This window comes from Podarcis melisellensis (assembly GCF_964234715.1).
Source record: "Podarcis melisellensis genome assembly, chromosome: 4".
NCBI classification, from domain to species: Eukaryota; Metazoa; Chordata; class Lepidosauria; order Squamata; family Lacertidae; genus Podarcis; species Podarcis melisellensis.
This window is the reverse complement of record NC_138531.1, coordinates 63947441-64091619: the sequence shown is the minus strand read 5'-3', so window position 1 is coordinate 64091619 and position 144179 is coordinate 63947441. Positions and strand designations below refer to the sequence as shown.

At 42.4% G+C, this 144179-nt stretch overlaps 1 protein-coding gene across 2 annotated transcripts; it reads left to right on the top strand.

Annotated features, from left to right (window-relative positions):
• Positions 1–32113: 32113 nt before the first annotated feature.
• Positions 32114–141635, top strand: IGSF3 (immunoglobulin superfamily member 3). 2 transcript variants are annotated; one of them, XM_081907860.1, is made up of 12 exons: positions 32114–32550; positions 33201–33999; positions 58667–59044; positions 96421–96831; positions 100115–100135; positions 100824–101213; positions 102628–103029; positions 106761–107165; positions 130659–131069; positions 133737–134144; positions 137021–137446; positions 138687–141635. In XM_081907860.1, the coding sequence occupies exons 2-12, from the start codon at positions 33918–33920 to the stop codon at positions 138935–138937; spliced, it is 3585 nt and encodes a 1194-aa protein (XP_081763986.1). In that variant the 5' UTR covers positions 32114–32550; positions 33201–33917; the 3' UTR covers positions 138938–141635. The 2 variants fall into 2 exon arrangements, with proteins under 2 accessions (XP_081763986.1, XP_081763987.1); XM_081907861.1 differs by lacking the exon at positions 100115–100135 and having other exon boundaries at positions 32115–32550.
• Positions 141636–144179: the final 2544 nt, after the last annotated feature.

Here is a 144179-nt window from a genome sequence, read left to right as displayed (position 1 = left end):
TGCATGTCACGTGCCTCAGAAAGCTGTTGGGCTCTCTCTTCTGGAAGCTTCTCCTTTTCCCTATTGAAAGACAGTGTGGTGCAGTGGTTAGAGCGTCATACCACAACTTGGGAGACCACTTGCTATGAAGCTAAGTAACCTTGGGCCGGCCACTGTCTCTCAGCCTAGCCTACCTCACAGGGTCGTTGTGGGGATTAAATGAGCTCCTTGGACACAAAGGTGGGATATACATGCAACAAACAAACAAACCTTTCTGTTACTCATACCTCCCCTGCCCACCACTGCTCCTTGGCCCTTCCCCCCCCCCCCATGGCGAGTGATATTTATGGTCCCTGAGTAGGAAGAAAATGGGAAGAAATTATTATGGGGGAAGGGCAAGGGTCCAGTACCCTCTCCCCATCTCCCCACTTAATGCTTTAAGCAACCATATTCTGACACACAGATATCTGTAATATCATAATTAACAAGAAGTAAGCACCGCTGAATTCAATGGGACTTATTTCCACGTGTGTCGAGAATTGCAGCCTTAGTTTGGTCCTCCCAGTTAAAAGAATGCTATCACTGAGGTACCTATAACTGCAATAAAACAGTGCTTTAAGAAGACAGCCCAGTTTCTGAAAATAAATATCTTAGCTGCTCAAAAAACACAATTCCAGTGTTGCAATTGCTTGTATAATTCATCCCCAAGGGGGGGGGGTCCCTAGGTATAGTTTGCAGGAAGGAAAAGGAGCATACAGTGCAAAAAGTCAAGTTACAAAACTCTGAACGTTTCTTGTCAAAATTATATGTCAGCTGAACAATTCCAGATCACATATGTAAAGAAATTGTAATTTAATGCTTTGTTGAATCCATGCTTAGTCCTATGATTATGCTCTCAGAAGTGAATCCCACTGAATTCAAGGCGACTTACTCCCTAGTCAGCATGTTTAGGGTAGCAGTCGTAGATGGACTGTACCAGTATATGTCTGCACTAGACTGCATCCTTTTTTTTTATTTTTTATTTTTTTTTTTAATAAAAATTTTTATTAAGATTTTTTACAGATACATATTTAACAAACAGAATAGGTTTCATAACATCCTTTCATTCTATTGTGGACTCCCTCACGTCTCCCGCTTCCACTTCATCATTAAAAACGAATTTTTCCAAGCAAATTATCATCTTGTTTATGATCTTAAGTGCAATATTTAGATTAAACTCAAATAAAAAATTATAATTTAATGGTAGACAGTTATTTCTGCTCTGGCTTCCTTGTTAGGATTCAACCAAATTACAGTACTTTTGTAAATAAATCTTAAATTTCTTCCAGTCTTCTTCAACCCTCTCCTCTCCCAGGTCGCGGATTCTGCCAGTCATCTCAGCTAGTTGCATATAGTCCATCAGCTGCATCTGCCATTCTTCCAGTGTGGGTAGATCTTGAGTTTTCCAGCTCTTAGCAATAAGTATCCTTGCCGCCGTTGTAGCATACATAAAAAATGTTCTGTCCTTCTTTAACACGTTCTGGCCGACCATGCCCAGAAGGAAGGCCTCTGGTTTCTTGGTGAAGGTATACTTAAATACCTTTTTTAACTCATTATATATCATTTCCCAGAAGGCCTTCACTTTAGGGCAGGTCCACCAGAGGTGAAAGAATGTTCCTTCATTTTCCTTACATTTCCAACATTTGTTATCAGACGAATGGTGTATTTTAGCCAATTTCACTGGGGTCATGTACCATCTATATATCATTTTCATTACATTTTCCTTCAGAGCATTACATGCTGTGAAGTTCAGCCCGGTGGTCCATAACCTTTCCCAGTCCTCAAACATAATGTTGTGCCCAATATCCTGGGCCCACTTTATCATAGCCGATTTAACCAATTCGTCTTGTGTGTTCCATTTCAGCAGCAAGTTATACATTTTTGAAAGTACCTTGGTCTTAGGTTCTAACAGTTCTGTTTCCAGTTTCGATTTCTCCACCTGGAATCCTAACTTTTTATCAATCTTAAACACTTCTTTAATCTGAGCATAGTGTAACCAGTCTCGCACTTTATCTTTCATTTTCTCTAAACTCTGCAGTTTCCAATTGTCTCCATCCCTTTCTAGTATTTCCCAATATTTTGGCCAATTGGCCTCCATATTGGGTCCTTTTCGGGCCTTAGCCTCCAAAGGTGACAGCCACCTCGGTGTTTTGTTCTCTAATAAGTCTTTGTATCTTGTCCAGACATTAAATATTGCTTTTCTGACAATATGGTTCTTAAAGACCTTGTTAATCTTAACCTTATCGTACCATAAATATGCATGCCATCCAAATGCATTGTTAAAACCTTCCAAATCCAGCACGTCCGTGTCTTCCAGAAGTAGCCAGTCTTTTAGCCAGCAGAAAGCTGCGGCTTCATAGTACAACTTTAAGTCTGGCAGGGCAAAGCCCCCTCTTTCTTTTGCGTCCGTTAATATCTTAAACTTAATTCTGGGCTTTTTGCCCTGCCAGACAAATTTGGAGATATCTTTCTGCCACTTCCGGAAGCACTCCGTTTTATCTACAATCTGCAATGTCTGAAACAAAAACAACATTTTTGGCAATACATTCATCTTAATAGCAGCTATTCGACCTAACAATGAGAGTTTCAATTTTGACCAGCTATCCAAGTCTCTCTTAATTTCAGACCAACATTTTTCATAATTATCTTTGAACAGACTCAGATTCTTTGCTGTTATGTTTACCCCTAGGTAGACTGCATCCTAATTGTAATGATTTCCAATATTCATGAAGAATTATAATTGGCTGAATAAGTGTTATCTAAATGCCCTGAGTAGAAAAATGAATTGATTGCAATATGTTGTTTCCAATGATTAGGTGATATATGCCTTACAGATTTCTTTAAAAATCAAAATTTCTTACAGCATCTAAAAAAACACATCCCTTTCTGATCATAAAGCAAAGAGTATTACCTCCTAAAATTAACAGAAATGTATAAGGAGGTTTGACTAGAACTGTAGTCTGGTTACAGAATATTGGGTCACTCAACCTTAACTCACAATTTCTTCAGTGGATGCAGGTCATTCGAAAGATTACATTTCAAAAGATAGCCAATAATAATAGAACCCACCTATTAGACTTCTGACATAAGATATGTCTCACCATTGGTGATGCCTGCACAACACAGAAAGTCAATATGGGCATTTTTAATGTCAGCAATTGTGCTGCGAAACCAAACTGTGAATTCACTTCAACTTTACATTTTCAAGGGTTTAACTGGAGATTGAAGAACACTGAGCTAGGCTTTTCAATCATCTCTTTCAATCCTTGTATAAGGTCTAATATCAATAATAGCATGGTATTGTGTTTGCTGGCGAGCATATACAGTTCCATAGAGAAATACAGTGACCTGTGAGTAATCTAATATATTAAACATGAAGTCAGGATTTGTTGCTTCGGGATAACAATCAATGGATCCTTATTGTGTAAACAAGGCCTACTTTAAAGCAGCACTGTGGCTCTTGTGCCAAGGTTTTGGTTATTTTTAGCTCATAGCATTTTACATCTTAGTAAGCATTTTCCTATATGTTTAAATGCAGATTTGTTTTAAGAATTATTGGCCACAGTCTAACACAGTAAGCCCACTTAAATCTCTGAATTTCAAAGGAATTGAGGGTACCTCTCCCCATGTTGAACTGAGACCATCATTATGTCCCAGATTGCGGTATATGAGGGGATAACCAACATATGGTGTCCTCCAGATTTTGCTGGACTACAATTCACATTGGGCCTAGCAAGCACAACTAATTATCAGGGGTGATAGGAACCATGGTCCAACAGCATTTGGACCATCGTCTATGCCTGGTTATCCCACACTCAATTTGGGGCACTATTATATACGCAGAATTCTAGATACCACATCTCTTCCCTGCATCAAATCCTTGCTTTAGAGTCAGTTTTAATCTCAACAGACATTTGAAGCCCTTGGTTCCACATCTAGCTTCTTCTCTCTGATTTATGCAGATCTATGCAGATCTAGGAGTCTTGGTTGACCACAAACTTGACATGAGCCAACAGCCAATGCAATTCTGGGCTGCATCAATAGGAGTATAGCATCTAGATCAAGGGAAGTAATAGTGCCACTGTATTCTGCTCTGGTCAGACCTCACCTGGAGTACTGTGTCCAGTTCTGGGCACCACAGTTCAAGAAGGACACTGACAAACTGGAACGTGTCCAGAGGAGGGCAACCAAAATGGTCAAAGGCCTGGAAACGATGCCTTATGACAGTGTTTCCCAACCTTTTTTTTTTTTTTTTTTATTTTTTTTTTATAATAATGTTTTTATTTGCTTTTTTCCAAGGTCAGATACATCGTCAGTTATTCAACAAAGGCAGTTTTACAGAAAGAAAAGGAAAAAGGTTATAAGCAAAAAAAGAGATCTTACTTTACAAAACAATTTTTCATGATCTACTGGACTTCCCCACATCTTCCATCCCCTGCATCTTTTTCAATAAAATAAAGTTACAGCAAATTAATACCTTGTTTCCTGTGTTTTGTACTTTCCTCAATTGTATATTAGGTTTAGGGGAAATATTGTTAGTTCACAATTCCAACAGTCCTCAATATAGAAACTTTACCCTAGACTTTAGTCATTTCATCATCAGAACTTAAATTCAGCAATATCAAAAATTTGAAATCTGAAGCTTGTTGTCTAAAAACTTAACAAATTCTCAACATTCACATAACTTATAATGTTTTTGTAAATAGTCCTTAAATTTTTTCCAGTCCTCTTCCACTACCTCTTCTCCCAGGTCTCGGATTCTGCCAGTCATTTCGGCCAGTTCCATATAGTCCATCAGCTGCGTATGCCACTCTTCCAGCGTGGGTAGCTCCTGTACCTTCCAATATTTAGCCAATAGAATTCTTGCTGCTGTAGTTGCATATAAAAAGAAAGTTCTATCCTTCTTTGTCACTCTCTGGCCCACAATGCCCAGGAGAAAGGCCTCTGGTTTCTTAGTAAAGGTATACTTAAATACCTTTTTCAACTCATTATAAACCATTTCCCAGAATGCCTTCACCTTCGGGCATGTCCACCAGAGGTGAAAGAACGTTCCTTCAGCTTCCTTACACTTCCAACACCTTTTATCAGACAAATGGTAAATCTTTGCAAGTTTGACTGGGGTCATGTACCACCTATATATCATTTTCATAATGTTTTCTTTCAAGGCACTACATGCCGTGAATTTCATATCGGTGTTCCATAACCTTTCCCAGTCTTCAAACATGATGTTGTAACCAATGTCTTGAGCCCATTTAATCATAGCTGATTTAACTAACTCATCTTGTGTATTCCATTTAAGCAGCAAGTTATACATTCTTGAGAGCACTTTCGTCTTAGGTTCAAGTAGTTCTGTCTCTAATTTTGATTTTTCCACCTGGAAACCAATCTTTTTATCTTTTTTAAACATCTCTTGAATTTGGGCATAGAGAAACCAGTCTCGCACCTTGTCCTTTATTTTTTCTAAACTCTGCAGCTTCCAATTATCTCCAACTTTTTCTATTATCTCACAATATTTAGCCCAACCACTCTCCATGTTAAGTACTTTGGTGGTCTTCGCCTCCGTTGGTGACAACCACCTCGGTGTCTTATTTTCAAATAAGTCCTTGTATCTAGTCCAGACATTAAACAAAGCTTTCCTGACAATATGGCTCTTGAACAATTTATGTACCTTTACCTTGTCGTACCACAAATATGCATGCCATCCAAAAGCATTGTTAAACCCTTCCAGATCTAGGACATCAGTGTTTTCTAGTAGAAACCAATCCTTCAGCCAGCAGAAGGATGCTGCCTCATAGTATAACCTTAAGTCCGGCAGGGCAAACCCCCCTCTTTCTTTAGCATCTGTTAGTATTTTAAGTTTTATCCGGGGCCTTTTGCCCTGCCAGACAAATTTCGTAATGTCCTTCTGCCACTTTCCAAAACACTCCACTCTATCCACGATCTGCAGGGTTTGAAACAAGAATAACATCTTTGGCAATACATTCATCTTTACAGCTGCAATTCTTCCCGACAAGGTAAGTTTTAATCTTGACCAGATTTCTAAATCCTTTTTAATTTCAATCCAGCATTTTTCATAATTATCTTTGAATAAGTTCAAATTTTTCCCGGTCAAATTCACCCCCAGGTATTTCACTTTTTTAGCTACATTTAACTCCGTTTCTTTCTGAAACTCATCTATTTCTAAAGAAGTCAGATTTTTCGCCAAAACCTTTGTTTTTTGTTTGTTCAACTTGAATCCTGCCACCTGACCAAACTCATAAATTAATTCTAAAGCTCTTTTAGTACTAGCTTCTGGCTCCTGTAGTGTTAAAACCAAATCATCTGCAAAGGCCTTCAACTTATATTGTTTACCTCCGACCTGTATTCCTTGTACCTCCCGATCCTTCCTAATCAAGTTCAGCAGTACCTCCAGGACCGAAATAAATAGCAGGGGTGATAGGGGGCACCCCTGTCGTGTTCCTTTTTCAATTCTGAACTCTTCTGTCACCACATTATTCACTATCAATTTAGCTTTTTGCTCTGAATAGATTGCTTCTATACCATTTTGAAACGCCCCTCCCACTCCCATCCCTTCCAAATTTCTCTTCATAAATTTCCAAGATATATTGTCAAAGGCCTTCTCTGCATCTATAAAAATTAATACAGCTCTTGTGTTCAAATTTGTCTGTAGTAGCTCCAGAACATCTATAATGTTCCTAGTGTTGTCAGACAGATGTCTACCAGGGAGAAAGCCTGCTTGGTCTTTATGAATTACTTCATTCAGAACTTTTTTAAATCTACTTGCCAGAATGTCAGCAAAAATTTTGTAATCCACATTCAGGAGTGAAATAGGACGATAATTCTTGAGTTGAGTCTTTTCAGATTCCAATTTTGGTATCAAAGTGATGAATGCTTCTTTCCACGATTCCGGAGCCCCCTTCCCCTCCATAATTTGGTTACACACCTCCACTAATGGTTGAATCAAATAATCTTTTAAAACCTTGTAATATTTGGAGGTGAGTCCATCTGGGCCTGGGGATTTCCCCAATTGCATGTTCTGAATGGCACTTTCTATTTCCTGCTGTGTTATTCTGTAATTCAGGGTTGTTTGTTTATCTTGGGATAATTTTTTCAATCCGTTACTTTTTAAAAATTGAATAATCTCCTCCTCCGCCTGTGGACCTTGAGTAAACAGTTTTTTGAAATATCTCTGGAAACCCTTTCTAATTTCTTCTGGTTTCTGAATACTTTCTCCATCAACCTCCAAGTTGGTAATAGAATTCAATTTGTGTCTCTTTTTCAGCTGCCATGCTAATAATTTTCCACATTTGTTTGCTGATTCAAAAGATCTTTGTTTCATTTGTTTAATTTTCCATTCTACTTCTTGGTTTATCAATTTGGCATATTGTGCTTGATGGAACTTAATTTCTCTTAACACTTCTTTTGACTTTGAGTTAAGTCTAAGTCTTTTTTCACCCTCTCGTATCTTCTCTAAAATCTTATCTCTTTTCCCATTCCAGAGTTTTTTCTTAATAGAATTTTGTTGAATCAGAAACCCCCTCATTACAGCTTTGCTTGCGTCCCAGATTGTTCTCTTGTCCACCGGGGTATTCATATTGATTTCAAAATAATCCTTCAACGTTTTTTGGGCCTTCTTCACAATCTCCTGATCTCTGAACAAAGTGTCATTCATTCTCCATCTGAAGGATCCAGCTGGCACAAGTCTCAGATCCATTTTCAATGCGTTATGGTCGGAGCAGGTTTTAGGGCAGATCTCTATTTTTTTTGTCTTAGGGGCCAGCCCTCTAGTTATCCAAATTTGGTCAATTCTTGTCCATGATAGGTGAGCCTCAGAAAAGAAAGTCCCTTCTTTACCTAGTGGGTTTTTGGTCCTCCAAATGTCAATCAAGTCCATATTGTCTGTCAGTTCAAAAAAAGATTTAGGTAGTCTGCCATCTTTAGTCAAATTTTGGTTTTGTGACTTATCCATATGTGTAGAGACGACTCCATTCATATCTCCCATCAAAATGATGTTAGTGTAGTCTATATGATCCAACATTATCTCATGCAGCTTTTTGTAAAATTCCGCTTTCCCCTCATTTGGTGCATATACTCCTACTATCAAAAATTTTTCTCCTTGTGTTTGGATTTCAATCGCCAAAATTCTTCCTTGTTCATCTTTAAATATCAACTTTGGTGCTAGGTTCTCTTTTGCATAAATCACTACTCCTCTTTTCTTAACTTTGTCTGAGGAAACAAATTCTTGGCCTAATTTTTTGTTAATTAAAACTCTCCTATGGAGCCTAGTCACATGTGTTTCTTGTAGGCATATGATGTCCAATTGTTCCTTTCTCAATATGTGAAAAATCTTTTTCCTTTTCTCAGGGGAATTTGCACCATGAATGTTCCAACTAAATAGCTGCAGAGACATCTTGAATCAAATTGTTAGCCAGTAGGAGTGTCTTTCTTGCTGTCAAGATCTGGAGGTATTGCACCAGGCGGAGGTGGTGGCCAGGCACCTGCTACTCCTTTCCGAAGGTCCTCCCCGTAGTCGTTCAAAAATTTTTCTTGGTCTTCTGCTGATCTAATTCTCACTTTTTTCCCTTTAATGCTGAAGGATAGTCCTTGAGGGAATTCCCACCTATAAGGGATTGTGTTGTTTCTCAGTAGGCTTGCGAGGTCTTTATATGCAATTCTTAAATCCAACAGCTGTTTCGGAATGTCTCTGAAGATTTCTGCAGTTCTTCCCTGAATCACCAATGTATTTTTAAAATGAAGGCCGAGTATGTTATCTTTTTCTTGCTTAGATCTCAAAATGACCAAGCAATCTCTTGGTTTGTCCTTCTTTGCTACTCTTCCCAGCCTGAAGGCGGTGACAATTTTAAAGTCCTTGTCTTCTGCGATACCCCAGAACTTTGATATTTCTGCCGTCAGGTAGCTGGTCAAATCTTCTTTCTCAAGTTCTGGTATATTCCTAATCCTAAGGTTGCTTTCCCGGTTTTTCAATTCTGCCATGGACAGGTAGGCTTGCTGTTCATTAAGCTGTCTGCTCAGTGGTCTTACTTCTCCTCTTACTTCCTCTATCCTCTTTTTATTTTGGTCTGCCTTTAAATTTGCTTCTTCGGCTAATTTACGATTTTCTGCTGTTGTTGCCTGCAAATTTCCAATGGCCTCTAAATTTTTAGAAACTTGGTCAGTCAATTTGTTGATTGTGGCTGTCACCTGATCAAACTTAGAGGCCTGCTCATCTGCCTTTTTATTTAACGCTGCCAGCTGTTCCAAAATTTCCTTAGATACAGGATCTAGTCCTCCTGCAGCCATGTCCCGAAAAGCTGGCTGTTTAATTTCTCCTTCTTGCAGACCTGTAACTATTGGAACTGATGATCTGCGAGGCTGCACCGGCAAGGTTGTTTGTATTAGCTCAGATTGTTTTGCTTTTTTGGCAGCTCTTGTTTTTGCGGCTCCACTCATTCCACAGCTGTCCATGTAGCAAGGTCAAATTGTAAATCCCATGGGAAAGACAAACCGAAAGGTAAACATCCAGGCAGAAGCTTTACAAAAAACCCTGCAGTTCCCAGAGACTATATATTCCACAATCCAGTAGGGGGAGCTCCCCAAAAGTTAAGAGAAAAAAAAAAAAAGGTGAAAAGTTTCCACCATTAAATTCCCCTCTTTAAAAGTTCCAAAAAGTTCCAAAAGTTAAAGAAAAACCAAAAACCAAGGGGTAGAACCTTCAAAAGTTCATTTAAACTAGCAGAGAGTACGTTTTCTTTACAGTGGTGCATGCACAGTTCCTTATTTGTAACCACAAAAGTAGCCCCAAAGTAACTTTAAAGTCTTATATACAGTTACCGCAGTCTGATGATTTTTGTATCCAGACAGCCCGAGAGCTGTTTTGAAACTTTGTAATCCACACAAAAGAGAAAGGAAGAGGTTGCTGCCTATATCCTCTTGTAAAAAAGAAATTCTCAACTCAAAATGGTCAAAGGCCTGGAAACGATGCCTTATGACAGTGTTTCCCAACCTTTTTTGGGCAAAGGCACACTTGTTTCATGAAAAAAATCTCGAGGCACACCACCATTACAGCCCCGTGACGTCAGCGCGCAGCGTCACGCCGGGAGGGACGCACAAAAGTGTAAGTTTCAATTTTTCCCCCTCCCCCTTGCCTTCCTTCTGTGCCAACTGCCAAAAAGCCAAGACTTTAGGGCAGCAGGTCGACACGGAAGAAGCTCCTACCTAAGGACAGGTGCGACGGCCGTGTCCTCTTCTGCCACACTTGGCAGCCCTGCCTCACGGTCGTGACTCCCACCCTGATTTCTCCCCGCAGGTCGAGCGGCACAGGCAGCCCAATGTGTCCAGCCCAGACACAAGCCCCGCTTCCCCACTCTAGATCCTGAATGCGACCAAGTGCTCTGGACTCCCAAGCAGGGTGGGAAAGAGGACTCGCATCTGGTAGCCTCCGGGCTCCTCGCCTGCTCGAGGGATGGCATTGCAGGCAAGCTGCCAGCCGTCGCCATCGCCGCCCCCTCATGCGAGTGGACCTGCCCGGAGTGGTGGGCCGGGGGAGGCTCGCTCTCTGTGGGGATGTGGCCCGCACGCGCGGCCCCGCTTCCTCCTGCCCAGGGCTGAGCTCCTTACCCGCGATCTTGGTCTCGCGCACGCGGATCCCACTTATTCCGAAGCTCGCGCCACTAGCCGGGGCTCTCACACCGTGCCAGGGCGAGGCGGCGCGGCCCACTGACGTCATCGCGGCTCGCCGCCGCCCTCGACTTCCCTGTTCCCTCCCCTCCCTCGGGTCGCCGTGGTTACCAAGGACTGCAAGCTGCTCGGGCGAGCGTGGGGCATTAAGTGGGAGAAGGAAAATTAAAATTAAAACTCGCCTGAAGGCCGCCTCTCCGGATATCTTTCAAATTTTTAAATTTTTCCCGCGGCACACCAGGCAACGTCTCGCGGCACACTAGTGTGCCGCGGAACACCGGTTGGGAAACACTGCCTTATGAGGAACGGCTAAGGGAGCTGGGCATGTTTAGCCTGGAGAAGAGGAGGTTAAGGGGTGATATGATAGCCATGTTCAAATATATAAAAGGATGTCACATAGAGGAGGGAGAAAGGTTGTTTTCTGCTGCTCCAGAGAAGCGGACACGGAGCAATGGATCCAAACTACAAGAAAGAAGATTCCACCTAAAGATTAGGAAGAACTTCCTGACAGTAAGAGCTGTTCGACAGTGGAATTTGCTGCCAAGGAGTGTGGTGGAGTCTCCTTTGGAGGTCTTTAAGCAGAGGCTTGACAACCATATGTCAGGAGTGCTCTGATGGTGTTTCCTGCTTGGCAGGGGGTTGGACTTGATGGCCCTTGTGGTCTCTTCCAACTCTATGATTCTATGATTCTATACCTTGCTCCCGACCCAGTGTTGGGTGTGGGTTTAAAAATCTGATTTTATTTATTTCCAGTGACATCCAACTAAGTCCATTGTTTTCAGTGGATTTCCTCTGAATATGACTTAGTCAGGTAGCATCTTTAATTTCAATTCCAACTTTCTTCCAGAGAGCTAATTGCAGTGTTTATTTATTTTAAATAGGTTTCCACTCCCCTTCATCAAAAATATATTGGGACAGTGCACAATATATGTACAAATAAATAAGACAATAAGCCAAAAATCATGAAACAATAAATAAAATTAGGCAAGATTTGGTACATTTTAAAAGGCATTTAAAAGGCCACCAGGACCCTGGTCAGACCCAGACATGGTTAGCTTCAGCAACATTCATATATCAGGTTGTTGTACAAGACTTTTTAGATGGAGTTTCCACTCTCAAAATCTTATGAGAGACTGGTTAATAAAGTATTCATGAAGCTGGGTATCTGAGCTCACTTAAGTTGAGGATATGTTTTTGTTCCACAGGAAAGGATGCAAGCCAGGGATAGATAGAAGAGTAATGGAAGACTGATGGCCTCCTAACAAAATTTTGGAAGGAGGGCATTCACACGTACACAAGTATGTCTGTCTTTTACTTGAGTTGATGTGAGTGATAAACAAAATAACCTGTTTCTGGACTCACTACTTGACTTTGGGGTGCCATATTCCAGTTCCAAATAGCCAATTACAAAGAAGTATCTGAGTGGCTCTTGTGACCGCATGCCAGATAGGGAGCACTATTAGAGAATTGTCTTTTTTATTCTGCTGGAGAGGCGTGGTTGGCGTGGTTGCCCAGACCCAGTGGCCATTAAGAGAGCCAGAAAGAAAGCAAACCATGCAGTTGGGCAAAAGTGCAGCATTTGAGAGGCCATGTGACACAGCGCCCTGCCATCACCTTCAACCAGGAGACTTGTCTCACGACGATGGGGTAGACCTTTCTGATGTCGGCAATGATAGCTGGTTGAATGATATTTTAGAGTGTGTCCGGGATTGGTTGCCGGTGTGAGGGTGTTGGCGGCGAGTCATTTGGTCTCAAGTGAGGGTTAGGCGTTGGGTAAGTGTTTGTAAGAAGGTTGTACCCTTCACCTGCCCCTCCTGTTAAAGGGAGCCGGGGGTGTGGATTCTGTCCAAAGCCCGGATATGGGCTAGGGCCATGTCACAACCCCTATGGGGACCCCTTGGAGTGCCCATTTTTGATGTAAGTCATAGGGCTCCCCCTCTCAGTGGTTTACACTTAGTTGGACTCCCAGCAGATGGGCTGGAGTCGTGATATAGCCTGGCTTCACCCAATGCCTAAGCCAAACCACTCACATCTGTAACCAATGAAGTTGTGGCTTAATTGAACCCATAAACCAAAATATTTGTGTCTGTGTGTTTGTTTGTTCATTAGGGAACTGTGGGTCATGGGGGCCTTGGAACGCAATTGTCTTTTTGGTTCTGTATACGAAACAAGGCACAGTGCATGACTGAGAGCTTACATGAAATATCTTACATGAAATATCTTATTTCTTACATGAAATATCTTATTGTAGTCTGTGGCTACAGGGTGGGTAGTAGCATTTCCAGGGACCAAAAAAGTTTACTGTGGCTGCCAGCTTTCATTCCTTTTCTAAGAAAAAACGATGTCAATATTTACGATCTAGGAAGGAGAGCTTGAGTTCCATAAAGAAGGTCCTATGTTCTCTAGACATTTCAGTTTTCTACTTCAACATAGCTGCTGCTCTTTCTTTCATGCACCCAAATGACATCAGAATGGGGTAATTTCTTGACTCGGCAGGACTGAGTAAGGAAAGAAGAACTGTAACTGTGTGTATAAATAAAAGAAAAAGGAACAGCAGCAGGAGCAAGGTTTTAAATCAGACAAGACTAAGCAGGGAAGAAGCACAGCAAACTGAGAGAAAGTAAAAGAAGTTCCTAGTGAGGGGAAACAAAGGGAGACATTATGAAATAGCCAGACCCAAGTGACAATTAAAATGCACAAGCTATGGATCCTAAAACACAAATGGCTCAACTTCAGAAAATTTGATTTTCAAAACTGAAGTAATTGGGCCAGCTTAATTAGGCAATTTAAGAGATAAAGAATGGCTTCCGGGTTGACATAGAAACCAGAAGAACACCAAGCGAATACTCTCATTTTTGCAATGGGGGATGCAGCAGACGATATTCTCCGTGACCTGCCTCTCACTGCTAGGAACCAAAAGGTTTATTAAAATTCGAAAGAAGCTTTTGATAACCATTTTATAGGGAGAAAAAATATCAAATATGAAAAAGCAAAATGGAACAGGAGGTGCCAGGAATGAGGGGAAGCTGCAGAAGCTTTTATCACTGCTGTGGGCAGCTGAACATTGTAACTATGGAACACTGAAAGAGAAGCTTATAAGGGACAGAATTCTGTAGTTGTGGGTGTAAAAGGTACAGAACTGTCAACTCAACTTGGGTTGGATTCTGATGTCACATTAGTCGATGCAATTGCAAAAGTGAGATTGCATGAAACCAAACCACTATTGGACTTACACACTAAGCTCACTAGTGGCAAGGTCCCAGAGACTGAGGACTCAGCACAGTAAAAATCCATTGGAAAATGGGAGAAAAGGTGGTCAGACCATATGAAAACTCACTTTTCAGAAGACTGAAGCTTCTTCGACTGCACATTTAATATTAATTAGTCCAAATGGTTGCTTCATGTACCCATTCATTAGACTTAAATTGTGCTAGTTTTATGTTCCCTCCACTGAACATAGTTTATGGCTGGCACAAAGTAATTACCTACAACATCCAGCCAAATTGAAGCACTCTTTATCGGTATTGATTTCAACAATAGCATATGCTTAACTCTCCCAGTGAAATCAGTGAGACATAGGAATGCATAAAGCTACAATATACATACTTACCCAAGAATAAGTCCCATTGAACTCAGAGGGGTTTGAGTGGACATGCATGGGGTTATGCTGTAAATTTGACTGGATTGTGCCTTGAGTATTTAAGAAAAAGCATTTCTTACCTAAGTTAAATAATTGTGCAGAACCTTTCCAGTTTTCGGTTAGGAGAAATGTCTGTGTGCAGCACAGTGTAGCCAGAACATGAGAAAGCTTTCACAGCTGTGTTGCAAGCTTTTGAGAATCCCTTTTTAATATAGATAATACATTCTATAGAAGTGTTTTGTGTTCTTGAGTTTAGTACTGGTTGCTTTTGCCTATCAGAAATAATATCCATCTACAGAATCAGGCCAAAATCACTTGCCCTCATTTGGCTTGACGCTACACAAGAAACTTGTGAAGTTTGACGTCTCCATTTTTGAGCAATTTTCTCTGTTGTGAAAGAGGCTTTTATTTTGTCACAGCTGTTACGAACCAAAATGAGTAAATAGGGAATGCAAGGCACAAAAGGGAAATAGAATGCTTGATGGTAGAGTATTATGGTATTCAAGGGTAGTTGAAAACTTCTTTCTGCTTGTAAGTATTTGGACCAATAGGGTGCAAAGGTGTTGGATTGGAACGCTGTATCATTTTGGAGTTATCTGCCTAAAAGAAGCTTGTAACAGATCTCTGCTGTTTTGGGGCTCCATTACGCTTCATTTAGCCATCTTACCCCATGCTTTGTCCATACAGTTTTCCGATGTTATTTGACCTTTTAAAAAAAGTCTATTCGCTTTACTACTTGGGTGCTTTGCTTCAATTTAAGAATCTTTTCAACATTTCTCTTTTTTCTGCTTTGGTGACATATTTTGGAATCTTAAAAGGATTGTTCGTGTATATATATAGAGAGAGATGTTTAAGGCAACATTAAGCCCACTCACAAATCCAAAGAATTGTCCAAATAAAAGAAGGCAATGTGTGTAGAAGTGTTTGGTTTTTGTCTAAGGCTGCACACGCACCTTATCTTTAAAGCACATTCGAAACTGATTGTTTCCCTCAAATAATTCTGGGCACTGTAGTTTACCTCCAAGACCATTTTACAATTCCTAGCAACCCAAGCAAACAAGGGAATTCTCTGAGGGAAAGAGTGTGGTTCGAATGTGCTTTAAAGATACAGTGTGCACAAATCTAAGAAACAAAAATTAGTAAGCATAGCATCTTGCTGTATTCACCTGACAGTGGGCATTTTCATCTTTTCAGAGAATTCTTATGAGTTAACTGAGGAATCTAATGCAATTTAGAGTTTATGAATAAGAACAATGAACAGTTAATTAATGTAGAGTACACAAGCACATGATCTTGTGTGTTTGTGTGGTGCCAGTTTCATCCTGAAATTTGCAATTATTTGCAAAAATAACTGCAAAGCTCCATTTGCTTTTTGTGACAAATTTATACAAAATAACTTTGTTTCATTGACGTGCGTGATTAATAGGGATTGCCCAGAGAGTTGCTTTCTGCCTTTCTTGGCATAATAGTGTTAAACCAAAAGTGGGACAGAAAATACCAAGGGGTGGAGGATATGGGAGGGGGTAGAAGACGAAAAGGTTATTTTATGGGGGATTTTACAACTAGGGCTAATCCACACTTATCTTTTGCCCTACTCTTTCTAGGCACAAGTTTGTGCTTTAAAGCTCCATGTCTGAGCATTCTTTTTTTTTGCGCTGGATCTTTCCCTGCAAAAACCCACTCTTTAGCACTCATTCAGAGCAAACAGCAATTCAAGTTTCCCATGGATTGCTGTTTGCTCCAGTTCAGCTTTAAAGAGTAAGCTTTAACAGGGAAAGCTTCAGAGGAAAAAAGAAGAGTGCTTGGAGCTTTCAAGCATGGACCATGCCTGGAAGGAGCAGAGGAAAGTTAAGTGTGGATAAGCCCTATTTTCCACTGCGTTGTTCTTGCTGATCATGCTGGTCTGTCATCTGAACTAACAGTAGCTTCAGAGAGGACTGCCACAGTCCAATATACCTGAAGGATACTATCTGGAACAAGACATAGAACAGCTTATATACTGCCATTATAGATTTGCAATAAACCATTTTACAACCTTTGTATGCCTACTTTACTTTCCTGGGCATTTAAGATATTGTATGGTTGCTTCCACAGAGTTTTACCTATACTGAATTCCAGATCAGCCTCTCCGTTTCCAGATTTCTTTTTTCATTGCACGTGTGAGCTGCTATATAATAAATGTTCTCTGAGCAATGAACAGATATAAATAACAAATTAAAACAGAAATTATAAAATGCAATCAAATTAACACTAAACCCCAACAAACAAGAACCCAATCACACCAACAAGTGCAACAGTAATCTCTGAATAAATAAAGTATATACTTCTGCACTCTAGACTTTCTAACCATCTGTCTGGATGTCTTCTATTTCCAAAAATATTTTATAAGATTCAGCTGGGAAAAGTAAAGCTGTGCACCCAGGATACAGACCAGGGTGAGACTAAACTTGATCCATGCCCCTGGTGACTACAATCACCCAATGTATCAAAAATGAAATCTAATCCTATCTGCAAAACTTCACCATTCATGTTGGGATAGCAGAACAAAATGATTTTCCTGTTGGTGGAACTGTTTGCTTTTGTTGTTGTTGTTCTATTCTTGCCAAGATACCAGTAGCTGAAAAGTGTGTTGCTTGTTGCAACTTCATCTCATAGCCTTATGAAAATTAAGGCCTTTTTACACCATCTTCAATGTTTTAATAATGGGGTTAGTTGTGCATATGTATATGCCAAAGTGCCTTTTGGCACATTGATGCATATGTAGCCATTGGCAGCAGAGTGCCATAGCTTGATCCAGGCTGAATTCAAAGTATGGTAGGAAACATGTGCACAATCTCTTTGCAACAGACCAATTGAAAACCATGGCTACCATGGGCTAAAACCATTGTCTGAATAGATTCTTAGTGTAAAACAGAGACATTACTGAAGCTCTACAGTCTCATAAGGGACACAATGTACTTTCTGCATTTGCTGCCAAGGAACCACATCTGTTCTCATGAAGCTAGAACAGAAGAGCTCAATGTGCTCAAAAATGCCAACCCCTGCAATCCTCTATTGGCCCACTCCAATGTAACATTTTCCTCCATTGGATTCATTTTGGAATTATTCCTCTGAATCAAACAATATGTGTTGGAAATATTAAATCAGCTGCAAATGCATGTGGTTTTTTTATTTTATTGGGGAAGTCCATGAGCAAGATAACTTTAGGGTCCCTTTGTTAGTTAGCATCATTTTTGGAAAGCTAGCAATTGCACTAAGTTAAAATTTAAATTGCAGTTATCACAACCAATTTATATACCCAGGGGCAATAAATACATGTTATACATTTGTTTCCCCGTTCAATATATTACATGAATGGAGCTCATGAATAACTTATGACATTGATATAATAGTGCCTATTATAAACCATTATTCCATGCTCAGCAGAATTTGCCTTTCTAAATAGTATATGTCATGACCCTCTGTTCTTAGCAGTCTGAAAGGATTTGGCATTTTCTTCTCATATGAGTAAAACACCCAAATAAGCTATGTTCCGATAACCACAATTATACAGTATCAGCAAAAAGGCAGAAGTCTCTGCTGAATATTCTCTCAGGAATATTTTCTGGGTAAAGATGCTATTTGGGGGTGGGGCAGGGAATTTTCCACCATGTTTGTCTTTTTTTTTTACTGTTCATTGTCCAATTAACAGTTGCCTTGGTCCATTTTGTTTTGTTTATTTTTAAACTGCATTTTATTCCTCATAATGCAATTATGGCCAACCAGGGATCATGTAGACATCACAATGATAATATCAAACATGGCTACATGATATCACAAAGCCAACTTAGAGCAAAGAATACGATTCCTGCCCTTCATTCTGAAGGTGAATTCCTTGTCTGACTTTCACAGCACCCTTAAAAAAAAAACAGTGAAAAGGGATCACTTTTTACAGCTGCTAAAAGCTTTTGCAAAACAAAAACAAGAAACCAGTCCTCCCCTTTAATTTCATCCCTAGTTTTTAGCATCAGTGAAGTTTTGTCTGTTCCCAGTGGAGTTGTCATTTTCTGAAAGAATTTCTCCATAATTCCAAGAGATCTGCAGATATGAAAACAAGATACAACTATCTAATTTGGGAGTCTGTCTAACAGATTAAAAAATAAATTACCTGTTATTTTTCAACACTGACAACACAATCTCAGGCATGCTGAATCAAAAGTTACATTGAATTCAATGGCATTTACCCCCAAGAAGGGTACTTAGGGCTTGCCCATACCCTACGTTCTCCTACAAATGGACCTTGAGCTTGTTTGGAGGTTCTAGCAGGGGAGCGCAGCTATCGTATACCCTTGACCGAAGAACGGTACACTCCTTCTATCTGGGATGGTCGTCCTCTTCCACCGAGCGCGCAGCTTCGGGAGGGACGCACGAGGAGCGGTGAGGGAGGAAGGGGACACCCGCCTAGCCAGCCAGATCAGCCGAATCAACCCTGGCGATCAATGGGGTGACAGATGTCGCAGCCAGATCGCCCTCACATCCAGCTTGTCCATACTTTTGCCTGCATAGTGCCTAGAAAGCATGGGCCCGAGCCATTTTCTGCTTGACCCACACATTTTAGGCATGGGTTTGAGTGGTTTTCTCCTTGTCCTGCACCTTAGCATTAGTGCAAGAGGATTTCCTCTCCTTTCCCCACCACACAAATACACACACACCCCGTGTATGCCCTGCAACACCCCAAAATCTGCTTTGGAGGGTTGGGAGAAGCTCCAAAACAGATTTAGAGGTATTCTGGTGGAACTGTATGCTTGAATACAACTTACCATTACGAAAGCATTTCATAACCAATACTTTTTTCAGGCAATATCTTTCTGGTATGATTTCAATGAGAGATTTTAGCCCATGTTTAACTCTTCTCCTTTCAATTATAGAGCATGGTGCAAAGGAGCATGGACAGAGATTTTTGGAGATGCATGAATTCTACCAGTCTGGTGTTTGGTGGGGAAAGGGATCAGGAGCCAGAATCCAACCCGCCCGCCCCAGACCTCCTCCCAGACTGGGACCTATGCAGATCTACTGGTTAGTTCAGATAGGGGATTTACACAGACAGGACTTGTTTTGCTCACCCAGTCTGTCGCCCATCTGTGGGTATCTGGATGCTTCTAGCCACAGAGTGCCCCACCAAACTGGATTAGGGTAAAAGGTTTCTCCAGAAAACTGCTTTCTTCTCTATAGGGTGCTGCTCAGAGGTTGTTACAAAGAGCAGAACACTACTACCCCCTTAGGAATTGTTCAGTGTTCTGCTGAATTCTACACAATACACCGAAGAAGAAGAAAAAGACAGAAACTAAAAAAAGGCCAAGAGGTCAAAATGCAATCAAGTGGCTTTCCAAAAGTTTTTATTTTATACAGCATTTTGCAGAATAGAAAGATTGGATTTCTCACTTTAGGATGCTGTTCGGTATTTGTTCTCTAAACAACAGAGCACCCACCAGGAAAAAACACACAGAAAGAAATATCCCAAAATAGCAAAAGCTGCAGAGGGGAAAATGCGTTGGAATTGACAGGGGCTCTGTATAGTAGGCAGATGGACAGACAAAGAGAAACAAAGAGAAATCTGGCCTTTTATTTTTCTTTATTTTTTGCAAAATATAGAATACAAAACTATACACTGAATTCATAGATAAAATAAACATATAAATACATGGCATATATGGACAAACTAAACATAAAAATCTTATTTTTTACAGAATAATACAATTGTTCTGCTCTATAATGACTCCAAAGAAACTATAAAAAGAAAACTGTTATGTTTATACTTAGTTACTCAAAGTTTATGGAAAGATTTTACAAGAACAAAGTTGACTACATTTTGTTATATTATTCTGTAGCTGCATCTTCTGTGTGCTTCCAAGAGTATTAATTTGAACTTGTGCTTTACTATTCCAATAAAATACAAATAAACTCAATTCTTCAATGAATTTATAGTCTTTTTGCTTGCCTTCTCTAACTCTGTTTCACCATATGAGCCAAACAAAACACCCTCATTCCCAGTAATTAGGAGATGGCGACATGGGATTTTCCCACTTTTGACAGATTTCCCTTTTATTCCTTGACTGCTAAGCTTACTCAGGAATATTTGGTGAGGTACTTTGCCAAAAGCTTTTTCAAAGTCCAAACACACTATTAACTCCCTTATACTGTTGGGCCACCCGGTAGTAATTTTATGGTGAATTGAGAATCTGGAGTAGCTTCCTTAGGAATTATACTTTTCTTTGACTTTTGAATAGAATCTTTACCATTGTGTGTTTTAACCAATCAGAGGGAACAAGCAGGCCCCACCACAAAATGTTGCAGTGCGAAGTGCTCCTGTTCCATGTTCAGATCAGCCATAGTCTCCTCCAAGATACTCCATTTTGTTCTCCACTCACCAAACCCCCAGAAACATACATTCAGCACCCTGTGGAAAGACTTTATTGGACTGCTTCGTGAGGTGCTTTGCCCCTTCAGGATTCTGCCCCTAAAGATTTGTTGTACTTCTACAAATCTTAGGACTCGCCTGAGCATACTGATACCTCCTGACTTCTCCGTGGCTAAGATCTTCTCACCAGCTGAGCTTCCTATTAGCGAGAGGGAATGAAAGGATGGCAACCTAAAGGAAACCCTACTATGAAACACGATGAACAGAGGATGAGCCAAGAGCACTAAAACCTGCAAGAGGGGAAGGAAATCTGCTTCCTTTTCAGCACACGGGATATCATACATTGCATTCCCCCCCCCCCGCCCCCTAAGGCCGCAGTGAAGGAAACGGATGAGAATGCTGAAAGAAAAGCAAATCAGGCCCCATTCCATATTGAGAATGCCACTTTCAAATCACATTAGAGAACCTATGACACATATAACCCTGGTACCCTGGAAACGTGTGAAGAGTTTTATTCATATAGCTAACATTGCATCCTCTCTCTCTCTCCATGCCCCCCCCCCCGTGTGTTTGTGTGTGTGTGTGTGTGTGTGTGAGAGAGAGAGAGAGAGAGAGAGAGAGACAGACAGACAGACAGACAGACAGACAGACAGAATATGGGCTCCTCCCAAAAAACATTTTAAATCATTTCTGTGCAGGCAACAGTTTAGCATGGTAGAAATAATATTTGCACCAGGAATGCCATTTCTGCTCTTAAAAGTTCCTTCCTGCCTTTAACAGGGCAGTTTTGAGCTCTTTCCTCAGCAGTGGCATTTAATGATCATTGGTAAGGTACACGGAGCATTATGGATGTCTTCAAAAGCAAAGGAGCTTACAACACCTGATGTGATCTTCGCATTTTGGTTTGATTTCTTGGGACTTTATGAGGCTTTGTGTTTGCATATGGGTCTCATTTTCAGTTTTAGTGATCCAGAGATGCCAATTATGATTGCAGCACCGACGCAAGAGGCCTATCATGTTTTTCCTCAACATTAACGTTTTTCAAAAGGAATTCTGAATGTAACACCAGAGTTTCAGAACTCCCCTGAGTACCCAAACCAGCTTGTCAAGTATTTGCAAAGATTTCTGGAGGTGGGGTATTTGAGGTGGGGTGTTCATAAACCCCACTATGCTGGCAAAACGTATTGCATGGCTGTCTTGGGATGCTTGAGGAATCTGACTATTGCAAACACCTGTGTGACATGACCTGCTCTTGGACTAGTGTGGATAGGAAATTAGCTACCCACTGGTTTTCATACTTCTGCAGATGCTGTGAGGCAGGTCTTGACAGCTTAAACAAATCAAAATACACTTAAATATGTTTTTTACTCCTTCCCCTTCCCATGCTCCTTTTCTCCCCCCTCCCACTTTATGTTTTTTTTAAAAAATGCATTGGCTCAAGGAAAACAAAGAAAAGCTAGTAGTCTTGCCTGTTTGTGGATTTGTTTTATATGTTTTATCTTGGGATTGTTCTTAATGTTTCCTGGTTTTAATAGTGTTGAGGTTTTAATTGTTAATAAACTGCCTCAGAAGGCCTAAAGACAATATATATCTATATCTATATACAGTATTGTTTAATAAATAAACAAACCTCAATACACACACATTAGAACTAGCTTGCAGGATCAGATCAAGAGCCATCTAGTCCAAAAACTCTAAGCATCTTTAGAAGCACACAGTCAGGGCATAACTTAACTGGCCTTCCCCATTGTCTATATCCAGTATCTGATATTCAAAGGTATATAGCCCTTGAATAGGAAGCTCGGTATTGCTATCCTGGCTAAGGGCAGCTAACACTTCCCCTCATTATTTTTTCTAATCCTTTTTTAAAAAGCTGCCTACCTTAATGATTATTCCACCCCCACCCCCCACCCCACCCCGCAGTAGTAGGATAAATACGTGAAGTGCTTCCTTTCGTCTGTCTCAAATCTGCTGCCAATCAATGTCAGTGGGTGACTCTGAGTTCTAGCCTTAGGATTAGAGAGAGTTTTAGTTTTAGTGTCTATAAGAAAACTGTAGTCTTCCTCAACATGACACCCTCCAGGTGTTTTGGACCACAATTCCCATAATTCCAAGCCAACATGGTGACTGTTCAGGGATTATGAGAGCTACGGTCCAAAAACATCTGGAAGGACATCCGTGCCAGTATGATTTATCTTTAGATGCGTACTGAATTGCATTTTTTTCCTGGAAGTTACTGGAAGTGGAGCTTATTTTGCTTTGTAGCTGCAGCATGGTTATTAAGACCCCAGAGAACTGGGCACAGCATTTGGACACAGATAACAGAATCTTTGTTAGAATGGATCTTGCAGGTAGCCACTTCAAACAATGCCTTAGGAAAGGATAACCCTTGCCTAAATAATCTAATCCATTAAACCATCCAAAAATGGATTTCCTTCTGTTTTTGAACTCTTCATCATCCTTGTAGCTCTCCTTGAACTCAGTTTGTCAAATATCAAGTTGTCTGCAAACAAGATCCTATTAGCACAGTGGCACACTGATCTGGACACTTTTTCCACATTTGATGCAGGTGTAGTTGATACTCAATAGTTGATACTCATAGTGGGGATGGCAAGTGTATGTCACAAATTCACAAAGGTAGTAAAAATGTCAGAGACTGATGGCAGTCTTAGCAGATAAACGACCATACAAAAACTGCTTTGACCTGAGGAAGACTACTGACCTATCTTGTCCTGAGCAGTCTACTTTGAATGACAACAGCTCCTCAGATTCTCAAGCAGAAGTATTTTCCAGTCATTCAACTTGATTTTAAAAAAATATATCCTGGAGAGATTAGGGAACCAGGAACCTTCTACCAGCAAAGCATATGTTCTGCCCTTAAGCTATATGCCCACTCCTAAGAAATAAAAGAATTGATCAGAAAGTTCCTCACATGATCACAAAGTACTTCCATGATGGAAGCATTGCATTGACAAGGAATGAATATAACATTCTCTGCCCTGTGAATAAATAATAGGTATGAGATTGGAGCTCTTGCTTGGGTATTTTTTTCCACTGCTTAAAATTTAATTGTATTTATTCACAGATTTCTAATGCACCATATTGCCCATAGGCTCTGAGATATACACACAAATAACAATATAAACAAACCCTCCCACCTCTTTCCAGTCTCTGTAAAGCTACACTCCAATACAAACAGCAGGGGTTTACACCCAAAGATGTGTTGCTTATTAAAAGGATTGCCAAGAGCCCAGAAGTAATAAGTTTCATAAGGAATGTCCCTGAGTAAAAGCCTCTCAGACTGTTTCAGACAATAGCCCAGCACTGCCAGTTTTATGTTCACCTTGTCAGATATGAAACATCAAGCAACAATGACAAAGAGTTGCCTCAGTCTGTCAGCTACTTACAGAGAACAGAATATATTTTCAAGGGGTAGAATCCAAAGAACATGAACTAAAGTCCAATTTAGAATTAGTTTTGTAGATGGATGGCTTTTTTTTTTTTACCTTGAACACTTCTAGATAGGAAGTTATTGTGGAATTGGTGCTGCTCATGCTCATAGATTTTTTTGTAACCTCCACACAACAATGTCATCAACAGCCCATACATTTAAACAACAACAACATTTAGTTAAAACATTTATTTCAGGTTTCTCTCTATTCAGAAAACCCAATAAGTGAAAAATTTAAAGAGAATGGGCATAAGATACATGACAGCCTGACTTAGAGGAATGGTCTAAGGTCCTGTGTGATAGCCACAAAATTCAGTTTTCTAAGAAAACTTAGCTTGCAAAGATATTCGAAAGTGGATTTATTCTAATTAATTGAAAGTGTGCAGACAACACCAACTGAAATTTTACAAGCTTTGGGAGTTGCTGAATAAGATTTCTAGGGCTCAGAGGCTGTTGTAGAGTTCCTTACTGCTCCTCCTGACTAAATTAAAATAAAGTATGAAAAACAAAACAAAAGGTGCAAATTTGTTTAAGAGTGCATAGTTTATATAGACTGAAGAATTCAGTTTGCAAATATAAAGTACAACATGCAAATTAAGGCAAATGAGCATAAATGTGTAAGGATAGTGAGGGATGAGAAACTAGGGAATTGTACCTGTACATACTTGAAGAACCAGATGTTTGAAGAGACATGGAGCTAAGCTACTCTGTATCGCCTGTCCACCACATCCAATTGCCTCATTGAAATTAATACAATATATGATGCAACAACCTGCTGCTGTGTGATGAACACTGCCACCATTTCTACTCGCAGCCACTGATAGAGTTGGGCAATGCACAGTATGACGATATTAAATTAAGCGCAACTTGTGAGGAAGAGATTGATACTAAACAACCATTAACTGTGTGGGCAGACCCATGCCACACATTTAAAGCACATTTAGAGCACATGGCTCCCTCCCCCCCATCCTGGGAACTTTAGTTTGTTAAGCATGGTGGAAATTGTAACTCTATGAGCATGATGGGAATTGCAACTCTGGGAAACTACAGTTGCCAGCATTCTCCCAGAAGTCATGTGCTTTACATGAGCAATGAATGTGCTTTCAATGTATGGTGTGAATCAGCCATGTCTCTCATCTAGTTCTGCCCTTTAGTAATCATGCACCACTTGGCTGCACCAGAGAAAATAGTGTTTGAGTTTTACGCTGCATGTCAGCTATTGTTACCTTACTAGACCTTTGTTGTCTCCTCTTTGACATGTGATGTACTTTATCAGTGGTTCCTGACCATACAAAATGGAAAGCTGGTGCCAGCCTGGTCAGAAGCGGATGTTTGGATGCTTCTGCAGCACATGGATCATCTATATTGGGGGTGAAGCATGAATGTTCTCAGTGTCAAGGAAGTGCCTGTTTCAATTTCACTCGACTCCTTTCAGCCTTTGACAGGAAAGGCAGAATGGGAAGATGAAACAGCAAGAGGGGAAATCTCTAGCCAAACACTTTCTGACCTCATGAGGAGCAAGCTGTTTGAGAGGAAGAACATATTGTTGATCAAAGAAAATATGTTCCCTATACGCACGACTCTATGATTTTTTTGATAGCAGCTACAGATTCCACCTTTTGCTGCAGTTTAAAAAACAACAAAGACTCTTATTCCTTTGGTTATGAAGAAACTACACTGAGTAACATCCAGTTTCAGTTATCTTTATATGTTGTACCCAACACTTAGATATACTGCCTTAAGCCCAAAACAATATGCCTACTTGTGTGTAGGGCTGGGGAATATCTGGTTTTCAACTCTGTGATATATCACCAGCTAAACAGTGCAATATACTGAAATAAGTATGGAGCTATGTAGAGGCACTGGCTGGCTTCACAGATTTTCCTGCATCATGATTTTTGCATAGCACACACACATACACACCATGATTTGCTATATATTGCCAGGAAAAAATTATGAAATCGGTATCACAATATGGACTTCAAACTGGTTTTGGATGATATAGCAATAGATCGCTTAGCCCTACTTATGTGGTGAATATAATGGAACCACCAAATACAGTAGATGCCATCAGCAATCCATAGGACTAGAAGGACCAAGGTCCTTTGATTCAAAGGCAAGGATGCATGTTAGCTGAGCCAGCACAAAAGATTTAAGAAGTTGTGCTGGCCTCTGTGTTTCCTATGGACTATAGACACTCAAAGGATCATAGAATCATAGAACTGTAGAGTTGGAAGGGACTGTGAGGGTCATCTTGTCCAACCCCCTGTAATGCAGGAATCTTTTATCCAAATGGGGCAGGACCCACAACCCTGAGATTAAGAGTCTCATGCTCTACCAACTGAGCTATCCCATCGTATGAGCATGGGCAGGACAACTAATATTGTCCCTCAAAGTGCTGCAAGACCCTTGCATGACACAGCTGTAACAGCTAGGGCAGGGAGTGCCAGCCTTTTGGAGACAGTAAGCACGCTTGGGGGTGCATAGCATAACACAAGATTTTAAAAAGGAGAAAGGGACCACTAAATTGTGTGGACATGGCCACCCATCAGCTGCCCCATCAATGGCAAAAAAGCTCTCATTCACAGAGAGAAGTTCTTTGCGCCTCTCTTCTGTTCAGAATAGATAAGAGCGTGTTCAATTCTGGCTTCCATTGAAATGTGGACATACATAAGCAGTGTGTTCAAGGCAGAAGAGGCTGAGCCTGTGCAAACAGAAATTGAGCAGGGAAAGCAAACCATCCATTGTGTATGGTGGACTGTGGAAGGGCTATTTACTGAGATATTTTGTGGGCACCACAGGAAGAGTGGGCACACTGGGGGTCACGGGTGATTTCTAGGGGAAGAAAGTAGCAGAGTGGTAATGCTTAAGTCTTATACCAAGTTCAACAGGAGACAGATCTGGATGACACTGCCTCAGATACTGTACTGTAAATGCTAGTGAAGAGACTCATAAGCTTGAGCCTATTCACTTTAGAGGAGGCTTCCACCACAGAATCCAAGATTGCACACCAATAATTTACTTATCTCAACTCTAGTTGTTAACATTTTAGATGAGTTACCTCAGACGTAGCACATTCATCCATAATGTTTGTATTCCAATCTTCAGGGGACATATATAGGATTATCCCATATGATACCTAGATTGAATCTTTCTTCCCAAGGCTACCTACTTTGCCTCTATTATCGATGGCCTATTGCTATTTTTAACTAGTCCAAATTCAAAACTGTATCCATGACTTCAATACTCTTTTTCAGACCATGGGTCGACCTTGAACTTCAACCTACAACGTGGGACCACTTTTAAACATTTCACCATCCGTTTCTGTGTTTTTCTTTTTCTCCCTGTTTCTACCTTTTCCTACCCTCTTTTCCAACTCTCACTCTCTTAAAAGACAGCAGCCCCTCAAAAACTGAAGACAGTGACAGACAGAAGACAGAGAAAACACTGATGCAGCCACTGGTATGATTGAGCTGAGAGCCCCAGCCCATCGACTGAAACCTAGTTATGCCACATCACACCACTTTTCAAATCAGTAACATCAGAAAGATTTCAACATGTGTGGTTGGGCATCTGTCACGTTCATTAAAATATTACGTTAATGACATGAAGTGAAATAAACAAATTAGCCACATTCCTACAGCGTGGTATAACTTTTCAGTGTGGCAGTCAGTTCTGAACAAGCAGTTCTGAACATCTGCTCGAGAATATCCCTATAATGAACCGCCGACTCCTGCCCTGCTCCTGGGTGATAGGATTTCTTACCTCAGTTACTAGTATAAACCGAGGATAAACATCATTCTTTCCAATCAGATTACAGTTCATAGCCCAAGAATGGCACTGGCGCAGGCATGATTAATGATGGGTACAGACACATATTGACAGACTTTCCTGTCAAGAAATGGTTAAAATAAAATTTGCAGTGGGATTAGCCACCATACACTGTAGTGCCTGGTGACAGATGCCCTGAAAATCTGGAAACATGTTGATTTATCTTAAAATAGTCCCCTTCTCCCCTATTTCATATGGTGCTTTGCAGAAAGAATTTCCCTGGTGTCAACTGTGCCGTAGGAGAACCATTGTCTGTCTGCTACTACAGGTCGAATTCCTGACCCATCAGTGTGTACCGCAAGCATAAATAACTCAGACATTCTAATTATAAATGCCCACATTTTTGCCATCACAGTGGTGCTGCTACTGCACAGCTACAGTCCCTGAGGTTTCTAAACATGATCTTGAGCTGCTTGCATTTCTAGGAACTTAAAGATCAGTCATTAAAAAAAAAATCACTAGATCATACTGAAGCAGAACACTGTAAGCAAAGGACGAATTAAACGTGGCTATTTAAGGATGCTCACTTAAGAATCAATGTACCCAGTTTTCAGTGAGAGAGTCACCTTTTTGCAACAATGGGTTAGGTAATATTTTGGCGCATAATATTGAGAAATTGAAGCGTATTATGCTTGCTCAAGGTAAAGAGTTTAAGCACGTGTATGACTGCAAGATAGCAGTTTGAATCAAGTAAAGCAATTCAATGATTTATAATGAAAGGGATAGATGAACTTGCAATTTACTGAAAGATAGGGAAGGTGGCTCCTTCAGTGTCAAACCAGCAAGAGGTCTTCATGTAGATAGGGTGAATGTTGACGAGGACTTACAAAGGTAAGAGAAGGCTACCACCATTAACCCACATAGTACAAGCACCAAACACCTTACTCCCAACTAATCCTCTTTCGCAAAGTCTTAGTGAGGAAGGATCAAAGTAGAAGCCTCCTTAGTTATATAGGTATCTAGTTCCATTTATTTCAAAGCGTTGCCTGCATCCAATGGCATTTTAGAAAAACAAACAAGCTCTTGAATTAATGTTTCAAACAAGCGGGACCTTTATGTCAGAGTCATATCACCATGAGCCTATCTTAAATGAACATGCATTCTGTTCTCCCAGACTAATCATGTTTCTATTACGGCTACACATAACTACTGTATTCTAATTGTGATTGCACAATGTAATTATTTTTGATCAGATAACTCTCAATTTGTACTAGATTCTCTCTTTCCAAAAAGTATGCCGATAATGACTGCCCCATTATTCTTTACAGCTAAAACGAAAGGATATTGCTTTGGATAAGGATATCTCAACCTGTCTTTCCCTGGGAGTCATTCTGTGTCCTCCATGCATCCACATTCTACTTAAGCCTCTGGGTTGTTAGAAAAAGTAAACTAGATTTGGGATACCTTTGGCCCTTTGGATTTGCTGAACTGCATACAACCGCCATCATCCAAAACCATGTTTGCTGGGGCTGATGGGATTTGTAGTTCAGCAATATCTTGAGGGTCAAAGGTTATTCACACTTGATTTAGAGGAAACTCCTTACCAAATGACCACTGGACAAGTACCTACTGTTCAGGGTGAGAACAGTAGTATCTCATTGCTATTTTCACTAACGAACATCTGACCATGGGCCTGTTTTCTACTTGATTGTTATGTGGAAATATGTGTGTATTCTGGTATGCATATGCAAAGTGGTTCTTTAGTGCTTGGTAGTTTAGCTGATGAAAGAGAAGAACCTCTTTGAACTCTCTAACCAATTCAAAACATTGAATTTGAAACTACATCAGTTTATGTTTGTGTTTAGGATCATAGTCATTTTGTATGCGGTACAATGGAAAATTGACAGATGAGGCATAGGCCGATGAATGCTTTGAAAGGGAGGCAGGGGGGCCACCAAGCAACAAAAGAAGGATTTTTGAATTGTCACAACTCCATTTTGGAATGGCCATGAAAAGGAGTGAATTTGCCTTGCCTTGTTTGACCCTTCTGTGCAATGGGAATAAACAACAAGTTGGGCTTTAAAAAATGCTTTTGAAAAATTAATGCCTACTTTTAAAGAATTCTGAACGCAAAAAGAAGAAGAATGAGAGCTAAGCTATTTTTATGTTATTACTGAGGTCAGGAAAGAGCTGACAAAGAGATTAAGGGGATCCAGACAGAGCACACAGGTGCCTATTAACAGTCTTTAACAGACTGTGCTTATTATAATAATCTAATTTAACTGAAATGGGCTTAATATTATAATGCTATAAAGTCATTTCCATGGTCTCTTTATATATGCTATTGTTACTATGCATGAATGCAATAGTCTGAAAGAAGACTGAGCAGGGTGTAACAGCTAAATAAGCTTTCTGACAGCACTTGCTAATTTTCTGCTTCTTCCAAATATCCAATAATACATATTTCTATGGTTACCCCTGCTTAAAAATATCAAATGCTCAATTAAAATAGTATAGGGGTATGCTACATAAAATATATACAATCCACTGGAGACCCAATTCTTTTTGGCACTGTCACTTGTTTCCTAACATCACAAATACATTTTTTTCTCTCCACAGTTGTTTCTAGGACCAGGCATCCTATCAATCAGTTGATATTACTGCACGTGCACAGTTTGTATGGGCTGCCACTTGCACAGCGGCCATACATGCAGCCCGTCCGGATGAGTGTACGGCCGGCGTGTGAGAGCGGCAGCCCGTACGGACACCACGTGAGCAGCGCCCATACGGACTGCGGGCGCCCTCGTTCGCTCTACAGCCAGGGGCCATCTTGTCACCCTGGGCAGACCGCCCCCTCCGCCCCCCCTTCCTACGCCACTGCTCAGAAGATGATCTAAGCCTCTGGGTAGGTAAATGTGGGAGCAGGCAATCCTTCCATTTAACTTCAAATACACTTCCCTTAGAATAAATTTATGTTTATATACATGTTCAGAGTGAGTTGGCTGAATCCTAAAACTTGGAACTGGAAATTTAGCATTGGGCCAGGTTGGCTCATGTACCAGTTCTGTACCACCCTGCCCAACCCACCCCCTCCATCCCTTATCCATGTTGCGCCACTGTGCCATCCATTCAGCTGACTCAGCACAGAACTTCCTCCATCTATTTCCTAGGAAAAGGAAGGCCCACTTTATTTGCACGAACTTGCTCTAAACCTGCTGTTTCACTCTTTCCCACATTAGACACATCTTACGTTATAACATCATGACTCAAAAGAACTTTGGTTATGGCCAAGTCAGCATATGGAATTTCAACATAGTTAATTCGCCCATGCTACTCAGTTGGAAGCATCCGTTTTCACTTCCAGAATATTTGGTCCCACAGGTAAGAACCGGTAACAAGTCTTTTGTGCTGTGCCAGGTCATGCTGCAACTTGCGTTTCATGCGTAAATGCACAGTCACCTTTGCTCTTGCAACATGCATGATGCAGCAGTACACCCAAAGCACACCACTGCACTGCTAAAACAGGTATCTAGGGATAGAACTTGTCCCATTATCGTAGCTCTTAACATCCCACTCTATGAAGTATAGCAAGCTTTTGTTGACCAGGTTCGCTTTTATTGTTTCACACTGTGCTTCAACACACAAGGGTTGTTAACGGGTTATTGAGTGGGTGGAACTTGTTGGCCGTTTGACAGCTGTTTTCTTCAAACCACTTAGCTTGGAGCAACTCCCAGCGGGACTACTCCAAATACAAAGCAGTTTTAAGACATTGGAGCTGCAGCATTTTGCATTTTGTTGTCACAACTGTGGAAACAGGACTGGAATGTGGCGTCTCCTTTGCTCCCACAGCCTTACTAATTCTAAAACTGTAAATTTTCTGTTCAAAGCATCCCAGAAGGGACAAGCCCTATAACCTAATGGTGTGTGTGTTTAAATGATTATGCTCACCATATTAGGGTTCTCGAAATGGTCCTGTTAGGACTAATTCTTAAGCGACAACACAAGAAGCAGCACTAGAGGGAAAAGGTGCCAACCCGGCCTTCTACCGGTCTAGCCTGACATAGGTGCAGTGATTGCTTTTACTGGCCCGCAATGGTTAATGATTGAAAGGGAGGCTTATCCTTCTCTCCCGCCCTGCTCTATACCTCGCTGCCAGCTGGAAGCAAAGGCTCACAACAGCCTGGGGTGAAATATGATCCCATTCCAGGTTCCGCGGCGCACTCCCCAAGCCTCCTTCGCTTCTGGGCCATTGTGGAGAGAAAGAGAGAGAAGCGCGCGCGCACTCTTTTCCCTGCCCCGTTTCTTTTCTCTCTCACACCGGCCAGCGCCCGCCTGGAGCTGAAGGTGAGCCGGGAAAGAAGCGGGGAGGGACGCGGCGAGGGAACGAAGCAGCGAGGAGAGGACGACGAGTCCGACGAGGAGGGACGCAGGGGGGAGAAGGCGGAGCTTCCCGGCCGGGAGGAAGCGCTTGGCACCCCCTGCAGCAGCAGCAGCAGCAGCTTCTGAGCAGAGAATGAAGCCCGAGCGGAGACGCCGAAGGAGAGGCGGCAGCAGCAGCGGCGGCGGCGGGCTGAGGGAAGCAACCAGAGCGGCCAGGTAGGCGCCTCGCGGGGCGGAGAGCAAAGCTGAGGCGAGCGGCGAGTAGCCGTACGGGGGAAAGGGTCCGAGGGGATGCCGGTGTCGCCGCGGCACGTGGAGCCGGGCAAGCCGGGCAAGGGAGTGGCTAGGGTGGGTCGGCGGCAGGAAGAGCGCGCGGGTGGAGGGAGACCCCCTTGAGGAGCGCGCCCTGGTCTCCCGGACCCGCGGGGCGCGCGAGGCGCTTGTCTTCGAGGGGTGTTTGTGGCGCGCGGAAAGTGGGCTACGCTTCGCTTTATGACCGGAGGGCGGGGAAAGGGCAGAGAAAGAGAGCGCCTAAGCTCCGGGCCGTTGCCTGTCGCCGGTCTCCCTTCTCGAGGGCGCCCTGCTCGAGCCTTTCCTCCAGTTTGGGGAAAGGGGAGGCGGCCGTCTTGCGCGCGAGGCTGAAACAATAGCGGGCTGGTCTCCTTCCCCGCGCGCAGATGGGGGTCTTAGAGGGGCGGCGGGGCGGGAACTGGTGCTCGGTCTGCCCCTTCTTCCCGCCCCTTCGTCTCTGTATGTACCCCCCCCCCACACACACACCGCGCGTGTTTGGAGAGGCAGTTAGCAGCAAGGAGCAACAATTTATGCCTTGGCTTTATAAGTTTCCCTGCCTCTTTTTTCTTTTCTAGGGAGGAGCAGACCTGAGCTGTAGGCACCCGAGCGAGCGAGCGAAACTGAGCGCCAGCAGCGGCTGAACGGGGCCATCCCAGCTCGGGTTGCTGATCTGCCCCATCCTTACAGTTCAGCAAGCAGAAGAGACGAAGCCCCTCCCGAACTGTCGATGCAATCCGTGTAAGAGGACGATCTCAGCCTCGCTTTCCCTCTCGTCTAGGAAAACTAGCAAGAGACACCTACAAAACTGGTTCGGATGTGGGCAGACCTGACCCTTCGGGCTCTTTTTTGTGCACGTGAAGAGCTTGCAAAACAGCACAGGTTGTTAATCCTTGGACACATAGCCACTTCTTGAGCCGAGAGACGGATCTTCCTGCACCTTTCTTTTTCCGGAGAGGGTTGATCAAGCAAGGAACTGTGTACAGTACTTCTTTACTGTGCGGTGGGAGACGGAGTAGGAGAAATCAAAGTAGATGCTGCAAAGCACAATGTGTTGGAAAAGCAACAGTGTCTGTTTGGAATAATCATTTAGCATCTGAAGACACATTCACGCCTCCCACTAAGCTTGTCCTTCACTTTGTCTTTTTAGTATTATTCCTTCCCCCTGCTGGTTATCTTCCCTACCCCCTCTCCCCCTTGTGTTTCGACTCTACCAAAACACTCTTTTCTGGAAATATAAACCAGGTGGCGGTTGACAGCTGAAGAGAAAAGAATAAGCAATAGGTGAACTGGGAATGAGAGTGATGCCCCTTTATCTTCCCTCTTCTACAAAGATGAGGTGCTTTCTGCTGGAGCTGACATCTCTTCTGCTACTGGGTAAGAGGCTGCCGTTCTCTGTCAACAGTCCTTGGCAAGTTTTTAACTCGCCATTAGCCCGTTTTTCCTCCCCCTCCCCCCCAATATCTAGCAGTGCTTTCTTATAGAAAGTCTGCCTTTTATCATAGTCTTCTGGGCAGTTCCTTCTGGTATATAACATCATGTTGTTTCCCTCCAAAAGCATAGTTATTGTTGTTGTTGCAACTTAAAGACAGGGGACTTATCATCATGAACTCGCTTAATTTATATTGTAGTTTCTAGTCCTTTTTCTGTTGTGCTTTAAATAGAATTGTGTCTGGTTTTGAGATGCCACACACACAATTGAATTCGGACAGCAGGGCTTTCATGCCGAAGGAAGTATTTGAGTTTTGAGGGCAAGCACGGAGCCAGCGGGCAACAGAAGACGTGGTACTGCAAAGACTTATCAGGTTGATTGTGGCATGTGCCATAAGCTTAGGTGGACTAGGGGTGCAATGCTTCTCCCCCTATGTTGATGACTGGAGGGGGCGGCATTAAGATGGCCCATTGGGGCCTCCTGGCCTCTGCCAGAGAAGAGTAGTACTGCTAGTGGGGCCCCAGTTGGTGGAGACTTATAACCCCAGTTTTCCAGATAATGTACCCTGTGGATCCCCTGGGGGTACCAGTCAGCTATATCAGCCTAGAGCTGACATAGAGAATATGTCTAAACCTTCCCCACCCCTCCTGTGCCAACCAACATGAGCCAGCAGGACCTGGGATGTGATGGTGGGCCTGCTGTTGTGCACCCCTGACCCCAGAATAGCTCTGCCTGTGCATGAAGTGGGCTCTAGTCCACAAAAACGTACGCTACAATAATTCTATTGATTTCTAAAGCACCACAAGCCTTCTAGGCTTTTAAAAGTAAAACAACAAAGATAGCTGCCCTCTGGGAATTCCCCCCCCCCCCAAACAGTAGAAGTAGTGATTTGGCTAAATTCCAACTCGGGGAACAAGGGACGCTCTCGGTACAATATACTTTGCTGTCTGCTATCAAGTGATTTGTTGCAATGCTTGCCTGTGTTCTTAAACAGCTGCTGTTCATATCCCAGAAGTGACTATGGGTAGATGAAGCGAAACTGTATGTAGTTCCGTAAAGTGCATTGTGATTTTTCTGGATGAGAGATGCTACAACGCTGTAATTGTTCTTGTACACGTTTAAGAGGGACTGAATGCAAGGCAGTGAAAGAATCCCATGTGTCTCCGGCGAGGTTCACATGGTTAGTCTGGTAATTATACAGTTTGCTTATTGAATAAAACCAGGGATAGGGAAAATGCAGCAGAATACATGGCTGGAATTGGGAGTGTGGTTGATGAAGATAAGCAAAAAATGTTTGTGCTATGTTGATAAGATCTCTCTTTCCCCACCCCCACTATCCACTATGACTTTTTAAAAAGGCAGTTCTGAATACTTGAAGGAAAATGAGCCAAGCAGCTAGTGTGGCTTTTATAATATTGGTTTTAAAACAGCCGTGCAGTTAGTCACTTGCTTGTTTATCAGTAGTGAGTAGCTTTCCAGACCTGCTACTCAGACCTGAGACATAAGGATACTCTCAGGTGGGTCTGCTGGTGTTTTGTGAATAAATCTTGTGCCTATTTGCAATGCTTATTTTTTTTTAAAAAAAAAATCAGAAGTCTTCTGAGCAAGACACCTTTGCAAAACTGTTCTGTTTGATCTCCAACTCCTTTGACCTTATTTACTAACGGGAAAGTTTTTGGGGAACCCTTAACGCTCCAGCAATATGCATGTTTGCTTGGAGGTAAGCCCCACTGAAATCAGTGGGACTTGCTCCCATGTAACTGGTGCGTAGGGTTGCAGCCCAAGGCATAATCTGTCAAGTGATTCTATTGTTTTCTGATAGCTGACATGGATGAACTGGAATTGCTTATTCAGTAAACATGACTAGCTTGAGCGCTAAATCCCTTTGGCTTAAGGACAATATCATTGTGAGTAACGTATTCCTAATATGGTGTGAATGCTTCCCTGATCTCCTTTTAATGTCAGTGTCCCAGCCCAACAGTAGAGGGCTCTGTGTTACTAGAGGAGCTGTCTTCTGTGGTGATATAGAAGCAAGGATCTGACAACAGAGTTTTCAAATAATTTAAACGTTGGCCCCAGTGTCCTGGTTCAGTGCCAACCTCTTAACTGTCTTTCTCTGACAGCTTCAGTAAAAAAAAAAAAAAAACCACTCTGCAAAGCTCCCGTTCTTACAACTTTTATCTCAACCAGTGCAGCTGTATCTCGTACTTTTTGTTCAAATGTCAAAATTCCTGTCTCGTCTCCACCCTTGACAAAAAGAATGAATGCTGCTGGTGGTCTGTGTGGGGTAAATTTGAAACACACAAGGCTGTTTCTGTTTCTTCAGGCACTTTTGCTAGGTATGCTAAACTGATGTTTTAAATTACACACAATAGATCTGGTGATGCCTTGAAGGTCTTATGATACTTGGAGGCTCTGCGCTACATGGAAGTTTTTCGGGGGTGGGGGTGTGCACCCGTAGGCTAAACTTGATTTGCTTCTCCAAAGAGAGGCGGGTAACGTGAAGTCAAAAGCTTTTATCTTGTTCTGTAACTCGAATTTTCTAACTGAACGGTTCAGAAAGCCCTTTTTTGTTGAAGGCGCTCATCGTGTGGCTCGGAACTTGCAGCAACTTACAACGTCAGATCTCGGTGTAGTTCGTGTTTCTTTTACCGTTTCATTTAGCATTTTAGAATGGCAGGGAAGGAAGAAATTGGGAATTTTAAAAGGGACGGAGGATGAAACGCAACTCTGGTGTAACCATGGGAGAAGTCAGGAGGGGGAAAATGCCCTGCAGAGCCATGGATTGAAAAGTCTCAGCTGGCATGTGGGTGTCGTACAGAGGGTACTGCTGAGTTTCTTTTCCTTGCACAGCAGTGCTTCAGTTACAAGGCTTTGAGCAAGTGGCATTTCATCATGCTGAGTATATAATGGGGCGAAATAGGGTAAAGTATTGTAAATAACCCTTGCGCAGTAATGAGACTGCTAATGCCTCTGTCTGGCGCTGCTGGGCCTGTGTGTACTTCCGAGATTTACTTGCTTCCTCCAAAGATGCAAAGTCTGATACCAATATCAGCAGTGTAATATATAGGAAACAAAACATAATAGGCTTAGAGAAAGTTATGGAACTCATTTTCCCCTGGCTGGTTTATGAATAGTTTCCCTCTTTCTTTCATAATAGCTAGACTCCCACCAGTGACTGAACACCGAAGGACTGTAAATTGTGTGCTGTGAACAAAAGGGATTCTCTGAATTTCTATGTAAGCTCTTCTTCTGTTCCCTCTGTGTTCGCTTGCATTATATTGGTTAATTTGTTTTGCGGTTGTTGTTTTTAAAGTAGGCATAAAATAGGATGGGTGTGTTAATAGCTGCTTAACTGCCCCTTGACACACATTGTGGTCCAGTGGATGCTGGTGGGCTTGGAATTTAGACTTCTGGATTTAAATGCCATTCCAGCCATGAGCAAATTGCTATTGTAGAATGGAGACAGGACACTACCTTACGCTGAGTCAGGCCATTAATCCACTGCCTAAGAAGCGTGAGACGACAGGACGCCCATAGTGGGTCTTCTTTTTATTTAAATTTGTAAGAAAGTTTTTTTTTTAAAAAAGCAGCTGATGGGCAGGATCTAGATCAGGGCTGTGGCATGGGGAGGTGTGGAAAGTTTTTTAGGACTCTGATTTATATTCAACCAAGTTTTATTCAGAGATGATCCATTGAAATTAATCAAGCTAAGTTAGACTTTGGCATTTTATAAAAAAAATATGAGTGTACGCTGAGTAAAAGTTGAGAGCAATTCTTTTACACTCATGTCACGTTCCCAGTGAAAACTGTTCCCTCCAGTTGTTGTTTTGCCCATTAGAGAATACATGGCATGCACAGGGACCGTGAGCGTAGGTTTCTCTTAAAGGTGCAAATAGCAGATGGGGGGATTTTTTAAATTGGGAAAATAGCATCCCCCAGGGAGCTCTTTGCCATTATTTATAAAGTTACGGAAGATGCCATAATAGATCCCTCTTGTTGTTTATGGTCTGGCCCTCACGCCAAAGACACATTTCTAGCCTTGTTGCATGTAATCCTTTAATTGGGGACACAATTGTTTGAGCCAATGCACTGTTGGCCTTCCCTTAATGAAATTAATTACTTCATAAGGACCTTTTGAGACTGAGCACTCTGTGGCACTAAAAGTGCTCTAGTAACTATTGGTCATAATAATTCTGAAAGGCGGGGAATGGCTTAAATCAGTGTTTTGTGAAATCTTCACATCAACTGACTTTCGTTAACAGAGCTACTCAAACAAGACAGACATACACTTCAGTCCCTCAGCACTACACTTTGATTTCATCTAGGCCAGACTCTTGATATTTTATGTTTCTTGCTATGTGCATGAGACCATAGCCCATGAAAAGCACATACCTAACTCTTCAGTGGGCACTAACCTGTTCTAGAATGGCACTGGCAGCAAGCAATGATAGTCCACTTTTCTCTGTATAAGAGGGTGCAACGACGAAACATTGAGAGATATTTCTCCTTCCAGTGCAAGATTCCCCTCTGCATTTCTGCCAGTGCCTTAATCTATAAAACCAGACTAAAAACTCAGTTAAACTTTACTGTATGCATAAACATACTTCATCTATATGCTGGCGAGGTTGTGGGGGCAGAGGCAGCTATAGGCACTTGTGGTGGACATGCCCAAAGATGGCATATTTGAGGGCGCAAGTGTTCAATGAGATAAGTAAAATCACTCCAGCATATTGGTGTCTCTAGAGCTTGCATTACTGAATCTGTATTTAAATGAGAATTAAGACTTGGTGGATAAACCACTAATTGGATTTCTCTTAATGGCAGCATGTATGGTTGTAGCCACATTCTGGAAGGACTTAAAAGGTGCGAACGTGAGCACTTGTTACAAGAGAGTATGGCGTATTGCCGGGAGTGAAAATTTGATGGACAAATTGAGACTATCAAGAGGGACAAAGAACAAGTACACCTTTTCAGGAGAATGGTGGAGCTTTATTTTGTTCACAAGTACCCCAGGAAACCGAAGGCCAATATCAAAGATTTAAACAAACACATGGATCATGTAATAGGAACATGTTTTACAGATGTATTCTTTTATAAGGTGTGTTGTATGGATGGAAATACAGGTTTTCGTAATGTATTTTCAGGGTCTGTGGGAAAATTTCATTGGTTTTGTTGGATATGGGTTATCTTTGTGTATGCGATTTTCTGCAAATAATACAAATCAAAGTAATTAAATCAAAGTAAAACCAGACTTGAGTCTTAGCACCACTAACTAGGAAGTCATATCATTTGTCCTGGAACCCAACTGGGTTTGTTAACTCAGTGCTGAGAAAATGCACATTGTGTGTATACAAACATTTTTGCTAGATATTTTCCAAGACAAAGCATTGAGTTTTGGTTTTGGAGCCTTAGTGGTGAGCTTTGATCTTGCTATAGAGATCATTGAGATAATAAATTTGTTCTAAACTGGAAGAGTGTATGTTGGTATACTGTTTATTGAAGTAAATGATTCTAGATCAGTAGGAAGACTTTTGTGAGGTGTCTTGCTTTCTGTGAGACTACTCTTTAACTTTATTAATTTGTTTCTAAGCCAAAAACAGATTTGTTTGATGGCCACCAACAAATCACAGATTAATTCTGGAGATTTCAATTTTTGTGTCTTTCCTACTTTATTTCAGTGATATGTTTAGAAATCATGTTGTAGTAATTCTCAATTATTTCAATAGGTCTACTCAAAGCATGACTGGATCCAACTCTTAGAGAAGTATTTGGCTAGGAGTCAGTATAGAAAATAGAGCCTCTGTTCAGTACCTGAGAAGCTGATGAATTCTTAGAACTAAGAAGGCTCTGAAGCATAAGTTTCAGAAAAGGGGTTTTGTTTTTACTGCTGTTGCTTCTGCTGCAAAGTAAACTGCAAGGTCTATACAAACAGTTGCCTGGGAAGGGTAGAACACAAAGTTACTCAGCCTAACAATAAGTTAATGAAGCATAAATTCTGACATGCCTTCTGTGGTGCAATGCAAACTCCGATGTCACCCAATTTCTAGGCTGCAGATCTTTTTCTCCTGCTTCTTGTGCCAGACGTTTGCATTCTCTGGTAGGAGGATAAACTTCCCACTGATTGACCTGCTTGTGTCTATCAAGGGCATATAGGGCCTCAAGCCATTGTCTGACATGAATTGCAATAGTAGGACTGTCTTTGCCTTTTAAATGGCTTGATACCCTTTTGTAACCTGGTGTGTATATGGACTCCATATTTGTATTTGCATCCATTTCCTCTTTCTCCATACAGTGCTCTTAGATACTTGCTGGATAACTGTTCTGGAAAAGTTTTATTAGCTGTTGGTTATCTGATGTAGGGAAGCAGAATAGTTTGTTTCCCCAGGCAAACTTGAGATTTCTCCATTCTTAAGGGGAATGGAAAGTTTAAAAAACGCTTTTCATCTTTCCTGATCATGTATCTGCTATCACATCTGGCCTAACTCTGGCAAAATATTCTGCCCTCATCAATCAAGAATAAGGGTCTTTCAGGTAAATACCACTGGGAAGTTTGTTAGGATTCCATGGACTGCATTTTTGTTTGTCTAGTAACTACAGTGGTACCTCTGTCTAAGAACAGTCCTGTTAACAAACAATTTGGGCAACGCACTCCGCAAAACCGGAAGTAGGTGTTTGGCTAGCGAACTTTGCCCTGGAAGACAAACGGAAGCCGACCAGTGGAAGGGCACCAGTAGTGGGAGGCCTCATTGGGGAAGGCACACCTCAGTTTAAGAACACTTTCGGTGTAAGATTTCCAGAACGAATTAAGTTCATAAATGGAGGTACCACTGTATTCAGGTTTACAGTTATGTAATAGCATAGTATTTTTTTAAAAGAGGTCTGGCATCTTGTCCTGCCACACAAGACCTCCTCCAATATGTGTACTGAGCAAAACAGTGAATAAGGAGGTGGCAACAAATCCCAGTAATACACATGCTTAGCTCCGTTATTCGCTGTATTGTAGTTTTGCAAACTCTGGTCTTGGAGGCTGGATGTGAGTGGACACTAGAGGCGAGCAAAGGGAGCTGTGGCTGAATCCAGGCAAACAGAAGGTTTGTTGTCCTTGTAAGCAAATAGAATTATCCAGGCAAGATAATGATGGAGGTTGAATTTTGTGACCTAAATGGAATCAAAATCAGTGAAGTGTGAAGGTAGCACAAAGAGTTTAAGATGAAGCCTGGGCCTTTCTCTTGTGTGAGAGACTGTGGTTGACAAGACGTGTGGTCAGGAGAGGAAACACGGAGCCGAGGTGCAAGTAGGCATAGAAAAAAGATCTGCAAACCATGGTGCCCCATTATGTCCTTCAGAAATTGACCAAACCCTACAGGAAATGAGTAGCCTGGATTACTCCTAAGGTGGAATATGCTACTCCTAAATTGGAATATGCTACCAACTTGTCTGTCCTCTCAGGGCTGATAATTTATCCACTAATTAAGACTTCATCTGAGCAGCTGAGGCACTAGTAGTTTGAACAGCTGTTGCTAGTCCTATTGCAGCATTGGTGTCAATGACATTCTGCGTAGGTTTGTTCATGCCTATTCTTCTGCGTTAAACAAGCCTTTAACTTGCTTTTGTGTGCTTCAGGAGCATAAAACCGAGTTAAAAGCCTTAGTAATGTATAAGTAATGTATGGAGGTGTGTGTGAAAAACTGAAGGTTTCTTAGAGGATTAGGCCTGGTTCACACGTTATGCTTAGCCAAACTACAGCTTAAGATGAATGTGCAAATGTTTGGACTTCCAGAGATTGTTCTGCTGTTGCGCTGAACCAAGCCATGGTTTGGCTTAACAAATTGTCTGAATGCAGGCTCGTGGTTTAGCTCTCCCTGACAAATCAAAAGCTGTACACCATAGGACAAACCTTGGTTGCAGCTTGTGGTTAGTCTTCAGAGAACTATAATTTTTGGTTTGAATGACATGTTAAGCCAAACCATGGTTTAGTGAAACAGCAGAATGACTGGGGAGGAGCAAAGTGGCCATGATCTATTCTTCTGGAGCCTGTACACATGCACAAAGCCATGGTTTGGCTTAGTGTGAAGTGCAAACCAAGCCATTGTGTACCCTGAAAAGCTTCCTGTGTGCAGTACTTGGTACAATGCAAGCAAAGAGATACCTGTCGTACGGACTACTCTCTTCTTGGTTTAAAACAGGACAAATTGCATTTCCAAGATTGGAAATAATTGTTCAGCTTGTATATGCAGTAGTATGCATTAAAATTTAGAAGGAGGAAGAATATACAAAAGGCAGCATAAGTTTGTGAGTGCTTTCCACGTAATGTGTTTCCCTGATTATATATAGACATATATTCATATTGTAAATATTAGAAGAGTGGCTGCTTTAACTGAGGCATGTATTGCACTAAACTGCCAAACCTCACTCTAGCTGCTATAGGTAAAATTTGCTTTGATTTGCGGTGGTAGGGTAGCAAGAGACTCTGGACTACTATAACAGTTTGCTACTGTTCTTGTAATCTATTTCTGCCTAATGATGCTCTCTTATTCTACAGCACTATGTGGGTGGAAAGTGCTCATACTTCTGTTCATTCCTGCAGAGCTTGCTCCTGTTTCCTCCTACTGCCACCATTCCTCTTCTCTGTTTCTACTCCTACTTGCATCTTGTGTATATCCTACACAGCCCTGCATCAGATACTGCAAATACATTCCCAATATTTTTATGAGGAAAAAGCACAAAATGTGTTAGCATAGATATTGCATAGAACTATAAAGCTGGGAAACGTACACATGGACTATCTAGTTCCTATGGCTTGCATTAAGGCAGGTTGTCCTATACTTAATATACACACAACTGATGTCATCCTCTGAAAATCTCTGAGGGTAAACCTATATTATCATGTTTTGAAAAAAGGGCCACATATTCACAATCTGAAACCCAAACTGCAATATATCAAATGCCCAGATCAGCTGTGGCTTGGGAACTGTTGTATGTGCACATCAGTAACTATAATTAACTCAGGTTGTTGACAAAGATGTAGATTGATGGAGGGATATATCTTCTACTGGTATGAATTTGAATCGATGTCATCAAAGGGGAAAGTGAGCCCAGGATAACCAACCATGTAAATAGGTCCTACTTTTAGTACAGCTCCTAGCTCACTGTTGAAACTGTAGTAGTAGGAAAATGTATTTTTATTTTTTTGCCAAAAAAATAGAGGCACAGTCCTTTTGATTCATGTCAGAATAGGTCTACAAAAGCAAAATTATAAAAACTAGTGGCACAAAACTAATAACAGTTAACCTGCGTCATCACTTAAGATGGGACAATGTTGAACTGAGAAATGAAGGCCGATGGATCTCCAGTCAAGCCAACAGTGATGGCTTGTGAGTTAATTTAAGTTTGCCCAAAGTACAGTGTGGAGATATTTAAGAAGTACATTTGATCACAGTCAAGGATATTCAGAGTGACAAACATCAGGGATGCACAGAGAGCAGTAGTGCTCAAATGGGGCAGAGAAGTAGAGGGAAGGAAGATTTATTTACTGAACTTCTGGCTGCTGCTGTATCTCTGGGAATTTTTATCCAATATTCTTCATAGAGGCAAAATGGCGGCTGTATACCAGTCAGCTTCCTACCAGTTGATGGAGTGGAAGAGCCAGCACATGCAGGTTCCTTTTTCAAATATTGACCTTTATGTGTAAATGTTGGCAGTTTGATGGGGAGGTGCTCTTGCTCTTGGGACTGCTAACAAATACTGGCTTTGATTGTTGAAAAAGCTGTGAAAAACTGAATATTGTAGCGCTGTGAAACATGTTTTCATGAAGAAATGTATGAACTGATGAACTGGCATTACTTCCATACTGTCTTTACTTCAATTCTCAAAAGAATCTTGGAACAAAGGTGAACACACTGAAGCGTGTTGTTGCAGATGTTCTTGCCTTTACCATGTTTATGAATTCCCAGCAGTGACAACATTAGGGACAAACAATATTAAGAAGAACATAAGAAGAACTCTTCTGAATCATACCAAAGTTCTCTCTGGTCTAACATCCTTTTTTCCTGCAGTTGCCACCAACATTTCTCTGGAATGCACAAAAATGGACCACGAAAGCAGTAACCCCCTATTTTTGCTCACATTATCTGGGCTAGTTCTGACATATTGCTCTGAAAATTGGAGGTTGCACATCATGGCTCATATCCATTTATAGTTTTCCTCCATGAATTAATTTGTTTAATCTCCTTTACCACCTTTGTGGCTGCAAATTCTATACACCAATTTCCTAAAACTCGTGCTGCAGAAGCACTGAAAAAAGGTTGGCAAGTTTTGAATGCACCTTGAGTGTTAATGTGCCTGAAAATATTTCAGGTATCTACTCTTGTTATCCCAGCTTTTCAAGAGGTGGTCATGCAGGTGGGTGCTGTTCAGATAATCCTAAGAGAAGTTACAAAGAGAACTACAGCAGAAGTGATAAAAGTTGGATTTGTATTCAAAATGAGAGAGGGTTTTGGACATGCCTACACAGAATGCCACTGATTGCAGAGAAAAAGATGAGTCTGCGTGTTGTAATAAATTTTACAACAAGATTAATGTTGATGAACCAACAATTTCTGAGATTTACACCACAGTGCTAGATTACCTTTTGCTACCACCACAAGATCATTTTTACATAATGTGGCGTAGTGAAAGAGATGCTTGTGACATGATGAAATAAATTGATGTGTTCACCCACCAAAGAATTATCTGCAGTGAGCAAAAACTGTGTTCATTCAATGCAGGTGTAACACATACAAGGTGTGTGAGAATTAGGCTTTGGATTCCTGTAAAGTGGCATTGCAGCCCAACATATTGGAACATTTGTATTTACAAATGGAGAAGTACATTCATAATATATAATGGGAAAGCATGAAATTCAAGATAAAGATGCAGTGACTCAAAAATGATCAAAAAACTCAGAAAAAATTATGGATTCTAATTTCAGTTTTAATTTGTATACTTCTCTTCCACATCACTGTACTCAAGTTGGTTTACAACCTATCAACATGACATAGACAATATAACTAATGGTTTCATAAAGCCTTTCTAGCTGACAGCAGAGATTTCATCATTTCCCAGCATGGCTCTTATGCACAGAACCTTGGTAACTTGCACCATTACAAGATGCTCCACGGAGAATGCGCTGGGCAAGCTACATGATTATGAACAGACAAAGAAGAGCCATGCTACACTACATATCTTGTATGACTGTTTGGGTTACTGAAACCAGGTTAAAAGCATTATGCAAATTTAAAAAGTAGTAAAAAAATCTTTTAAAAATGATGCAATTGACTATGTTTCTATTTTGAGAGTACCAGAACCTTAGTTTGAGAGTCTCACGCTCTACCAACTGAACTATCTTGCAGCCTATAAACTGTTGCTGACTAAGCAAAAAGAAAAGGTCTTTATTGTATTTTAATTTTTTAAATTTTTTTTGGGGGGGAGGGTTTAAAAATTAAAAGCAGCACATTGAAAATATTGTTTTTAAATAATAGGGGAAATGCAATACAGATTTAATTTTTCTGGTAAACAACCAGGTTACCAGGTTTAAAGATTTGAGTTATTAGGGTGCAGGGAAGGAGCTGTCAAGCACCTAGTGGGGATTTGCTCCCCTGTCAAGTATTAATTTCAGTACCTGGTTGAGACTGTGGTTCAGTATATGACTTTCATAAAATACTACTTCCTCTTGCATTTTAGGCCTTCCTATTAACACTTCCTCAAACTGTCATACAAATGGATCTGGAATAATCTGACAGTGATGCTAAATTTGGCTTTCTCCTCCATGGCCCTTGAGGTTAGCAAGGTTGGTGGTGATGCTCATAAGTTACCACGCAACAAGCTTGTAAGGCATAATAGCTACTTTAGAAATTCCACAGAGATGCTGCTAAAAGCATAGGGATGATACTGATGTAATAGATTTGAGCTTTGGAAATCCACTTGGAGGGATTTCCACAGCATTGCTTTTGGTTGCTGAAGACTAAATTTCTTATACATCCAAATAGCTGGATAGATGAATGATGTTATACAGTGTGAAATACATTCTGCAAGCTTAAATATTAAGGAAACATACCTCAGGCATGTGCATGTGTGTTGTGCTGGCATGTAGCCAGTTTTGTTTATTGTATGGTCTCTGTGTGCTTAAAATCACCTTCTCCAAAGGAGTCCTCTAAAGTTATGGAAGATGGGCAGTTGTCGTTAATCCTGGAAGTTATTGTGGTAGAGACCACAGCCCACATTTCATAGATAAATCTTTCAGCTAGGCTCTTCAATGTAAGAGTAGGGGAGAGAAAAATAATAATAATAATAAATATTTCTTTATTGCTTTAAAATACAGTTTGGATTTCAAAGAATCCAGTTTGGATTTCAGTCTCCTTGTTTAGTAGCTGTGTTTTAACATGCATTGGTAGCCCAGTGTTCAGTCTAACATCTCTATGGATGTTTGCAACTAGGAAGTACCTTTCTCTCTTGAATCATTCAAGTGTTTTTATTCATTAATAAATCCCACTTGAGTCTGCTATATTGGATACACTGAAATCAGATAAATAAAAATCCTCTCTTCTTGTTAGCTATGTAATCCTTGCCTCCAGTTTCTAATCAGAAGGGACCAAATATGTAAAGGAGTAGAGGATGATCAAAGCTTCTGTGTTCTTGATATAACTAGGGAATTTAGACTGGAGCAGTCATCCTGTTGTTGTGGATAGTTTCTGCCTTTGTTTTGTGTGTGTGCTCTCCTTATCAATTAAAAACATATATCATTGCTGTCAAGCGTATACTCAATCAGTGTTTTTCTTTTCTTTTAATTCAGTAAGCCTAACCTTGAGGGGTATGTCTGAAATATTGCAGAGGATTGGAACCAGCCTAATTAAGTTATGGCAGAATTCTGCTTTATGTTGACAGGAGCAGTTCAGAAATTGTTTGTTTTTTTTTGAGCTATAAAATAATGGTTGTTGGAGGCTGAGGCCATGTTTTGACCATCTCTCTGGTCCTCTATTATATCTGCAATTTTTTATTTTCTGTAGATCCATAGGATAGGCCTCACAAACAAGCACTATATATACCATCCTTTTCAGCTTGATATAGAGATGACTTTACTTGTCTAAAGGCAAAGGAGAGTGTCTGCCCCCCCCAGTTAGAATTAAAAAATAGCCATTTGTGAAAATCAATTGGGATTGTAGGAAGCTGCCTTATACAGAGTCAGATCATTGGTCCACGTTGCTCAGTATTGTCTCTGTTGACTAACAGTGGCTCTCTGATTTCAGACAGGAGTCTCTCCCAGTCCTTCCTGGAAATGCCAGGAATTGATCCTGAGACTTTCTGAATGCAAAACAGATGCTCTTGTCATGGAGCTACATCCCTTCCCCTAACTACAGGCAAACACGATTGGAAAAGGAACTGAACTTGTCCAGAGCATGAGATAATAATAATAAAAATGGATTGAGACCTCTTAATTGAAGGATAGTTTGTAGTAGTACCCAATGGTGCTACACATAGAAAACTCAACCTTGTACTTCAGCACTCGCCTGGTATAGGTCATAGCTGATAAGGAATTGCATACAGGCAAGTGATTGGCTGCTGCAAGAGCAACAGAACTCTCCATCCTTCCTCCACCATTCCCCAGGAGGCTAGTAACTTTTGTGGACTTGTTTACAAAATATAGTCATGTCTGATAAAAATAATAATAAAAAGAAAGCAAGGTAAGCACTTAATAATGGGTGTTATTTCAGCAGTTGCAGCGATGGACAGATCTAGCAAATGGAACTTGTTATAAAAATGTAGAGGGAGCTGGAGGAATTGCAGTTCACATTTTAGGTTTGTAAGCTCCTTGTGGTAGGAGCCTTTCATCTTGTACTCTGTTATACATCATGCACACTGATGCTGCTGTATGCATTGCAAATAGCAGTAATTAAATCCTTAATAATCTGAGCAGGATTAAATGCTAGGACCTGGCTTTTTCAAAACTGCAAGGGGTGTGTGTGTTGTGCTAGCTACTTTTAAATTTTGTGTCTATGTGGAATCTGGTTGGTTTCCTCCTTTTTGTGTTAAACTGACTGTAGCTTGTTTCTGAGAATGAAACACTTGTGGGTTAAGTACCCAGAGCCATTTCTGTATTTCTAATATCCTCCTTGACAGATTATAGCAGTGTGTCTCTTTTCCCTTCTGATAACATGCAAACCATCCCTGATACTGTCCTGTTTTGGGGGGTGGAGGAAGAGGAGGATAACTTGAAAGTAAGACAGGGAGCTCAGTTGGCACAAAGATATGGCCTGCCACATTCTATGGCAGCTATGCAAACTAACAAAGTTTATGCAAATCGTTTTAGTAGCTGAGGCTTGGCCGTTCATTGCAAAATCAGTTTATAGTAAAGCTTCTGTGATTGTAGCTCTAGCCCTAGATTTAGTGTCGAACCTTAAGCTGCTGTGTACAATGGGCGGCTTGGGCAAACAGCGATTGTGTTTTGAAAATACAAAAGCAATGTTATTCTGATGTTCCTGTGAAGGATTTTATTTGGGAGACCTACTGTCAAGGATATACAGTCTGCCTGGTGCAGTGAATCAAATGTGGAACAAGCAGTGATAGTGTGAGATGGTTTTAATACCATGAGGGCATCTTAGAAAACAATAGAAAATTCTAACTATACAGCAAGACGTATTATCATTGCTTTTTGAAGCAGCCTCTCCCAGATCTCCTTTCATTGCAGGTAGGAAAAGTGGCTCACAATACTCCTTGACCTGCATACATTAATTTGAAGGCTTTTCAACATGCAAAATGCAGCAGGCAGATTGCTGGCTGGGTTTGTCTTTAGAAATCGTATAAACCCCTGTTCTAAAGCAACTGCATTGGCTGCTAGTTGGCCCAATTTAGGATGTTCATGCCATTGTGGTTTAAGGCCCCATTTGGCAATGAAATTATATATCTGAGTTTCTAACACTGCAAATGAGGTGTGTGCAGTTCTGGATCTCTCCCCCATCCTAGTTCTGTGCCAGGATTCAGAATGGTTAGGTTTTTGGGGGTTTTTAAAAATTGAATTTTATAAACAAGAATAATGTTATACAAACAAGTATACCGAATTTTCTCATGTCATTTGTACTGTATTTTTCGCTCTATAAGAAGCACTTTATTCCCCTCCTAAAAAGTAAGGGGAAATGTTTGTGCGTCTTATGGAGCGAATGCAGGTGGGAGGCTCCGCTCAGCGCTCCCTTTAAAGAGCCGCATGGAGCGTGTGTGCGGCTCTTGGGGGCTTTTCCCCTCCTGGGAGAAAGGCCCCCAAGAGCCGCACACATGCTCTGCGTGCTCTTTAAAGGGAGCGCGGCTCTTGGGGGAGGCTTCATCCCGCTGCCTGGGAGAGGCTGTGCGCGGCTATCCCATAAGCCAGGACAGCAAGAGGCTATCCCAGAAGCCAGATCCCTCTTGCTGTTCTGGCTTCTGGGATTCAGAATAATTTTTTTTCTTGTTTTCCTCCTCCAAAAACTAGGTGCGTCTTATGGTCTGGTACGTCTTATAGAGCGAAAAATACGGTATATCACAAAAATAGCATAATAAATGTGGAAAAATATCTACAACATATGTTTCATTATTAGTGGTCATTGTATAAGTTCTTAGTTTAAGAATTGGTTTAAACAATTAGGAAGAAGAAGAAAAAAAGGGAAAGGTAAAAAGGGGAGGGGCAAGTGGGGTAGGGTGGGGTGGTTAGGCTTCTATTATTCTATTTTATTCTATTCTACTTAGTGTGTAAGAGAGGTTGTTGTGACCGTTACTTGTGTGGGTTGTCTTACTATTCACTTGTTGTATTTACTTGGTGGTGAGAGAGGTTGCGTGTGGCTTAGGGTGTGGTTAGTTTTCTTTGGTTGGCTATAGTGAGAAACACTGAGTGTGTATTTTTGAATCTGGCTAACCTGATTCTGAATGGTTATTTAAAAGGCCATTGAGCTTTCCTCTCTTCTCATTATCTGGCTGATACGTTTCCTTGCCTGTAAGTTACTTGCATCCAGTGGCAGGCTGCTCCTGTGGTTTTTACACCTTTGATGGGCAGAGCTCCACCTCTGCCTTTTGCTGCGGAAGGCAGAGCCTTGCTCTCTTCCAAAATCATTGTGCTGCTTTTTCTCTCTCTGCAGCATCTACAGATACTTCTGCTTCCTGAGAAAGCATCTGCTTGCAGGATAGTTTCTTCAGTACAGTGGTACCTTGGGTTACATACGCTTCAGGTTACAGATGCTTCAGGTTACAGACTCCGCTAACCCAGAAATAGTGCTTCAGGTTAAGAACTTTGCTTCAGGATGAGAACAGAAATCGTGCAGCAGCAGCACAGTGGCAGCAGGAGGCTCCATTAGCTAAAGTGGTGCTTCAGGTTAGAACAGTTTCAGGTTAAGAACGGACCTCCGGAACGAATTAAGTACGTAACCAGGGGTACCACTGTACTTCTGGGCCTTAAAGTTTCTGTAAATGGTGTAGCTCTTCTGTGGGTTAATTATAAAGTGTCTGGAAATCAAGTTGTATGAGTAACGGTTGAGGGAGTTGGGTATGTTTAGTATGTTTAGATAAAGCTGAAAAGTGATATGATGGCCATTTCCAAATATCTAAAGAGCTGTCACATGGAACAAGCTTGTTTTCTGCTGCTTCAGGAACTGAACCAATGGATTCAGAGTACAAGAAATAAGATTCCAACTAAGCATTAGGAAGTACTCTTGTGTTCAACAGTGGAATAAACTACCTCAGAAGGTGGTGGACTCTCCTTCATTGAAATTTTTTTAACAGGTTGAATATCCCTCTGCCAGGGATGCATTGCTGGGGGTTGGACTAAATGACTCTTTGGTCCCCTTACAATTCTATCATTCTGTGACATTTCGGTGCCTGTCAGATATGGCCCCAGCCATGTTGAGGTCCAAAGGCTAGGAGGCAAGTCAAGGGTGTGGCAAGAAGCAACAGCACAGTTAAATATGTTCTTGCTCAGACCAAAAAACTTTACATGGAAACTTGTTTTATTCAGAGCCTTCTTCAAGTCTATCTAGAACACGGGTAGGCAAACTAAGGCCCGGGGGCCGGATCTGGCCCAATTGCCTTCTAAATCCAGCCCACGGACAGTCCGGGAATCAGCGTGTTTTTACATGAGTAGAATGTGTGCTTTTATTTAACATGCATCTCTGGGTTATTTGTGGGGCATAGGAATTCATTCCTCCCCCCCCCCAAAAAAAATAGTCTGGCCCCCGACAAGGTCTGAGGGAAAGTGGACTGGCCCCCTGCTGAAAAGGTTTGCTGACCCCTGAGAAGTCATTGGCATCCAGACTGAATCCATACCTGTTACCTCTTGAGACTAAGGTTAAAGACCTGTTGTGATCTCTCTCAGAAATGTAGAGAAATGGAAATGTGTCATGACTTTTGATTTGTTTTAAAATAAAGTATTGGTCTCTAGTTGCAGGGGGGAGGAATAAGTGTCTCTAATGCAGTACAGTGATACCTCGGGTTACAGATGCTTCAGGTTACAGATGCTTCAGGTTACAGACTCTGCTAACCCAGAAATAGTACCTCAGGTTAAGAACTTTGCTCCAGGATGAGAACAGAAATTGCGTGGCAGCGGCGTGGTGGCAGCGGGAGGCCCCATTAGCTAAAGTGGTACCTCAGGTTAAGAACAGTTTCAGGTTAAGAACGGACCTCTAGAACGAATTAAGTTCTTAACCCAAATTGCCACTGTAGTGGAATATACACTGAAGCTCCTCCTTGTTTTCATGGCCTAGGTGAAAGATGTATGTACTTTTTGATTAAATATATACCTTGAATATGATAAACCACTCTGTACAGTGCTGTTCTCAAGTAAAGGCTACAAAACCACTCTGCTGTGCTCCCTTTATGGCCTCTCCTCTCTTAGGTGTTTCAGTATTATGGGCCTGATTTATGGCAAATTGATTGGTCAGGCTTTGTTTTCACTCAGCATGGCAGGCGTTCTCACTGGCCTCTGGTGAGCCCAAGAAGCCAAGCTTTCCTCCCGAAGCTGGCAAGAAAGATGGTCCCAGCTGCTGAACAGAGATCTGCATTCCCTCCCTGGCGGTTGTTTGCCAGGTGGGTCAAACCAAGGCAGGGAAATTCAGCTGGGAGGATGGACTTCTGCTTGGTTTCAGTGCTTCAAGTAGCTGCCAAGCATGCTACCCACTTGCCTTTTTTGCACAAAAGGTTGACAGGGAGGGCTTCCTTGGAACCACAGTTTTTTGCTCTGCTTGCAAAGCTATCTGATACCTGTAGACCCCTAGGCTGGGGTCAGGGGGAGGTTCAAATTGGTCACTACATTATCTTGTGATAGATCTTAAAGTAGTATATCTGTTAGATGGTTGGACTTTGACTAGGAAGACCCAGGGGGTCAGATGCCTGTTTATCCCTATAGCAGATGTGTCACACTTTATCAGTTCATAGTAGTTCTGCTGTGGCTGCTGTGAGAATCGTATATGGAATAACCCTCATGTATGTTGCTCTGAGTTTCTTGGAGCAAGGCTGTGGCTGTCCTGCATTGTTCTTTCTTCTCTTGCCCCTTTCACCTGCCCATCAGAAACTTAAATGTGACAGAGATCACTTAGGAAAGTGTAGAAGCAATTTCTGTATAGGCTTTTCACACAGTTGTGTAAGGTTTAAAATGATCTCATCCAGGACATATGTATGCAGCATTCTCGTGGCAGACAGCAGTTGATGCTGGTGTGCATTTGCATGGGTTGGGTATGGCCCTGTCACGGTTGTGTTCTTACATGTTAATGGGATACCTTCACAGACAACACTTCAAAACAAGTGGTTTAAAGCGTAAATCGACACAGATGTAATAATAATAATAATAACACCACCTCAATATGATGAAATTAAATATTGCTATAAAATAGTTTACCAGTTCTCTGGTTTGCTTTAAAGGGGGGGGGGAGAAAAAGACCACAATTCCCCCCCCCCCAATCGCATTTTGTTCTCTGTACCCATTAGAATACGGCTTGGCAGCCTCCTATTTTTTATAGCAGTTATTGTATTGTTGGTATATTGTTCAAGGGTTTGCAGTGGGATGCCAGCTGTGTCACTGGCATATTAGCCAGATGTCACCCTTAATTGTAACCCAGGCTATTCAAACTCGCTCTCTCCTTGAGCTCTTCCCTCCTCTTTTCATTGGAGATTTAAAATTATCTGCCAAAAAGAGCCCTTATTCAAAGGAATGTGCATGGGCACAAACATCCAAACCTCTATACAGTAAGACTGAGAAGTGATTTAATTTGGAAAATGTATTGAAACGCTGTCTCTAATGATATATTTTGTTCCATGGGGTTTATTTTCTGCTTGTGAAATGTACTATTTGTATGTTTCCCTGTTGCTAGATACACATGTCTAACTCTGTCTGTAGTGACCTGTTAAAAGGCACTATTAATCCTGAGTGCAAAGATCCTAATTCAGTGTGCATTAAATTGGCTTTATTTCTTGTAAATGGGGACTTGGAGTATTAGTCAATCTAGCATAATAGGCTTCAAAGTAGCCTCTTAGACTCCCTTTCCAGTACCCATTAGCTAAAAATTTATTAACTTTTTTTCCTTGTCTTCTTCTTAAAACCACATTCTTTTATAATGAGGGGAAATATAATTTGGAGCGGCAATGTGTTCTACCCAGCATAATAGTTTGAATTGCACTCCATCTGTTCAACTGCATGGTCTGATGGATCTGCTGAGCCATTTTTCACAATTTATTTTAGAGTTGGTAAGAACACTCTCTCCTGGACCTGTTCCAAGGCTTCTGGTGGGAAAACTTAATATCTGGAGCCTATAGTCCAGCAGGAGAAGACAATTTAGCTAATAATCCTCAAATGGCAAACTACCCCTCTTTCTTTCAGTAGCTCAGATGTATTGTTAAAAAAAAAATATTACATTCCATAATTGTTTTTTTAAACATATTTTGCATGATTACACTACAGTTATTGCAAATGGCTTATTTCTTTGTTAAAACCTCAAAGAGGGAGAGCAATGCTGATTGGCTTCACCTCGGTTCTGTGTTGCAAGTGATTCAGTAGCTGAGGAGAGATCTTTATGAGATCCAAATCCCAGGGTCTCTGCTGTAGCATAAGTTTCTGGCTTTACTGCTAGTGTGGTGGAAACTTCAGGCAATATACAATTGCTATACAATGAAGCAGATAGCAGCTGTCTTATTCTTTCCTTTTCTGCCAGTGTTGCAGCTTGCTGATAATCTCATGTCCCAAAACACAATACTTAACTGTTGAGCCAAACAGCAAAGATTGGTGGGGGGTTTTGTTCTGCTTTTGTTGTGTTTGAGCCTTTTGTTTAAGCAATTTTCAAACTGGTTAAACCCACTATGCTTGAGTGCTCTGGGGGAAGAGTGGCATACAAATTGAACAAATGAATGTATCCATAATTTGTTGCCTTTAAGCATCCATTGGCATGTTGAGCAAAGGCAGGAACTATTGGGGGGGGGAGAGAGAAAAGATGTACAGTAAGGCCGCAACTTAAGCGCATTAAACTTGTGCACATCCAGCTTTACATGCTTGGCAAAAAATAATTTTAAAATGTAAAAGAGGGAAGAAGGGGGGTGGGAGTGAGTCTGGGGCAAAGAACCTTGGCAATCCCACTCACCATTGAACCCAACGTGTTTTGACTATACACAATTTTTGCTTTAGGTGGGATCTGCAGAACGTAACCCCCACGTACGTTGCAGGCTTAGTGTAATAAAATGGGTGGTAGATACAACTTTAAAAAAAACCACAAAATTTTATTGGTTTTTTTAATCAAATATAAATACAATAACCATCGAACACTTATCCAGCAGTACAGCTAATTGAGTTTGTTTCTTTTAACGTAATAAAGTTACCGCAACATATCCGGTGCTCTCCAACTGTGTACACAAATGTTTAGGACATGGAAATTTAACCTTTTGGCATGGATATGCAGCCACCTTTTGAAACCTCTTCCACTGTCAGTGTCCATCCCTGTCCTATATTTATTACTTAACATGTTGCTTTCTGTGTCTATTTTCCATGCACATGAATGCTCTTTCAAGTCCAGCCTCATAGGGTTTTTTTGTGTGTGTGTGTGTTTAAGATAATGTGGACTGGATGTTCATCTACTGGATTAGCTGAACATTCATAAGTAATCTTCATCACAACTCTTCTCTCTGTCACAGTTTTGCAAGCATCCTAGAGAAATTAATTGCTGCTTAACAGATATGTTAGAAATGAAACTGACATGCTTGCCTCTTGTTTATGCCCCCATGGCCTTGGGGAATGTTCTTTGAACTGAGGCATGTGTGAGTTCAAACTCGTTCTCGATGTGGTTCTAGCCCAAACTGCACCTTTCACACACATAAACCATAGCCATACAGCCCAATGTGGATTCAGCATGCTCAGTGGGTGCAGACTGCACATTAAGTTTTGAGGGTGGGGGGACGTTTAATGGAATGCATTATCCCAGAAGAGGCATGACTAGCTGGCTAAAATCCTGGTGTCTTTCACTTGTCACCACAGAATGTGATCCTCCATATAATATCACTTCTATGGTAGAAGTTTGGTGCAAAAACATTTTACTGGCAATTGTATGTTAAATATGGAAATTGTAAATATATAGAAACTTATTTGGTTAAAATGGTTAAAATAAAGATAACGTTAAGAAGTCAGGTTTTTTTAAAATGCAGTTTTAAGCATCTTTATTTGATATTGCTTAGCAACATCAACCAGGGTACACCATGTATTAAATGGGCCTAGAGTTTATTTGTTCATAGTTTATGGACCACCTTTTGGGGCATAGTCCACCTAAGGTGACTTATATCCCACAAAACTCAATAACACCCAAAAACGAATACTGTACTTTAAAAGCAGTAGTACAACTAGTATTTCAAAACACAAGCGATTTTAAATCAAACAGCAAACAGAAATGCTGTCCATTCAAGAATAGATTTTCAAAATAACAGCCCATGGTGTGTGTATTTTTAGAAAAATGATAAACATTGTGTATTAAGCCCTGCTTAAAATTTGGAGCACTTGGGGTCATTTGCACCTCCCATGGGGAGTTCCATAATCTGAAGTTCAAGTTGCCTCTTTATTCTTGGAGATCATATGTTATTGTTCAGAGGCATATAGCTTCACTAGGCTGATTAAAACTCTAAAAGCTGTTCAGTGTGTTCTTGTATAAGTTTGACAGGTAGTATTCCATATATAAATCTGCATAGGATTGTGCAGAGCACTACTTAGCCCTTCTGTGTTCAGCGCAGAAGAGTGGGTTGTCATAGGAGGGAATCCCTCTGCTGGAAGTGGAACGCACGTCTTCATTAGCCTTCATTAGCCACCCACTAGCAAGGTAGTAAGGGATGCGGGCGGTGCTGTGGGTTAAACCACAGAGCCTAGGATTTGCTGATCAGAAGGTTGGCGGTTCAAATCCCCGCGGTGGGGTGAGCTCCCGTTGCTTGGTCCCTGCTCCTGCCAACCTAGCAGTTCAAAAGCACGTCAGAGTGCAAGTAGATTAATAGGTACCGCTCCGGTGGGAAGGTAAACGGCTTTTCCGTGCGCTGCTCTTGTTCGCCAGAAGTGACATAGTCATGCTGGCCACATGACCCGGAAGTTGTACGCCGGCTCCCTCGGCCAATAAAGCGAGATGAGTGCCGCAACCCCAGAGTCGGTCACGACTGGACCTAATGGTCAGGGGTCCCTTTACCTTTATTTTAGCAAGGTAGTAGATGTTTTGTAGGCTAATAGATTTCATTGATTTATTTTAAATATTAAAATTACTCAATTAAAGGCTGTTGACTAAAAATTAGAATGCTGTTAGTCCAGTAGTTTCCATTCCAAACACTCTACAATTTGACCATTCTACTGCTGTTGCATATATATTACTGTAACTTGGCTCTTTTCTCAGTCGCTATATAATTTGGGAGCATTTAACTACATCCATACATAGAATTCTGTCTTAGTGGTTTTATAATGTTTATAATGTATTCTAGTAAGGCATTTGGATTACGCATCTGATTCTCCAGTTCTAATTGAATGTTTCCCAAGAGATTTAAGAATTGGGAGAGAGAGATGCTGGATTGCACTAAGAAGAAAATTATATTGGTGACAAAAGTTACTCACAGTCAGTCCCCCGAGGAACTTTTGAATAGTACCTTGTAAGAAGAGTTAAGAGGGCATGTTGAAACTTTCATTTATTGATGTATGTAGGTGAATAAGGATAAAGGAAAAAATAAAATCCCTGTTCTTTGAAAATCCTAATAGGAGACCTACATTGATTGCACAGGGAATCTACAGATTTAGGGAGTAGAAAGTGTGGGACAGCAGTAGTTGTAGAGCAGGCTTCCTCAAACTCAACCCTCCAGGTGTTTTGAGACTACAGTTCCCATCATTCCTAACCACTGGTCCTACTAGCTGGGGATCATGGGATTTGTAGGCCAAAAACATCTGGAGGGCTGAGTTTGAGGAAGCCTGTTGTAGAAGAATCCTGCATAGATGAGGGAGAATTAAAGAAAGGGCAGGGCCTGCCCACCCATGAAGCATACTGAGGGAGTTGCCATGGGCGTCACCACCACAGATGAGCTCTGGTTGGTGCCACCATTTTTCCAGCAGCAGGGTGGGTGGGAGGTGCCTTTGGTGGTGTTGGATAAGTTCTTCAACTCAACCGCAGTTGCCTCACACCCCACCCTATCACCAGAGAACTGAGGAGAAGCGGTTATGGGTTCCAGTGACATCTTGCTGGAACCTGGAAGCCAATACTGAAACCATGTGATCCCAGCTTCAGCATTGAGGGTGGGGGAGCAGAGGAGGTGGGAGCTGCAGGTTGAGGCAAAATGAGACAGGCCGCCCCTGGGCACAAGGGCTTCACAATCCACATTAAGCCAGGATATGGACAGGCCCCGAGGTCACATATATGGTTAGTCAGCAGTTGTGCATGTAGAAAACTACAAGGACCTTGTTACTCACTTGGTGGGTATTCTTTTAAATCGGTTCTTTTTTTCTGAAGAAAAAAAAATTCCACACAAACATTCATGCAATTTGCTCTATGGAGCAAAAGAAGATTATGGTTAAATTTGAGTATTGATTGTATTTTTATGTGTTGGAAGCTACCTTTTGAGGATTTGCCCATGAACTTCAGTATCAAAAAAAAAATCAATCAATTTTGATGTTCATTTCTGCAAAGAGCCTCCTTTGCTAGGAAGCAGGTTTATTTATTGACTTAAGTGGAAATAGAAGTAAAAATGTTTCAATAGAAGTGTAAATGTTTGTAGCTTGATCACAGATCCCCTCATGACCTTGAGAAACAAACAGCTTTTCTCTTGCATCATGGATGTTGGCTCCTGTTATGGATACATGATCTGTATTATTTTATTTGGTACCATTGCTGCCATGGCCTTTGTCTTTGGCTAGAACAATAAATTTACATTGTTCTACAAACAACTTCCCCTCTTTTTCTTCTTAAATGGACCTATTTCACCTGCTTTCTAATAATGGCCTTTTTTGGAAAACCTGAGTGAGTTGTGTAACGAAAGACACTACTTTGGAACAGTTAATTAAAAAGTAGTATATGTGTTTACTTTATTTAATAAGCTAGGTGTATCTGAACTCTTTTGTCGTTTTCTTCCCCTCAGGATTGGCATTTGCACAACGTCAAGTCACTGTTCAAGACGGACCTCTATACCGCACTGAAAATTCCCACATCACTATCTGGTGCAAAGTCAGTGGCTACCAAGGACCATCAGAACAGAATTTCCAGTGGTCCATATATCTCCCATCTGCCCCAGAAAGGGAGGTACAAATTGTTAGCACCATGGACCCATCCTTCCCTTACGCGATCTACACCCAACGTGTCCGGAGCGGAGAAATCTATGTAGAGAGGGTCCAAGGGGATTCTGTTCTGTTGCATATCAAGGAGCTCCAAGACAGGGATGCTGGCGAGTATGAATGTCACACACCCACCACTGATGACAGATACTTTGGGAGCTACAGTGCCAAGATGAAGCTAATGGGTAAGTTGTTTTATTTTTCAGGTTGATGTTACCTTGCATGAAGACCTTACCTTGTTTTCTCTTGTTTAAATTAAGATGGCAAATAGTATTCTAATGACTATAAATTAAGGTGAATAAATTTTAGGAGAAATTAAACTGAACCAATTGCGACCAGGGAGAGCAACACCAGGAGCTACAGATTATTCCAAACTTAATTCCAAAGGTCAGTTCACTGTCACCGTAGAATATGATGGGCTGCTAGAAAGTATCACCTGTAACTTTTCCCCTGTTTGCACTATAACAGTGTAAGTTGTTTGCATATTGTTGGCTAAACAGTAAGTACAGATGTCCGGGAAATTATATTGAACAGTGAAGTGTGAATTCAGAAAATAAATACAATTGCAAGGTTTTTAACTGGGACAGCTTGCTCTGATCATATACTGCCAATTTCACAACAGTTTTGCTAACTACCTGTCTGCTTCTAGCCCAGATTCAAAGTGCTAGGTGTTTGTTTGTTTGTTTGTTTGTTTGTTTGAATAATGATTACATTTAAAGCCCTAAATAACTTGGGGGGTCCAGGTAACTTCAGGAGTGCCTTCCTTTACCTCCTATTAATGCTTTGTTGACTGCCCCAACCCCAGAATTCACTCCTAAAGCAGCAGTAGCTTTTTATGTCAGTAATATCTACCAATCAGTTATAATTTTTTCAAGCAGGCACAGATGGGGTTCTCAAGAAAGCACTCTGGCTTTTAATGGTGAATTTCTAATCCCCAGAAATGTTTAGTAATAAAGAGAATACAGATAATATAGACAGTAGTATTAAAATAGCTGTTTACACCCCCCCATCTGTGCAAATGTGACTCTTTGTGCAGAGCTGTGTCTCAAAGTGTTTAATAATTCAGTATAAATCCAGATTGGTTTAATTAAATACTCGTGAATGGGAGCGAAATAGTGCAAGTACATGACAGGGGAAAAGAAGAGCCCCTGAAATTAGTGTAGAAGAGAGGTGTTGAATAATATAATGGTTCTAGATAAAGTGAAGGATTGATGCACCAGTAGATAAGTACACTTGGGAGGTGATTGAAGGAGAAGGCATGCATCCAGTTGTTATAGAGCAGGGATGCCCAACCAGTAGATCGTGATCTACTGGTAGATCGCGGGATCCTTACCGTGTACAAAAAGTTACAGGGGAAAAGCTAAAAAAAACCTTTGTGTAATCCTCTCCCCACAAAGCTCAACAACTCTGGGCAATCCACCCACCCCACGCACACTCCTCCTCCCACAAATGATAATGGGTAGATCACTGCCAGGTTTTTTTTGTACTGGGAGTAGATCACAGTCTCTTGGGAGTTGGACATGCCTGTTACAGAGAAAGCAGCAGAATAGCAAAAGCAATATGACCCACACTTGGAGGCACCAAACCCTTTGAGCTCCTGTATTTATTAGCATCTCTGGCAGTCTTTGAAAACTAGTGATTTGAATGTACAGAAATGCTTTTGGGGGTATAGCCAGCCATGCAGGACAAAACTTAATTTTAATGTACAGCATTAATTAGTTTAGCCTCAAAGCTCAAGCTGGATAACTAATACCAAACAGAAAATTATATGTTACAAGAATGAATTTGCTAACATTTTTACAAGGATGTAGGTGGTGCACAGTGTGTTCTTCTCTAGTACTCAATACCACCATGGCCTCTGAACAGCCTGTAGCCTTGATCTTTGGATGACTTGCAGAAAGGGAGTTCCATAGTCACATTTTAGAGATTCCCTCTGCATTTCATATCTGTTGAAAATTACCACATGGATGATCCTCCTGAGAGGCAGTTCTCAGCTGTCCATATGGGCTGGTGACATGGCCCATGTGGAAAAGAGAATGAATCTCATGTGAATGCTACAAGCCTAGTAAGGATTTGTCTAAGGGAGGAGGAAAGACCGTGACCCCTTTTTTCTGTTTTCCGTTTTGGTAAGAAAAGTGACAAGGAGAGAAAATTTAAGCAGTTTTATTTTGAAAACCCCCTCTCATGGGATTTTCATGTGATTGAGAATGATGCTGTTTGCTTTGAAGATGATAGAAGAATCCCCCTTAGCTTGATCTGGTAATTATGAATTTTGTCAGGGAAAAGCTTACCTGTTTTCAGAGTTCAGTCTGAGCTTAGGGTGGTTGCAATGCTCACAGAAGGTGCTGCATGCATCACTTAATCATTCTAGTATTATAGTCATGGGTTGAACGTTGCCTAGCAATCCGAAAAGGGGGGAGGAGATATGTGTGGGAATTTTAGGTATGATTGGGGCTAGGGTGGGCAACACTTACAAGAAAAAAAAATCAAGCGGCTTGCCCCCAAAGAAGATACTTGCCTAATAGAAAAACCTACTTGGTAAAGTTCCATAGTTCACAGTAATTAACTTGTGAGTTACAATGAAAGGAAGAGATTTAACATTAAAGGACTTTGAGGCTTGGCCCTTTAAAGTAGCTGTCTTAGGGTGTGTGGTCTACTGAATCCTGACCACACATGCTCAGAAAAAAAAACATTTTACATTCTGAGCTGGCAAAGAACATTTGGGGAGATAGTTGCTTAGTTTGTAATCCATTTCATCATTATGAACTGGGCAAATTCTTATTCCGAACCAGGTAATCGTAGACTTTGACCACATTGCTAATTATTTCTGAAAAACCTTGGAATATCCTTTTCCTCTATCATATGTGGGTTAGCTAGATATACCCACTCAAGAAACACTTCTGAACTGTGAGTGAATTACTGTTTTTCATTTTCTCAGAAGTGGAACCAAACTTTCTTCTTTCATCAAGTTATGAATTTTTAATTCCCTCATTAGGTTCAGCGGCTTTTATTTGGCAGCAGACTTGCCCAAGGGACTGTGGGGGAGATGGGAGTTTTAGTTTTTCTGAGTGCTCTGAAGTGTGTGGGGGAAGGGTGAGTAAAAAGGATTAAAAAAAAAAAACCAAACAGAAATGCACTTGCTGGTTCATTATACCACTTAGTGCCCTGGTAGTTTGTGGTAAACATTAAATGATTATTTTGTCTTTGTTTGCTGTTATTTAAAGATGGGGACTGATCCAGTGAAGCCACAGAAATGCTAAAGCAAAGAGCTTGCCATGAAAAAACAGCTTTAGACAGCATCCAGCTTTTACACCATTATGGTGCTCATACAAATGGACTAAGTGAGGCACTCTCCATGTTATCACGTTATCATAAAGCAGCTTCCAGGTGAATGTTGCTCTATGTCATTTTCCCCAAACCTGGTTTCCTTGAGATGTTTTGAGCTACATCTCTCAGAATTCCATACTGGCAAGGGCTGATGGGAATTGTATCCCAAAACACCTGGAGAAAGACAGGCTGGAGAATACTGTTCTATAATGCTTCCATATAGTGATTGTAACAAGTAAACAGTCCTAAAATGGGTAGGAAATGGCTGAAGGCACAAGTCTTTAATGACCACAGTCCAACAAACCTGGCAATCTACTTTCAGTCAACTCTCAGATGAGCTTTGCCAGAATGGGTTGTCTGTGATCAGATGAAGGTCTCTTTCTCTCACATTTGTCCAGTCTCTCCATTTTCTATTTTCTCTGAACGCATCTTAAAGTCACAAGTAGGAAAAAAAAATGTTTAAATCAATCACAAGAACACCTCCACTTGAAGGCTGAGAGACCATTTTGGAGGGGACATAATCACTCTCTGAAGTAACTATCCAAACTATAGTTTCCCTAACTATTTTGTTAGGCTTTTGGAAGAAAGGATTACCAAAGATGATTTACATGATTACCAAATTTTATGGTTTTATTGTGGGGCAAGCGCAGCCCGACAGCTATTTTTACTGTAGAAATAGGTAGTATTTTTATTGGAGATGTCTCTGCAAATATTGAGCCAAAACCCAGAAGAGATTTATGGTTGATTGTGAAACCCAAACTACCTTTCAGGAACTTATTATTCATCTTCAGTGGATGATTATTGGATATGACAGATGTTCAGCATCAACCACATCTGAGGCATTGCTTATCAGACCGATCACTCCTGAGGTACATTATGAGGGGTATTTGACTAAAGAACCACAGGAAAAGCATTCTAGTGGATTTGTTTTAGAAATGTGAACTGAAGTTTTTGCTGAAGCCTGTTGTTGGGGTCTTTCCCCTTCCTGGATTGGTGCATAAGAAGAACAGCTGGAGGAGTGCAGTACAATATGCCATTTCCCCTCCCTTTTTTAGCAATTTTTAAAGCAGCTTTAGCCAGGAAAATTGTTTCTCTACCCCAGTAAGCAGGGGTCTTTGGAAGGCTAAAAAGAAAGTGAGGAGAATTTGCATTGCTAAATGCAAATTCTCCTCCTCCTGTTTGAAGATTTGCCATGGGCTGATTCTACTTGGCAACCACTTTGAGCAGAAGGAATAAATCATTGTGCTCCTTGGCTTTATATCTCCTGGTTCTCATTAACATCATGCTGCCATTTGGACCTGAGCTATGTTTTAATGGGGCCTGTGGCCATGAGTAGCTCTTTATTTTATTTGGGTTGCCGGCCAGGACACAGGTGGCTTCACTCAATGGAAAATTGGTGGAAAGATGATGCTGTAATTCAGAGATCCTTCCGTATCATTTTGGATTGTAACTGATCTTATGTGTTCTTGAAGTGTTCCATCCCTGCTAGAAGATATGTCTTTTCCTTAGCTTAAAAACTGGAAATCTGGTATGATGATAATGTACTATCAATAGAATATAGGTGACAGCTGTCTGTTGCGGCTGCAGTGTTTACAGATCAGGAACTTTGACCTATATGTTGTGCGCATCACATCTTGCTCTATTAACTATGTCGTTAAAAGAGCAGTCATAAATGATAAAATCAATGTATTACTGTTATTATTGCTGTTAATGTTAACAGTGCTGTTGATTCAGAGATACAGAGCACGGTCAATGGGGAGAAGTAGATTAATCCCATAAACACTCATATTCTTGCATGCTAATAGAACTTCACTTACCTCAACATTTGTGAGCAATGATACTAACACAGGTATGCTCTGATATAGTCAAATAATTAATTAGAAGTTTTGAATAACTAAGGTTTGACAGATGGACCTCTCTTTCTCTCTCTCTCTCTCTCTCTCTCTCTCTCTCTCTCTCTCTCTCACACACACACACACACACACACACACACACAAAATCCTCCTTCATTTATGTAGAAGCTCTTGCATTATCTAAGTCTGCAGTGAACATCAGAGTAAATCCTCTTGAACTTGATGGGACTTAACTCAAAGTACCGTATTTTTCTGTGTGTAAGACTAGGTTTTTTTCCCTTAAAAAGAATGTCAAAAATTAGGGGGTGTCTTATACACAGATAGTGCTGGGGGTAGACTGGCGATTGGTTGTTGCCGCAAGTGGGGGGAGTTTTTTATACATGGGGGTGTCTTATAGATGGAAAAATCTGAGAAAATCAGCCAGATGTCGTCTTACACACCCTCCTCTTCATTCTTTGGTAGCTAAGAGATTCCTTGGCTTAATATCCATGCAAAATACACATTGAGCACACTAGGGCCTGGTTCAGACCTTTGTTTTTGGTGGTTGCAAATGAGGTGTGAGGAGCCTTGGCCTTGCATTCGCCCCTTCTGTGTGCAAGAGGAGAGTGAAATGTTTCACGTTCTTGTTTGCAAAAGCATTCACCTCCTTCCATGGACACAGGAAGACAGTGAAGGACACGAGCCCAAGGCTCACTCTTTAGCATTCGTGATCACCTAAACTGGCTTTGGCCCGCTGGTGCCCTCCAGATGTTTTGGACTGCAGCTCCCACCAGCCCATGGCAGCAGGCATGGTTTCCCTTGATCGTGTGTACCAGGGACTCCCATGATTTTTGAGGAAGAACAAAATTAGCCACAGCCGTGCTGCTGGATGACAAGTAAACTGGTGGTGACTGGAGACAGCCTGGATCACAGCTCTCTTTGCAGGGGCAATATTTCTCTGTTTTTTTCATTTCTTCCTCGTTTTAAAGGCAGAAGAGAGTGCAACTGTGCAGCTGTTCTTCTACTGCCACTGCTGTTTTCCTAGCTATAAAGAAACTTAGGGCGAAGGGAGGGAGAGGTAGGCAGATCCAGGGTACTTCTGCATCTCCTTACCTGAAATAACTGGGGTAGACCCTACTTTTCACCACACTGCTCTTCTTAGCTATTTTTGCATTCGTGCAGCCTACTTTTCCATCTCTGTTTCTGTTTGAGCAAACTTGAATGTACACCTGGCACATGCCAGAGCCTATTATTTCACTTTTCCCCTTTCATGCTGTTTAAAGTTAAAAAAAGAGAGAAGGAGGTGTGTGTTAAATCTTGTCAACTCAACTCTAGTCATGGGAACCGGCCTATTGGGCTTGTATGGAATGCTGGCATTGAGAGTCTTCTTGCGCTCAGATTTTTAGGCGTGGTGCTATGACTTTTTGTTGGCAAAAGCTGGAGTCCATCACCCCTGTTGTTTTCCTGCTCACTAGTGGGATATGGTACTTTGCCAGCTTAAATAGCAATGTTACGGTAACAGCGGAAGTTCTTCAAATAATGTGCAGCTGTTATGGCTAAATGGGACCCAGCTAAATGGAGATTTACTTCACCTAGGCTCCCTTTCTTTGTTTCTAGCTTTCTTGAGACACTTCACAGCACTTAAGTGCAGTAGGCATTCTGTTGGGAGTACAGGGATTGCTACAGCAGCTTCAAGCCGTGATCCATCTAGCTTAGCATTTTCGCTGACATTGGTGGATATTGGATGCTCCAAGCGGAAGTGCATGAAATTGCCTCATAACAGAGGAAGCTACTTTTTAATTCCCATCAGCTAAGGGGTATGTTATGTCTTGGAACTGACATGTTTTGTGATCCTGCCAAACTTTTATGTTGGTTTGTTTTTAGATTCTCCTCTGCTCTTGATTTGTCTGGTAACCATGAATTTGCAGGCTAATGGTACATTGCGTACAAGAGGATTGGGGAAGGGGAGGGGTGGAGAGCTGCTGTTTCTGCTTAAATGATATACTATTCAATTTATGGAAAGATGCTTTGCCGCTGCTCTGTGGAGGAAAAGAGTGACCCCAGGCTGCATTCTCTGTTCCGCTCATTAGTTTGCATGGCTTATTCAGTGCGCTTGTTGCTCAGCTGCTCTAAGCAAAACACACCCAGTTATTCACCTTTTGATAAAGTATGCCATCTGATATTTTATCAGATATGCAATTATATGCTTGATTTTCACCGTGTAATTTGGCAATCTTTTTCGCTCCTTCTCCTCCTTTGCTTTTAAAAATTACATTCAGAACCTGTAGCAGCAGGTGCCTTAAGAAGCCATTTACCCTAAAAAGAGAACATTGCCAGAACTTGATAAGTATCACAGGCATTTCAATCTCTTATTAACCAAGGTATCAACTGCAATGTTAACTAAATGCGGTAACCAAATGATGATATAAATAGCATACAACTGAACTGGGATGGGGAATCTGTAATACTGTAGAACTGTAATACTTCCGGTTACATTTGTGGATGACATCCTTTCAAACCTGATTCTTCGAAGAATCAAGAGATTGCCAATTATTATTCAGTGCTTACAAGTCAAGCATGCCCTGCATTGTGGTTAGAATGTCAGATGGGGACTGAGGAGACTAAGGATCAAATCCCCACTGAACCTTGAAGTTCACTAGGTGGCCATGGGGCAATCAACATTTAGCTGGACCTTACCCTTTGGTAGAGTGAAGCAGCTGCTTCAGCCTGTGAATTCTGGGTAGCTGTGAGGTGTTAAGAGGACAGAGCTGCATGTGTACTATGTGGCCTGCCCTATGCCCCCTGGATTTAGCAAGCTGTCATCAGATTTGATGGAGGAAGCTATCCCATACCAGTGTTGAAGGAAGATTCACCTGCCTCTCTCCATGTGGTTTCTGTATGTGGAAAGAGAGTGCACCATCTTTTCCTTCATCTCAGATAGCAAAATATCCTGGGCCAGGCCTTTGAAGATACAATGTGGTGAGGGTAAAATGAGGTGGGAGTCAGTGAGAAGAGGACTTCAAGTCAATTTGCTTTGAGCTCCTTGGAGAAAAAGTGGGATATAAAATTGAAAAATAAATTTATTTAAATAGACAAAATAGAGATTCTCCCTTAAGCAAGGAGCCATGAGGTTTTGTTACAATCAAGTGGTACATATAAATATTGTGAGATAAATTGTGCTCTCAAAGCAGAATAATGCTATTTCCCCTGAATAGTTCTGGTGCCACAGTTCTTTTTTCACCCTCTAATCCAACCCGAGTGGGGTGGGGGAATCTCCCACTTGCTTTTTAAAACTATTTAAATCTGAAAAGTACTTATTGTAGCCTGAAAAGTACCTTGACGTGAGGCCCTGTTTTTGAAAGCAGCAGAACCTGAACTCTGCCTCTGTCGCTTGTGGTGGGGGTTCTCACTAGAGTGGCCTTTGGGGGCTCCTCTTACATTGATGGGTTCTGGAAGCACTCTAAATGAATGCTGTGCAGTGGAAAGCCATTTTAGTTTTCCATTATGTCCCCAGTGTAGCATCATTTGGGGCATCATGGGAAATATTTAAATAGTAGCTCCCGGCTACTTAGTGCTGCTGCTTTGTGTGTGTGGGTCTAGGTGGGTCTGTTGGAGTGCTGGGGCCCCAGCAGCTGCCCAAAAATGCCACATTCTAAAGGTGGCTCTGAACTACTAGATCTGCTCATTTTGCTTTTTCCTTATAACCTCCTGTGGTTTGTACCACTCTGGTTTCTTGTCTTCTGTTATTTGCAATGATTGATGCTGTCATCTTGGCTTCTACCAAAACAACAGGTCAGGGGTATACAAATGTACAACATTTGATCATGGCCTTAAAAGATAAGCACATCAACAGCTGGCTCTTCCATTTTAGATTTTCTGCTTTGTCAACTGAATTTTACTCTCTCTTTAAATTCAATACTATAATACTATAGAAGCTTATTTTAAAAGTCATATTACGATAACATATGGTTATGTATGCACATCCCTTTGTGTGGGGTGCCTGCTCACGGTAGGATGAATTATGAAGTGCCTGCCAAGGATATCCATTGTCCTTCCTAAATGTTCAGGTTGCACCAGAGCTGTATTGAAGAGCTCAGATACGGAGATGGGAGATGTAAGCTGGAGCCTTGAAAGCTGCTGGCTCTGTCTTCCTTCTTTCTAGGACTACCACTTTGCGGCTTGATTTCTTAACTGTGTGCTTCAAATCAGATACTTGGGGTTTGCAGATGGGCTTAGAAAAATTTCTAATACGTGTGATGTGATGCTTCAGTTTCACACATAGCTTGATGTCTTTCCAAATAACTAGTGGTGGCACAACTAACCTTTGTAATTAATTACAACCATCCTTTGCAGGATACAAATCCCTGAAAGGTGGCTTAAAGTAAGTAAAACCAATGCACATTAAAACACGCACACCCAACATGCAGCAAGTCAAAATGATTCTTCCCACGTGACAGCTGGTGGTAAATGGCTGTATGGGGAGATGGGATGGTCCTGGTGTCATGTTTTTCTCCCTCTATTGCCTGCAAAATGGGCAAATGAATGTGAATTTGTCTGATACAATAATGTTCACAGGTTGCAGAATCCAGTTATGCTTCTTGCAGAATAAGAAAGCACACCTGCAGAATGCACCCTTTTTGTCTACATGGGCACTGCCGTAAAGTTGGCAGGGTGGCACTTTGCAGCATGCACTGTTCTTCCTCGACGACAGCTAAGAAACTCTTGTCTCTTCCACCCTTCCTTCCTTCTTGCCTTCCTTTCTCTTGATGAGTGGTTGCAATGGTTTGGCAGCCCTCTGGTACTTGAGGCTGCTTGGGGATCTCTTTCAGCTTGCTGACAGGTCCTGTTGCAGTTCTTGGCAGATATGTAAGAATAATGGGTTGTCTGAGCAAGAAGAGAGGCCAGAGCTGGGCAGGTTTCTCTGCCTCTGTGCCTCAGAACAGTCTCTCAGCATTAAGTGGGGAAAGTGATAACCGTAAGTGCAGCTGGTAACATATGGCACCCATCCCCTGCCTTAGCAATTGCTCAGTGAACTCTGAAAGCAGAATGTGGTCCCTGTAGCTTCAGCCAGATGCAGCTCTGAGAAACCCTATAATGGAAAGAAGCCATTATTCTGTTACCAGTGAAAATTTCCCATTTCACAACTTTGCCATTCTCCTGCTGTTTCTCTGAGGAGGCTTTAGTATACTTACCCCCCTCATCTCTATTCCTCCACCCAACACTCTCTTCAAAATTCATTTCCCCCCTGAGGCTGGCTCACTCTCTTGCTCTGCCTCCACTTTCTTGTCACCTCAGTCATTTTGTATTAGTTTGCCTGTTGCATTTGAGGACGGGGGAAGCGGGGGCAGCTGTTACTGCAGTTGATGCCAGAGTTTTATTTTGGCAACTGTGATTGATGTACTGAGCGAGTCTGCTTTGGATCCCAAAGGGGTTGCAGGCAAGAACAAAGGTCTAGTGATTTGTAGTGATGTGGTCACCCCATCCCCACCCCGGAGCAATTACACTGGGGTGGTACACATTCAGAACTTTTACAGGCAATTGGGGGGCATTTGGTATTCTGGCAGCCTCTTCTCCTCCCGTGGCAGCTTGTGACAGGCGGCAGAGGTGAGTTGTAGAATATGTGCCCCACTTGAAGTGGTACACAGCAATGAGGAATGGAATTCCTGTCGGTTGTCCTCAAACAATGAGAGGACGTGCTTTTGCTATTGCTCTCGTTGTACATAGTCAAGTGTACCCATTGCTAATGTGTTTGGCAAGGAACAAGGCCAGATCCACGAAGACTTGAGGCTGAAGCTGTCTACTAGTATTGATCCTAATATTAAGGAGTTGGCTGACAGCCATCAGGCACAAGGATCTCATTGAGTGTGTGTCTGAGATGGATACATATATCATAAATATATACATACATAATATCAAGTGTCATAGATAGCATAAATTTGCCTTGTCAGGAGTTCTGTTTTTATGTGCCCCCCTCCTTTTACTTGATCTTACATACTTGGTGGGAGGTAGTGAATGAAAAGTTAAGAGCCAATCTAACCATGTTAACCTATGTAGCTGTTCTATACAGTGTGCTTTCATAGATCTGTTTAGCCTAGCATCATGTACCAGTCCTGGACCCTGAGGTCCATAAATTGGAATTGTCTGGGGTTGAACCTGGAATTTGCTGCATACAAACATGGCGCCATGCTCCTAAGACAGGGGTAGCCAGTGTGGGCTCCTCCATATGTTGTTGTACTACAGCTCTCATAATCCCTTGCCATTGGCCATGCAGGCTGGGGCTGATGGGAGTTGTAGTTCAAAAGCAACTGGAGGGAACTATACTGGCTACTCCTGTACTAAGTGATGGCTCCTTAACAAGTGACAAAAAACAGCTCCTGTTATAAAATAACTTTACTACTACTGTTCTTTTCTTCACCTTTCCTCTATGACTATGACAAATACATTTGGTCAGAAACAATTTTGGACAAGTTTTGGAATATTTATAGCTGCCTTATCCCTGCTTCACACTCTTGTGGGCATATGATTTTTCCATCTCCACCACAATCGGGGATTATTCCTCTTTTCTTGTTGCTTGTTCTAAGCTTTCTACCCCACATAGGGAAGTGAAAGTCAGATGATTTGGAGGTGTGATAAAGCAGTTCTGATGAAAGACCCCTGTGGTGGTCTAATTCTAGCCTGAAGGAACCCAGTTGACATCCAAATGAATGCCGAGTAATTTTAAACAGGGAGGTTTCTGAGATGAATTGGGAGGACTGAAAACACAGACCAAGCAAGGAATTGTTAGGACTTCAAGCAACTGGTATCTTCTGTTTCTGTATGCAAAATGAGAATATAATAAGAGTGTGTTGAAAAACAGAGTTCAGACAGAACAATCTGCAGACATTATGTATTTTTACAACTTCCACACTGTGGACATTAGCTGGTCAACAGAAGTGTCTGTCTGAGGTGTAGAATGGAAAAGGCCCTGAAGGCAACCATCTTGTCCACACCTCAGACAGGCACTTCTGTTGACCAGCTAATGCCCACTCTGCAGTAAAGAGCAAAACAAGTATTCCAATCTGCACTGTCTTGCAAGCAAAGAGCAAGTGCAGTGTGAAAAGCATGTTTATAGAGAGGGCAAATAGCTCTAGATCACTTTCACAAGCCGTATACGAACCTCTGCCATCCGAAGCATTGGAGCAAATCCCTTTGGTCTCATTGCGCCACCTTGGATAAAGAAATGTTCAGGAACTGTGGCCTGAATTATTAGCAGTAAGCTGCGCTCTTGGTGTTGAGAAACAAATGGAAGATGCTTTCCAACTTGCTGTAGCTGTCCAGTGAGCTTAGGATGATAACAGTTTTACAGTCTTTATCTGATATGGGTTTAAGAGGATTTTTCAGGGCCATGGGGAATTACTATAAGTCAACAAGCAGCCTCTAGCTGATAATATTCCTTCAGAGATTATTTTAAAATGAGCTTAACTGTGTTTAATTTTTTTTCTGCAATGGCTATCATTGAATTGTTTATGGGGAGTCCAATTTCAGGAGAAGTAAAACATTGAGGGTGAAGGAAACATCATCTGAGAGAGGAGGATAAGAGATCTTGGTTCTACCCCCATTTTTATTTCTTTAGCAACTGTTCTCTAACTTTGACATAGAACCCTTCACATCCGTTAGGCATCACTATGGGGAATCTGGGGCTGTCCAGACATCATTGGACTACAACCCCCTGTATCCTTGGCTAAGCTACCTGGGTCTGATGAAATTTTGGAGTCCAACAGCATCTTGAAGATGTTAAGAGGCAAGCCCTTTTGATGTACTAGAAGACTGTATAGCATGACTCATGTGCCATGAAGTTTCTTCTACTACATCAAAAGGACCTCCAACAGATATAATAAAAGGATCTGTGTCAGACTTCAATAAGTTATGGAAGTTTTTTGATCTCTCATGCTGTTGAATATCTCAGAGATACGTTTGTAGAATTAATAGTTGCAAAGAAAAGTTTTTTAAAATACGGAATTACTGTCTGATAAATGTTCAGAGCCTTATGTACATGCATTACCACAATAGCTTTCATTGTTCCATTTTCACATTACAGGTAAACATTAGTCTGGCTATTAAGAGGAGTCCTTTCTGTTGCGCATGGGTGGCAAAGGTTACATATGAAGCAATACTCACGTAGAGTATTGCAGCACATGTATTAAAGTATGAGCTCATTCAGACTTTTTTTGGAGTAATATGTTCAGTTTGTACCTATGCACTATTGGGTCAAATTTCAGGAAATGGCTGGGTTATAGCAATTTAACTATTCTGTAATTATTGCATACAATAATTGTTATTATTGTAATAAGTCATTTTATCAAGGGCAGTATTGCAGCTTGTGTGTGTGGCAGAATGATGCTTAACTCATAGAACTTGCTACCCTAAAGAAAAATGGCCACCACTAGAAACAGCCACAGTGGTGTATATTAATAGAGGGATGAAGGCCTGCTTCTGTGCGTGGTGGGTTGCTATGTGTGTTGTGCAAGTTTTGTCTGTATGAGTCCTGCAAGGCTTTGCTCCAACAAGACCTCCAAAAGTATGAAAGTTAACCACAATTCTACAAGCCAGTACTGTACAGCAATTGCCCATGTAGAAATAATTGCATAAGGAGTTGGTTTGAACAAGAACAATACAGCCAATAGTCTCCCTAAGTCCAAAGGGGAAATTTGCTAATTCTTGTTTGCAAACTTCGTGGTCAGCCAGTCCAAACATTCCTGTAATGCAGGCATGTCCAACAGGTAGATCGTGATCCACTGGTAGATCGTGGGGTGTTCTTCCCCATCCCCCAAAAAGGGGGATAACAACTGTGGCTTCCTAAAAAAGCTCAACAACTTCTTTGCCTTTCCCCAAAAAGATCAAGAGTTTTGGCTTCCTAACAACTTTGGTCCATCCAATGACAATGGGTAGATCACTGCCAGTCTTTTTATACTGTGAGTAGATCACATTCTATTGGGAGTTGGACTTCTGTAATGCATTAACATGCTGGACACTTCACAGCTGTTCCTTCTGCAGACAGCTTTAGTTTCTATGACTTGATGCTGGCATTGGAGTCAGAGCTGGAGGAGGAGTTGAGCCAGGGAGTTTCAGAGCTAAGACACTTGATGAGCTTGAAGAGGAGCTGCTAACCAAACGAGGGTCCAGAGGAGACTGAAAGACTTCTATACTCCCTTCCTGGTTCTCTGTGGCCTCATTGCTTGCAGCTGGATCTTCATGCGTGATTGAGCTTCACATATTTGCAATGTGGCCCTTTAACTATCCTCTGTGGTAAAAAGTATAGCTATTTGCATACAATGAACTGGAAATAGTCTACCTAGGAGGCTTTCACACAGAGATGTAACAGAGAATTAGTTGGTTAATTCTCTTGTTTTTGTCTATAAAAAGAATGGCACAGAGGTTCTTATGGTTATTGCTATTGGGGGAGCTCTATCCCCCTGGTTGTTCCCCTACCAACTCCCCACTACTCCCCCAGTATTAAGTCCCTAGAGCTTTGCCTTTCTATCTCATGCAACCACTAAGGCTCCTTTCACCTTCCCAACTCTATTTTTGAAGCCACTTCTATTCTGCAGCTCTGCTTATTGCATCACATTGGTTCAGTTGCCTTCTGTCATTAGCCCAACCTACTTCCCAAAGTGGATGTGAAGGTAAAGGAAGGACTAGATATCCCATCCCAAAATCCTTGGAGAAAGAGCAATAGAAAAAGGCAGATAATTTCTGGGGCCTGCCATTCTGAAGGACTGAGATTGGTATGATATGGGGAATAAATGCCCAGTAGAATCTCATAATTTTACCTAAAACAGATGGATAGCCATAGAAACAGTGCATGTAATATGAAAATGTTGTGCTGCAAAGGGACCCAGGGAAACAGTTAAAATCTCAGATTTAGAGATGGAAAACTCTGTAGCAGGACATACCATCTGTGGTAGGTTTCTTGTTGCTTGGAGACCAGGGTTACCAGGATGCAACATGTTCTTTGGACTAAATTCTCCTTCAAACAGCTTCAGGAAGACAGGGTTTTAAGTTGGGGTTTATGGAAGATAGATTATTGTTGTCTGTAAATGTGCTTCAAATTTGCTTTTAAGGGAGTGCTTGAAATATGACTGCAATAGAATGAATCCTATTATCAGATGTGGATAGTGTCATTATATAGTTTATTCCTTAGGTGGCAGTGGACTTTGTTGTACGTATCTGGATGATGTCAGACGTTTCCTGGTACTGTTCTTTTCTTGTTTGAGAGAGTCAGTTAAGTTTTTGTCTAGCTTTCTTTGTCTAGCTTTGTGCGCCATAAGCATTCAGTGATAATATTAATTTGTTCTCTCTAAAGTTTTGTGGTAAGGTCAGCAGTTCGAAACCGCACGGTGGGGTGAGCTCCTGCTGCTTTGTCCCAGCTTCTGCCAACTTAGCAGTTCAAAAGCATACCAGTGCAAGTAGATAAATAGCTACTGCTGCTGCAGGATGGTAAATGGCATTTCTGCCTGTGGAATGAAACAAAAATATATTCAAAATACAGGTTCTAGGTAGATGCAGTGTTAAAACAACAACTGGTGGCAACAATGAACAAGAGTCCAAGCCTTCATATAGTGGTTAATGAAAATGCTTTGGTTTGTACATATAAGGTTTTGACTGATCTAGGAATCAGAGTGAAGGGGAGGATGAAGATAAAGGTGCACAGCTGGTGAAGCTCTCCTTGCCCCCCGCCCGGTGAATAGGCAGCATGACTCTCCAGTGTCTGAGAATATGACGAGAGTTCTTTGCTTGCAGCGTGGAAACACACAAGAAGAGAACTTTTTGAACAACTTCCCTGCAAGGGATCTAATCCCCCAGTGCTAGGCTTTGACATCTTTGCTCATCGGTTTGAAATATTAGCAATTAATACTGTTTGTAATTATGCCTGCCTATCCAATAAAATGGGACACGGGTGGCGCTGTGGGTTAAACCACAGAGCCTAGGACTTGCTGATCAGAAGGTCGGCGGTTCGAATCCCCGTGACAGGGTGAGCTCCCATTGCTCAGTCCCAGCTCCTGCCAACCTAGCAGTTTGAAAGCACGTCAAAGTGCAAGTAGATAAATAGGCACCGCTCTGTCAGGAAGGTAAACGGTGTTTCCGTGCGCTGCTCTGGTTCACCAGAAGCGGCCTAGTCATGCTGGCCACATGACCCGGAAGCTGTACGCCGGCTCCCTTGGCTAATAAAGCGAGATAAGCGCTGCAACCCCAGAGTCGGTAACAACTGGGCCTAATGGTCAGGGGTCCCTTTACCTTTACCTTTATCCAATAAAAATAAGCCAAGGAGAATGTAGCTTTTAACCAATGCTTCTAATAGTTTCTTAAGCCAACCAGTTTTTCATGCTTTTTTCAGCTGGAATAGCCAGATAAGCATAGTTATTAGATGACTGCTTTCTTGACCCGGCTATCTTACTTTCTAGAATACGTTGGTAATGGATCTGCAAGAAAACCTAGAGTGCAGTTCCTGACCTAAAAGCTTATCAGATCCGACAGGATAGCAGCCTACAGCAATGTTGCTGCAGGCCATTTCACTAGAAGCCATTCCCACTACAACCATTGCGTTAAATAGGGTTTGTCATTGTGTACACTGTGAGTAAAATACATTTGTCTGTTGGAGATAGGCATTTTCTCTGTCTCCTCTGTCTCCTGTCTCCTGTCTCCTGGGACCCAACTTGACCAGTTGGTTAGAAAACGAATAAGATGCACTCTTTCCCCTCTAACATTCTCATAGTTGGTGACGTGATCTGTATGTTCAAACAGGGGGGCTGTCAGCTTGTACTTCTGGTTCTTAGTTGTCTTGTCTAGGAAGGGTCTTTCAAAAATAATTCTCTTTCTTACTGGAAAGGCCGTATCTCAGTGGTAGTGCACCTGCTTTGCAAGCAGAAGGCCCCAGGTTCAGTCCCTGACGTCTCCAGGTTGGTCTGGGAGAGAGCCCTTTTGAAACCCTGGAGAAGCCACTGCAAGTCAGTGAAATAAATGGTTTGACTTGATATAAGGCAGCTTCCTATGTTCTTTCATCAGCCACCATTTGAGGCAATATAGTATTCCACAGAATACTAGAATTTTGAAAAGGAGAATTCTTATAGAGATCTGGAGAATTGTGTCCTCTGTAAGATCTGTAGAAGGCTCCCCATTGGACTAGCAACTGCTTAAACTCTTGTAGAGAAGCCCCACAGTGTGATTGTGTCTTTTAGCTGATGTTCCTTCAAGTAGTTACTCTTGTAAACCTGGATGTTTTCCATGGGTTATGATCCTCACCAGAAGGATGTCAATTTGAGTTGTTCATCCCTTGAATACAGCAATTATTGTTGGGTTATGTGCCTCTTTTTGGAGGGGGTGTGTGCATTTGGATCATTTTTGTGGAATCTGATAATACCATAGTGAGGGATCTCTGCCCCACGGGCCTAATTAGGCCTCCCCATTTATCATGCAGGATGTGTAGATGGGTCTTCCAAAATGCTGATATCTGACACAAAGATGGTCGGGTGTACTGAATGTGTTCAGGACAAAGCATAAGGGAGAAGCAATATGAGTATCTCACAGAGGCACCCTATTGGTAATGGGGATTCTGATGTGTGGATTCAGAAGCAACAGAGCGATACGCTCGGCAAACATAGTTTGAAAGGCCTTTCCCTGGATTCAGACAAAAGTTCTGATAGGTTCTGTGACAAGGTAAACCCAAGATGTTCAAAGGGACCAACAGGTGGATCTGACATGTGGGTGGAGACGTCACAAGGCAGGAAGCATTGATTCTTCCTCAGGTGTGGAGGTGGCTTGGACAAAGTACTGAAGTACTGTGAAGTGGGGAGGAAATGTGTGTATTTTTCAAGGCTACCCCATTTCTAAAGACTCAGATACTGAGTCTACTGCTGTTGCTGAAAGTGAGGTGAGTTCCACTGATACAGTGATGGACGTGCACCTGATGTGCAGATCTGAGACAGCTACCACCAGGCATGATCAGGAGTTTGCTAACACGGCTGTTGCAGATTTAGCTGTGGCTAGTAGCTCGAGACAGGTCTTGGAACCTGAAGTCTTGAAAGGGGTACAGAGTTTGTCCTCATTGGACGGGAAACCACACCCAAAGCCATAGACACTGTTTCCTTGGAGAAGGAAGCTGAACCATGTCAAAAGGCCGTGTGTGCCAACACTGATTCCTCAGAGAGGAACGAGGCTAGAGTTCGAGTCCCGACAAAGCCAGGTGTAAAACTTTGTGATAGTCAGTAGTGCTGTGATGCCAAGACTAGTCAGAAGTGCAAGATGGTAAGGCCCAAGGCCAATCCATTTGCAGGTAGTTCCAAGGGTGGAACGGGTGATACAGGGGTATACTATGTGTATGACATCTGTATGGTTGTTGCAGTTACACTAATCACTACAACACAGTTCATGAATCGGGGGAGGATGTTAGGATTCTTGCTCCATGTTTGCAGTCATGGGATTGTTTTATGTCACATGACGATGTATGTTTTCATTCCACAGTGTGGGACGAGACGGAGACAGCTTGTTTTGGTATTACTGTGTCCCGTGGTATGGGACTATTATCCTTTGTTTTCTTCTCATTGCTGTCTGATGAGAAAGAGGAAGGAGCTAAGTCAGAACGCTCCAAGTGTATTATATATAAATAAACGTAGTTTAGCCAAAATGCTGTGCTGCTCAGTCTGTTACGCAAACTGCTAATACTCTGCAGGATCCATAAGCGTGCTAATGCCTCTTGGTATCGGTCACTGTGATGTTCGGGCTGGGGAAAGCTTTTGAAGCTCCTGAACGAACGACCAGGAAGGAGAGAACATGCCAATCGGGAATGTGTCTCTGCCGGGGTCCTACAAGCGAGTAGGATGATCCTAACGGAGACATGTATGCCACCTTGAGTTCCTTGGAGGAAAGGTGAGAAGTAAAAAGCAAAAATGAAATAAATGACTAAAATTAAGAGTGGCCTCCGATGGCTTGAGAGAGCAAGGAAGTCTACATACCGTGTGCCAGAAGTCCTTCACTGTCATGACCATCTGTGTTTCTTCAGTCTCTCTCTCCCTCCCCCCCTTTGTGATTTCCTCCTTTACCATGGGCATTAGTGGCAGACAGTGGCGGAACCGGAAACATATTGGTGAAGGCAGCATGTTTGCTTTGGACACTTCATATTTCTAGGAGTGCAGACAGGAATATTTTGAAGAAGTTTCCAGTGTCTTAGTTCATATGTTTCAGCAAAATAATTTTAAAGAAGTGACTCTATGGAGAAACGATAGTGGGGCGGATAAAGCTATGAAGAGCATGAATATCCTTTCAAATCACTCTAGCTTTCACTGGCTATGAGGCTATATTAGATTGGTGGTACCTTTTTTCCTTTTCTTCCGTTGGCATGCTACAGATATTCTGCAAGCTACAGATATTCTTGTGCCACCTGCCAGCTTAGATTCTTTTCAGGCTGAATCCTAATTGATGTGGTCACATAGCACTGGTTCCATCCAGGAAATGTCTAAAATAATAGTGTTGGGTAATACAGGTTGTTCTTTAAAGGAATGGCAACTACTGTTGCAGTTCTTGTAAACAATCCTCATATGTGGGTGGTTTTGAGTGTGTTTTTATTGAAAGCACGTTCAATGATTGCCATCCTGAAACCTCAACAATATTTCAAGAGTCCTGAAAGTCCACATCAATATCTTAGACGACCAATGCCTGGAATTTTCTCCTGCCCTCCTTTCCTCTCTCTCGCCACCCACCGCCCCAGCCTTCTGTACTTGGTTTCTATGGTTATACCCAACACAGTTGTTGTGTGAATGGAACAGATTTGGCTCATGTAGTGGGACATCCCCTTCCCCTTCTCATCCCTGAAGCCACCCACATTCTCCCATTTTTTTTTCTAAAAGTAGGAAAAGGACAGGAAAAAGGAGTCTGCCTGTGCAGCATTTGATGCAAATCTGTGTTCCTACATTGCAAAAGAAAGACTAATGAGTAAATTTAGTTGTTCTAGGCAGCCTAAAGACAAGCAGTTGTGGGCCCTGGAGTGATCACTGATACTCTCATTCCACTGAATGGGTGCTAGCGTTCCATTTGAAAATGATGGTCTATTTCTTACTTGGCCTTTTTCTTTTGGTTTGGACATTTGCTTTGACTTGGTATATAATAACACGCTTATTAGTAGTTGCTGTCCCTTTAAAAGCAACCTGTATCCCTGTGCTGTCCTTTTGGACATATTCAGCCTTGCTCCTAGAATCCATATATTAAGGTATAATGAGATCCTTTAAAGGAAGAACAGGATGTGTATGTGAAAGATTCCCTCCCTACCCAACTCATACTTTGATGGCTTTTCTGTTGAAATCTGTGTTAGAGGTCCTCCTGTGTGTTGCTAAATTTGGTCATGCAAAGTGAGGAGGAGGAAACAGAGCCAATTTGTTTAGCTGGATATAGATCACTAGAAGACACTTAATTATGGTGCAAGTTTAGCTTTCCCTTTCTGTGCTTCAGCTGTCAGAACTGGCTGCTAGCTATGAAAACTCAGACTTTAAATATCCCACAGCTAAACTTGATCATCTCTGTCTTAACTTTTGTCCTTTGATTCCTCAACATATTGTAGTTTTTGGTGGTTGCGTTTTCTGTAGTGCCAAGAGTGTGAAACCCGTGACCATCCAGACGCTGCTGGACTCCAGATCCCATTATTCCAAAAGTATGGCCAACGTTAAGGGATGATCTTAGAAGGCTACAGGGTCTTGACCCCTGTTATATAATCATATTTGGAAGGTGGAAATCTCAGCTAAAATTATGCTGTCTTTGCAAACAAGCTTGGGAGAATTTTCATAGAAGCACTTGTTTCATGTCAACAATTTTTGTGTGTGTGGGGGGGTACTTCTTTAAATAGCATCTTTCTCTCAAAATGATGCCTTAGGAGTTCGAGAAGATAGATTGATCCTAAGTTTCAGTATCATAAGAGAAAGAAAGAAAGAAAGAAAGAAAGAAAGAAAGAAAGAAAGAAAGAAAGAAAGAAAGAAAGAAAGAAAGATTATCCATAGTACCATAGTACATACCATGCAAATTTTATAAGGGTCTCTAATGATGCCCTTCAACTTGCAATCCTAAGCACACTTACTAGGTATAAACCTCATGTAGCACATTCCAGCGACAAACATGCAAAGGGCTGTGCTGCAAGTGTCCCCCCCCCATACCCACTCCCCAAATTTAAAAGCTCCAACGGAGTTTAGCCTTTCTTAAGGCACCCAAATGTTTTGAATGCCTTTGCCTGTACATTTTCTAGTGTTTTGGTGCCCAGGACTGTATACAGTGTTCCATTATAAATTTATATTAAGGCATCAAGATACTGACTGTTTTATTTCCGAGCTATCCCACGCAATCACCAATATAGTTTTCTTCGTTAGTCACTGCCAGTTGAGATCACATCAGTATGCATGAGAAGTTACTTATATTGAGCCACATTTTCCATTTGGTTGCCCACTCACCCAATTTGGGGAGCTCCTGCTGCAGTTTCACTAGAATTATTTGAGGTCATCTGCAAACTCCTAATTCCTGAACGCTAATCATCAATGATTAAACAGTGGTATATTTAGAAGGTGCTCCTTCAGATAGCCTGGCCCCAAGCTGTTTGGCACTTCAAACACTAAAACCAGCGTGTTGAATTCAGCTCAGAAACAATTGAATAACCAGTGCATATGGTTCAGTGCTGGCATAGTATTATTATATATACCAGTTATATAGCCATTTAACTTGGACAAACCTGAAGCCAATATGATTATAATTACCTGGATCTCCTCTAGATCCCTCTTTTTAAAAAGCTATCATTCTATCCTCTGGTAAAGGTAAAGGTACCCCTGACAGTTAAGTCCAATCGTGAACAACTCTGAGGTTGCGGTGCTCATCTCGTTTTACAGGCCAAGGGAGCCAGCATTTGTCCGCTTTTAGGGAGCCTCATTTTAGTAGTTTTCTTAGAAGATCAACAATTCCGCTAATGGAATAGCCTCATATCTTAGGAATTTTTCTGTACCCACCTATTGGCATTTATTTACCAAAGCTAGATTAAATGTATTTCCTTCAGAAGTTTTAAATGGTAGACTGAGAGGCATCCCCTATCAGCATAGGCTTTATTTATGTTCTCAGGACATTGATTGCATGAACCATATCTGCATTGTGGCCAGTACGAGCAAGCAAGGGATCAACTGATCATACCCATACTTGCAAATTTGCCAAGAAAATCTGAAACCTCCCATATTAAATATCTTCTGGAGGATAGGTCAAATGATATTACACTGACCTTGGCAAAGTTTCTTTCGGAGGTTACAAGAAAAAAAGACCATCATGCTCCTAGACATAACAAAATGACTACCTTGGTCATTTTGTGTATGACATGGGTGATGTTGTGGTGTAAACCACTGAGCCTTGGGCTTGCCGGTCGGAAAGTCGGTGGTTCGAATCCCCGCGATGGGGTGAGCTCCCGTTGTTCGGTCCCAGCTCCTGCCAACCTAGCAATTCGAAAGCATGTCAAAGTGCAAGTAAATAAATAGGTACCGCTCCGGCAGGAAGGTAAACGGCGTTTTGGTGCGCTGCTCTGTTTCGCCAGAAGCAGCTTAGTCATGCTGTCCACATGACCCGGAAAAACTGTTTGTGGACAAACGCCGGCTTCCTCGGCCAGTAAAGTGAGATGAGAGCCGGAACCCCAGAGTCATTTTCGACTGGACTTAACTGTCAGGGGTCCTTTACGTTTACACACACACACACACACACACACAATTCCGCTAAACACCTGATAATTTTCAAACCAAGAACTTGCTTGTTCTAACCAAATAGTAATATTTTTAAAGTCAAAGCCGTCATGAAAGAAGTCAGATACGACAAGGATATGAAGTAAGAGAGAAAGAAGTGACACCATACTATGAATTTGGAACATTCTGTGCAGAAGTGTTATTTGGTGTGCTCCATGTGCAGCAAGTGTTTTTTTGCGCTGACTGTGCATGTGTAGTAAGGTAAGACAAAATGTCACAGTATTTACCATGTGTTGTAATTAATCTTCTTAAGCTATTTGTTAATGTTGCACCTTTTACAAGTCTGGCATTCCCTGCTTTCTGTAATGAGATAATCACTCAAGTTCTTTAATTAATCACAAAGCTGACAGCATTCCTTTTGTTTGGGCTTCTTGTTCTCTTGACTGACTTTCTGCTTCAAATACTGTAGCCACAATGTGATTTCCCCTGGAAAGTCAGTCATCCCTAATCAAGAGTGATTGAGTGGTTGCGAGAGTGACACCCATTAAGCATGCTAAGACTTGGCACATGTCCTGCTCTGACTCATGTCTGAAGTCTACAGGGCAACAGATGGATGGCAGGCCTCAGGTAGCCAGCAGCAAAAGCAAGAGAGCAGATTGCAAACAGGCAAGAGTTAAGACTGTGTTATTTAGGAGCCAAGCCAGCAAAGCGGACTGTAGGCAAGTTCCAATAAATATGAGATTTGTGGGGGGACGGGGACCCACAAGTATTTCTGCCCATGACTGACCCATTCACAGATAAAACAAGGGGATGCACTTCTTACATAAAAAGGAGCAAACCTAAACTCCCACCTTTCTCCCTATTCTCTGCATCCTGATTCACTTCTAGTAGCAGTGCTGGACTGAGAGAAGTACCTTCACTCTTGGAGGCAGTATGCTTGCGGGAAACTGCAGGAGAGGGAGGAGCTGTTGCATTCTGGTCCTGCTTTATGGACTTCACATAGATGTTTGGTTTGCCACTCTGAGAACAGGATGCTGGATTAGATGGGCCCCTGGCCTAATCCAGCATGCTGTTTTTATATTCTTAGGTGCTACAATGGAGGTCAGGTCCAGGGTATATAGCCCCTCCTTATCCAATAAAGCAGGTCCATCTCCACACCCTCATCTATATTAAATAATATATAAAGACCTTGCTGTATGCATGAGTGGGTAGATACAGGCATCAATACCCCACAACACTGAGTTTAGTTGGCCCCTAAGTCTTAGTCAAAAGCAGCAGTACTCTGTCATCAGTTCACTCTTTAAATAAGTAAGCCAGGTGGCGCTGTGGGTTAAACCACAGAGCCTAGGGCTTGCCGATCAGAAGGTCGGCGGTTCGAATCCCTCCCGTTGCTCAGTCCCTGCTCCTGCCAACCTAGCAGTTCGAAAGCACGTCAAAGTGCAAGTAGATAAATAGGTACCACTCTAGCAGAAAGGTAAACGGCGTTTCCATGCGCTGCTCTGGTTCGCCAGAAATGGCTTGGTCATGCTGACCACATGACCCGGAAGCTGTACGCCGGCTCCCTTGGCCAATAAAGCGAGATGAGCGCCACAACCCCAGAGTCGTCCACAACTGGACCTAATGGTCAAGGGTCCCTTTACCTTTACCTTTACCTATATCTTAGGGAACTTAGGTATAAATGCTAAAGAAGCTTGACAGAATATCTGGCTTGCATTATCCTGGCAGGAGAAAAAAATAGAAATTGTTGTCTTGTTGACTGTATGCCTTGGTTAGTAAGTTTCTGGAATGTGATGTTCATGTGGGAGAAGGGGTGTGGGAGAAACAGCAGATGAAGCTCTTCACAGAGTAGTTTCAGTGGGAATTTGCCTCTGTCATCTCTTAGCCTGCCAGACCATTTTGGGTTAACACATGCTGCACTACCTTTTAAGGAAGGAGCTCTAGAAATTCCAGTGAAATGAGTAGCTGCGTGAATGATCTCCTCAGCCACATGTTTTGTATCAGATTGAAGTAGCTGGTGGACAGATTATATAAAACAAAGGCCTACTGTGTTTTGCACAAAAGCGTGGCATTTCATTTTTAACTTGCACGCAGGGGCAATGGGGAGGGCTGAAATTCTGTGTATCGAATTCTGGAAGGATGACAAATGATACCTTCACAAATTATTTCTACATGGTTGCAGATGTTCCAAGTCAAAAACAACATTCTGGAACAGATAAATCTGTACTCTCTGACAGTTGAGTTGCACTATTATTATGGGCCATGCACAACCTGGTGTGCCCTGATTCCATTCTTTGCTTGCACTGTCAAGAATGGGAATTGCAACCTTCAGGCAGTACATCCAAAGAAAGTATTTGTGGAAGGACCATAGCTCAATGGTAGATCATTTGCTTTGCATGCAGAAGCTTCCAGGTTCAGCATCTCCAAGTAGGGCTGGGAATGTCCCCATTGCCAGTTAGTGTAGACAATGCAGAGCTAGATGGACTAGTGAACTGACTTGGTATAAGGCAGCTTACTATGTTGCTGTAGAAGAGGTGCTTAAAAAACATAACCGATAAATCTCATTAGACTCATGTGCAAGAAGGCTTTTATAACTTACTGCAAGGGGGGCAGAAATTTACACTTAGGCCAGGTAATTGCTAAGCTGCAGATCTGCAGAATACTAGAGTTAATTGGCATTGCACAAGAATAAAATTGTAGACTGTGTACAAAAATGGTCTCCCCCCCCCCCCCTTTGTGACATTGCAGGACTAGAGCTAAGGCTCATTATGAAGCTTAGGACAATTGGCCTGTTAAGGCTAACTTCCTCCTTTGTTTTTAAATTAATAGAACTTTTCATCTTTACTACTAAGATTGGTTGAGTGGTACAGCTCGAGATAAATGTAGGGAGTATTATCAACAAATGTTGACTGCCTAAGAGAGCCAGTATGGTGTAGTGGTTAAGAGCGGTAGTCTCGTAATCTGGGGAACCGGGTTCGCGTCTCCGCTCCTCCACATGCAGCTGCTGGGTGGCCTTGGGCCAGTCACACTTCTTTGAAGTCTCTCAGCCCCACTCACCTCACAGAGTGTTTGTTGTGGGGGAGGAAGGGAAAGGAGAATGTTAGCCGCTTTGAGACTCCTTAAGGGGAGTGAAAGGCGGGATATCAAATCCAAACTCTTCTTCTAAGGTGGGAGAAGCAGGAAAGAGTTTAGAATACTCAGCTGTGCTTATTTAAAAATCATAGCAGAAAATAATAGAATCCTCGTACTCACCATGGAATTTTTTTACCCGTCCTGGTGGTTCAACAAAAATAATGAGAATGAAGGAATCTCACTGTTAATACAATAAAATAAAAATGTTTGTGGAGGCTGAGAAAGCTCTATAACTAGCTATTGTAAAAGGCTTGTGTATGCTGCTGTTTTTTTCAAGAACATTTTTTTCAATCAATTAGGGAAAGAAAAGGCAGGGGCATTGGCTTCATTTTATTTCATGTACCTCCAGAAACCAATTTTCAATACCATAACTATTTCCAATGCATCCTTTCCCAAACTTTTTATTTTATGGTAGACAAAAGCTAGTGTGGGCTGTGCCACTGCAATGAATCCTCTAGGAATCATAGTCTAGGTGGCTTATAAAATGAAGAGTATATTGAGTAGTGGCTGTGTTTCAACCTCTCCAACAGTGTTGATCCGCTGTCACTATGATTATATTTCTTCCACCTAGAAGATTAACACACACACACAGAGAGAGAGAGAGAGAGAGAGAGAGAGAGAGAGAGAGAGAGAGAGAGAGAGATATGGAGGTGGCATTTCCAGGCTCAGTCCCTGGGAAGATTTCTGCCTGCACAAGATGGACAATTGATTTGATGCTCTTCAACCCAACTTGATGCCTCTCCTGTTTTATTGGGCATCTACTCCAGCCACATGGCCAATGGTCTCAGGTATTAGGAGCTGTAGTCCAAATCAGCTAGAAGTTGTGAAAGGATGATCTATATAGACAAAATAAAATAAAGAAATGGCCAGGTTAGATATGTCCAGCGGTAAGGCAGTTTCTGCACCTGCTGTAGAGGGAAGTGAGGGGCAGAGGGGCTCATCAACCTGGGACTGTAGCCCATCTAGGAGAAGGAAAATTCTGATATTAAACCTCTGCTGCCTTGTGGGATATCTTTGGGAGAAGAAAAGGCTAAGGAGTAAACCCTACACAAAAGCAGAGTAGAGCCCCTAAAATGGTTGGATGGCACCTTGTACACCTCCTCCTGCCAACTCCTGCAGTCAAGCTGTTGCAAAAGTTATTGCTCTGCTTTCCTTTGGACCACATCAGCGAGGCCATTGGAGCGGGGAGGTCTTGTCGTCTGAGCAGCTCAGGACCTCTGTACATACTGCCCAGGCTTGTGCCCTGGGAAGGTCACTTCGGTGCTGCTAACGCAGCAGTTCGGCTTCACCCCCGGAGGCGCACTCCATTGTCTCTTAAGACAGATGGATGTTGACAACTCTCCTCTGCCCTTCAAACCTCATCTGGCTGTAAAGTCTACTGGTGGTTCTATTACAGTAAGAACTGCAGATTAATGTAATAGAAGAGAATGCTGTTAAAGATGCTATGTTCCTTGCTCTCAGAATCATTTTCTTACTTGCAATACTTAAGCAGGAAAAAGGAAGCTGCCATGTGTGCAGCGTAGTTTTATTTTTCCAACAGGTTGAATGGCATTTGGACTTGAGGTGCAAGCTGATATAGAGGCTAAAACAGGTTTTCTGTCATTTTTCTTTCTGTCCAGGAGGGTTAGCGACCTTTGCTTGAAAATATCCATCCACATCGTTGACACACTGCCCTCATTCCCACAAGATCACAGCTGCTTTTCTCCTCCCCATTCATTTTGACGCTGTGCTGTCATTGTTCAACTTAACCTGTCAGCTGAAGCTGGGCTCATAGGAAGCTATTTAGAATGCAACTAAAAGCCATTAAACAAGTAGCAAGGTGGTCCTACCTGGAGTGAAAGTTACAAAACTTCTATAATTCTGTTGCCAAAATCAGTTATCCCTTATCCCTCAGATCTCACCTTGGTCCTTTCAAAACCCTTTACCATGTCTTCCCTTCTCCTTCTCCCTCTCCCTCCTGTACAAACACTGTCTTGTCCTTAAAAAAACTCTCCGTAGCCTTGTACCTTGAACTATCTGCAGTTATGATTTTCAGTTTTTTCCAACTTTGGGAGCCTCAGTCTCCTACTGCCTTACGACTCCACTCATTTCCTGCCCCTTTTCACTAAAACTGCCTCCCAGAACACGATGTGATGTGACCTTTCAGTCTCCTTCAACCTTTCCCCCCAAAAAACTGAATCATTTCATAAAGCCCCTGACAATCTCTTAGTCCAGGAATGGGGAGCTTATGGCTCCTAAGATGTTGCTGGACTCCAAGCCCCATTAGCACCAGCATGACCCATGAGGCACGATGGGAGTTGTATTCCAGCAACATCCAGGCGGCTGCAGGTTCTCCATCCCTGCCTTAGCCCTGATTCATATTCATAGCTTTGCTTCTTACATTCCTCTCTGCCCTGCTGCATTCTAAATTTTGATTGCAAGCTTGTAATAAATAATAATAATAATAGTGTTTCACATTCCCTCATCGAGGAGGAGAATAACAAATTATGTAATCGGTATAGAAAGAAAATATTTTTTTTCCTGAGCTGCCAAAATTGGCAGTGGGCATGAAGGAAGAACCCTCCAAGCGCTGAATTTGTGAGTCAGAAAACTGTAATTGAGATAACATATGTTCATATCATTATATGTTGCGTTAAAATATTCAAGTTTTAAACAAAAATATTAGAACGAAAATATTTTAACAAGCTTACATTAAGTGTATATGCACTCTTGAGTTTCCCCCACCCCCAGTATTCTCAGCATGATTTTCACTCTGTCTTCTCCTCTTTCCCACACAAAGGAGACTTCAAGGACATACACCTTCTAGTAAAGCTAGCTAGCTTGCCCTGTTTCTTATTAGAGTCAGTCATTAGTGCCACATTTGCATTAATCTTTCCTCTTTCAGAATGGACAGATCTTGTGAAAGTGTATGTAGGCTTGAAAGCCAGTTTCCTTGTTAAATGGGATGTTCTTCTGTGGATAAAACACTGTAAGTTGTTTCTGGAGGGATCTCCTGCTGCTCAGGAGTGCCAGCTTGAATAAAATAGGGGAGGGGAGTACCACCCTACCTAATCGATTACAAGATGTGGCGTGTACATGCCATTTTAAGAGCAATGCCCATCACCTTTTTAGGGGGCCTGTCCCCATCAAATACTTTAGGGGGGGGGGGCGAAGAGACCAGCCCCTAGGAGTAGGCTCCTAGGCTGCTGCTTAATTTTTTCCCCTTGAGAGCCTTTGTCTCAATTTGTTCATGGTGTACACCTGTCCATTTAAAAATATTTGGACACTTTTATTTAAGGGCCAAGTTCCCACATATTCCACTGCCATCCCACATATTCCTCTTATCTCCAGTTTTGTTATTGAGGACTTAACCTGTGGTGACCAAACTCATTCCATATCCATATAAGCAGACACCTTTACCCTGAGGAGATAGTTTTCAGAGTAGCACTGCATTATTCAATTGTTGTTGTTTTTCCTAACTTTTAGTCAATTAACAATGCCTTGATTAATTTTTTTAAATAGTAATGACAGATGTAAAAAAAGAAAGAAATATTACATATGCTGACCACTATCTTAAAAGAGGTAGTATTCCTTTTCCTTCGTAGGAAGGAATATCTATTTTTAGAAAATGCACGCGTTTATCACAGTACATATCATCTTAACCAAAGGCGAGCTTTTTTGTTTCAGAGTTGTTTCATATGCACATTTGAGACCATAAAGATAAGCTTTGGTGGATCAGACCAAAAGCTTATCTACTCCAGTATTCTGCTCTCTTGGTAACAAACCATAGGCATATGGGAAGCCCAAAGGCAGAAAATGAGCACAATATCACTCTCCAACTTGTCTGCCCCAGCAGCGGGGTAATTAAATTAATTAGATTGATTAACCAACTAAAGTTCATACAACTAATCCACTAAGGTTTCTTTAATCGACTGACAGCCCTATTTAGGATTCAATATCAAAGGTTATATTGAGTTGGGAACAGGTAAAATTGTAAGTGTTGATACTCTGCCTCCCAAAGCTTTCTGACACAAATTTCAGAAGCTGCCTGGAAAATGGGCTGAAGCATGAAGCACAGATATTGCTCATCAGCAGGATAATAGGCAAACTTTGGCCCAAGAATGTTGGTTATGGGCTTGACAGATGGCAGGAGATCTTAATGTGCCTCAGAGGTACAGACACTGATGAGGGGGAAAACAACATAATCTCCTGGGTGTGGCACATTTAACTATATGTCCAGTACATTACACAAGAAACTAGGCCATAGATCATTAGCAAGGTACTTTTATCACGTAACTGTTCATTTCAGCATTAACTAATGAACTGTGAGGATTCTCTCTCTCTCTCCCACCCCCACCCCCCGCATTTCCTAGTTGAGAGACTTCTATTTGTATATCAAGGTAGGCATTGGAAAAAAGCCAGAATTCAAGCTGCATGCATTTATTTTCTCATTAAACATGCTTAGCTAGAGCCCTTGGGCTCTTGGCAAGTTGCCAGCGTGATTCGTGAGTGTCCCCATCAGAGATAATCATCTTAACTCCAGAGGAGGTGTTGCCAGTTTATGATCCAGTCCTGGCCCACGTATATCATTTGTGGCTACCACTGAGATAGCAAATGTTAGCTATAAATTTATCTTTTAATCTTTTATCCAAGAAGGCCTGGTGGCTATCTCAAAATATGTGCTGTCCATTGTATATACACCTGTCTTTGCCATCCTGGTACATTCCAGATGTTTTGGGCTACAACTCCCATGGATTTGCTGGCTGGCACTGATGGGAGTTGTAGTCCAAAACATCTGGAAGGAGCCAAGTTGGCAAAGGCAGGTACGCACACAAACAAGCCTAGCTTGAAAGATATAATGCCCATGATCTTGCTCCTCTAAGTAGGAGCATTCCAAACACATATTTGCATTCACCATAAACCGTGCTGTGAAAAAGTTCCAAATTTTGTTACAAAGATGATTATTTATTGCTGGTGGTATTGATGCCAAGCTAACTGTCCGCTTTCTTGGTGTTGCTTGCTGTTTGTTTGGAGCCTCGATTTCCCAGTGGAGCAGTTGCCTTATAGCTTCTGAGTAAGTTGTGTTTATTCATAGAAAGTGATTCCCCTGTGCCTTATACCAGTTCACAGAAAGCAGAGGTTTGCTGGGTGAATCCCACAAAGCCCAGCCAGTCTTGCAACAGATGCTGATCCATAGTCCCTTCTTATTGTGTTCATACTGTTTCCCCAAGCTTCCACCAACAAGGGTCTTATGCAGATTAGGGTCTGCTTCAAGCATCTGCTGTATTCTGGTGCCGTAATGTTTTTTAGCAGCATCAGATTATAATGCACTCTTGTAAATGCTGGATATGGTTGATTTAATTGTGTTAAATGAGCATGTGGATCAGGTATAGTGCATGACTAACGGATTGTAACATCATGGGAGGAGTAACTCCTTCCAAGGCCTTGAGTCAGAAAGCTGACCTAATTTCCTGTCTGAAAAGAAAGGTTCAGTCAATTGCCCATCCCCCTTTTCCTCAGCCATTTGACCACATCCAGTTGCTTTGGCAGATGCATTTATTTCAATCTAATCATTTGACACAATCATTAAAGCCCAAACAAGGATGCTGTTGTGATCAAGGCTTTATCAGCAGTACTCCTGTACAGGAGAAGCCAATTAATTTTTATCCCCTTCTGTAAATCTAATAAACTACAAAGTATTCTGCTGTAGCAGGACAGTAGAAATTTATAACAAACTGCAAAGTTTTGTTCTGTTTGAAGTAAACTCTGTAAACTTAAAAAAGGAGTGTTCTTGGTTTTTTCTTTTTCTTTTTAAGAGCTAAAACAGTTGCTAATAAGTGAAAGATGCACTATCCTGCTCTTAAATGTGCCATTTAAATATTTGTGCTACAAAATAATCTGTGTAGTAAGTTTGGGTTCAATAGCTTGAGGCAAAGATTACCATAGTGTTTGCATTAAATAGTTACAACAATAAACTGTTTTCTTAAAAACAAAAACAAATTTAGTTTTTGTTTTAGTATTTAGTAAATTTAGTTTTAGTATTAGTTTTTAGACAAATACAAATACAGTGGTACCTCATGTTATGAACAGGATCCATTCCGGAGGCCTGGCCGCATCCTGAAAACTTCATAACCGGAAGCGCCCTTCTGTGTAATTTATAGTTTTACGCGTGTGTTTATACATAAATATATATACTTATCCAGTCAGCCCCCTGGAATCTGGTGCCCTCCAGGTGTTTTGGATTTCAAACCCAATTGGCCCCTGCCAGCATGGCTGTGGAGTTTCCAGTGCAAAACATCTGGAAGCCAGCAGGGTAGGGAAGGTTTGTATATATATATAAACTATACGCTTCCTCAGAGAGCACTGGAAAATGTGGCTTTATTGATAGCCCAAAATAATGTATGTTAGGGATTTAAGGCTGCAATACTATACACACTTTGCTAGAGCAAATCCCATTGAATTCAGTGAGGCTTACTTCTGAGTAGCCAAGTAGAGGATTGTACTTCATTTCTCCTGTATAGAACTATAGTTTTTTCATGGTTACTGAAGAGAAGCCCCAACAGTAAACATTCCCGTAGAAAAGGTTAATCTCCAATTGGAAAACTTGTCAGCAAATGATATACAGCAAAATTACAGGATTACCGATGTTTAAAAAAATTAATCACTGGGGGGATTAAAAACAAGTTAAAGCAACTTATACTAATTATTTCTCCCCCTCCCTCAGCCCCCACACGCTCATGTCTCTCTGACTCTCTTTAGACATTTAAAGGATGCTTTAATCTCTGGTACAAAAAGTGCATTAGTCATCAATATGTAGAAAGAATTCATAGGTGTATTTTATTGCAACTAAAAGCAGAATGAACTTCCATATCATTTATAATTCATCAGAGCACAAAGAAATGTAAGGTTAATGAGAATATGTGTTAATTACCTTTAACAAGTTGCACTTTGCTAATGTGTAGTGACTCTAGGAAATTCCTTTAATTGTTTTTAAGGTGGAAACATCTTTACTTCTTTAGCTCTTGCTTCCCCTGTGCATGCATATGCATGCAAGGTATCCTTTCTTAACCCCCTCTTTCTGCACCATGAGTGATTTTCATGTGACCTGTCTGGGATGATATTCCACTAGGCTCTTATTTGGTGTTTCTCTTGTTTTGTTTGCATGAATGTGTGCTTCTCACTAATCTATCTCATTCCTCCCCCCCTCCCACTGCTCTTCTGCGACTCAGCCATGATTGGCAGAGAGGTGACAATGCAGAGGGGCAAGGTATCCATCACCTCCCCTGTTAAGTTGTGGGTGAACATATCAGACGACACAGCGATTCTTCAAACAACTGTTTATTCACAATTTTCTAAAACTATCCAATCACTGAACGTCACTTTTGATCCCTTATTTGCATAACTATCTACAGTATCCGCCTGCTGGCCCAGGGTGAGAACTTCAGTACATAACATCCCCCCTACCTTATAGTTTGATTTCTCATCAGCCAAATTCTAGTGCAACAGTAAGCCATGAACCAGGGGGTTCTCAAAACCTATCCAGGGCCCACATGAGATGGCTAAAATTTCCAGCTACAAAATGTTTGTAAAGGGGAGCAGAGGTTGAAGTTAGCATACTCAGCTGGCAATTATTACATTATTATTAATTAATATTTAATTATTACATTATTATTAATACTTCTTTCAGAATTGCTAGATTCTTTTGTAATTTCTTTCTGGCAAGGGAGTTCAGCTTTCTTAATGCTAAGTATAAACATTGGCTCTTGAAGTTATTGTGACTTAAGCCTCATTTTGGGCAGAATTTGCTTCTCTGTTGGGGGGATGCCTTTTTATTTTAAGTGTTCTCCCCACACACATCCCTCTCAAAGTAATTTTGTTCCTCCTATTCTTTCGTCTCCTTTCACACTTAACTTGCATGCTATTCCTGTCTTTTAGCCCTTCTCTGTGCTCCTTTTAGAGTCACTTCACTTCTTCCTTGTATAACAGCTTCCCTTTTTATCCTCTTCCTCTGTATTCTCAATTCTTTTTGATGATTCTCAATATTTGGGCTGCATTTTCTCCATGCAAATGTGGAAATATATATACACCATGACATAATTTTATTTATCTGGCTCTAAAATGAGGCTAATAATTCATATAGCGTATTTTCAGAGTGCACACAGGTTTTCTTTCTTGGATGCTACTTTTAAAAGAGATTTTTCTAAGGAAAATAAAAGTGGTTAGCTGTATTCAAAAAAGGTCATTTCTCTCATTTGTGTTAATTCCTTCTTGCGGCTCTACTTGAATCTCTTTGCTTAATTACAATCTTTTCTACCTTGACCACCTACTGGTAGCCTCAAACGTTACAAAAGCTGTCAAACATTCTTAATGTGGACTTGGGTCTTTAATAGAACAGCATGGCCCGTCTCCCTCCCCTTGTCTTGTCTCCACAAAAGTACTAATCCTCCTTTCGCCTAATCAGACTGAAAATAGCAGCAGCATCTGTATTTTCAGCTTTCCTTAATATCTCAAGTGTTAAAGTGCTGTCTGGTTTAGCTCTTTTGAAGCTCGTGGTTAAAGGGGGCTTCCAATCTGCTCTGCTCTCCCTTTCCTGCCTCTTTCCCATCAAAAGCTTGCTTGCTGCCCATGTCCCACCTTCTCTGGTGGCTCACAAGCTTAATAAAGTGGGGACATCTTCCACTGAAAACCCATTCAAATGAATGAGAGCTGTCCAGAAAGATTCCTCAGCTCTGCCAGTCTCATTCACTTCAGAGGGGCTTGTGTCATGTTTATTAATTTATTTCAACGTTTTACATATCACTTAACACTGTAGCTTCTGAGGCTATGAAATACATACATAAGGAAAAAATCAGTTAACAATAACCACAGAATCAGAAAAGCTTACTTTAAAAGTTCAACAAGGCTGTCTGATCTACAGAATTGGGCCACACAATACTGTGTTCTGGATGGGAAAGGTCCTTTGTTAGTCATATGATTTATCAGCCGGTTAGTGGTTTTTCAGTTTATTTCATTGGAAGCAGATGACCTCCCTTTTCCCTCTCCCGCTATCCCTAATGTACACAATCACTTTTATTGGACAAAAGCTGCTTGTAGCTTTTGACCCATTTAAACAGTAATCAGGTGATCACTATTTAGTAGACAACTTCTTGGACTAGATCTGAGCCTTCCTTAAATACCATCAAATATAGATATGTATGAGTGAGACATGAAACCAAAAGTTTGCAGTGTCTTCAATTCTAATGAGAATGTTCCTGTTCAGGCTTCTGGCCTGCCATTCTTTTTGAGCTGGTCACCCCACTCTCACTGGTTTTCCATTTATCTCTGATCCACAACCATTTTCGCTGGGCTGGGGTTTTTTGCTCGGGGAGGGGTTCCCCTTAAATTCATTCTTTTTTTTTTTAAATGTCTTTCTGTAAATGCCGTGGTTTCCCAGAGCATGCCAATACCTCTGTCTTGGTAGCTCCATTTTTGGTGGAATCCTGTTTGTTTACTTATTTTATCCAAACTTCTTGGTACTTAGAATCAGAGTTTGCTGTTAGATGTAACAAACAGTCATACGAACGCTGCGGGTTGTGCGTTTTCAGGTTGCGGACTGTGCCGAACCCGGAAGTACCGGAACAGGTTACTTCTGGGTTTCGGCGCATGCGCAGAAGCACGAAATCGCGTCATGCGCGTGTGCAGATGCAGCGTTGCGGGTTGCGAACGTGCCTCTCGCACGAATCACCTTCGCAACCCGAGGTATGACTGTACTTGGATTCTGTGCAGTTTATGACTCACCAGGAATCTAGGAACCCATTCACAAGTTCCAGTAGAAAGTTTCTGCATATAGCTTGTCTTCACAAAGGCAAAGCAAAGGGTTGTGTCCAAAGCAGTTCTGTATTCCAGGATGGAAATGTCTCTTGAGTTGTGGAAAGCCACATATTGTTCAGTTTTACTGTCCGTTTAATGTATCAGTCGAGAGATCAGTGAAGTAATGCCATATGCTGCTGTACAGATTTTGCATCTGACTTAATTGATTTATTTATTTTCTTTAAGTTCGAAGCGAGTGTCATGGCTGCAGGGCAGAAGAGATCTAATCTGCTTTTGAAATTATTCATAGTTGGCTTTAAATATTATGTGAGAATCATGGGTAAAATATTGAGTTGCAGCCTGATGAATTTATTAATATTCCGGATAGGGGAAATGTGTGCACATCCTGCAAAGTGTAGGGAGAAAAGAAAACCAAATGCATTATATTCTGTTTGAAAATATAAATATATTTTTGCACACCAGAATTAGTCCCAAGACAGCATATTGCTAGTGTTTGCTGTTCAGTTGCAAAATTAAAAAATTCTCTATAATGTTCCACTGACTCAAGGTGGATTTTGAATGTGTAAAAGTATTCCCATGGCCTAAGCTTTCTGTGACCACAGTTTACTTCATCAGATGCATGAAGTGTAATCCTCAGTTGCCACTCAGGTCTTCCAACAAGAGGAATGTTTGCTGATGTCATATCAACAAGAAAATATTGATGGCCTCAAAATCCCTGCATGCAAGACAGCACATCTGGAGGGTGCTTGCATATCTTCTACATTGCAATAATATATACTTGATTTTGTAATTTTCTCTCTTTGCAGTAGATAGGTCTTCTATGAGCGCAGCATCTTAATTATGCTCACAGGCATTGTTAAATAATGTAAGGACATAAGCAAAAAGGAGAGAGATTTGATCTCACGGCTTTATTGGAGAAAGATGAAAGAAAGAAAACCTAGCTAAGGTAGTATAAATGTTAAAAAGAAAATTCTGGAAAGAGTTCTTTTTGAAGGTTTGAGAACATATTTGGAATTTTAAAGATTACAGTTAAGTTTCATAAAATCATAAAATAAATCTCTAAGAGTAAGTGGGCTCTCATAAGTTCTGCAGTAGCAATGAGGTGCTGTGTGCACACACTGGTTTAGTATTTTGATTCATTTGCCAGTGGAGATATGCAGCCAGTGCTCTGTATTTGCTAACAGCTTTGGAATAGCAGACTTGAAGATTAAATGTGGCTTGATATAAGATTGTCTCAGACAAGCTGTCCATCATATCCAATAATGCCAACGCCTGAGGAAGAGAATATAAGAGCCTCCTGGATCAAGTCAAAGACCCATCTAGGCCTGTATTCTGTTCTCACAGTAGCCAACAAGATGTTCATGGAAAACCTACAAGGAGACCCTTTCCTGTCCCTGCCACAGATGCCTGTAATTGGAGTTGTTGGGTATCGATCCCAGGACTTCCCCAGGGATGAGGAGCCTCTCACTGTTCAGTTGTTGTTTGGCTGCAGTTACCATCGTCCATGGCTGGAAGTGATGGGAGTTGGAGTCCCACAACATCTGAATGATCATGGATTCCACCTCCCCGATCCGAGGTGATAACAGACTCTCCTATTTGAGCTACGGTCCCACTGAGGGCTTTCCCTTTAGAGATCTAAATGTGAAACTATCTTCATATTGCTTTGTAAAGTCTTAACACTTATTTGCTGCGCATAATCCTCTATATAAGACCCATTAAGCACCAGATGTTAACTTTTGTCCTTTCTCTGTCTCTCTACTGCAGTTATTCCTGACTCCCTGAGAGTGACCTCAGAAGCCCAGACCCTAAACAAAGTGCAACATGATTCTCTGGAACTAAAGTGTGAGGTATCCAAGAGTACCGTGCAGCACAGCCATATTTCTATCGCCTGGTATCGACGGAAAGCAGACGAGCCTGCTGTGGAGGTGATCTCCCTCAGCCGGGATTTCGTATTGCGTGCAGGGAGTGATTACACCCAGCGGCACGCCAGTGGAGATATCCGCCTGGATAAAGTAGGCGAAACTCAGTCCAAGCTTACAATCTACAACCTGCAGTCTTCTGATGAAGGCGAGTTTTACTGCGAGGCAGCAGAGTGGATTCAGGACCCTGATGGCACTTGGTACGCAATGACCCGCAAGCGCTCGGAAGGCACCATGGTCTATGTGGAAGGAACTGGTTAGTGTGCCAAGCTTCTTTTTTGTTACCTCTCTCATAGACTGTAATATTTTTTGTGTTTTTGCGGCAGTGTTGGGAAGGAGGGAAGTGGAAGGAGAGGAGAAGGTGCTCTCATCATTATGTCTTAGAGTAGTCCAGTTCACATGCAATATTGAGTTGTGGTCTAGTACTATGTGGATGAGTGAAGCATCCGGCTCCCACACCATCACCTTCTTTGCAGTAGGAAGAGGGATTTCTGCTGAGAATTTAGATTTCAAAAAGTTTTGGTTTAGCATTACCTATGAGCTAGGTGTTGTGGTTTAAAACAAAACAATTTACTGCCAAACAACACAGTTTCATAACTCAGTGGTTTGAAGTTGGCTTATTGTGAAATGGGTCTGTTGGTTTTAAACCAAGATCCTTGGTTTTTTGAAATTGAAACTTAACTCTGCAGATGTCTTCCTGGCTGTGCTGGAGGAGGAAAATCGAGGTGGGGATGCAGCAGCCTAGTCCTTCACTCTACCTTGGAGGGAGGCCCATCCATGTATCACTAAACCTGCCTCTCCTGGTCTTGGTTCCAGAGTTATTGCAACCCCCATCATCCCCAACAGCATGGACTGGTGGTCAGGGATGATGGGAGTTCTAGTCCAAAACAGCTGAGGATCCAAGTTTAGGGAAGGCTGTACTAAACCATGGCTCAGTGTTAATTTTTGAATGGATGTTGGGGCTGGAGTCAGGCGTAGGTCAGCAACAAAAGCAATATTCACCCAAGGCCAGTGAAGTTAATTCTTTGTTCAAGGAAGCAAACCACAGTTCCAGCCTAGTGCTCTCAGCAATTCTTTCTAGGAGGTCTTGCCCCAATGAAGGAATTGTGAGGACTGAAGGTCTCTACCTTCCCAGGAGCCCAATAGGACTTCTCTAGGGTCTTTCCCACACAGTTTCAGGCCGTGTCTGCACACAACCACCCTCTGCTTTGCTCATTTCATATTCTAGGAGGGCAGGGGAGAGGGGAGGTGTTCATAGTAGGAGCGGGAGACTCCCTGGCTTCTTCAGCATCTTGCCTCTCCTGGCTGCACTCCTCTCCAGCCCCCACCTCTGCCTCAGAGTCTGAACTATGTTCTTCCTCAGCCTCTTCTTGTTCACTAAACCTTGCCTTTTGCTTCTGACATCTCCTCCTCCCAGTTTGCTCCATCTCCCTCTGATCACCAGTCTTCTCCTTCTGACCACTCATCTTCATCCCATCACCAATCCCTTGGCTCTGAGCCTTCTTCCCCTGGGGTTTCCCTAGAGGGTTCTCCAGCTGGTGCGTCCTACCATTGCTCTGCATCCAGCCAGTCCATGACAGTGAAGCTAGTGGGTGCAATTTTCTGGGAAAGGCTCATTTACAAGGAAATGTTTGATAGGACTGCCTAGCAAATAACTTACATTCCTAGACGTCATTTTCTGTCAACAGATACTGAGATCATTTGATTATTGGCTGAATAATTTTTCCAGGAAATGTGAGTGGAGCCCTGAAGCCATAATCATTCATTTTTATTTTTAAACTGGTGATGCATGAGTAAGATAAAGCTTTGGCACACCAAAATCTCTCTTTCTCTCCGTTTACCATTTTCTGAGCCCTAGTTGGTTTGAGTTTGCAAAGTTAGGCCATCTGGGGTGAGTTTACACAATCACTTTTATTGGACAATACCTTCACATGACTTTTCTCTCCCTCCTTTCAAACAAAGATATTTGAGGAGCTGTATGAGGAGTCAGTCTGTTTTTATTAGTGAAAGAGAAGAGAAACAGTGGGATAAGAGCCATCTTACCTGCTGTTGGTCCTCTAATCATAATTTCTCATATACAATAGCATGACCCTAAGCATATTTTCCTTGAGTTAATAACATCCGCTTGACTACCGCTATTTAGCCACCAGGGTTGTGGGTACATCACACTAGTTAAAAGGCACTGGAGGAGTAACTAACACACACTAAGTGATATTTCAGTATGGTGATGTTATATCTCTTATTTCTTAGATCAGAAGTACTGTTTTTGCGCTCCCAGTCCCTACAGATTTGCTTTCTTCTCCCTTTCCTTGGTCTCATTTTTCTTCCTTCCTTTAGTTTATCTTATTTCATTTACCTTTTCATTCTCTCTGTATCTGGCCTGTTAGTCTCTTCCCATTAACTCAGAACTCAGGCTCCTTTCTGATACTGCTTTTGAAAAGGATTTTGGAATGAGACATTCTACTTGCATGTTATTGTTGTTCTTCCCTCTGGTTGGAAGGAAGGAGTGTTGCTGTCAGTATGGAAGACGTGGCGCTACATTTTCGATGTATCAAAAGGACCTGCTCAATTAACGATACACTGGCCGGACATGACCTAGATATTTCAGATGTTAGTAACTCTGAAAATGTATTAAAGTCTGCTTTTGAAAGTGCTTTTGAAAAGATGACACGGAAAAGGAAACTGTTGAACAGCCCACATGTATTTTAGAGCAGACATACGCCGATTGTATCATTGCAAAATAAAGATATGTTGGCATTAAAATAATCACCTGGAGTTTTCGCAGGGAACTTCAGTTGCTGTTTGAGAAGCAAATTTGGATCTTGGGGGAAAGCGTAGTGAAAAGAAGTGGTTTGGCAGTGTACAACTCTGCCTTTCAGTATAGCCTTATACGTGTTCACTCAAGAGTCAGCCCCATTTGGTTTAGTGCGACTTTCTTCCAGGTAATTAAGACTTCAGCTTTCAAGTATGAATGTGTTCTTGAATGGGTGGAATAATATTTTCCTGAAAGTCAGAACCAAGATTTCCAACAATTGTAAAGTGTACCTTTTTGCTTTAACAGCCTTCACCAACCTAGTCCCCTCCAGCTGACTTGGACTACAGTTCCCATCATCCCTGTGCATTGGCCAACTTGACTGGGACTGATTGGAGTTGGAGTCTAAAACATCTGGAGGGTAGCAGGTTGAGAAACACTGCTTTAAAGTGTTTAGTACAGTCCACAGTCATTATTGTGAGATTAAAAGCAGGTAATATTTGGAAGTGATGCATTGCATATATTGGGCCACGAGCAATCCTCAGCCACTACAGCAGGTCATGGGTTTTGCACATAGGTATTAAGAAAGGAAATTTCTAGTAAATGAAGCATTAATTAATGATCAAATAATATTTATCTATATTGAACATTTAATACCCTGTTTTCCTTAATGCAAAATCTAGATGAGATAATTATTCTCAGGGTCTTACTAAGCAGTGTTTTACCTTTTGTTGTTGTCGTTGTCGTCCTTTGTTGTGCTCATGGTGGTGTTCTTTTGGCCTATCAGTCAGTACGCGCTCTAGTTCTGGTAGGTTTTCCTGATTTATAAATAAAACTTATTTCCTGTATCTTGATACTTTCAGCGGGTGAAATCTTATTTGACATTTTACAAACCAAGACCTCTTGATAAAGTGCATGACCTGTAAAAGGTCTGTTGCTAAGTTGGTACACAGTTCAACCTTTGAATCAAAATATGTAAACTGAGGCACATCAAAACCATACATTTAAGGCAGATGGTTTCCCCCAAATAATCCTAGGAACTGTAGTTTGTTAAGGGTGCTGTAAATTGTAGCCCTTTGAGAGGCTTCCAATGATTTTTTGGAGAACGCCATGTGCTTGTAACATACAGTGTACCTAGAGTTTGGAATAATCTCTTAAAACAGCAGCTAGTAAGATACTAGGAAAGAAAGATCAGATCTATTCCTGCCTTTTCTTTCTTTGCAGAAAATTGGTATATATTTAGTAGGCAATCGTGCCAAATTACCTTCTACTAAGCATTGTTTTTAACCTGTGCCACCTTGAGCATTATACAGATGACACAGTTAGAAGAATAGCATTTAAAGAGGTGGATAAAATCAGGGTGGGTAGGTGGAGTATGAACTGTCTTCGTTTCCAAGTTCTCGTTGGTTTTTTCTGTGTGTTCAGTGCTGTGACAAAGTTTCATTGGGAATGTGTGTGTGTGCGTGCTTGTGTGTGTGTGTTCTATTCCTTTGTAGATATGGATATCAATGTCCGGCTAGAGACAGAGAAGAGGACTTACACCGTGGGGGAACCAGTGGAGTTTAGGTGCATTCTGGAGGTACAGAACGTTGCCAAGAGATACTTTTCCATCTCATGGGCTTTCAACAGTTCCCTGATTGCTAGTTTTGGGGCAAATGCCGTGCCGGTCCTTAACAATGAGTTTGCCCAGCGAGAAGCTCTGGGACAACTGAAAGTGGCCAAAGAAAGTGACAGCATCTACGTCTTAAAAATTTACCGACTCCGCCTGGAGGACAGCGGCAAGTACAACTGTCGGGTGACGGAGCGCTTGAAGACATCGACTGGTGAATTTATTGATGGGGAGAGCAAACGACCAAAGAACACGCCCATCACCGTCCTGCCCCTCAGTAAGCAGAGCTGTTGCTTGTTTCTGTTGTGTGTGTGCATTTGTAGGAGTTACTGGGCCTCAGGCATGGTTATGAGACAAAGCAACTCATGGGGCTGACCTCCTTGGCTGTTGTTGAACATAATCAGCATAGGAAGTTCAGGCTCATTTGACTGGTTAGTTATCCATGCCACTTCCCCCAAAAGGCTCAACACATAATAAATTCATTAACATTATGCAAATAAGCAGTGCCAGCAGAAATGCAATATTTCCCTTTGATAAACGGGGAAATCAACAATGTGTACCCCCATGCTGTAAATGTCATATTACAACAAACCCCAACCTTTTCCTGGAAATTATTTTTATTGGAATATTTGCAAATGTGTAAGGCATGACAGTAATAGCTTATATTTTCCCTATGTTATGTATATTTTAACAGCACAATCCTATTTATGTTTATTCAGAATGAAGACTCATTGGGGCTTACTGTCTACTAACTATGCTTATGTTTGCAGCCCAGGGAAACAAAAAACAAAGGTGCTGAAAAGTATTTCGCATACTAAATTTAGCATCCCTAAAGAGCTGTTCATGTAAATATATGTGTTTCCAAGGATAGTTAGCTGAAGGAAGCTAATTAGAAGTTTTATTTTAGGTGTTGAATCCATTCCAATTGGCTAATATAATTTGCATTTTGTACATTCATTACATTTCTAATTAATATTATGCAAAATTAGAAAATTAATTGCAGAAAAATATAGAAGTGGAAAAAAAGAAAAATATAGAAGTGGAAATGTTCTATTTCGGAAAATTTTTCCACCCCACATAAATTAAGACTGGATCACAAACTGCCTAGGGTTTTAAAGGTAAGCCATCACAACACTATGAGTTGTGAATTCACTAGCAGATTCTGAAGTCATTCAAGAACTGATGGCAGATGTGCTGTTCAGCCATTTTTAGCACTGGCTAGCATTCATCTAGGGCTGGCAGCTTAACTTGTGTTTTCAGACATATCTCTAGTTAGCCATGAATGTTTATGTTTCATGGTTTGAATCTGAAATGAAAGCAGAGATTCTTTAGAATCTGCGGTAGCTATCAAAATTGGCCCCCATAGCTGCTTTTCATACATTGTTCTGTTCCAATTGCAGAACTGTAGAAGACACAAAAGTGGTTCAGATGTTTATATCACCTTCCACATGATTGCCTCTGAACCTTTCCAGGTACATAATCCCAGCATTACCAATACTAATAGCACTTTGTAGACCTGCCACATTCATAGAAATCAGCTACTGAGTGTATCCATTTACTGCTAGATCACATGTTGTATTTTTCCATGCAGTCCCTAGGGAGCCGTTTTGTTCAGAAAAGTGGCCAGTGAATATATGTACGGGCCCCAGGCAACCCTAACTATAATTGCATACACTCTCCTTTAACTGCAGAGACCAATATTTCTGTGGAGGTGACCAACAATGCCAGCAGTGTTTTAGAAGGAGAGAGCCTGCGATTTGGCTGCAGTATCCGCACAGGATTCAGACCTCAAAACCGGCTCTCTGTCACCTGGCAACTTGTGGACAAGCAGAACCGGCGCAGTGACATTGTGCAACTTGACCGGGATGGCACCCTACGCCCTGGCCCGTCTTACGCTGAGCGAAGCAGCTATGGTGGGATCCAGATGGAGCAGATACGTCCTGGATCCTTCACGCTCGAAATTTTCAACAGCCTCAAGGCAGACGAGGGCCACTATGAGTGTCGCATCACAGAGTGGACACGTAGGCTGGATGGGGAGTGGCAGATGATCGGGGAGCGACATAATGGCTCTGCAGTATCCATCACTGCCCTGGGTGGGTATTAAAAGTGCTATTAAATATATGCAGTGCTGGTTAAGCGTTTTGTGTAACCATTTCCCCATTTTCAGTTATTTAGACACCACAAATGTCCTGGTAAGAAAAAAAAATTAAGCTCAGTCATTGATGACTGGAGATAAAGGAGCCTGTTATCCTATTCACAGCTTGCACACTTCTTTCCTCGTGTGTTCCGCTGGAAACTCGAGGATGAAACTACTGTATTTTTCGCTCTATAAGACGCACCCGACCATAAGACACACCTAGTTTTAGAGGAGAACAAGAAAAAAAGTATTCTCTCCCTCCCTGCTCAGCACCTCTCCAGCAAAGCGGGAGGAGATATGGAAGGGGCGCTGCACAGCTCTCCCTCTCTGTGCACCGCCCCTTCAGCGAAGCGGCAGGAGAAGCGGAGCCCCTTCCATTTCTCCTCCCGCTTCGCTGAAGGAGCGCTGTGCAGAGAGGGAAAGCTGCGCAGTGCCTCTCCAGCGAAGCGAAGCCAGGAGAGCAAGAGGGATTGGTGTGCTCTCCCTCTTGTTCTCCTGGCTTCAGGGATAGCCGCCCGAAGCCTCCGGAGCACAGCGGGAGGAGTGCTCCCACTACGCTCCAGAGGCTTCGGGCGGCTATCCCTGAAGCACCGATCCCCCTTGCTCTCCTGGCTTCAGCGATAGCTGTGCAGCCTGCATTCGCTCCATAAGACACACACAAACATTTCCCCTTACTTTTTAGGAGGGGAAAAGTGCGTCTTATAGAGCGAAAAATACTGTAGTTGTTATTGAAACATACTCTGCCTGCCCCCTCACCTTCCTTCTTCCTGGCAATATGTAGCAGCGGGGAGCCATAGCACCATGGCATCATAGCACACATGGTTTATTTAATAATAAGATTTTATTAAGACTTTTCATAATACGTTGCAATAATAAACAAACTAAACAAAAACAAGGAAAAGAATACAAAGTAAATCTTAACTTGTCCCACACAGAGATAAGTGAATCTCAACTAGGAGCCTCCCTTTTTTCTCCCATCCTCCTACTCCAGGAAATATTCCCTTCCCTGCCTCTCACACAGGGCCCCTCATCAACTATCTGTAGTATCCACTAATTTGTAGTTCCCTTGAAATAACAGCACAGAAAAGGGGAGGTTGAGCAGAGAAGGAAAATCAAATTTTGTGAGATTTGCAGAACTAAGGCTCAGTGGGGCAGCTGGAGTGTAGGAAGGCTACATGATGCAGATTTAAAGAATTTCTAGTGAAGTGTTGGGGGCAAGAAGTAACTGGCAGGATTTAATGGTTTGTATGTCGCTGAGCTTTTCAGAAAAGTTTATGAAAGAGTCAGGTTAAGAGGTTGTGTTCAGTCTGCAGCGAGCTCCACTTCAAATGTCTATGGAGCCAGGGTCCCGAAACAATGATCTGAAGAAATGCTATGCAGTTAAAAGGTAGGTTCTAAGTAGCTCTGGTCCTATAAAACTACCTGTTTGGAAGGCTACCTGGAAACTTATGTAGCCTTTGCGGAGCTCTTTGCTAGAAGAGCAAGAATGTAGGTGTAATTAGGTGAAAAAGGAAGCAAGATGTTTACCAATTCTAAAAGCTTGTTTAGGTCAGCCACACGTTCCCCAGGAAAACCAGCAAGGTTAGTTCAGTTGCCTAGTGACAGAAGTCTGGAATAAGAAGTGGGGAAGTTTTAGATGCTAGTATTGTTACAGGATTGCAGGAGTAGCTTTCTCAGCGAGAGGGGCTGCCACTTTGTCCATCTTTTGTCAGGAGGCCCCCGGTGCTTAAACATCAGGTGGTTCATCTGATGCACCTCAAAACTGACTGCCACTCCTCAGCTAGAGCAGTGTGTATATTACACGCAGAGTTCTTCAGAAGATAATTTAGGCTTGAAATAGTCAAGTATAGTGCTGCCTGAGGGTACTCGTGTCTTCTGCATTACCAATCTCTTGCAGCTGTGTCTGAAATACCTAGGCACGTGAGACAATTGCCACAAGGTGCCTGGATTTCACTTGCAGTTCAGTATGTATGTGTGTGAGAGAGAGTGCTTAACTCTCTCCCTCCCCTAGCCTCTTCCTCTTCTCCTGGATAACCATTAAACACATTTTCAAAAGGCTTTAATCCGAAAGATTGACCTGTTTTTGCTGTAATTACATGGGCCGGAGCTGTGCCATAGTGACGTCCTTTGATGATTAGAATCCCTGAGCCCTTTGCTGAAAGTGTGCAGAGATCTCTGTAGCAGCTCTGGGGAAAGGTTGGCAGGCTAAAATTAATCTGCTTGCAGCAATTAATGTCCCAGCTGCCTGGCCATTGTTAATTAATATCTTGTAGCCTTTGGGTCAAGAGGTACAGGCATCCTGAACAGCACAGAGCCAAAGGCTACTGCCTTCACACCGTCCTGTATGGTCAAACAAATGGAATTTGCGAGCACATAGAAAACCTTCCTGTGCTAGCCTTCTGAACAGTGCATATTCCGGCTGGAAAGTCATACTGTAATAATTGTGGTTTGTGCAAGCTTATCACCTAGTTCAGAGAGCGGTGTTAAAAGTTTCATTGAATTCACAGGCATGTGTTGCATATTGGATAGCATTGTGGATTAAAGCTAGCCAGCAGCAACATTTGGTGCATATATATCTGGTGTGAGCATTTCAAAAGTTGCAGAGGATTTTTATTTCAGGAGGGATAGCCATGTTCGCCTCTTGCAGCAAAATCATCAAAGATTTTTGCAGCACCTTAGTAATTCAACACATTTATTATGGCAAGAGGTTTCAGGGACTAAAGCCTGCTTCATCAAAAATATTGCCCTCTCAAGAGCTGCATAATAGAAATTTCCAAAAAAAAAGGCGGGGGGGGGGTTTACACTGTAGTCTTTGGCAGCAACTATCCCAAGTATTTAATTTATAGCTACTTGCACTTTGACATGCTTTCAAACTGCTAGGTTGGCAGGAGCAAGGACCGAGCAACGGGAGCTTACCCCATCATGGGGATTCGAACCGCTGACCTTCTGATCGGCAAGCCCTAGGCTCTGTGGTTTAGACCACAGCACCACCCGTGTCTTATTCTCTCTTAAATGTTTGATTCCATTCAAGTGGGGTGACTTAATAGATATTATTTATTATAATACGTTAAGGTAAATAAGATACAATTTGGAAAAATCAAAGCAGAGGGGATCTACAGCTGCCAACTGCAAGAAACAATCCAATTTTATGTCTGATGATTCTTTTTAATATATGCATGTTCATTTTACATGTAATCTTAAACTGTAAACTCAAAAATAACTATTTACACATTTTCATTGCTTTTTGGGCTCCCTGTGATTGTCATTTCTCACCTTAAGGTCACTTACAGTGTGTTCTATGAGGCTGAAATGTCTCTTAGTATTGCCAGATTTGCAAGCATTTTTTCTGTTGTGCGGAGGTTGTCCTGTTTGCCCTATATAGAACGCAAAAGGAGATTGCTGGTAACACTGAGGTTTGTCAGTAGATTTTTGTATGTTGCCTGCTGAATTTCTAACTCCAAAATTCAGGGATTGGGTTGTTTTGTAGAATTCCTGGGGGCAGCTTTTTCCGTCCCTGTTTTAATGTATGTGTTTATTTACTGAGAATAAGAGTTTACCAGACCCACCTCCTGTGAGCTGCTGTTAGGAAAGCACTTCTTACTGTAGTTGCAGAAATTGACGTGCCAATGGTATTACAGTTACTGTTGAAATATTCACTTTGCGTGTCTGTCTATTGCTTTTTGTTAGATGCTGGCTTTGCAGTTACAGCCATCTCCCGCACCCCTGGAGTGACCTACAACGAGTCGTTTGATTTGCAATGCATCATCAAACCACATTACCCATCCTGGGTCCCAGTGTCTGTGACGTGGCGCTTTCAGCCAGCAGGCAGCACCGAGTTTCACGATCTGGTCACCTTCACTCGGGATGGAGGTGTTCAGTGGGGAGATAGGTACGTTGGGTTTCGTACCAGGACAGCCATTGAAAAATCGGAATCCAGCAACAACGTGCGCCTGAGCATCAGCAGAGCCAGTGACACAGAGGCGGGAAAGTACCAATGTGTGGCAGAGCTCTGGCGGAAGAACTACAACAGTAGCTGGACACGACTGGCAGACAGAACCTCTAACCTGCTGGAAATCAGGGTCTTACGGCCTGGTAAGTATCCTATTGGCAATGCTGCCAAGACTCTACCTAGTGCAGAGACTTCAGTATGAAAGCTTGCCATTCCACCTGCATGGAATTACTCATCCTTTTTTATATTGTGTTTAGGGTTATAGGGCTTTTTGCTTTGGTACCTTTTTTTGGAGATGCAGTTTTTGTTTGCTTTGTGTTGGTTTCAGAGCAGGAATTCGCGGGTTTGTGTTTTTTTAATCACAGAAACAAAAGAGAAATCTCTTTCAACCTCCCTGAAGTTTTCACTGTAGAGAAGTGTAGGGCCACTGTGCTCATTCCCGACTCCATGAGGCAGGTGTAAACGTCTGTTAAAAGGGAGATTGATGTGTTCTTAGCTCACAGTTGTATGAGCAACTTTGTGGTACCTATGAAATGTGTCTCCAGGACCAATTTCATTCCTCATTTCCTGACAGGGACTCAGTTTTAAGCTTAGACAAGCCATCCTCTCCCACACGTCTTATCTTCGGATCTAATGCGAATTACATAATGGTTTGAAAAGCTTGTCTGCCTATTAGTTATGTTTTGTGGGGGTTTTTTTCCAGAAAACATCCAAATCACAGTTCATAGCACTTGTGAAATGTTTGCTGCCTTCCTAGTTTGTGCTGTGGCTTAACACATTAGGTTTATGAGGATTAACGACCAATCTTACACGTCCAGAAAACACGATGGTGCATCTGTTCTTGGAGTACAAAATGTACATGCAGGATTGCATGTGTAAAATGAAAATCAACATGTTGGAGAAAAGACAAAGCTAGATTTCCACAGTCAGCTGGTTTGGGGCTAGCAATGAAACATGCAGCCTCAGATGTGCATTCTGAAGAAGCACTGTCACCAGAGTGCTTTCTCTCTGTGTGTAGATTAACCCATAAATGTCTTGGCTCATTTGAGTAATCATGAAACTAATCAGTTGAGAAAGATACGTTTTAAGAGGAGCTCTGGTTTGAGATTGGTGGTCTGGTCACATTGATGAGGGATATGTACTATTATGGTCAATAAGACAGACTTCTAATGAATGTGGTCAGTAAGGATTCAAGGAAGTGCCGTTTAAAGGAGAGATGATGTCAGGCACAATATTGTGGCTCTGATCCAACATCAATCAGTAATTCTGTTTATCCAACTCATTCAGTCTAATTTCAGCTAGATACTATTTTTGTGTATGGCATCTATTATGCAAGTCTCATTCTGTGTCTCATACAAATCAGACAAGTACGTGTGTCTAGGACATGTTGTTTTTGCCCTTCCCTTGCATTCTTGCAACTGCTCCTTTATCAAATGTGTTCCTTTTGCATTTGCAAGTGGGGGATCTCTTGATGCTTCCTGTCCTCCAGACAGATGACATATTTGAGGCTTCTCAAGAGTATCAAGTTTTGCATGTTGAAATCGCTTTACAAATAATTATATAAAATGAATGGGACATTGATGCCTCTTAAAATGTAGATAGCAATTCCTTCCTCACATCTAGGGGTGCAGCAGTAAAACTGCTAGCACATCTGCAAAGCTAACTGGGGTCCTGTATGATCTCAAACTGGATGGCGGACCATGTGTTAAGATCCCTGCATTGCAGGGGATTGCACTAGATGACCCTCAGGGTCCCTTCCAATTCTGTGATCTCAGATTTCACTGCTAATAGTGAATAGTAGCTAGACAAAAGGACTCAGCACCATATCTTGTTCAGGACTGTAACCCATTCAGTGCACAACCAGAGACAGTGGTTTTTAGTCTGCAGATTTCTGAAACCTTTAAAGCCCCGTGCTTAGTGTCCACATCTATTGAACTATGCAAGAAACAGTAGTGGCAGTAGCAACAGAATCCTAAAGTCAACCAACCAGAACTAGATACAAAATAAGGGGCAGGGGGCAATCATTAAATTAGGATTAACTAATACATTGCCTCTGAATACCACTAACTCCCCAAATTTAGTTTTCATTCTAGACCTAAACTTTGCCTTCATACAAATGCAAGCTATCCTAGATGGTGGCAAACATTTGTTGAAAGCAAAGGAAATAAAACTTTTAATGTTATTCCAATTAGAACCGGCTTCTTTACAAGCTTGGCTGATTGCCCCCAAATGGTGCCTCCACTGGACATGTCAAATTAGCCATCTCAGAAGTATTCTCCTTCAGTTGACTGCAATGTCTAAATTTGATTGAGGGAGTGAAAGATGGTTGCACTTAGGCTGTGTAGATCTGGAGTAGAGTTCAGACTCTGGTTGAATCCAGTGGAATGTCCTATTCCATTTTTGCTTGAAGTTTATTGATTACCTCATCCTCTTGCAAAACATTTCAAGGTGTGATCAGTGCCACAAGCTGAAGCACAGACGTCTGAGGGACTCGGACAAGGACAACAGACCCACTTTGGGAACTGAGCACATGACAGCTGGCTGTGTTGCAGACAACAGATATATTTATATATGACCCCCAACAGGGAATTTTGTCAGATGATTTGTGCCTGTATCAAATGCTGCTGACCTCATCATCATTAGTGCACTTAAGTTTTCAAACATGAGCAGCATTAAGGCTTGGAAAGGACCAAGGGTGAAAGGATGCTGCATATACATGCAAATCAGCTATGTCCCCATCCAGAGCAGGCAGTAACCTTTGTTGCTCTTCTTTTATACTTGAATAATTAAGGGAAATGATTTGAGAAGTACTGTAAGCTGCTGCTTTGCCTCATCTAAAAAGGGCACTCTGGTTCCTTTCTATAAACTGAGGAAAACCACAAGACTACTTCATACTTATGAGTTACCTGCACAGATAATATTTGTGTAGGAGAAAATGCGAAACCCCATGTTAAAACTATTTATTACATGTTCATGTAAGACAGTGGTGTCCAAACTTTTTTCAAAGAGGGCCAGATTTGGCTGACCAAAGGGCCAACCCAAACTTGTTAACTTTTTTAAGGATTGAAGTTGTTGAGCTTTTTTTAGGCCCCCAAGATGGACTTTGGACCTGCCTGGTGTAAGAAGTGATCATGTCTGAAACCTGGGTTTGCCCTTAAGCTTTTAGGACTCTGATCTGGTTTGAGTGGCTTAATTTGCCCTGCTTGGCTTTTCCAGGTTTGCTGCTTTTAAATATCTTGAAGGTCACTAAAGACTACTGCTAACAGGGTTCACAGGAGGCTTGTTTGCTAGTAATGTGCAACAAGATGCCCACAGGCCCTTTTAGCACCATGAACAATATGGCCCATTAACTTAACCACTCGCCTAATCTCTGGTTTATCCCTGCACAACATCATGCTGTAGCTGCTTGCTTGCTTTTTTAAATAACTTAGGCGAGGGGGTCATAAACAAGGATCATGGGCATGATAAATGATACAAATAAGTAGACCAAGTCTCCTCATTTGTATATCCAAAAAATAACATAACAAATTTGCTGTAATATCTATGATATATGCCTCATTATGAGTGGTCAATGTTCAAGTTCTGGGTTTGTGTAAACAATAAGAGCAACAATGAGGAAACACGATAGAAGAGAGATAACAAATAGCATTCAACATCACATAGCCCTTGTGATTGTGCTTAGGCTAAGTATGAGTAACTGTCATTTTTCCTATCATGCTATCAATGAAACCGCTTTGTGTATGTGTGTAGAAGTGAAGGTAATAATTTATGTTTAAATTTAAATTTAGATCAACCAGTTTGAGCCAAATGCTGATGGGGGAGATTGTTCATTTTCTAGGATACTGGCATATGTTATGAAATTAAACCACACTGGGGTAAAGCCATCTTTCTTGATCTGTCCACATCAACTGAAGTCTTTTTGTTAATCTCTCAGGGAGGGCTATTTCCCAAACTGTTTTGTAACGATTGTCTACCATTGTGCCAGAAAAATCCAGTGTCTGGTTACCTTCTGTCTTGCCACTTGTAATAAATGGCATATTAATTATTTTTTATGTAAGTCCATATACTCTTGAAATATATATAATGAAGCTAATTATGGTTTGACTTCCAATTGTTATTTCACTATTTTATTAATTTATTGGAATATGGAATTCCAGAAAGGCTGGATTTTTGTACATTCCCACCACACGTGGAGATATGTACCGGGTGTGGGGCACCCTTTAGCAACATGGTGAGGTGCCATTACCAGATTCCTAGAGATTAGGGATTAATTTCCTATTGCTCACTAAAATGGATTTAAAGGTTGTTTGTTGTTCTTTTGTCTAAGCCATTGACCTGGGTCAAGTTCATAGTTGAAATCTCATTCCCCTTGGTGTTCAATAGGATCAAGTGAACCCACCGATGAACTGAGTAGAATTTTATAGATTGCAGATTTTATACCTGGGCCATGTCCTTCTGTGGATATTACAAGTCTTTCAGACTTGGGGTTAATTGTCTTGTGACTGCCTTACTGTTAAACTGGGTTAGCCAGGAAAAGTGTGGATTTGGTGGAGTAGCAGCCAAGGGGTTTTTAATTTTCCTAGTTTAGTCCTTATTTCTTGGTCTGATAGTGCTATATTTCTGTTATAAAAGTCAGATAACCAGTATATACCTTTTGCAACATAAAATTGTCGTGAAGTGTTGTGAAAACAGTGGGTGGAAGGCAAGGGGTGTCAGTGGAGATGGTGCTGGAGTTAGGATTCCTGCCTTCTCTTTCCGTACATTAAGTATGGTTTGTGTGAATCTGTTTTGAACATTTAGCCCAGTTCTAAGAAGTGGTTTGCAGAGGTTGGTATTCCTTTGATAAGTTCTTTTTCCAACTGGAGCCACTACTTTGAGGTGTCATCTAAAATAAAAGAGACAGCATGTCTTACTTGGTTAGCAATAAAATATAGATCAGGGTTTGGGATACCCCAGCCTCCTTCATTTGGCATTTATTCTGGGTCTTTTGCAGGAGTAATTATTTTTCTGCCATTTTCATATCTGTTTGGGGGAGAGGTCATTAAATAGGCGGACCACATATGGTAATAATATTTATTTGAATCTTTTATAAAACTCAGAAGTGAAAGCATCAGGTCCTTGGGCTTTATGGGGTTTCGGTTTTTGTCAATTTCTTCTATGGAGATGGGGCTAACTAAAAAGGTTTTTTCATCATGAGTTAATAATGGTATGGGTAAGTTTTCTAAGAAATTGTGGATATCTCTTTTTTAATTTGGGCAAAGTGAGGTATATAATTTAGAATCAAAGGCAAATTCTGAGCAGAAGTCAGGAGAAAATGTTTTAATGCCATTGCTTTTTTGCATACTGTGTACCCCTGACTTAGATTTTTTCTTTTTACATCTGCCAAAAGTCTAGAGTCATTAATTTCTAAGGAGTCTATTTCTTGTCTCTTTTGTTCAATTCCTCTAAGGAGGTATTTTGAACCTGAACTTTTATATTTAGTTAGCAGCTCAGTAATTTCCATTTCTAGTTTGGTTATTGTTGTAGAGACTTGTTTTTTAATATATGCTTTTTCTTTGATACAGATACCTCTTGTCACTGCTTTCATAGCCTCCCAAAGGTTGGTAGAATTGGTGTTGTCATTGTCGTTTTCCTTGAAATAGAATTGTAGGGTTTCTGCTATCTTTTCCTTTAGGTAGTTGGCTGGTTAAATGACCATGATGTCAAGGTTTGGATTTCATTGCTCGGTCATATGTTCACTGTGTGGATGGAATTAACTTGTGGAGTAAGCAATAAGGGACGTGGGTGGCACTGTGGGTTAAACCACAGAGCCTAGGGCTTGCTGATCAGAAGGTCGGTGGTTCAGATCCGTGCAATTGCTCAGTCCCTGCTCCTGCCAAGCTAGCAGTTCGAAAGCACGTCAAAGTGCAAGTAGATAAATAGATACCGCTCCGGCGGGAAGGTAAACGGTGTTTCCGTGCGCTGCTCTGGTTCGCCAGAAGCAGCTTAGTCATGCTGGCCACATGACCCGGAAGCTGTCTGCGGACAAACGCCGGCTCCCTCAGCCACTAAAGTGAGATGAGCGCCACAACCCCAGAGTCGTCCACGACTGGACTTAGCGGTCAAGGGTCCCTTTATCTTTTAAGCAATAAAAAGTCTAATACAGATCAGGAGTCATGTTGGGGTGAAGGAAATGTCAAACTGAAATCTTTTGCATTTTCTTCTTATCTTGTATAAGCCCCATTTTTGGAAGAGCTGTAGTAATTCAGAGGAGGTATTTTATCTTTTAAAAGGTTCTTCCAGGTGGTGCCCTTGCTCAAGGCTTTTAAAGACACTGCTTTTACATTAAAGTTGAAGTTGCCCCCTATAGCTTCTCCCTCAGCCAATTTATTGAATTTACATAATACCTTCTGAATAAAGTCAAGTAGCTTTGAGTTTGGTGCACATGCAAATCTAAAAGTTATTTTTTAATTGCCGTCAATTGTCCCTTTAATAAAAACGTATCTACCATTCTTGACTTTAAGTATTGAGTTTGAAGTTTATTCCTTTGACCCATTGTCTCAACCTTTGAGATAGGTAAGGATTAAAAAATGTTTTGGTGAACTGGGGAATGGGCTCTGGAGCCCATTGTCACTGTGTGTTTGAGTATAGAGTTGAAAATGGAACATCCTGTTTCTCAGGGTCTCTTTAACTGTACCAATCATTTATACTCTCTTCTCTTGCTACAAACCATAAAACCTAAGTGTTTCTGGAATTGCTTTAACAAAAACTACTGCAAAGCCCTGTTGGTATCAAAATTTAAGGGTCAGTGTAGATGTGGCAACACTTCTGATTGGAGAAACACCTGCTGGCTTTCAGGTTTAGAGATTGGCTGGGCAGGGGCATTGGGTTATCAAAGGAAGCCCCATATAATGGGGCAGCTAATAGCGGCATTTAACGAAAATCAGCCTCTGTGCCAGGGATATGGATTGTGGTTAATGTAAAGACAGTTCAGTCTGTTAAGGTGTCTCTGAAAACTGCGGGCCACTGAACAGGCAAATTGATTGGAACTGCAGTAAAGAGCAGAACAGTCAGGAGCTAAGGGTTAGAAAAGGTCAGCAGCATGGTGGTGGTCTATCATAGAACTTCTGGCTCAGAGAGCAATTTCATTTTCTCAGCTAGTTCAACTCTTTGGCCAATTAATTTAAGAAGCCCTGCCGATCAGGTGCTCCCTGCACCAGCGGCCATTACCTGATGGTACCAAAGTCAGCGGTACCAAAGTCTGCCATTGTACAATCCTTATTGCCATGGGATGATAAGTTTGTATAACTGTGCTTAACTGTAGAAAAGGAAATGACTATGAAATATTATTTAATTTCAGCAGTAGGGCCTCCAACCTCGCTTTCAATATGCTGGTTGAGCCTCTAATTGACAGTGAGTGGCTGGCAGGGACCAAAACCCGTTTCCTAATTTCAGTGGGCTGAAAAGAATAGTTATTTTAAGACAAGTAATTCCAAAATCTATCCTGGGTATGGACTACCAAATTAGTAGATAATCTCCCTGCAAATCAGCGGGTACTAAAGCATAGCTGACTCTGTCAGCCAGTTTCACGAAAGAAAACATAAATGTGTAGAATTCAAAGTTTGTTTATGGAGCTTCTCAACGGGATCTTTCTTAAAGACTTATTTCTTCTTGCCAAAAGTGAAGCCTACAAGCTTTTGAGATATTTTCTATTCTCCACTGACTCTGGGAGGCATTCCAGTTACTTCCGGTGTGGTCCTTCTCCTTCATTCACAAGGAGGAGGGGCTATAAACTTGTTGATTCAGAAAGGGAAGGTTCTCTTTCTCTGGTGTAAAGAGCACATCTTTCAGGAAGTAGAAAGAGAAGTATTCCTTCTTTCTCTTCTCTTCTCTGCCTGACATGGGTGAACCACACAAGGGGGACACCAGTAAAGGGTGGGACAGATGGTTACCTCTGTATGGCTACCGCTATATCCCATCTATCCAGGATTGATCAAGGCAATCCATGCTCTGCAATTAGCTGCTGCTGCTGCGACTCTCCCTTGAAAGTTGTTTGCCTTACCTCTTAAGAGGCACACTTGTTCAGAGCTAGTGATGTGCAGCAGCTGTCTCCCAATACACCTGTCAAGGGGATGAAATGTATATTGCCATAGCCCAGTCATCTCCCACCATATTTCTGCACTAGCCCATTGCATGTTTATATGACTCACCCACCCTCCCTTTCTCTGCGGAATGGGTGTAGGTGCAGGGGTTGGGTTAAGAGTCAGCAGTACTGGCGTGAGTGTGAGATTTTTGCTCAGTGCTTTATGGTGATAGTACAGCATGGGAAGCTAGCATGGTGAAGTGCTAGTGGATCTCTCTGTAAACTTGTATCTGGACAAGGTTTTATTTCTAAGACCAGAGAACTGCATCATGGTAGATTAGTTTGTGATGTACAGTGGTACCTCGGGTTAAGTACTTAATTCGCTCCGGAGGTCCGTTCTTAACCTGAAACTGTTCTTAACCTGAAGCACCATTTTAGCGAATGGGGCCTCCTGCTGCCGCTGTGCCGCCGGAACACAATTTCTGTTCTCATCCTGAAGCAAAGTTCTTAACCGGAGGTATTATTTCTGGGTTAGCGGAGTCTGTAACCTGAAGCATATGTAACCTGAAGCGTATGTAACCCGAGTTACCACTGTACTAGCATTTTTTTATGTTTATGTTTTAAGTTTATGTAGATAGTGTGTTTATGCTTATCTTGCGCCATGAGACAACAAACACTTTGAACTTAACTGAGTGGGTAAGGAGTTTTCTCAACCAGGAACTCTTGGGAAAAGCTGGCTGCTGGGAAGCAGAAACACCCTGACATTTGCTGGGTGACTCTGCTGGAGCTGTGCATACTCTGCAGGTCACACCAGTCAATGTGCAGTATAGTATCCAACAGCAGATGGTGGGCCCAGTTATGGGCCGACTGACTTCAACAAGTCTAACGGGGGGAGCATGAAGCAAGGAACACTCAAGAAATGCTCTGGTATATTTGTGTGACTTAGAATTGTTTTGGCTGGAGAGAGCAAAATGCACTTTGTGCACGAGCAGGGTTGTTTTAGTCCATGCCCTGCTTTTGTTTATTGCAAGTATTCCAACTCGTCTTTGAATAAGGATTTCTAGGGTTTGGGGCTAGAGCACAGTATCATAGCCAGAGTTTCAGCTCATTAAAAGGCAGCTTTGATGAGACTGAAGCATAGTTTTAATAAAATGGTTTAGTAGAAGGCTCCCTACTCAAATCCTCAGGAGCAGAGGAGGACTGCCCATCTACCTACAGCAGATCCTCCTCTGCCATTTGGATAACCATAAGCCTTAGTGAGGTGTTTTGAAGCCCAGTAGTTCTATTTGCCTAAAGTTGACTGAATGAGAGATATCAGGTGCTTCTGGTGATGAGAATGCTTTTCATGAAAGGGGTGTGTGAGGTCAGAAGCTTGATTCTCACTTTCTAACACCTTGTCGGAACAAGGCAGTATGTTTGCAAGTAAGTTGGAAAGGAAGGCTCACCACAGCAGGGATTACCACTCAGTCCAGCATCATAACAAGCTCAAGGTTTTATTATTGAGCTAAGTTGCCAATGCAGCTGTTAAATACAGTACATACTTAGCTTCCTGTGGAACAGAGAGAAAGTTAACATATTTTTCTTCCATACCAGTGAAGGGAGGGGCTTTTTTTTTCTTTATCATTTGATTCATTTGATTAATACCTTGCTTTTCTTTTTCCCACTGGCCCTTGGGTTTTGTTGCTACCATCTGTTCTACCCACTATGGACCTCTGAATGAAAGTTTGCTTGAGTGGCTTCCAATAGAGACAGACAAATAAAGATGTTTTCAAGACTTCATACTTAGGATTGCATCAGTGACTTACTGAAAGTGATTGACTTTCATCTGGTTCACGTGTGTTACTCCTACCAACCTTATTGGAAGGTTTTTGGTTTTTTGCTCTTTGTTGCTCGTGCACTTTGCAAAAAGTCATTTATCCAGCTTGAAACTTTATTGCTTAGATGTACACAGTATAGTGATAAATAGTGGAAACCTGTTTCTGAACTTGCATACAGATAATTTTGAAAAGTTTGGCAGCACACAGACTTTACTTCTACTTTTTTAATGACTTTTTTTTACAAATGTTGACTCTTAATGAATAACCTGCAGAGTAAATAAGCATATTTCTTTATAGGATGACTTATTCGAATAGAGTTTAATTAAATGTTTTCCTATTTGTGCCAGCGCCATTTATTTTGAAGGCTTTTTGATGAGCCATTGATGAAACAGCTCAGTGTGTGATTTTGCCCTTTGAATCTGCTGCTTGATGCAAGTTCTGTTTTCCATTTTTCACATCTCCATATTCTAATTCACCAGCGATCATTGAGGCGTACACATTTTCTGACGGCAGATGCATCTTGCACTGGAATTCTTCCCTCATAGCCTTTTTATTTATGCGTGCTTCAGATTTTGACATGCTGTGAAGTCTTCTATTTTTCACAGACATAGACATATATATATGAAAAAGTTATAGATGTTCTTTTTCTTCTTCCCGTCCAAATTTTATAGCTGCCTTCTTCATATATATATATATATATATATATATATATATATATATATGGCACCTGTTTATTTCAGATCGGCTTTTGCTTTTCAAAATCAGAGTTGACCCTAAATCTCCTTGATGATTTCAAAACATGATTTTCTGTCAAGGTTTGAACTCAAGCCTAGAATATCTCACTGTCTTGTGTGACCTGTGGCTAGTACTTGCAGCAGGCTGTTCCTCCAACACTAACCACATGGACAGATTCTGATGCATCAGTGCTTATAAAGGACTGCTTATCTGTTTAAGGACCATTGCTAACTGTTCTTAGTGTAGCCAATAACAACATCCCCTAAACGGACACTAAGTGGCTTGGTTGGCCCTCCCAACCTGTTGGATTCTTCCCACTCTCCCATTATTTTACCATGTATGTCTGGCCTCGGATGTTATATGAAAGGGTCTCAAATAACTATGCGATAATTAAATGATCTAACTAAGGAAATGGGTATTTTAAAACATCGGTAGCGTTTATATATTTTAATATATCCCCACGGCGGGGTGAGCTCCCGTCGTTCGGTCCCAGCTCCTGCCCACCTAGCAGTTCGAAAGCACCCTTAAGTGCAAGTAGATAAATAGGTACCGCTTTATAGCGGGAAGGTAAACGGCATTTCCGTGTGCTGCTCTGGTGCCGGTTCGCCGGAGCAGCTTCGTCACGCTGGCCACGTGACCCGGAAGTGTCTGCGGACAGCGCTGGCTCCCGGCCTCTAGAGTGAGATGAGCGCACAACCCTAGAGTCTGTCAAGACTGGCCCGTATGGGCAGGGGTACCTTTACCTTTACCTTTTATATATTTTAATATATGTGAAATTATTTTGATATAAGTTGCTTTGGCCAAAATCACCAGCAGCACCTAGTTAAACTATGGAACTCCCAAAGGAGGCAGTGATGGATACCAACCTGGGTGGTTTTAAAAGAGGATTAGACAAGATCTTGGAGGAGGTGGCTATCGATGGCTCTGAGCAATGCTTCTGAATACCAGTTGCTGGAAACCACAGAAGAGTGCTCTTGTGCTCAGAGGCTGCTTGTTGGTTTGCCACAGGCATCTGATTGACCACTGTGAGAACAGGATGCTGGCCTGATCCAGCAGGCTTTTCTTATGTTCTAATCAGTGACCGTTTTCTTCCTCATCTCACAAAGGATATTCACTAGTAGTACCTAGCTGCCTGAACTTTCCTCTCCATCCTGCCACCATAATTTATCTTACACTAATTAGGGGTGGGTGGAGGGAGAGAGAGTTATGAAAGTATTAAGCATCACTTCATGTCAGCTTGCTCTGAATCCATTTTAGGATTCAGTTAATCACTAAAATAATATATATGTTATTGTGATTAACAAAACAGAGAAATATAGGGAAATGGGACATTCTTCTTCAGTACCACCCCCAAAACCCCACTGGGCAATCATAGGGGCCAAGGTGGCTGTTATTGGGACAGGCACACCTTTAGGTACTTGGGCCCCAAACCATTTAGGGCTTTATATGCTAGTACAGTGGTACCTCTGGTTACGTACTGTCAGGGAACTGCCATCAGTGCCGGAGGGAGAGAGCAAAATCCAGAGGGATTCCAGAGAGCATCCCGGGATTGGAAGAGGCAGCCCATCTTCTGGGGAAGAGAATCAGCGTAGCAACAGTGGAGAAGGGGGGCAGATGGGGGAAGCGGTGAGGCGGTCCCATGACTCCATGCTGGGGACCAGCGGGGAGAGTAGAGGTCCTCCGCTGCCTACGCCCTCCTTGCGCAGAAGGCTTTCGCGCAGAGATAGTAGGAGGAGACTAGGCGTCAAAGAGCTTCTTTGGTGGAAGAAGTTTAAGAAATGCCCACTGACGGATTCTGCCAGCGATTGAGACAGCCACGGGTGAGTGGCTGTCCGGACAGAAATGGTTCACTCAGGCAATACACCCAGGTGTTTGTACCGGCTTACGCACGAGCAACCCCTAGAACCATTACACGTACTTAATTCATTCCAGAGGTCCGTTCTTAACCTGAAACTGTTCTTAACCTGAAGCACCACTTTAGCTAATGGGGCCTCCCACTGCTGCCACGCTGCCACCGGAGCACGATTTCTGTTCTCATCCTGAAGCAAAGTTCTTATCCCGAGGTACTATTTCTGGGTTAGCGGAGTCTGTAACCTGAAGCGTATGTAACCCAAGGTACCACTGTACCAGCATTTGGAATTGGGCCCAGTAGCTCAGTGGCAGCCAATGCAGGGCTTTCAGGGCCTGTGTCACATTGTCCTATGGGCTGCTCCATCTACCAGTCCGTCAACCGCAACCTGCACCAGCTGCCACCACTATCTTCAGGGGCAGCCCCACATGGAGTGCATTGCAGTAGTCCAAGCAGGTTGTCACTACAGATGTGCAGAAAATTCAGCAAGCAGTTGATGTGGGAGTTTTAACTGCAGCTTTTGAAAGCTGTTCCATGGTACACTCAAGACAATTAATTTTGTTTGAACTGGCTTAAGAAATCACACTGTCAGCTTCCCAGAGTGAGGGATGTACATTCCATGCTCTCACAGGACTTTTGAGAGCTATTAGTTCAGGAGCACAAAAATGAGAAGGCCTAAGAAAGTGGGACACATTAAATAAATTATAAAATAAATTGGTTTCAAGGGCGGGGCAGTATTTTGCCTAGCTGAACCTACTGTGGCAGTACTGTATGCTAAAAAAAAAAATGTTGGAATATAAGTCCTTCTCTTGTTAAGATTATTTCAGCAAAGAATCTGCCCTAGTGGTTTTCTGCAGCTTGTTGGGGAAGGGGTATAGGGACAGGGGGAAGCAGAGAGTAGTTGTGAGAATCTCAGGAAAGAGTTAATGTTGTCATATTTACCAAGAAACAGTTCTCCACTCTCCTCTCCAGTAATTCAATCATGTTGGCCTGCTTTCAGGCAATACTACGGCAAAGTGACAAGTTAATAACGGCAGTAATAATAGTCGCAGAGCCTAATGTTGTTTCCCTTGCTCATACTCTCATTGCACCATCCTGCCGCCCATGTTGCCTAATGCAATTTCCAGTATTGTTAATCCAGTTTGAGTAGGAATTTTATTCTGCTCTGCAAGAGAATAGCACATGCAGGAGCCAGGGTACCATGTACCTTAGGGACCTGGCCACATTATTTGTGACTCTGCCCTTCCTTGTAATTATATTATTTTTTATTTGTCCTTGATTCTCCAAGAGAGTAAATTAACCTTGTTGTGAATTAACTCCCCCTCTCCTTGTTCTTTTCCATACTCCTTTCATAGAAGGGATTGACCCCAGAGTGACTTATGCTTGTTTTTCTTTAATTATTATCAAGCACCACCTTCTTTAATGCAACTAAATGTGCCAACTTCCTTCTGTATAAAAGATAAACCATAATGACTTCATGCCATTTCATAAGCAGGTAATCACAAAATGGATTATATTGTGGAGGTGAACACTTGCATTGCTTAGTACAAAGTCTCCAACACTGTCAAGTCTCACTGCATAATTTTCCTAACCTTTCCTTTCCCTGTGGGGACGAAACCACAGGAAGTGAAGCTGTAATAATAATATTATTTTGAGGAAGGGCAGGCTTAAAGACTTAGTACTCTCTCTCTCTCAATATCTCTCTCTTTCTCTGTGTTTGCACAGATTTTGTGTGAATTCCAATATATTTCCAAAGTATTGTTGTTATTTATCTATCACCCTTCATCCGAAGATCTAAGGGCAGCTCACAAGATAAAAATACAGGATAAAAGCACAAAAGAGATACAGTGGTACAGGGTTACAGACGCTTCAGGTTACAGACTCTGCTAACCCAGAAATAGTACCTTGGGTTAAGAACTTTGCTTCAGGATGAGAACAGAAATCGCGCAGCTGCAGCGCAGCAGCAGTGGGAGGCCCCATTAGCTAAAGTGGTGCTTCAGGTTAAGAACAGTTTCAGGTTAAGAACAGACCTCCAGAACGAATTAAGTTCTTAACCCGAGGTACCACTGTAGTTAAAACAAAAACAAAACAACAACCTTTCCCCAAACACATTTAAAAGGCTGTAGAATATTAATCAGCCAAAAGTCTGGTTAAAGGGGAGCATTTTTACCTGGCACCTAAAAGAAGTACAGTGGTACCTCGGGTTACATACGCTTCAGGTTACAGACTCCGCTAACCCAGAAATAGTGCTTCAGGTTAAGAACTTTGCTTCATGGTGAGAACAGAAATTGTGCTCCGGCGGTGCAGCAGCGGGAGGCCCCATTAGCTAAAGTGGTGCTTCAGGTTAAGAACAGTTTCAGGTTAAGAACGGACCTCAAGAACGAATTACGTACTTAACCCAAGGTTCCACTGTATAACGAAGGCACTGGATGGACCTTCCACAAATGGGGAGCCACTGCAGAAAAGGCCTGTTCTCATGTTGCCACCCTCAAAAACTGTCTTGGACAAGGCACATGAAGAAGAGGATGATTGCAGAGTCCTGTCAGTTTGTATGGGGAGAGGCGGTCTTTGAGGTATTGTGGTCCTGAGCCATTTCAAGCTTCATAGGTCCAAACCAGCACTTTGAATTGGGCCCAGAAGCTAATTAGCAAGCCAGTGCAGTCCAGCCAGGATCAGTGTAATGTGTGCAAACAGTCTTGTCCCGGTGAGCAACCTGGGCGCTTAATTCTGCACCAGCTGAAGTTTCCAAACCATCTTCAGAGGCAGCCCTACGTATAACGTGTTGCTGTAATCTAGCCTGGAAGTTACCAAGGCATTGCAAGGCCTGTCTTTGTGCATTACAGCAGAACATGGGAGCAGTCAAGTCGCTGTATTGGGACTAGTCTTTTTTTTACTCTTTCATAAAGAGTTCGGTGTGAGCAATGTGGTGACTGGGTTTGCTGAATGAGGCCTAATTGGCCAGATTGGTAAAAAGGGATTCCAGCGACCTCCAAAAAGATCTCTCCAAACTGGTGAATAGGCATTGAAGTGGGAAATGTAGTTCACCACAAATAATATTACATACCTTTGAATGACAGCTGTTGGGGAACATGAACAGGACAGTGCCATTGCTAGGGCCGGCCCTAGTGTTAAACAGCTGCCTCAGATAGCAGATCTGCAGTACAGTATCGGTTAGTTATTTTAAGTCATGGTGATTATGGTTGTATTTTTACTGCCGTTGTGATGGAGGAACGCTTGTGGGACTTTTCTGCTTCAGGTGCCAAAATAAATTGACTAGCCTTGGGTACTATACACCTTGAGCTGAGTGTGGAAGCGCATTTGCTTCAGGTAGCTAGATGGTTTGGGGCCCGCTCTGGCTATTGCACAATGGCTTCCCTTAGGCCACTGTGAAAACAGAAAGCTACAACGATCCCACAGGGGTCTTATACTCTTAGGTTCATTTTAGTGTTTGAAGGGCATTCTCACATCTGCAAACAAGCTATAAATACTCCTGGAAATCTCAGCTGTGTTTTCCTGCATATTTTCAAATGCCTTTTGAGTGTGAAACCTGTAGTGGAACTCGGTGGTCTTACAGTGCAGTGCTTACAGAATGTCTACCTAGCCTGTTCATTGCGGTAAGTGGTGCTAGGATTGTAGCCCAAGTCTTGTAACTTCAGATTAATTGAACTAGCCAGGGGGGGGGGTTGGGGGTGTACGTGTGCACGTATGTGCAAGGTTGTCCTGTGATTCGCAAGAACCCCTCTGTATCTTTTTCATTTTTGCCTGTTGCCCTCCCTTCTCCTACATCAAAAAGGCCAAATTCTGTCAGAGGCTCCGAAAACTAGGGCAAGCTCTGGGAAACTTTGTAATATTTCATAAGTTCTCTCCAGGAGAAGGCTGTCTTTGAAGATTGCTAGCCTCTGGGGAAGAGTGCCTTCAAAGTGGGACAAAGCAGCCTTTGACTGCCTCCCCTTCGAGCTCAGATGTGGGAACCCATGGGACTCTTTGCTGGTTTTGGCGCTGCTCTGCGAATCGTCATTCTCTTTCCCCTTCTCCCACCACCCCAGCTCCCCTTCAGTTCTTGACCAGTTCCTTCTACTTCCCTCCCATTTCTTTTTTAAATAGAATGTTTTGCCAAGGGTGTCTTTGGCAAGATTAATCATCTTAATAGTTGAATTATGGGAGGCGAGCCTGTGTCCTGCCTCTGTAGTTTATCCCTAGCAGAGAGCTTGCGGTATTTGATCTGATTTTCTCTTTCTTTAATCTTGCAATATAACATGGGAGGGATGTTGTTGTTTTTTAAGCCTAAAAGATGAGATGTTTTGTGTCTGATACTTCTGCCCTACAGTATTTTATGAGAGCCGGGTCACTCTAGGGGCAGGAAGCTGAAGGTGCAGATGGAGTCATTGCTTAGCCCAGGCTTCCTCAAACTCGGCCCTCCAGATCTTTTTGGCCTACAACTCCCATGATCCCTAGCTAGCAGGACCAGTGGTCAGGGATGATGGGAATTGCAGTCTCAAAACATCTGGAGGGCTGAGTTTGAGGAAGCCTGGCTTAGCCCCTTGCCGTTCAGAGTGTCTTTCCTGTTTACATGGCTGACTGAGGAAAATGCAATTTGCACCAAAGACTGCATAGCCTTCCTATTTGCTCCTTGCAGCCCATGTGGGAGTGATCCAGGACAAAGAGGTGTGGCCCTTTCCTACTGAGTATACAAACATGCAGTTTCAAATTTGTAAATTAATAAAAATAGAGTGCTCTTACTCTGGTTCCTCTTTGACAGTGGAACGGACTCCCTCGAGGGGGTTGTGGACCTTGGAGGTTTCTATGCAGAGGTTGGATGGCCATCTGTCATGGATGCTTTAGTTGAGATTCGTACATTGCAAAGGGTTGGACTAGATGACCCTTGGGAGCCTTCCAACTCTACGATTCTGTGATTCTCTGATAGAATAGGGACTATCAAGGAGACAGATGGCATGCCACCCAAAACTATACACCGGCGAAGCAAAGTTGAACAATGTGTCTGCAGTTATAAAAATACAGTGAAAGTGGGAGTATTGCTTTGTTCTTGGGTGCAGATCTTAGCTAGCAGTGGGCTTGCTTAGGTGCCTTCTGGAAAAATAATGAAATTTTCCGCCTGTTTAAAAACAGGAATGGTGACAGCAGAACTTTCATGTTTTGTGACGATGAACTCATAAGTAAGTAAATTTTTATTTATACCCCACCCTCTCCAGCTAAACACAATCAAACAATTGATTAAAATGCAGCTTAAAAATTAGAATCAGGATAAAATTAAATGACTGCCCACTAATTACAACCATAGGGGTCGGGAACCTCAAGTATTTATCAGGGCCAGCTATCCATGTTGGTCCCACATGAGCCAATAAAAGGGCCAAAGAGGTACAGGGTCCCATAGAGTGGGGGGGGTGTCAAACTGGGCCCAGACCAAAGGCCAGGCGGAACAGCTCCATCTTGCAGGCCCCGCGGAAGGACGTCAAGTCCCACAGGGCCCTGGTCTCCTGCACATATTTTTTTAAAAAAGGAACACCTAAGTGAAAGAGCTGTTTAAAAAACAACAACCCCACACTGAATACTGTTATAGCCTGTTCTGGTGACTCTGATATAGCCCCCAAACTACTAGTACAGTGGTACCTTGGGTTATATACGCTTCAGGTTACAGACTCTGCTAACCCAGAAATATTACCTCGGGATAAGAACTTTGCTTCAGGATGAGAATGGAAATCGTGCTCTGGCGGCATGGCAGCAGCAGGAGGCCCCATTAGCTAAAATGGTGCTTCAGGTTAAGAACGGACCTCCGGAACGAATTAAGTACGTAACCAGAGGTACCACTGTACAGGCATAACAGAGCTGCTTGCCAACTGCAGATGATTCCAAAGAAATCTTAACTGTGTGTGTTGGCCACTTGTAAGTCGGAGTTCCTCTCCTGTGTTGCAAGAGCAAGGATGTGTGAGGAGGGAGTCTGAATCCCTGCGGACAAATTCCAGTAGATAATTACATTTCTCCTTGCCAAATTCCCTCAGTAGCTTCCGATAAGGTCATTCTTCACTTCTTGGTCCCCAGACGGCCTCTTTTGTGTGTAGAGAGATAGCAATTGCATTCTGCCCTGGGGCCAAGGGAACCATAACTGCTCACAGCTAATCTTAAATCCCATATTTAACATGTTTTGACTTGTTACACCTTGCCAAGTTTAAGCAACCTTGCTGCTTTGACCAGAAATAGTTAAAATGGTGCATTAGCAGGTGGCATTGGGAATAACCTACTGTCCACATAAGCTGTGCCTAATGCCCTTTACTATTTTTGCTTAACTACTTCTTTGCTCAACTCCTCCAGGTTACCAAGTGATGGTGTAGCAATTGGATTAGGAATGAACGGGCATAAGTATGATTTCCTCTCAGGTCCTTGCTTTATTTCCCCAGAGCTTATTGAGCAGGTGTTGCGGAAAGGCTTTGGTCTCCTGGCATCTCAGCAGCAGCCACTGGTTAACTGTGTTACTCCACACATGAAATTGGTTTGCTGTGTAGGAGAAGCTGCTACAAGCTGAGCCACCTGAAACACAGAAGCAGCTATGGCTTTTGATGTGCTTGGTGTCTCTGTGCCTTTCAGATACATCTGCCCAAAGCAATGTGCGGCTAGTGGCTCTTCACGTTGTCTCCCTGTTCTTTATTTCTTGGTGCATGGCATGTTTCTTAGAGAAGAGTTGGTGTTCAGTCATGATTCCATCGCTGACTACAATGATGCGGGCAGAAATAAAACCCCAAATTTGCCACCCATACGTGTCAGTGTATAACTCAGCATCGTACCTTGATGCATGTCTGGAGTGAGTAATAATTGCAAGCACTTAAGTGGCAAAGTGTACTTGCCCCATGGAATATGCCCTTTTCCATAATGCTGATGTGTTTCTGGCACAGTATTATGATAGGTATGCATGGTTTCTCCTTTCAAACCTTGGAAGAACTGGTATTGTGTTAAAAGTGCAGAGGCTCAGAAAGCAGAGCTAAACGCGCAGCCAGCTCAGTCTGAGTTTAACATGGGTTGGAAATCAGTGCTGGCTCCAGGATGTATGTTTGTTTGTTTGTTTGTTTGTTTTAAATAAAGTTTCATTTAAAAAATTTCGCAGTACAATAAAAAAAATTCGCAGTACACCAAGATAACAAAAAGAAAAGAAGAAAGATAGAAAAATATAAGATTCTCTATCACAAGTATATCCCACTTTTTGTCCCATACAGAAAAGGATGTACCCTCCCAGTTCTCCCCTTCCCTGTCTCTCATTCAAGGTCCTGTAGACTATCAATCACCTTCATCTGCATGCAAATATAATGAGTAGGAATATTAAGAGAAATCATTCTGAGCCTGGATAGCTCACTTGGTTTGAGCAAGGTGCTGATAACACCAAGGTTGCAGGTTCAATCCCCATATGGGACAGCTCATATTCCTGCATTGCAAGAGATTGGACAAGAGAATCCTCAGGGTCCTTTCCAACTCTATGATTCTATGAAATAATAATAGAATGCCGAAAGACAGAAAGATAAGAATAATAACAAAATACTAAGAGAAAGAGAGATCGATAAAAATGACTTCCAGCTATCCATCTGTCGGTTGTGTTAGCAAGTGTTCCTCATCCTAATCCGATGTTCAGTTTAGAGTAATATCCATTTATTCCTCCCTCTGCTGATGTTTTCCCAGTCTTCAATCCAGGCAGTGCTTACTCATTCCTATTGCTTTCCATCCAAGAAGTCCAAGAGAGGTTCTACAGTTATATGTAATTATAAGAGTCATGGCTCCAGGATTTTGGTTGTCCTTTGACAAGGACCCTGGGGGCCCCTGAAGTTGAAAGCGGTGAGACATGTCTGATCCCACTACCCTGCCCACCATTTGCATGCCCTGCCCACCATTTGCAAGATATGTTTTTAGCTGTTCCCAATACAGTGGTACCTCGGGTTACAGACACTTCAGGTTATAGACTCTGCTAACCCGGAAGTTGTACCTCGGGTTAAGAACTTTACCTCAGGATGAGAACAGAAATTGCGTGCTGGTGGCGCAGCAGCAGCGGGAGGCCCCATTAGCTAAGGTACCTCAGGTTAAGAACGGTTTCAGGTTAAGAACGGACCTCTGGAACAAATTAGGTACCACTGTACATGGGCAGCTATAATTGACAGAAGTGGGGGGAGGGCTTATGGTGTTAGGCCACATGGTGGCACAAAGGGGTCACACCAACTTGGTATGAACAATAAACCTTGCAAGGTCTGTCTTTTGCCAGCACAGACAGCTCATTAGCTCAACCATTCCAGTCTGGAGAAGCAAACACCCAGCATGTGAATGCAAAACAGAGACTGCCACATGTTTCCATCTTATTACAACTCAGAGGAAATAAAATGGAAGAGGACTTCAAAAATCTTGAATGCCACAGCAAAATGCCCCCCCCCCCAAAAAAAAAACCAGAGGGGCAGATAGCATGCTCAGCATGTGCACATGTGTGTCAACACACACCGTGGCTCTGCTGGAGTGTGTGTGTGGTACTTTATTAGCAGATATAGGCTGCCCATTTAACATATACAGTTACTATAGCAACTGAGGTTTCCTTAGCAACAGTGCCAGAAAATAATCCGGTACCAATTAAAAATAAACTGTTAGCAAGGGAGGGGGGGCAGCAGTAGGAGGAGTAGAATTTCTGTGAATTGGTTCCTTTCCCTTGTTGCTTTTTCATCCCAAGGACTCCCAAGCACTGGCAGAGACATGAAATAACGTTTTTCTTCTTGGCACCAGCCAGGAAGGTGCACTGGGTCACGTTGCCCCCTCTTGGTGGCTGAGGTTATTCTCCTAAAATTAATAAGGTGGAAAGTATCTACTCAGCAGTATGAGCCTAAGCCTCCCTATTAAAGCGAGCTCCCTAGAGAGAGGAGATGAGGGCTCCTTTCCTCTATATGTCATGTCATTGCAGAGCACAGCTATCTAGTCTTTATTAGCATACTGATTAAAGCCAGCGGCAATATAGGCTCCAGGGGAACTTCTTAATGTGTTGCCAGGATGCATAAACCTTGCATGCTGTATTAGGAAAAGCAAAGTTCTATTGTCACGAGAGTGCTTTTTTATCAGAATGTTTTGTGCCTCACCTTATCTCCATTCCCTCCAAAGCAGTCTGGCATGGAAGGGTTAACGGAATTGGGGAGCTTTTGAAAGACTCCAGGGAGGGTGCCCTCTCTCCTTTTGAAACTTGTAGCAATGTGCTGGTGTCAGACTTTGAGTGTGTGTGTGTGTGTGTGTGTTGTTCCATATTATATCAACGTTTTTTTGTCTTCGGTTTCGTTACGATGAAATCCCAGACCTACAGTTAGAGAGAATTGTGAGTTCCATTTTTTGTAGCGTCTGTTTCTCCAGGGAACAGTTTAGGAACAGACACAAGTGAGATGGGAATTGCATTATATTTCCTGTTTTGCCACTGCTATAGGATTCTCTGATATATTTTTTTAATGATCAATGAAGAACTGTTTATAAAACTTGGGATGATCTACATATTGACATGGATGGGTACAGTATACAGGGGTTGCTAAAACAACACACACACACACACACACACGCAATTATCCTTTCAAACTCACAGTTAATTGTAAAGTCTGCTAAGAGTTTGTTTACATGATTGGTTATCCTGGAATAATTAAATCCTCAGCTAACTCCATCTTCTGTTTGCTGACACATTCAGAGAAGTTAATCAAGGCTGAAGCAATCTTAAACGGAAGAAAAGTACGGTGTTAAAAAGAGGATACAGTTACACACCTTTTTGTCCTAAGAAAGAAACAGTACAAAATGATATAGTGTAACTCGCATCCACAAAAGCTGATCAGATAAGAAAATGAGGGCTGAGCTAATGCCAGATGTGCAAGTCTAAAAATTACATGAAAAAGTAGGGAGAAAACAAAGCACAAGGCAAATATAACTAAGCTAAATGCAGCAAGCAGCTAGACGTTTATGGAGGTGATGCTCAAAGGACTTAGCCTAGGCCTAGCCAGCTCAATTAAGATAAAAGACGAGAAAGAGCACTCTATAGGTAGGTAGATGTAAGGTTGGCAGTTCAAATCTGCCTGACGGAGTGAGCTCCCGTTGCTCTGTACCAGCTTCTGGCAACCTAGCAGTTCAAAAGCATACCAGCATAGGAGGTAAATAGATACCTCTCTGGCGGGAAGGTAAATGGTGTTTCTGTGCACTCTGGCCCTTGTCACAGTCCTCTGTGCACCAGAAGTGGTTTAGTCATGCTGGCCACATGACCCAGAAAGCTGTCTGTGGACAAACGCCGGCTCCCTCGGCCTGAAAAGCAAGATGAGCGCCATACCCCATAGTCGCCTTTGACTAGACAATCATCCACGGGTCCTTTACCTTTAGGTAGATTTGTATAAACCCAGGTGTGAGGAACCTCAAAGCTGGGGGAAAATGTGTCCCCCAAGTCTTTGTCACTCAGGGCTCTCCCCAAGCACTGCGGCTCATCAGCCCAGCTCTGTGCCCTTATTGGGTGCTTTCGTCTTTCTGGGATGTGCCTTTGAACTGGGAGAAACACCTATTGCTTGCTATGGTGGAACATGGAACAGGTGTGCCTGTATGCTGTAGAAACCTTGTGGCTGAAATGTAGCCCTCTGTATCAGGCATAGGCAAACTCGGCCCTCCAGATGTTTTGGGACTACAACTCCTATCATCCCTGGCCACTGGTCTTGTTAGCTAGGGATGATGGGAGTTGTAGTCCCAAAACAACTGGACGGCCGAGTTTGCCTATGCCTGCTCTGTATGAAGGCAAATCACATCCATAGCTTCACCCACTTTTGCTTATGGCCTCGCCCAACACTGGCATGTATCCCCTGGAAGGGTGGCCCAAAAGTGGTTCCCCACCTCTATAAACAGATGCAGATAGAAAAAGAAAGAAAGAAAGAAAGAAAGAAAGAAAGAAAGAAAGAAAGAAAGAAAGAAAGAAAGAAAGAAAGAAAGAAAGAAAGAAAGAAAGAAAGAAAGAAAATTCCCAGACATGGTGAATTTTGGTGAAAGAAAGGCACTCTTCACATGTGCAGAGGCATTGTATACATAGGTTGGAATGAAAAAGTAAACAAATAAAAATAATTGAATGGTCGTGGTTGTTGTTTGCCCTAACCTTTCTGTCTTTTGTGTCCCCCCACCCCACCCAATCCCCTTCCTCCAGTGACAAAGCTGCAGGTCAGCAAATCCAAGCGGAGCATCACCCTCGTGGAGAACAAGCCCATTCCCCTGAACTGCTCTGTGAAGTCTCAGACCAGCCCGGACTCCCACTTTGCCGTCCTGTGGTATGTCCACAGGCCATCGGACACAGACGGGAAGCTCATCCTGAAGACCACCCACAACTCTGTCTTTGAGTATGGCACCTATGCTGAGGAAGAGGGGCTGAGGTGGAGGCTGCAGTTTGAGAGGTCCTTGTCCGGGGGGCTCTTCAGCCTCACAGTCCAGAGAGCCCAGGTCAGCGACAGCGGCAGCTATTACTGCCACGTGGAAGAGTGGCTGCTCAATCCCAACCATGCCTGGTATAAGCTGGCTGAGGAAGTGTCTGGCCGGACGGAAGTCACTGTCAAGTTGCCAGGTAATATCTCACTTGCCATGTCTGAAGCTTGCCTAAGACTTCATGTCTATAGCTGTTTCCTGAACCACAGCAACTTCCTGTCTGCACACTCTGCCTGGCAAATTCCCAAAGGAAAGTTAAGCCTCTGTTCCCACCATAAGCATGTATCTTGGCCCCACTGCAGGTATGCTGTACGGACGCATCTGTGCGGGAGTGTCACTGTAGCCCCATTTCCATTCTTCCGCACGTCGCAGGAACTTTAGGAGAGCAAATCTGAGAGAAAGAAAGGGCAATATGCCTTCAGTAAATTCTCGCAGCAAAATCATGTTCTCCTGCATATTCATACTCTGGCAACCTATGTATAGCTCAGGATCTCCTGCTTCTCAATAGCAGTCAGTGGGGCATCACAGACAGGGTGGCGTTGCTCTCTTGCCTTCCCAGTGCCAAGCATCCATGCCAGTTCCCGAGAGAGAGGAGGGCGAGGCATGGGTTGGCTCAGTGCAGTGCAGGCTTGCCAGCAGGAGCATCCGAATAGCCCCACCACCATACCCGCACTGCGCTGAGCTCCCCACACTTCCTCCCTCTCCCACTCAGGAACTGACATTGATGCTTGGGGTGGGGAAGGCAAGTGAGCAATGCCACCCTGCCCTGCCTGCACCAGACTGCTGCTTTTGCTATTCGAAAGTATTTCAGGACACAACTGATAATACTGTTTGCAGACTGTGGTTCATGGGGAAAGCCTGTCAACAGCCTTCTCCAGCCTAGCTCCTCACCTGGATGTTTTAGACTCCAGCTGCCATCAGCCTTGAGCCAGTGTGGGAAGATGGGAGTTGTAGTCCAAAATATTGGGAGTGCACTAGGTTGGGGATGCGGGTGGTGCTGTGGTCTACACCACAGAGCCTAGGGCTTGCCGATCAGAAGTTCAGTGGTTTGAATCCCCGCAACGGGGTGAGCTCCCGTTGCTCAGTCCCTGCTCCTGCCAACCTAGCAGTTCGAAAGCACATCAAAGTGCAAGTAGATTAATAGGTACCGCTCTGGCAGGAAGGTAAACAGTGTTTCCATGTGCTGCTCTGGTTCGCCAGAAGCTGCTTAGTCATGCTGGCCACATGACCCAGAAGCTGTCTGCGGACAAACACCAGCTCCCTCGGCCCAAAGAGCGAGATGCGCGCGCAACCCCAGAGTCCGCAACTGGACCTAAAGGTCAGGGGTACCTTTACCTTTAGGTTGGGGAAGGCTGTTATAAAACCTCTGGCTTTGAGAATGCCTCTGTTTCTGACTACAGGAGTCTAGATTTTCATGGTCCTGGTGCATGAGCAAGGAAGTGTTTCCCCCTGTTTGCTCAAACAGGCTTTAATGGAAGGAGACGGTCTTCTATGCCTCTGAGATGGTATCTCATTGATAGTGATCAGATGGAGAGGTATCTGTTTGCTTGGGAAAGCTCTGTGTCAAATTCCTCCCCTCCTGTACACTTTAATTTTATTTATTGCCTGGGTCCCAATGGTGATGTGGTGATGGTTTCTGTTCTCATGTGCTGAGCTCTTAGAAATGAGAGTTTAATGAAAAGGGAAGTGGGCTGCTAAGGGGCGATCCTTTCCCTGACAGGAATGGAAAGTGAAGGAAGTAAGGAAGTGTTGAATAAATCAATGAACCGCCAGCCAACAAATAGAGAGGCAGAAAGGTGAGGTCTATTATAGAGCAAAGCCTGTGATGGCTGGCAATTCCCAGCAGCTAAGCATTGCTCCAGAAAGCTTTGTGTTGACATCTAAACATTTGTCCTTGAAGGACAACCTGCTTTTTCATATCAGCCCAGCAGAGTTGGGAAAGAACAACAGGTCACTGTTTTGACACAGGAAGCAAAGAGGAAGGAGTCAGGGCCATTTGCTTTCTCAGCATTGAAAAATAATCCTCAATATTACAAAAGCACATAGAGAAGTTTCCCACAAGTTAGGCTGAGACCTGAATTTCCAGACCGTACAATATCAGGGTTTCTGAGTGTGCCAGGGGATTCAGTAACTGGCCCAAGGTGTGGTTAGTCCTCAGTAACTAGCTGGCGCTGCATTTGGAGAGCTTCAAGTGGTGTTTAATGCTTTCACTATGATGGAGTACATTGTGGCATTTTGCATTTCAGTCCTTGCATTTGTTGAAGAAAGTCCTCTCAACCTCAGTTCTGTAGAAAGAGGCGAGAAGCCTGCAAGAAAAATCAGAGCCCATGCTATTCAAGAAATCACATTGTGATGTGGTTGGCACTGTAGAGCAAATCACACTAAATCGGTATAAAAGAGCTCCAGGCAGCCAGTCTGGAGGAAGTTGTGTCCAATTAAGGCCAGCTGTAAAGGAAGTTCCTAATCCCTGGTGATGACCTGCTGCTGATATTCCAAATAGTCTGGTTTGGTACATTTGCAATCCCTAAATCTTATTAAGTAGGTATTGTGTCTGCAGATTGCATGAAGGACAAAAATGCCTTATTGTTCTTCCAATTTCAGGGCCAAACTGAACAGTGTGCAGAGCACAAAGGAACCCAATGACCTTCCCCTGGAGGGATCTCTTTAGATTAATACCATTAAAAGCAAATATATAATGCTGAGCTGAAGCATATAAAACAAAACTACTGCTTAAGTCCTGTTGCGTTGTCAACTGGTTTTCTTTTTAATTTTATGTTGTTGCTTTTCCTCTCCCCCCCCCCCCCAGATAACCTTTTGGAAGTGAACCAGACTCAGAAGAACATCACGATCCTGGAGAACGAATGGGTGACCTTAGAGTGCCTGGTCACCAACCGAAGCAGCCAGGCTTCCCAGTTGTCTGTGGAATGGTATGTGTGGAAATCTGGCCACCCGGAGAAAGAAGCAGTGCTGAAGCTGACTCGCCAGGCCACCCTGTTATACGGAGAGCTGTCAGCCCTGAACGATCTGAAGAGCCGGCTGCGCTTGGAAAGCCCCTCTCCAGGCCTCTACCTGCTCACCATCCAGAACATGACTGTGCAGGACAGTGGGACCTACGACTGCCGGGTGGAGGAGTGGATACTGGGTCCCACAAACACATGGTACAAACGGGCAGAGGACCTGTCTGGGCTAACAACCATTGTGGTGAAACAGCCAGGTAAAGTTATCTGTGGGTCCGGAGCTTTGGGCCACCAAGAAAGAAAAGCTCAATCACTGCTTATGGTGAGGGAACTTGCTGTGAGAAACATCCAGCTGCTATATATACAGAATGCCTCTCCCTACTGCACACCATATAGATACAGGAACTGCAGCTTAATATTTGGAGAAAGACAAGTTGCCTAGGCCGAGTATTTAGGGGCAGCTGTATCTTTGTTCTCTCCCCACTTCTTTCCTCTCCCCTTTCCCCCTACCCCACAGTCCTTGCTCCCCCTTCCAGGTTTCGGGAGCTTTTTGCCTCCTCAGTTATTTTTCCGTTTGTTCTGCAAATCTTGAGGGTTTTCACCCAAGCATGCTTTTACCATCCTCTTGTTCATGGGAGGTGCTCTTTTGGCTACATAAATATTGGCACTCACCCTTTAAGCTGGGGAATAGGAGTAGGGACATGGTCAATATCTCTCACCTTTCTTTTTCTGCCTAGATTCATCACACCTTAACATTTGCAGCTAAGCCACTAGGATGCAGCTGGTAATACACACTTTAGCTTCTTCAGGACCCTCCACAACCTCTGTTCTAAATATGAAACAGGGAAACAGTGTTCCAAACACAGAGATCCCTTACTAGGATTTTGAAATTTGTGCCATCTCTCTTCTCTGGTACTGAGGAAGGATCTGTCATCTCCTTCCCCCTTTCCAAGGTCTCTAAGCCCCTAAACCCTAGAGCTTGACAAGAGCAAAGGAAGCTTAGGCATGTTTTGAAAACAAGGTCATCTTGTTTTGATTTAATGCATTTAAATGGGGGGGGGTTTGGGGGGGAGGGTTATAAAACAGCTTTCTGTTTACAAACTCACATTGGTTTGTTGTGATAATGTGTGTGAGTTAATGGGAGATAATTGTATGCTTTGGGTGCTTGGTTGGCTTCTCAGGTTAAGATTTTAACCTCAGAGTTCATAGGAAGGAAAGGTGAGGACACAGTCATTTTGACTGGTGAGATGTCCATGCGGAAAGTTTGACAGTGAATTTACTGGCAACACAATTTCCCACAAGGGTAACGTTTTAAATTAGGTAAAATGAAAGTACAAAAGAAATTTCTAAGAACTAGGGAAATAATGTGGCTTTGAAGTGCTTAAATTAAGTCTGTACGCATTTCAGTCACAGCTTCTAACGTGCAGCACAAGTTTAAGATGGTGAAATTTGGCCTCTGAAATACCCTTCAAATTGGTGCAGCTGCTTGCAGATGCCTCTCACAGTCCCTGTGCACTTCAGCCAGACTGGTTGGTGCCTGTGGAATGCCCAAAACGTAGCTTGCGATTGAATAGGATTTTCCAGGGCTGAGGACAGGATTTGCAAGCCAGCTCTTGGGAGAACGTGAAAATCTTATCACTAACATCTTTGCTAGAGAAATATTTTTCAGGCCAAAGAAGAAAGAGCTAAGTGTCTCTGTGGGGAAAGAGTTGTCTCCAGGCATTAGTAATTGCGAACGCTGCACACATTGCAACTAAGCTTCCAAAATCTTCCTTTGGGGCTGAAGGTTCTCAGATGACCTGTTACAGCCCCAAGACAGACCAACGGTTCTAATTTGAGGGTGGAAACCTTAACAGCTACTTTTGAGTTGTGAGGAATGAAGAGGTGGTGGGAATCATTATGCCCCATAAAATTTTTGACTCACAAGGTTTGAAAATAATTAAATGTCTTTGTACACATCAGGAATTCTTTGTCCTGTCCATTTACTTTGATGAATTCTCTGCTTCTCCCAAAAACATAATTTGAGGCTGTTGATCAGATTTTCTAACCCTGAGGCCAGTGAAATAGTACAAACTCTGAAGGAGGGGAAAAGATTGATGAGGCTTTATTAATATACAGTTGGTTGTATTCCTAATTATAAAGGAAAGCTTTTGTTTTTTAGTAAGTGCAATGTGAATGTACAGTATAAGTATTGCCATATTTCTAATAACATAGCTTATATTCCCCCACCTTATGTCTTGTAGCAAATGGTACCAATGCACTACATCCTTCTGTTTTTGTATGTATTGAGCAGTCCTTGTGCCTATTGCTATGTGCTAAGGCTTATGAAATTCCACCCTTGAAAATGTTTGGCTGCATTTTGGTGTCAGTTCCTACGTCCCAGGAGTGGCATCTCTGGTGCTCCCTGGGGTCCTATCCCACACAGCTCCAGTAATGGTGAACAAGACATGGGGGTGGGGAGGGGCTGTGTTATAAATATGCCCTTACTGCAGCCCTTAGTCATGATCGCCCTCATTTGAATGTTACTAGAGGTGTCAGGAGCCTAGTAGCCATGCCCTTCCTGTTAATGCAAATACCACCCTTCAACAGGATACCTCAAGCTTATTTGTAAGCTACTGTAGGAGCTCTTTCTGGCTGGAGAACATTTTTGCAGTCTTCATCATGACTCTCTATAATGGTGGCTCTTGGAGTAAAGAATAGGCTGCACAGCAACTTCTTGTCTTTCTCAGAGGATGTCTTGATTGGGACAGAGACATGGCCGTCAGCTCATTGTAAGCAAGTTGCAATCAGTGTAATAAAAGAGGCTGCACAGTCCCGCCCATTGTGTTGTTTGCATCATGGGCTTACTCTCCTCTCAAACCCTTTGTTTCCCTACAGTTCCTTCTTTAATGATCTAAAAGTATGCAGTGCATCTGTAAAGGCTGCTCTTTTCCATTTCTCCTCCCTCTTTGGATCTGTTAGTCCTGAAGACAGGAGAGAGCCGTCACAGGCAAACTCCATTCCAATTTGAGGGAGATTAAGTCCTGCTTAGCTGGCCAGTGATCAGGCCTCCTGAAGAAGCCATGTCTGTACATTTATGTCTGTACAGTGAGAGAAGTTAACCAGTCTCTGTGCATGTTCCCACCATCTTCAGATGCCTCGTTGCAAGTGGACACAACCATGGCCAACCTCACCGTGACAGAGCAGGGGCAGTTCCATCTGGATTGCAACATCCTCTCCCTCTCCAGCCGGGACTCCCGCTTTGCCGTGACGTGGTTCAGCGTGAAGATTAAAGAGAAAAGTGGGCCTGCTGGTCGCAAGTATGCAGAAGAAAGGGAGGCCTTGTTAAGAGTAGGCCAGGATGCCATCTTCAGCAGAGAAGCCAGCCCCTGGGAAGGCCGGCTGCGCTTCCAGAGGCTCTCAGCTGTGCTCTATCGGCTGACTGTGTTGCAAGCAGGGGCTACAGATGCTGGCAATTACTCCTGCCGGGTGGAAGAGTGGCTGCCCAACCCCAGGGGAGCATGGTACAAACTTGCAGAGGAGGATTCCGGCCTTATGGCTGTTTATGTGCAAGACTCAGGTGAGTCTTTAGTAGGGGGAGAGATTTTGTGTGTAGAGGCCCAGGGGTAATACAGCTTGAGGGGAGCGAAATTGGCTAAGGTTTTTTCAGCTAATGGGGAAGATCTTGGAATTTCAGTTTTGTAGGGAAGCCAAAACTTAACAGAGACAGTGGTTCTTTTGGTTGAGAAGTTCCCAATTTGGCACTGCTGCCAGGGCTCACTCACTGTTGATTACAATTGGGCCTAAAAGGCATGGGCTTGGCTGAGTCTCCTTATTCTTAGAGAATGTCCTGTTTCACATCTTGCCATAATCCCTCAGCTGTTCCTGGTAACACCTGCAAATTCTGCTCATGTGTTTAGGGTTGAGAATTACATATATCATGCTGCATGTTTCAAGGGTGAAACCATATGGAAGTTCTAAACTTCACTGGGTGGAGCATAGAAGCAACTTGCAGAATAATAGTGACTGTGGCATTCTGTGTAGCTGATTAACAGCTGAAGCTTTCCTTGAATCAGCTGAGAGGGGCGAGTATGTATTGTGATGACACTGAACGCACGTCTCCTGCAGCCCAATGGGGCACCTGTTGCATTCCAAAAGTAGGACAGCCCACCAGCTTTCAGACAAAGAGGCTTTGTAATGAGTGTTAAATCTAGAGTTATGAAAGTGGGCAACCTGTGGCCTAACCCAAGCTGTTGCTGGGCTACAACCTGTATCATCCCTGACCATTGGCATTGCCAGCTAGGGATGATGGGAGTTGGAGTCGATAACAACAGCTGGAGGACTACAACTTCCCTCCCCAACTCTGTGTAGCAGGAGCTCTCTCTTTATGCTCTAGTGGCCCAGTGCCAGGCAAAATAGGCAGGACACTACTCTTGATCTCCAAGGCTCGGCTCAAGATTACATCCTAAAATTCTAAGTATAACAGGCTGTAGCCTTTGCATTGTGTATCCATGTGTGTTTTTTAAACACATTAGGGCTAGGAAAGATCCCTTTTCATAGGGGCAGAGAATCTAAGAAAATCAATCCCACTTTAGTGCCCATTCCACAGGGTAAACAAAATAAAACTTTGGGGTATTGAGGCAGAAAAGCCAAGGGGAAAAAATGGCAGTTTCTTCACATAGTTCGGCTTGTCTTGGTCTCCCATTTAAGCCACCGTTGCCTTTGCTTAGTGGCCATTAGGCTCAGGTGCTCAGCAAATGAAGTTTCATTGCTCTGAATGTTTTAACTCTTCCCCCCTTCCCTGTGTGAACTTCTTCCAGGCTCGTCTCTACAGTCCATCATCTGCTCCAATGACTCCCTCTTCTACTTTGTGTTCTTTTACCCCTTCCCCATCTTCGGCATCCTCATCATCACCATATTGCTGGTGCGATTCAAAAGCAGGAATTCCAGCAAGAATTCCGAAGGCAAGAACGGAGTCCCCTTGCTGTGGATCAAAGAGCCACACCTGAACTACTCACCCACTTGCCTGGAGCCTCCTGTCCTCAGCATCCACCCAGGGACTATAGATTAAAAGTGAGAGACCCACAGAGAGGTGAAGACGCACCTGGAACCCAAAGGAAGTGTTTTTGTTGTCTTTTTATTCAGCCTTTGTACTTTTTTGGATCCCAACTCAGCTCCACCATGAGGTCCCTCTGAACTTCTGGGACTGGAAGAACTCAGGCACCCCAGAATGCTTGTGAAGACCCAGCCCAACTGCAAAGGGAGATGGAAGGTCCATGTGTTCACTGTATATAGTGGTTTTTTTCCTAACTGAGCTTTCCCCCTCCATCAGTTCTCATCGGTTGTCCTTTGCCCTGTAATTCTGTTGCTCAAAGACACACAATATTCTTCTTGTATTATTATGCAGAGGACAATCCCCAGAGTGCATTGATTTTGTTGGAGCTCTCGTTGTGCCAAAGCTGGGTGCATTGTTTTTCGAGGAAGCTTGTTTTATCAAAAGGGCTGGGTTTGACAGAACTTGAGCCTTGGTATTGGGAGAGGGACAGAAAGGACTCAACGGGCTGCCTATTGCTCTGGGAGAGAATAGCACCAGAACTGCTCCTATAGTCCAAGCAGCAAGCAGTTCTTCCAGGGCAGAGAGCCTCTGCCACCTCCCTCCGTCTCCAGGTGTTTCTGATTTGTTTTGGGGATGGAAAATGCATATAGGGTTGTTTTGCCATTGGCACCACAACTGAATTGCTTGTGCCACTTGCAATCCAGCAACAGCCTGTGTGTGTGTGTCACTGAGGTACAGCCCATGAGCCTTGATTCCCCCCAGTACTGCTGCCTATACACAGTTCTGTTTACTAGAAAGGCATTTGGGTGCCCTCTGGGTTTTATTAAACCCCACTGCCACGCCTTTGGAGACTGCAGGGGGTGGAAACCTAAACTTTTAAAAGACATTCAAACTGACCAAAGTAATGATTTAAGAAGTGGGGAGGTGGCTGCCTCTTTAAGTGGGCCTGGCTCCGACTTGGTTCTGGGATACCGAAACACAGGGCAGAGAATGTGTGGACACGTTGACCCAAGTTTTACTTCCAGTTGCACTAACTACCCCAAGGAATTTTCACCAGGCAAGCAAGGGCCTCTGAGTAGCCTCCTCCCTCTCTCTCGTTATGTGTGTGTGCCATTTTGCTTCTTCAGCTTTATTTCTCCAGGTGCAGCACCCTTCACCACCATTCCTCGCAGCCCTGCAGAAGCCACAATAAGTGGACTTCAAGGACACGCTGCGGCCAAAAAACAAAACCACCCCTGCTGTTCTTTCTGTGAAAGACATGGTGTTAACAATGTTGGGGCTCAGTAAAGGCAGGGTGCCTACTTTCTGCCAGAGTAAGCCAGCTGTGCTCCTCCTCTGCTGTTTTGGAAATGCTTGTTATACCTGGTGGACCAGCACTCTTACAGCCCCTCGTTCTGGTCTCTAGGATAAGGGGGGAAAGTTGTGCTTCCTAGAAAATGGCTGTTTTGCTGTCTTCCTAAAAGTCTTCCTGGCAGCTAGTTGCAACCTTTTTCATGAGACAACCGAATCTACGCAAGCGCACACGCTGCCAGCCACACATGCCAGTCTGCTTAGCTGCTTTGGCAGGAGGAGGTTGACGGGGGGGGGGGGCAGCAGAGCGCGCTCCTCCTGTGGAGTGACATCGTAAATTTTGATTGCCCCTATCAGAGCATCTTGTGGAGATAAACGCATTTGCTTTAATTAATGGTGCTTTGCAAGTGGTATGTGTCCACGCAGAGGTTTTATGTCACCCATGTGTTCTGCTGGTTCCACATGTTCACCTCACTTACTCTCTGGGTAAACTCGCTGTATTTACTCAAGCTTTAATGCTTCTTCAAAAAATCATCTTCTTTCCTTCGCAAAGGAGGGCTTTGTAGCATTCCAGTAAAGCATTCAGAATGTTCCCCGGACCAAATCTGCCTCCGCAAACTATTATTCCTAGATTAAAAACCCCCTCCGTGTGTGTAACTTGAGAACGCACACACCCTTCCACCCTCCTTGCCTTCCTAGTGTATTCAGAAGGGAGGAAACAAAAAAGTGAATGGGAATGAAGAGCAAAGCAGAAAGAGAGCCCCTAGGTTGTGTCTGTTGTTTTAGAAATGTAAAATGTCCTGTACATATACTGCTTCGGGGCAGGAGCTCTAACTCAATTCAGCTCTTAAAAAGGAAACAAGTCAGCAAGATGATTTCCTGCCCTAAAGAACATTGCTCTTTATCTTCACGTTGAAAAATCTGTTGTACTGACCTAGTAGCATCAATGCTTCTCTATATAACCAGCAGTCCTTCCCTTCCCCTCCCAGCTCCTTCGGTCTACGGAAAGCTGTCCCACAGCGGCCTCCAGCGGCCAGTCATTCCAGTCTGTGGCTGTGGACTCTTGGAAATATGCAGGTGTTTTATCAAAGCCAGTAGACACAAGTGGGAGGATTGTCCCTTTAGCAGCACCGATGATCACACAGGTTACCTTACAGAGGGCTTGTCCATTACGCTGCCAAGTTGCTGCCCAGTTTTAGGATCTCGTTTCTTTTCAAAACGTTGGACACTGCCTATAAGAAGCTTTATGGACAACTTTTTCTCTGCCAATAAACCCAGAGGAAAAGGAACAAGCTACCTTTGCATGATGTGGGGAAACAGTGTGGGATTTTTATTATTATTATTAAAGAACTTTGTACCATGTTGCACTAAATGTTTTATACATTACACGAGAGAGCTGTAGTAAACTGTGTTGAAAGTGTGACTTCAATGTCCTGTGTTGATGGCTTTGAGGCGCTGCTACCAGAGCTTCCCTCTTCTCCCTGTTGATGCCACCCAGCTGTCAAAAGGACGACTCCCTACCAGTGCCTGCAATGTCAAATTGTATGCTTAAATTGTCGCAGACCCCGAGGTTCTTGCTCTAGCCATGCACTTGGCTCAGCTGCTACGCATGGGAGCGATTTCTCATGAATGAGCAGCTGTCACATGCACTGCGAGTGCCAGCACTTGGACCAGTGCCTGGCCCCAGGCGCTGCCAAGTGGCCCAAGATGAGAGCCACCTGCAGTGCTGGAGGGTGGGTTTTATTAGCCTGCCCTTCCCCTATTGTGTTGAAAGCTAATGCTGTGGACACCCGGTTTTGCATGGGATTAGAAGTGCCTGGCAAGTACTTAGAAGGACAAGCTCCCCTAAGCCAGCAAAACAGATTGCTTGGGAGAAAGGAGGAGGAGGAGGAGACTATGATGATGGTCCATAGCCAAGCCCCATAGTGGGGTGGCTATCGGATTGCATGGTCAGTAACTTTCATCATTTTCCCATGAGAGGCAATCTTAAACTTTCTTTTGTTTAGTGTTTCAGAAGTATTAAAATGGATCCCTTTTCCTTCCAAAAAGGCAACAGATAATTCCCACAAGAATACTGAGAGCAAAAATAAGTACTTAAACAGCAGCTCCTCCTTATCTGCCTGATGTCTTACAGTTCAATAGTAATATTTAACGTGTGTAGCAATTTCAATTCTTCAGAACACTACATGTTAATCTAGTAACCTCTGCAATAATCCTGTATGGGAATTTTCACAAGCCTGGGGCCCTCCAGATGTTTTGGCCTACAATTCCCATCAGCCTCAGCCAAACCAAACATCTGGAGGGCTTCCATAAGGTAAGTCAGTATTCTTATTTCCCATCATGCAGATGAGGGGACTGGAGCAGGAAGAGGGTGGCTTGCCTAAGGCCTCCTACTGAGTTCATGGCAGAGGTGAGATTTGAAATGGGGACTTTTGGATTTCTGCTGTTTTCACCTGTAAAGGATCATTTGAGTTCTTTATATTACACATTTTCCATTTCTGGACCCTGTCTAATAGAGTCTTAGAAATTAATGTCATGAGGAAGAGGTTAAAAGTTCATAGAAAACTCCCCTTAGGAACAGTGCTTAAAAAGTTCAATGTTCTTTGGGTTTTATTCTTGTCTTCAAGTGCAAAAACTACTCTGGAGAAATCCACATGTCCTAAAGCCATTCTAATTCAGATGAAGGCCTTCCATAAGTGACAGGGATAGGGGGAATTCTGCCCTTCCAGATACTGTTGTTGATTGATTGTATTCTTCATCACTCTTTACTTACTTACTTACTTACTTACTTACTTACTTACTTACTTACCTACTTACTTACTGGATTTAAATTGCACACCTTTTTCTCCAAGGAGTTCAATGTGGCGTGTATGGTTCTCTCACTCATTTAATCCCCATATCCCTGTGAGGAGGTCAGGCCAAGAGGAAGTGACTGGCCCAAGGTTGCCAAGTGGAGGTTGGAATCCTGGTCTCCCAAGTCCTAATCTGACACACTTACTGTAATTAATAATTTTTTATTTTTTATTAGTTTTCATCTAATCTGACACGCTTAACTTCCATATCACTTGAACGGTCAGAAAAGAAATTTCTCAAAGTGACTTAATAAAAAGCATATAAAACCAGCTGAAAGGCAAACTGCAACCTATGTCTGATACACTTAACCACCAAAATCCTAGGTAATTAAAAAATTGTCTTAGCCTTGCACCTAAAAACTGACAGCGGTGGGGCCAGGTGTCTAACCCTCGGGAGAAGATTCCACAGATGGGTAACTGGACTCCAAATCCCATCAGCCTCAGCCAGCACAGCCAATGGCCAGGATGATGGGAGCTGGAGTCCAGCAACATTTGGAGGGCCACAGGTTCCCCACCTTTGCCTTAGCCAATCAGATCTATCAACCCATCACTTAGAAGGCACAGTTTCCACTTTGAAGTTTGATGCAACCCATACTGAAAAGCCTTCTACCAGCTTTAGAGACAGGGGCACATCGTGACTATGGCAACTCAACTGGCATGAAATAATACCCGTATTAATGGGGAAAGATGGTGCCCGTAGATTGCGTGGACAGGCGGAGTCCCCAGATCCTGCGCGGTCCCCCGTGATGTGGAATAACGACTCAAGACAACGTGCTATGGGATTAAATTGGCCACAACTTTATTAAATTTCAAATGTGGGTAGACCTTGGCTCAGGCATTGGACGTTCTCCCTCCCCAGTCCCCAGCCGGGGACCTAGGGAGCATCAGGGTTATCCAGTGGGGGGGGGGGAATGGGCCGGCTCTGGAGAACATATGTTCAAGCAGAGATAGCCGCCCCCGTAACGCCGCCGCAGGGGAGAGCAATGACAACCTTCCGGCGTACGGTCAAAGCCTCCCTTCAGAAAACCCCTTTAACGGGGAACCCTGGTATCGCCCCAGGTAAGATCCTCCTTTGTGTGGGCAGGTAATCCCTCCCCTACCTGGCCTGGTCTCCT

Bases quoted from the DNA above. Each gene is read 5' to 3' on its own strand.
- IGSF3 (XM_081907860.1), top strand. From the start codon at position 33,918: ATGAGAGTGATGCCCCTTTATCTTCCCTCTTCTACAAAGATGAGGTGC. The intron at 34,000-58,666 runs GTAAGAGGCTGC...TCTTCCCCTCAG, and splicing joins GACATCTCTTCTGCTACTGG to GATTGGCATTTGCACAACGT. The intron at 134,145-137,020 runs GTAAAGTTATCT...CACCATCTTCAG, and splicing joins CATTGTGGTGAAACAGCCAG to ATGCCTCGTTGCAAGTGGAC.